The 142537-nt window shown below is 42.5% G+C and overlaps 5 protein-coding genes across 7 annotated transcripts in view; 3 read left to right on the top strand and 2 right to left on the bottom strand.

Moving 5' to 3' along the window:
• Positions 1 to 37691: 37691 nt before the first annotated feature.
• KRAS (KRAS proto-oncogene, GTPase) lies at positions 37692 to 62135 on the top strand. The gene is made up of 5 exons (XM_066551125.1): positions 37692 to 37845; positions 38691 to 38929; positions 44375 to 44553; positions 46259 to 46418; positions 58602 to 62135. Exons 2-5 carry the CDS (start codon positions 38819 to 38821, stop codon positions 58716 to 58718), a joined length of 567 nt encoding a protein of 188 aa, XP_066407222.1. The 5' UTR covers positions 37692 to 37845; positions 38691 to 38818; the 3' UTR covers positions 58719 to 62135.
• On the bottom strand, positions 57863 to 66362 carry ETFRF1 (electron transfer flavoprotein regulatory factor 1). 2 transcript variants are annotated; one of them, XR_010783759.1, is made up of 5 exons: positions 66277 to 66362; positions 65211 to 65316; positions 64858 to 65104; positions 58835 to 58922; positions 57863 to 58618 (listed from the first exon to the last, which is right to left on the bottom strand). XR_010783759.1 is itself a non-coding variant. In XM_066551126.1 (4 exons), the coding sequence occupies exons 2-3, from the start codon at positions 65253 to 65255 to the stop codon at positions 64889 to 64891; spliced, it is 261 nt and encodes an 86-aa protein (XP_066407223.1). In that variant the 5' UTR covers positions 65256 to 65316; positions 66277 to 66362; the 3' UTR covers positions 58708 to 58922; positions 64858 to 64888. The 2 variants fall into 2 exon arrangements, 1 of the variants encoding a protein (XP_066407223.1); XM_066551126.1 differs by lacking the exon at positions 57863 to 58618 and having other exon boundaries at positions 58708 to 58922.
• A 65-nt stretch (positions 66363 to 66427) lies between these two features.
• On the top strand, positions 66428 to 84263 carry LOC136556621 (dynein axonemal intermediate chain 7-like). 2 transcript variants are annotated; one of them, XM_066549944.1, is made up of 16 exons: positions 66428 to 66623; positions 67077 to 67091; positions 69054 to 69090; positions 70049 to 70140; positions 71062 to 71163; positions 73390 to 73527; positions 74274 to 74420; positions 75430 to 75533; positions 76617 to 76896; positions 78572 to 78677; positions 80984 to 81141; positions 81833 to 81977; positions 82224 to 82438; positions 82886 to 83053; positions 83231 to 83344; positions 83916 to 84263. In XM_066549944.1, the coding sequence occupies exons 1-16, from the start codon at positions 66621 to 66623 to the stop codon at positions 84189 to 84191; spliced, it is 2100 nt and encodes a 699-aa protein (XP_066406041.1). In that variant the 5' UTR covers positions 66428 to 66620; the 3' UTR covers positions 84192 to 84263. The 2 variants fall into 2 exon arrangements, with proteins under 2 accessions (XP_066406041.1, XP_066406040.1); XM_066549943.1 differs by lacking the exons at positions 66428 to 66623; positions 67077 to 67091 and having other exon boundaries at positions 67568 to 69090.
• Positions 84264 to 85405: 1142 nt separating this feature from the next.
• Positions 85406 to 111723, bottom strand: ARFGAP3 (ADP ribosylation factor GTPase activating protein 3). The gene is made up of 16 exons (XM_066549956.1): positions 111578 to 111723; positions 105850 to 105968; positions 105295 to 105367; positions 102711 to 102842; positions 101175 to 101261; positions 100237 to 100318; positions 99896 to 99952; positions 98754 to 98800; positions 97513 to 97655; positions 95342 to 95467; positions 94785 to 94907; positions 92170 to 92307; positions 91359 to 91482; positions 90360 to 90450; positions 86984 to 87105; positions 85406 to 86338 (listed from the first exon to the last, which is right to left on the bottom strand). Exons 1-16 carry the CDS (start codon positions 111644 to 111646, stop codon positions 86321 to 86323), a joined length of 1551 nt encoding a protein of 516 aa, XP_066406053.1. The 5' UTR covers positions 111647 to 111723; the 3' UTR covers positions 85406 to 86320.
• Positions 111724 to 135621: 23898 nt separating this feature from the next.
• Positions 135622 to 142537, top strand: part of LOC136557171 (killer cell lectin-like receptor subfamily F member 1) — an 8573-nt gene continuing 1657 nt past the window's right edge. The window contains exons 1-5 of the mRNA XM_066550775.1: positions 135622 to 135703; positions 139921 to 139998; positions 141232 to 141330; positions 141935 to 142075; positions 142421 to 142537. The exon at positions 142421 to 142537 is cut by the window's right edge and continues 35 nt beyond it. Of these exons, the coding sequence (XP_066406872.1) occupies positions 135622 to 135703; positions 139921 to 139998; positions 141232 to 141330; positions 141935 to 142075; positions 142421 to 142537 (517 nt within the window). The remainder of the gene's footprint in view (positions 135704 to 139920; positions 139999 to 141231; positions 141331 to 141934; positions 142076 to 142420) is intronic.

The raw sequence follows: 142537 nt of genomic DNA, 5'->3' as shown, positions 1-142537 counted from the left end.
TGCCTAAGGAAGCTGCTTGCCCCTGAGTCACTGTTTGTGTGGATCCCCTTGTTTAGGTGAGCCTGGGATGTGCTGTGGTGGGTGTAGCACAAGTCTGGAGGCACAGCAGCAATCTCAAGGCCCCTCAGATCAAAGGTTTGGGAAAGGTCAAGTATTTAGTGTGGGTGGGCTTTGGGGTCAGCTGGGCTTCAGGCAAGGCCCTGTGACTGCTGCAGGTAATGGGAAATCTCTCTCCTGTTTGCCCAAGAGATTCCTCCTCCTACAGGCAAAGCAGAGAAGGTCTGTGTCTTGCTGAAGAATCAGGGCAATTCTCTAAATTCCAGGAGCTGTCTAAATTCTGGATTTTCTTGCCAAGAAATATGAGCATTTTCTAATATTATTTCAGGATGAGTCAGCAAAAACTCAACAGCAGTCCTCATTCTTAATTTGGCCTCATTTGGAATAAGATATTCAGCTTGCGGCAATGATAACAGACTTAAAGGAGGTCTCGAACAGCCCCTTGGGATATGAGAAAGCAAAATCTTGCTCCCACAAAACATCTTACTTTTTTTTTTTTTTTTACCTGGCAAGTCTTTTTCAAAGGGAAGCTGTGTTCTCAGAAATTTTTGGGCAATTCCAGTGAATACACAACCCTTGATTCTAGAAAGTGCAGCTCTGCAAGAAGCAGGTGTTCAGGGCATCCTGCTTTCCTATTTTTTTTAATCACAGACTGGTTTGGGCTGGAAGGGACCATAAAGATCATCTCATTCCAACCCCTCTGCCATGGGCAGGGACACCTTCCACTATCCAGGTTGTCAGAGCCCCATCCAGCCTGGCCTGGGCTCCACTCTCCCACCCAGCTGGTCCAGCCCCAGGCTGGCTTGGTGTGATCTCCCTGGCTCTGTGTGCTCCCCTGCCTTGTGCCCAGCTGGGGTTTGCGTGGTCATCATCGACTGTGGTGTGACACACTGTTGACACCCCCAGTTCCAAGGGTCTTATTTGTCCTTCCCACCCCTCCTAATTCCAGAAACACATCACCAGGACGTGCTGCTTGCGGGCCAGATCTGAATCCTCTCCATGGCAGGGGGACAGCACCATGCTGAGCATCAACATCAGAGTGGGGAAGTAAGATCTTACAATCTATCCTCCCTTTTGGTCCAGACACACAAAGATTTAGTCTCCTTTCCCATATCTTTTTTTTCAGCACATAAAACCAGGGTCCATTTCCATGATGCTCTTTTATGACCTGCAACTGAAATGGAGACATTTTCTAGCCAACAGGGTAGAGGCTTTGCTTGTAGCAAAGTAGCAACTCCAATTCCTGTGCTGAGGCTCACATTTTTACAGTAAACCCTTCATAGCCTTTATTTTCTCCTTCCTAAATGGTTCAGTGCATTAATTATTATTATCATCCAATATATGGAATGTATTTCAACAGCGCTTTGGGGTGAAGAAGCAAAACACAATATACGAATTACACTATACCACAATATACCAATTTACAATGAGTAATTTTCATGCAATTTGCGTGCACCTAGATCCCATGAGGTGGGGGGCACTACTTGAAATTTAGAGCCTTCTCATTCAGTTTTCACTAATAATTTTTCCGAGGTGCTGAGGGTGGCCTCGGGAACAAGGACACAGACCAAGGGGTGGAGCATAGTGCAAGGTAGGGCAGGATAAAGCACGGCCAGGCCAGGGCTGGTCTGGGATGGGGGGACCAGGGGGTCGTGGGATGGGGAGATAGGGGGATAAAGGGATGGGGGGATCGAGGGATCAAGGGACATGGGGATAGGGGGATCGGGGGATGAAGGGATGGGGGGATAGGGGGATGAAGGGATGGGGGATGAAGGGATGGGAGGATAGGGGGATGAAGGGATGGATGGGTGATCGGAGGATCAAGGGATGGGGGATGAAGGGATGGGGGGATAGGGGGATCAGGGGATGGGGGATCGGGGGGTCGCGGTGCGCTCTCCCTCTGGCCGCTAGGGGGCGCTGCGGCCCTGCCGGGCAAACCGCGCCGCTCGCCCCGCCCCGCGCCCTCCGGCCACGCCCTCTTATGCAAATCTGGAGAGCGGCTCAGCCAATGGGAGCGCGCCGTCGGCGTTGTATTTATAGCCGCTATTTAAGGAGCCGCGCGAGCCGCTCCCGGCGGGAGCTGTGTCCCGGCCTCGATTCCCATCCCTCATTCCCGGCGCTGGGACCGCTCCGGCCTCCCGGTGCCGGCCTCCAGTTCACAGAGCGCTGGCGAAAGCTCCCCCAGCCGCTCTGCAGGCGCCGCGGGTTTCGCTTTCACCCCGCTTCACGGCCATCCCCTCCGGAGAACAGCTCAGCGCTGTGCCGAGGCTTTTTGCCCGCCCCGCCTGATAAAGGTTCGGCGGTGAGGGTTGGAAGGGAGACTCGGTGATGCTCCAGGGCTGGCGGAGGTGTCCCGGCATCTGTAGCTGTGTCAAATGGCATTATCCTGGCACTGCCAGGGCAGCAGGATTTTGTAGCTGTTCCGCCCCGAGAGTGGCTCTGGTGATCAAAGCCCGACTCGCCAGCTCACTCTCAGCCCTCCACAGAACAGGCACGCAGGGGTTTTCTGTCAAGAACAGCCGCTTTGTGTCTCCATAAGCTACACTTGTCATTTGTCATACAGCTTGCAGTGCTACTGAAATCAGCAGAGTTCCCCTTCATTTGGAAGCCCAGCCTGCTGTTTCTGGGTGTATTATGTGTTTTCATACATAGCCTTTCATCTGGTTGGTACCTGTGCTTGTCTCTCCTTCCCACAGCACAGCTGAGTGCTGATTCTGTGAATAAGAGTTGCAAATGTCTTTACTCTTGTTTTAAAGTAAGACATCACAGAATGTGCAGAGCTGTAAGGGACACACAGGAATCATCCAGTCTGGCCCCGCACAGGACACCCCACAAATCTCTCCCCCTGAGTGTTGTCCAAATGCTCCTGGAGCTCTGGCAGCCTTGGGGCCGTGACCATTCCCTGGGGAGCCTGTTCAGTGCCCCAGCACCCTCTGGGGGAAGAACCTTTTCCCAATAACCAAGCTAAACCTCCCTACGCTGTTGACAAGGCAGCCTGGATACTTTGCTAAGGTATCACAGAATACCTGGGTTGGAAAGGACTTTAAAGGCCATCTCTTTCCAACCCCACAGCCTGGATTGATCCCAGGAGTTGTCCTGACCCAAGTGCAGCACCAGCACTTGGTTCTGTTAAACCCTGTGAGATTCCCATGGCCCAGAGCTCAACCTTGCCTAGGTCTCTCTGGATGCCCGCCCATCCTTCAGGTGTGGCAGCCCACCACACTGCACATAATTAGAAGGATGTGAATGTGGATGGGGACAGGAACTGCTCCAACTCTTACTGCTTGGCACAGCAGAGGCAGACTGACAAGTTTTCCCCCAGCTTTTATTAGGATTTCCTTCAAACCAAGGAAAGAAAAAAACCCCACAGCAACCCCAAAGCCTACCCATGTGTTGAGAGCTGGCTGCCAGCAGGGCTTTGGGTTGCCTCGTGTCCCTGCTGCCAGTTTCTTGCCAGCACTCTGCCTTGATGGTGCTGCAAGGGCACCGATTGACTTGATCCCTGTTCTATTAGAGCAGAACAGTGGTTTCCAGGATGAAACCATAGTGGATCTGGGAAAGGGTGAGATCTTGGGAGTAAATCATTAAAAAAGGCAACAAATGACTCATTCTTGTTGAGCATTTGAAATTACAACCAATGCCCATTCAATCAGTGCAGACTTATTAGAATAGTAATTTAAAGATCGTGTGGGTCAGGCCCTTGAAGGAATTGTGGGCTAAAGTATTGTGATGGGTAAGTGCATTTTACAATGGGCTTTCTGGAATTCTTAAGCTGCCACAGTGGGAGAGAGGGAGAAATGTATTTCATAGCTGGAATGTGCTTCAAGTGACCTGGTTTTGTTTAGTTGGGGTTTTTCTCTGTTTTTATAACTGTGCTTTTGTAGACATCTGCTTGAGAATTGACTGCAATGTTCACGTGTAATGTTAAAGCTGAAGGTTTTGCTACTTTTAACCTGTGGTTAAATCAACAGAGAATCCCTGAATATAGGCAAGTTTACATAGTAATGTATGACCAGTGCATGGAATAGATGCCAGTAATTCTGTACTTTTTTCATGCTCTGGATTATATTCCATAATAAATGAAAGCACAAACCAACCAGATCCACAAAGAGTGGAGTCAGGCTGGGTGTGAAGCATCACCAGCAAACACCATCTGCATGCTCACATTGGTCAGGAATATAAAGGATTCCCAAATCCCCGCCCCTCTACTCAGTGTGTACAAAGAAAGGGACTGCTTTCAAATTGAAAACGACCTGATCTCAGCAGGGAGCAAAGCGAGGAAGGAGGCTCATGCCCATCCCAGCCGAAACGGGATGGAGCTGGGCAGCAAGGCGTGCACAGCTGTCCCCCGCAGCTGCTGAGCAGGAGGCTTTTGTTCTGCAGGGCAGGATCAGGTGGAGAGGCAGGGCCCGGGCTGGCACAGAGAAATCGAGCTCCATCTGTGACCGAGCATCCTGTGAGGGTGACTGCCTTTCTGCAAGGCTTGCACTGAAATTTAGCAGCCCCTGGTGTGTCCTGGCAGGGACTCGTGCTTGTTGGGGAGCTGCCTGAATCCAGCAGCGATGCTGAGGCCCCCCTGTCCCTCTCCCAGGCACTCACCTGCGTGTGTTTGCCTGCCTGTTGTCCTACTAAAGTCTCATTCTAGTTATAACCTCTGATACACTTGTGGTTTGTTTGTTTGTTTGTTTTTAAATCACTACCCCTGATGAAAACTGAATAGCTTTGTGAATGCCTCAGGCTGCTGATGGCTTTGGGAGCAGCACAACCTTGCTTCTCATAATTGTGGCCACACTGGGAGTTGTGCCAGTAAAGATCTTTTACTAAAGATATTGAATAGTAATCAATGCAGTTATACCAGTATAGAGGTGTATACAGAGAGGTGTATATAACATATATAAAGGGAATAATCCTTTGGGTTTTGCTTCTTTAAACATATTCCACAAAGGTTGAAGTTTTGTTGACTGTCTGAAGGCAGCAGAAGTTTTCTGGTTTGAGCAGTATTGGTAGGATTAAGCACTCTGGGGCTGGGGCAGGGATACTGTTACATTGATGTTTCCAATTAATGTCGATTCCCTTGGATCACAACAAAGTAAATGCAGTTCTCTGGAGTTTGTAGCTATCTGGTGGGGACTGTGCAGATTTAAGGGCTTGCTGGCAGCAGAAGGGAGGTGATCTGCTCCCAGTCATCCATCCCCATGAGGGCTCCAGGGTGGGTGCTACCAGTCTGTCCCACACAGTCACTCCAGTTTTGGGCTGTCAGTCTACAGGTAGAGCTGGCTGAAATCTCTCAGACAGCACAAGACTGCAAATGTTGAGGCAAATAATTGAAAAAAGTCACTCCTTCTGTGCTAGGTTAATGAGCTGAATTAATTTTCACGTGGTTTTGGTGAGCAATAGGGGCAGTGCAAGACCTTACAGGGCACCCTGGGGAGGAAAAAGGGGTCACACTGCCTGGTTTGGGGGATGCAAGCATCTGGCTAAGGTGCAGGATCACAGAATCACAGAATGGCCTGCATGGGAAGGAACCTTAAAGACTATTTAATTCCACCCCCCTGCCATGGGCACAGACACCTTCCACTATCCCAGGTTGTTCAAAGCCCCATCCAACTCAGCCTTAAACATTTCCAGGGATGGGGATGAGGCTGGGCAGCACAAGTAAGACATTGCCAGAATTTGGCCCAGAATTGCCACATTTGCTTTCCCAGACTGCTTATTTCAACAGGGCTGTAGGAAGATGCCACTTTTCACATGCAGCTTTCTGGCTGTCTGTAATTGTCTCCTGGCTGAAAGCTGCCACTCCCAGCAAGCTGCCGGTCTGTGGGAGCACATCCTAATTCTTTTCAGGCAAAAATCAGGCAGGCTGGTTTGAATAGCTGCAATAGTCAGTCTGAGCTCATCTGAAGGGAAAGGAGGAGTGCTCCTTTCTGGAACTGGAACTGCTCCACAGGCAGTTGGAAGAGGCCAATATCCAGCAGAGGGGCTTGGGGTGGTAACAGATTTTACCAGCAGAGCCAGATTCAGAGGATGACATAAGTTCACAGCCAAAAGAAAAGAAAATCACCTCTAGATCTAAAATGCCTCATACCCCTACAAAAAGCAGTATTCAAGCCTTTTTTTGGTTTTTGTGGGTTTGTTTTTTTTTTTTTTTTTGGAGTAGCACTCAGGCTACTTTATGTACATTTTGCTGATTTTTTTCCTCCTGTAAATTGCACTAATCTTTGGATCCTTTTAGCAGCTTGAGTTCCTGCATATCAGTACAAGAATATTAAAGCCTGCAAGCTGGAGTCAGAGTACAAAACCTGGACTTTGTGTGGTGGAGTTTGGCTTGCCATCTGCCTGACAGTGCCAAGGAAGCACAGCAGTGAGGCCACGGTGAGTAGGATCCCAGAGGAAACACAAACCATGGGGAGTTGCTGAGGAAGGTGGTTGCCTTTTTCACACAGGCTAGGAACCCAGACAGGGAGGTGTCACACTCAGTGGACAGCTCTCCACAGCAACATTGCAAGAGTGGCTTTGGGCCTCATCTGGAGATGTGGCTCTCAATGAGTTCATTCTTCTCTCTTCTTTTTTTTTTTCATGTCCTTCTGTCTGTCTTGTTAATTATTAATTCAGTGTGTTGAGAGCCACATTCTTCTGAGCGGCTCCTCCCATGTTTCCAACCTGGGCAACTTGTCTTGCCTTATTAGTCTGTGGACTAAAATTGCTCCTTCATAAAGGTCTGTACTCTGGAAAGGAACCCAGGTGTCAGAGTGTACAGAAGGTGTGTCATCCCAGCCCTGTGGTGTGTTATGAGAGCTGCCTGCCTTGGCCACTCTGCAGCTTTTTTACATGACCTCAGCAGCGTTCGCTAAAGCGGCCTCAGGTTGTCGGGGGCTCTGCGGTCTTTTCAGCACATGCAATTAATCAGGAGGGGAAAATAAATCTAGCATCAGAATGAGCATTTTACTGGAACAGAGTTGCAATTTCTGTGCATAATTTAACACTTTGGGGAGGGAGCGTTCTCCGCTTGCCTGAAATAATTTAGAGGCGGTTTTGAAATAGAACACGTTTGTGTAAATATGTCTTGGGATTAAAGAGCTCACATTTAGTTCCTGCAGCATTACATCTCTGTCTATAGAATATGCCATACAGTAATCTCTAAACCCTGTTCTGCAAACTGTTTCCTGTATGAAGAGACTCAAAATAGTTATTCTGGCATAGCTTCATTTTTTCCCTCCTAAATACGGGTCTGTAGCATTAAACCCAGTGCAAGGTAACTCTGCAACTCAGTGCCTGTTTTATACATGGGAAAACTGAGGGGAGGGTTGGCTGAAAGTGGCCTCAAGCTAGTGGTTCATATTTTTCAGTACTTACCAAGGAAAGGAGATGTTTTGACATGTGGGTTTCCCCAAATTGCAGCCCTCAGAGTTACAGCTTGCTTTTTAAAGCTGTCCCAAAGTTACCTGATTGATCTGCTTAGACCCCAGTGTATAGTTCAGAGGCCACATCTGTAGTTCATCCTGTGCCCTGTATAAGTAACACAGACCAATTTATGGACTCTCAGCAAGAAATCCCGCAGTGGATAATATTTTTTTTACCAAAAAGTGGATAATACTTTTTTGTATGGAATTTGGAAATATGTTGGGGCTCACTGGCATGTCCTATTTACAAACACCTTTGTGCCGCCCTTCTTTCTCATTTCCTCTGAGACTGGGGAGCTTGTTTGGGGTCAGATGGTGTTGGCCTTACTCTTTGAAAAGCACACCATTTGTGTGTTCAAGGCCTAAAGGATCTCTGGGCATGTGCCAGCACAGCACGACCAGAGTCTCAGGCAGCAGGCTTTAGTGATGGCATTTAGAGATCCCTTTTTGCTGTGACAATGCTGTGACGTTTGCTCAGCTAAGAATAGGCACTTGTAACAAGTTTCCCATATGGTGCTTTCAATACCAGTAAACAAAAACTCTCTCAAGTAAGTAAGGAGCAGTGTTTTGGGTTAAAGCGTTTTTAAAGCCAGGGTTCATTTATTTTACAATAAACAAAACCTGTTGGGTAGGTTGGGGTGTAGGTTGCCACACTTCAGACTCCAGTCATTTGCACTCCTTAGCCAGTGGCCTCAGCCTTTTACCTTCCTGCATGTTATCACTAGGAGGGCAGAAGATTTGAGTTTCTCCAGGATGAGGAACCTCCCTGCTTAGTACAAAAATGCATTTTCAGATATCTGGGTCAGGCTTATTTTGTGCAGTGTGCAGGGGACTTTTGTTGGGAACTTGGAGCAATGCAAAGGGCAGAAAGGAAGAGCCAGGGAGTTCATTCTCCTGGTGAGACTGAGGGTTCCAGATGGTTTAAGGCCACAACAGCATTTAGGTGAAACTGAAGGGTCACCTAGAAGTCCTTTGCGCAGCTGTCACTGAACTCCAGAGTTATCCATGCTCATGTCACACTGCCCCATTATGCTGTGCCTCTTCTGGAGTTTCATTTTCTGTGACTTCCATTTTTTTTCACTCCAAGTTTCCTAATGTTCCTCTTGCAGACAGGTAATCAGCCCAGCTGTTGGGCTTGGCATTCCTTATCCCATTCCAGGAACAAGCCCCTGGAGATCAGGCGTGTGAGGCTTCCACCTAACCAGGCTCAGTGCATTTTCATTTGATGCATTGAAGCTGGATCCCTGCTGTTCCATGGAAAGCTGCAGCTCTGAACCTGACCCTGACAGCTTCCTTAAGGGTTGTGCAGTCAGGTCCCTGCTGCATCAGATAAAGCTCACGTCATTTTCCTATCCATCAGCTAAGCAAGAACTTTCAGTCTGCTCAGTTCAGGGTTTGGGATATTTGGGATTGCAGCAAGGCATGTTCCTGTCTGAGGCAGGACAAGGAATTCAGTTCTCCCCTGCTTGTCTCCCACTGATGTCCAAACCACAAGGAGCTGCTTTGTTTTGTTCTTTTCCCCCATTTCGTGCCTCTGTTGGAGGAACATCCAGACCTGGCTTGATTTCTGCCCCACCCTTGGTACAGCCCTGAATAGATTAGTGGTTCCTGCAGAGCCCCAGAAGGGAACCACAGGATTGATTTTGGCTGCAAGTGATCAAAACAGGGATTTTTAAGCAGGTGTTGGAGCTGCTACCAGTAACAGGATTTGCAGGGGGGTGATTGCATCATTGTAGAGCAAGTCAGAATTTTGCCAGGAATGAATTTGGCCAAGGGTTCTTACTAAAACTCACAGCCAACAGCAAAACCCCACAAGTGCAAGCCCCAGTTTAGCCTGATGAGCTGTTGTCAGTAGTCAGGGGAAAGGCAGATCTGCAGAGCAGACAAAAGCTGCCTTTAACCACCTGCGTGCCCTGGCACACCAAGGATGGGGAGCCGGTTTTACATGGTTGGGAAGTGTTTTGTCCAAAACACTGCCTGATTTTTGTGACTGATTGAACCCCTTGAGTGCTCTTCCCTTGGCCTGGCTGGGTTGTGTGCTTGCATTTGGTGCATGGATTCTTGCACAAGCTAATCTGAAATTAATTTTCAGCAAAGGCTTGTGTGTATGATGGAGTGCACTGAATGTTTTTTGCCCAGGCACCTTCAATGCGTGCAGAAACCTACCACAGAAAAGCCGCGAAGAGTGACAAAAAGATTAACTGAACAAGCTGAGTGTGTTATAATAGATGTATTTTGCCCTCAGCTCTCACTATGACAACACCTTGTAGCTGGCATTTGCATGAAGAATACACAGGCCTGGGACACAGAAACAAAACTCAGCACTTCCCAACTGCTTCAATAAAGTATTCACACATCCAAAAAGTGAAGGCTAACAATATGACAGGGACAGCTGCTGTTCTGTAATGTGTTATCCCTCATCAAACTGTGAAATAATGAGAAAATGACAGTTCCTATCATTATCTCATAACCCGTGGGCTTTATTGCTGGGCTGGTGCAGCTTTACTGTGTTGTTTTGGGCAAGTGATTTGAGCCTGTGGTGCCTTGGTTTCCCCTGCTGCACAGCGTGGGGAACACCCACTGCACAAGGGAATGGCTTCACACTGACAGAGAGGAGATTTAGACCGGGTATGGGGAAGAAATTCTTTATTGTGAGGGTGCTGAGGCCCTGGCACAGGGTGCCCAAAGAAGCTGTGGCTGCCCCATCCCTGGCAGTCTTCCAGGCCAGGCTGGACAGGGCTTGCAGTACCCTGGGACAGTGGAAGGTGTCCCTGCCCACAGCAGCTGGCATGAAATTATCTTTAAGGTCCTTTCCAACCCAGGCCATTCCATGGTCTGCCCCTGGGAAGCAGCTTGCAACAGCACCTCACCAGTCTTTGGAAAAGCCCACCTGTGAGGATGCAAAATGTTATTCCACAGGTGTTTTCCCAAGAAATTGCAACAAAAACTCAGCCTCACTGAGTCTGGACACCATCCCAAGGTGCTGGGCAGTGCCATTCTCCCTGTGAAGGGTGCATGAGAGAAGGAGGTGCTGCTGGAAACAGGTCTGATGTCCCACTTTCTGTCCATTAACAGCTCGTTCATCAGCACAGAGGCTCCCACAGCTGCAGGATCAGACCCAGGTACTTCTGCTTGCTCGGCTTTGTATCACAGGAAAAGCCCAGCTGACTTTCCTTCCTTCCTCTCTTCCTTCCTTCCTCCCTCCCTTCCATCCTTCCAACGCATTGGTGGGGGCAGGGCCCCATTTCTGAGCTCACCAGAAAAAAATTCAACACGTGTAAAAATTTAAGTGTTTCAGGTCATTTAGAAATGCTGCTTTTTGTTTCATGATATACCAAAATAAAATAATTGCTAGATTTAGCTAGATTTAGGACTCTGGAAGCAAAACTCTGTTCTCCCTCTTTTTTATTTTCTTTTTTTTTGTTTTGTTTTGTTTTGTTTTGTTTTGTTTTTTCTTTTGTTCAATCAGACATTTCCTTGATCTCAAGTGAAAGTTTAGGGTTTGAGGGTTTTTTTTCAAATCCATACAGAAGACAAATGAAAAAATCAAAAAGGTGTGCTAATCATTATGAGGCCTTACAAAAAATGTACTTACATCAATTGTAAGGGAAAACAGAGCCTGAAAATAAGAGTAAATTCAAACCAGAACCTGAGATCCAAACACTGAATGGTTTTGAGGACTTCTGAAATCCAAACATTGGTACTGCAGACTTAAAAAAAATAAGGCAGAACTATGTGAAATATCAGAAGTTGAGACTGTTTTTTCACATTTGGCTCTCTGTTCTTCAGCCTTTTGTTCTTTTTAGTTTTACTCTTTTTCAGTAGCTACAGTGGCCACTTGGGCAGTCTTTTCCTTCCAAAGAGATACTACAGAAGCACAAAAAAAATTATATATATATAGAGGGGGACACTGTTCTGTCAGTAGGAAATTTCTCCAGGATATCTATCACATGGTGACAGTGCTACTCCAGTCAGCAGTCTTCATCATCTGCTGCATCACAAGGGGTTTGCATAGTTATTATTTCAGAGTATTCCATATAATACCAAAAACACCCCACTGTTTTAAATTATGGAAAACCTGCTGTATTTCTGAGGTTTCGGAGCATCGCAGGAATGATTTCTCATTTATTAAATGCTCTTTTGCTTATGATATTATCCTGTGATTTTAAAGATAGCCCAGTGTCATGCTTCAACCCCAGCTGGCAACTCCTTTTATTTATGTCAGACCTTATCTACAGCTTTTCACAGGCTTCAGTTTTAAATGGAGACAAAGCAAAAGGACGTTATGGCTTATCTTTCTAATGCTGCTGGTTTTTTAGAAGCATAATTTAGGCATGATAAGGGAGGGAACTTCACAGAAAAGTTCTCTCATGGGGACTTCAAAGCCTTTCTAGCACCCTGTGACATCCTCTTGTGTGGCTTATTTGGGGGTGAAGGTTGGGAAAATGCCTTTGGAGATTTTGTTATAGTTTGGATGGCTAACAAGAGAATGGATGTTTGACTGCAGGGTGGAAATGAGAAACAAAGAGAGGAGTTCACCCCCCCCAGCCCTGTGACCCCTTGGAGGCTGTGCAGCTGTTCAAAGGGGACATCACACAGCAGAACTGGCTTTCCTTGGGGTTTGTACTGGAAGGGAAGGTACAGCAGCCTCTGGAACTTCTGTCTTGCTCCCAACATGGACACATGCCAAGCCTGGGGAGGGCAGAGGTTTCCCTGAGAGAGTTTCCCCACTCCTTTGGACACAATCCTCCAGCTGCTTTAATTTCGGCTGAACACAGGGCTGGTGCTGCAGAGAGCCAAACATGAGAGGCCACTGTGGTGGTCTAGAACAAGGGAGGTGCCTCGATGTAGGGTCTGATACAAGCCTGGAACAAATCATATGAAATCCTTTCAGCTCTTTGAGCTTAATGTGAGGGTATCGAGGGTGAAACTGATGGCATTAAAACCCTTTGTGCTTCCTTAGTTGCAGAGCAGGCTGTTTACAGCAAAGATTATAGACCATGGAAAATTGATTCAGGGGGTGCTGAGCTCAAATCGCACTGCAGTGCTCTGCTGAAATCATCCCAGGGCCATTAGAATGAGTGCTAAGTGCTCGTGTTGCCAGCGCTGCACAGGACCTAGGGGGACCCTGCCTGTCCAGAGGGAATTGCCCAGACAGAGGCATTACAGAGCTGAATTTCCCTGAATTTGCAGAGCTGCTTTGTAGTCACACCCCTATTTCTGACAGGCAGCTTAGTGCTTCCAAGTTACATAATAAACACCAAAGGATTGGTTCTCCTTTGGTGATATAGCAGAAAGTGGTTTTCTCCCAGGGACAGCTGTGCTGGAAATAAGTGGTTTGTTCCCACATACCCACACAGAAACTCCTGCTCTCCTGTAACTCTACTGGCTTCATTTTTAATTGCAGTCCAGGACAAACACTTGGCACTTTCACAATTGGCAGCTGTGAACAGACATGGTGCAAGGACTTCTACTCATTTAAAGTTCTGGTTTATGGCTAATTTACATATACTGGCTGAGAAATTAAAAGAACTCATCCTTCCTAAAACCCATAAGGTAAATTTTCTTTGGAATGAGAGTCTGAACCTCTTCAGTGAGACTTCAGCAGGACATGCCTGAGCCCTCAGAGTTTAGCACCAAAGCTGCCAATGTTTCCCAGAGAGCTTGATGCAGTTGGAGGAGAAGGTTTTAGAGTTCAGGGATGCTCTGTGGTGACTCTCCTGTTCCATAGACGAGTTTCCAAAGCTGTGGAGGTTCTGGTGTCACACTAATGGTGAACTAGGCAAGCTCTGTGACCTTGACTTTGAGGCAAACTCGTGTCAGTTCTTTGGACATCCACAAGGTTGGATAAGTCTAATTGTACTATAGTTCTTGCTGCTGCTGTTACTGTTGCTTTGCAGTGGTGATCTCAGCTGCAGGTCTAGATTTCAACTTTCCCAGTTTGTTTTTCTTTTTTAGTTGATAGTCAGGTGTATTGTTCAGCCCATCACCATAATGGTGGAAGAGTAGAGAACAAACTGGGACAGTGTTTAAGCACTGGAGATGAAATACTTGATTGTGGGATGTTCCATGATAGGAGAAATGCTGCTGTTTGGCATGAAAGATGGTAGTAATGAAGGTGAGGGTGATAATCCAGATAATCTCCAAGTATTTAGCAGGACTCTGGAAACAGCAGTAGATGCAGGAGGGGACTGGATGAAAACCAGCAAAGAGGGGGTTCTGTGAGACAATTGGATGAATGCACAAAGCTTTGGAAAGCAAGGCAAAGGAAAACAGGGAGCAGTCATTCTTGAGGAAGACCTCATTAGGAGATAGTAGGAAGGTGGCTCCTGTTCTGCCAAGGGCACACACAGTTCAGGTGGGGCTGGAATACAGGTGCTTGCTGCTTGCTGTGAATCCTGCCCCTGGAGCTTTCTCATTTCCTTGGGAATCTGTCTCTGGCTGGGAGGTGCAGCCTTAGGCTCAGCTTAATAACGAGGAGTGCATGAACTGTCCTGAGTGCAAAGTTTCACTTCAGTCACCAGTGCCTTGTAGGTGTAGGAGGTTGCTAGCCTGCTTCTGATTGCAGGATCTGGGCCTTTGCTGGCAGAAATTCTTCTGAATTGTTGCTTCTGGAATCTGTTATTTCTCAATCTTTCAAACATGCCAGAACTTGGCTGGCAATAAGCTGTTCTCACCAGGCAGGAGCATATAAAACCTTGATAGAAACCTCTGATCAAACTGATCGCTTGATTAGATGGTCTCCCAGGGAACTGATCCAGAATAATCATCACAGTGAGAGGAAGTGGAACTGCATTGTTCTGCAGATCTGCTCCCTGGCAGGACTCTTGGATCCCTTTTGGGCAGTTACCTGGTGTATAACCAGGTGGGGAATAGATATTGCCCTCTCAAGTGCATTTCTGATGAGGTAATGAAGAGGGATTGTGAGTCTGTGGTTTTGCTCTTGTCTTCTGAGTAATCATGGTGCTCTTCTGCAACATTTAGAAAATCTAACCTCTGAAATTATTTATCTGTGAAATATCTGAAGTAACACACCCAGCAGAGAGAAACAAGAGGTTAGAGCAGTGACCTGGGTTCTGACTGCAGCTCTAACAGAGATGTTTATGTCCACTTAAGAAGTTTACATACAACTTCCTGTGCCTGATATTTCTATACAATGGGGATATTGTATTTCCTTTATTCAAAAATAGTGATTGATAATCTTTGGACAATATGCTATATAAGAGTACTTTGCATGCTCATTAGCCTATAAAGCTCCTTTGGGATTGGACATAAACTGTTCCTGCATTTTGGATGGGCCAAAAGCATAAAATTCTGGAAAGACTGTTGAAATAATAGAAAAATCTGTTGAAAGGGACCTCAAAGCCCATCCAGTTTCAACTCCTCTGACCATGGGCAGGGACACCTTCCACTATCCCAGCTTGCTCAGAGTCCCATCCAACCTGGCCCTGGACACTTCCAGGGATGGGGCAGCCACAGCTTCTCTGGGCAACCTGTGCCAGGGCCTCACTACCCTCACAGGGAACAATTTCTTCCTCATATCCAATCTAAATCCACTCTCTGTTAGTTTAAATCCATTCCCCCTTGTCCTGTCACTCCAGGCCCTTGTCAAGAGTTTCTCTCCATCTTTCCTGTGGGCTCCCTTCAGGCACTGGAAGGCCACAATGAGGTCACCCCAAAGCCTTCTCTTCTCCAGGCTGAACAATCCCAATTCCCTCAGCCTTTCCTCCCAGCAGAGCTGCTCCATCCCTCTGATCCCCTTGGTGTCCCTGCTCTGGCCTGGCTCCAGCAGCTCCCTGTGCTTCCTGTGCTGGGCCCAGGGCTGGATGCAGCCCTGCAGGTGGTCATTTAGTATCCTCCACCAAAGTAGAGTCAGAAATTCCCAGTCCTTCACCAAAGTACAGTCAGATACTCCCAGTCCAGGATCCCCTTGGTGTGAAGGGCAGGAAATCAGCCCAGCAGAGGTTAATGCAGCCATGACCTTTTTCCAGCTGGACTCCAGCTGCTGGTCCCAGCTGCCAGCTGCAGAGAAGGGAAGGGGCTGGAGAGAAGTGCTGCTAGTCCAAAGGTAGGGAAGGCCTCTTGTTGCAGAAATTAAAGGTCTGTCATTTTGCCATGTTCATTTGCCTCCTGAGAAGTCCATTCTACTTCATTTCCCTCCTCACTCATTAGTGAAGGAAGAATCTTTTCTAAATTTGGGAGACCATCCTCAGTAATGAAAGCAAACACCCTGTGCAGAAGTGCCTGAATATGAACTAACTTTCACATACTGGAGACTCACCTGTGCCTGACATAGCTTGGGATCAGCTCTGACTTCAATCTAAGCTAAAATGGGTGGTCTTTGTGCCTGTTCTCTTCCATTCACTTAAATGCAAATTTTTTTTTCCCTGACAACAACTGAGAGACTTCATCCATAAATGTGTATTTTTTTAGATGTGTTTCTGTAGTGGCTGCATAGAGAAGCTTAATTGATTTGTGTAAAGTCTAGGAGTCATAAACTCTAAAAAATGTTTCAGAAATTATATCGTTATCCATTTTCACTGTCAAATCCTGTTTCCTTAGAGACCAAGAGGGCTGACAGCCTCTCTTTAATGTGACAATCAGTTTTCACATCTCTCCCCAAAGCTCTGAAAGCAGACTCTACCTTCCCTGCAATTATGAGTCAGCTTTTATACCGAGGTGACTCAAACAGGCAGCCCTGGCACCTGTTCCCTGCCTGCCTGGGTCTGGGGAGAGCTGATGGTGGCACACAGAGCAAAGGTAAACAGGAGCTTCCCAGAAGCTGTTTGCCTTGGGTGATAAAGAACAAAAGCTGCTACTTAAAGGTGCTTGGGACACTGAGCTGGAGGAGTGGGGCATTGTAAGGAGGTCTTGTGTCACTTGCCTGGCAGAGGGAGCAGCCTCAGGGATGGATGCCAGGGCCTCTCACACTTCCTTTGGCACCTCATTTTGCCTGCCCTGTGCATGTTCAGGGGGAAGGAGAAGGGCAAATTAAGTTAGCTAATTGTATTAACACTGCTGAAGCACCTCATGGATGAAAAGCACTATTCAAGTGTTTATTATTATTATTATCATTATCATTATTATTATTATTATTATTATTATTATTATTATTATTATTATTATTATTACCATTACTATTATTGCTATTATTACTATTATTATTATCAAGGGGGAAATAAAATCCTCAAGAGAGGGAGCTGCTCTGCATCTTGCCCAGTCATGCCACTACAGACATGTGAAGGGGGGGAAAAACAGGGCTCCACTTTAACAAGGAGGTACCAGTGTTAAATTTAGGTGCGTGATGCTGGTTCTGATTTGTCCTTGCAAATTTACAACGTGCAGCTGCAAACAACATCCCCAAACCAAGAACTGCTTGCTCAGCTTTCCCATGTATGTCATTGTCTGAAGTAATTAATGACTGTCACGTGAAATCTCAGCCAGGATGCCTTTCAGCCAGGTATCTGCCTTCAGTGTGGTTGCCATGTGCATATTCCCATGGAAAATAAGTTCAGGGAAATGCTGCTCACTGAGTATTTGCACTTGGTCCTGTCAGGTAGAAAAGGTGTTTTACACCTCCTCAGACACAGCTCTGACACATCAGACCTGGCACAGGGATTGGTATTTCCAAAAAAAAGGTACAGTTTCGGGAGGTGAGGTTTGAAACCAGGAAGGAGGGCCGAACTGGGAGAAGCTGAGATGTGAATGTGAGCAATTCCCTCACAAATTCCACACAAAGGTGAACCTACAGAGCTGGTGTGGTTCTACCAGCTGTAAATGTTGCCTGAAGGCAGGAGTGTGCACAGGGATCCAGTCTGACCATGTGGGTTAAGAGTGGATCTACATCTTATCAGCTTAAGGGGGAAGGAGGAGAAGAGGGGGATTTAGGGATTTCATCACATGATAAATGGTTTTATTCTGTCCTCTTTGTCACCTCTGCCTTCATAAATCTTTACAAGATGTTATGGATTTTGGATTGCTTATATTTTGAGCTTATTTTGCTCTTATTTGCTTTTACCTCACCCTGGCTTATGCTTAAGGCAATTGCAAGCTAAGGATCTCCCATTGAGATACACACTCCCTGAAGGAGTAGAAGTGTCAAAATGAGGGTCTGGAATGCTGTCACTGTGCCCAGCAGCTCCCAACCTTTCTGCAGGATAGCAGGAAGCTATGCAGGATAACTCCAGTGATCCACACGGGGCTGTTTACATCTCATCATTCAGGAGCCCTGGTACAAGTGTTTTCTGGTGGCTGCTGTTAATCATGACAGTCAGAGCAGTGCCAGCAGCCCAGAGCCATGGCAGGGATTTTCTGATTGCGGCAGGACTGCGTAGGATCCGTGCGTGTTTGCCAGGGAGCATGAATCACAGTCTATTCCTGATAAGTCCAGTGACAACCTTAGTGCTTCAGTGACAGGAAGGGAAAATTATAGTAGTTTCATTTTTCCTGTGTATTTTGGGTGTACACCTTTGCTAGCAGAAAATAGTGTCAGAAAGAAGCGTTCTGCCAGGGCAAGGAAGGCAAGAGCCTCCCCAGATGCATTAGGAGAGCTTTACCAGCAGGTTCAAAGGGGTGATCTTTCCTCTCTGTTCAGCACTGCTGAGACACATCTGGAGTGCTGCATCCAGTCCTGGGGTCCCCTAGCATTAGGGAACCATGGAAATACAGAGGGAATCCAGCAAAGGGCCAGTAAGGTGATTAAGGGATTGGTGTATCTGTCCCACAAGGAGAGGCTGAGAGGCTGGTGGATTTTATCCATGTGTATAGAGAACTGGCAAGAGGATATAAAGATGGAGCCAGGCTTTTCCCAGGGACATGACAAGGACAAATATGGAAGAATCTACCATTTACTGTAAGGGTGAAAGACCTTGGGGATATTCAAAATCTAGCTGGGCATGGTCCTGAGCAGCCTGATCCTGCCTTGAGCAGAGGGTAGGATTAGTTGATCTCTGGAGGTGCCTGGAGAAATGATTACCTGTAAGACCAGGTAGCCAAACCATGGTGTACCATGCTGGAGTATGTGTGGGGTCAATAAACCATACTCTGAAAACTGTAGAAAGCTCTTCAGAGAGCCACAGATGGTGTGAGGAAAAGCCCAAATGAGCTCAGAGTGCTGCTGGTTGCACGTGACCATACAGAGGCTGCTGGGTCATCCCTGGTCGGTCAGCCACGACCTGGGACAGACAAAAGCACCCTCAGCTCACCCGGCTGGTTGTGTGGCCAAAAGAGACTGGTGGCAAAGCAGGCAACATGGGAGGCTTAAGCTGTTTTAGGTCAGGTGTGGGAAAAGCAGATGTCCACCAGGAAGCCTCAGGTTCAGGTTTTGGGGAGGTGAGTGGAGCTGCAGCAACAGGGACAAGGAGCCAGACAGGCCGAGTGGGACAGGTTGCAACAGAGGCAAATTAACATCCAACATCCCAGGAGCAGCTCAGCTGTTGCATCACCTGTCTGTAGGGCACTGTGTTCCAAGGAACGCTCCTGTGGGGTAATACCTCCCGCTTTTCCAAAGGTTGGGGGATGGCTCCACAGCACCCAAGTTAACTCACAGGGAGAAGGAGCAGGTTTGGCTTTTTCAAGCCTCTTAAGTTCAGAATGGGCATTACTTATAGACCTCCTTTTGCCAAAGTTTTGCATTATTTCAGAGACAGTTCACCAGAAAATCTGAAGCTTCAAGAAGTAAAACTATGCCAGTATCATGGGAGTATATGTTAAATTTCAAATCTTTGTTGAGAAATTAGTTAGTAACAAGAGAACAATAAGAAACAATGCATTTCATTTTTTTCCTAGACAAGGGACAGAAAGGAAAGAAATCTAAGGTTATCTACTCTCTTCAAGGACACATCCAGATAGAAAAAGCCCCTTGCTCTTTATCCTTTTCCAGCTGAGAAATTTCCTGATAAATACATCCAGACATTCAGTGCTAGAGTAGGCCCTATATCTTCAGACTGTGCTCTTTCAGAGTAAAAAAAATCTCAGTCTGGGAAGATATTCCAGCTTGCCTATTTCTCCTCACATTTATTTATGCCCACCATATTTACCTCCAGTTTATATTTAAGACAGGCAAGGGGATTGAATTCTTCCAAGGGGATTGAATTCTTCCATTTCCACCCTTTCCCTCCCCTCCTAGTATTGATCTGTGAGCAATTTCATCATTTCCCATTGGTTCTCCAGGCTCAGTCACCTTCTGGGCTTGATCCCTGCTGGGTTGGTAACCCATGAAGGTTTATGCTGTATTTCTCAGCAGCGTGCTGACCTCATTCTGAGGTGTGTCCTCCCTCAGAGTACAGATGTGTGAGCTGATGAGTACACATCGTGTGCACTCATATCTGGGATCCAGGCAGCGAGCTCCTGATAGGAGCTGCATCCCAGGGCAGTCAGCCCTGTCTGGGTGACAGAGGGCATGGGGTGAAGAATGTTCTGTTAGAGAGAGACTTCTCCAAACAAACAATTGGTGTTTGTGCCACGTGGGTGGGCAGCTCGGCCCTTTCAAAAGGCTTTCCAGAGCACAGAAGTGTTTCCAAAGCAGTGCTGTGGCTTTGCCTGGAAGCAGAAAGGAAGGGACAGAAAGTTCTTCATGTTGGGGAGACCCCATTAGCTAATTAACAGGAACGATGAGCTCCAGATCTTTGCCTTGACCACACCTTTGCCCTCTGGGCAAAACCTAGGGAACACAAGGGGACACAAGGCAGCTCATTGAGCTGCACTGTGTGGATGTGGAAAACTGCCTCTGAAGTCATCTTTCCTTATGCTAAAATATTTTCAACTTACTGAGAGAAATTTAATTCTTCCCATGTACACATCAACAAATAACTTGATCCCACCCACGAATATGCAAACAAATGCATAAGTTACGCCAAGTATTTCTCCCTCTCCCTGCCAAGTAAGAATGGGAGATTGTTACTGTGACTTCTGTTTCCAAATACTTGGGAGGTGCTCCAATTCTGCAGCGAGGGGGACTATATAATACCTAGGCTGGAGCTCAAAGAGCTCCAGCAGCAGCTCAAAGCCTGGCTGAAATAGCTGAATGGTGAGATTCTCCCCCTAAATGATGTTAGCAGAGCCCTACCTTTAAGTGAAAGCACACATCCACCTCCTCCAGCACAGCTACCTTGCTAATTGCAAACAGGCTGCAAACATCCCAGCTGCCCCACGGCTTTGTGGGGCGTGAAAGGGAGCCCAGCACAGCCCAAGCCTTGCCCAGCCACCCCCTCCTGGCTCTATTCTATTTTGGGCTGTGGCGAGGTGCTGGGGCCGAGGTAGGCGGTGGAAGAAAAGGCCGGTTGTTCGGCAGGGGAGGTGCGCCGGTGACACAGGGCTGCAGGAAGGATGTGTGCTTGGAAGATGTGCAGAAACCATCAGGAGGGTGTGTGCAGCCCAGAGGGGGGGACCCAGCCCCTGGAGGAAGGAGGCAGGGAAGAGAGAGCAAGGGAGGATGAGGGTGGAAGGAGCAGGACTGGAGGGACAGAGACTGAGGTAGTCATTGGGACTACAGGAGTCACTGCTGGATGGAAAACATCTGAAGATAAACTCAAAGACCTCCTTTGGGCTGAGAATTGCTTTTAAATGTTGATTTGGTCAACTTAGAAGAACTAGATCTTCAGGCCCAAATGGGCTGAACGGAATACAGAACCTCTGGTGAGAGTAAATTCTGTCAAAGTAATCTTTCTGATCCCTCTAAACTTTGCAGGTCTGGGATCAATTTTGCTCCAGAGTATTTAAAGCCATAACTTCTCTAAAATGGTCTCACAGGGGTTGTTCCATTGCAGGGGGTGCCTTAGGTTTGGCCCAGACAGTGTCCTCAAGAGTTTCGTGGTCTGAGCTGGGAGCAGGTGGATGAATCATCTTTATACCAAATCTGGATTTCTCTTAGTGTCAACAACACAGCAGCTGCTCTTTTAGGACAACCCTTTGCCATACAGGGCCAGCACAAAGAGGTGAACCCTGGCAGTCAGAGCTGCATTTGGCCCACAATGTTAAAGGGAGCCTAAATCACAAAAGGGAGACTGTGCAGCAAAAAACACACCAGAGGGTGTGAGTGAAAGGCCAGAAATGAACCTTCCTGTTTGCTCTGTGTGCTCCACACCTTCTCTGCCCCCCAGCTTAGCTGTGCCAGTGGCTCAGCCTGGAACCACTAACTCAAATCCTGGCAGGATTGACTCAGCCCCTCTGTAATTTTGAGGCTGAAGGAAACTGTGAAACTAAAGATTCTGTGGCGAGGTGTTTGCCCCAGAACACGTGGCCAAAATTGTCCTGATGCTTTTTCTACATGGCAAGCTGAGCTGACTGGTCTGCTCTCATTGGGCCTTCATTCCTTCCAGTGCATTAATTACCTTAATTACTGCCTCAGTATTGCTGAATTAGTCACGTGTTTTGAGGGAGGGAGTGCAGTGCATATTTACCATGCACATCTTCAGCGAGTGCTGGGTGATGTAGTGCTGTTGCCATTCCTGGAGTTACAATGATCAGCACAAGCTGAAGATCTGCTCATTAAACCCAGCCATTAAAATTCACAGTAGTCCCTTGATTTCAGCTTTTTTATGGGTTATTAGTTGAGATGAACTGTTTACTCTTGGTTATGAAAAAAGCCTGTGGGCAGCTTTTAAAAGGATCAATCTGAAATGTCTTTTATTATCTGTCAGGCTGGAAGCATGTTGGATGGGTTTTTTGTTTCTTTTCTTTACGGGAAAATAAAACAAACATGGGTGTCAAAATGTGACCCAACCCATGCTTTTTAAAACTCTCCCTTTAACTTTCTAGACTTAAAAACAACTTTTTATGGTTTTCTTTTTTAAAAATAAAATATTGCTAAAAATATTCTCCTGAGCTGAAAGTTTTGACTGCCAATATTAAAGGATTCAAATATGCTTTTATAGCCAAGTCACAAATCTATGAAAAATAGATTTATCATCTAAGTTGAAATTAACTTGAACTAAGCCAAGATCCACATTATTCCTTTATGTTTCAGGATGAAATGTCTGTTGTTCTTCCTTTTCCCTCCCAACTCTTGTAAAGGCCTGATATATGGACAAATGCTTTTTAAAATATGTCATAACTTAGGTTCTTAAAAGATAAAGCTCTCAACATAAAACCAACTTGAAGGACCTTATCACTCAGTTCTTTCTCTAAAGGTTTTCCATGCTCTAAATGAAATTATGAGAAGTAATTTAAGATGTTGCCAAATACAGTGATGAGTAAGTGGACTCCTGAGCAGTCACAGCAGCAGCAGCATTTAACTTGTTGCTCAGGAGTCCCTATAGTTTCTGAAAATACAATTCCAGTCCTTTGGACAGAGAATTGGACAGAGAATTCACTCTTTTGGTCTGTGGATGGGAACATCAGCATCTTTTGACATTCTTGTTGAAGTGGGTGTCCTGAGGGTCTCACAGCCTGAATCCCCTTGGATTGCAGTGGTTTCCCAGCACAAAAAGCTCTCCTCAGAGTGTCCCAGCCTAACTCACATTGAGTTCTGAATTCAAAAGTCGTTCACAAGCAGGTTTGTGGCTCACACAGCTCTGGGGGAGGCCCTGAACCCCTCAAGGCTCCCCAGGGGCTGCAGTAGCCAGGGTTGTCAGCTCTGCTGCCAAAACCCTCTGAGTGCAAAGAGGCTCCACCAGCTGCAAGCACAGAGCTTTGAGCTCCTGCCTTCCTCACAGCAAGTGTGAGGATGAGGAAGGTGAAGGTAATTGATAGGGTCCCCCCTGTTGGACCCCAAGTGTAACTGGGAATGCCTGGGAAGGAGTGCATCCATGGTAAATCCAACTCTCTGAGAGCCCCAGACATCCCAGCTCCCACCCACCTCATCTGAGAGCCCTCCTGCCCCTCCCAGCCTCCAGTACTTCTGTTTTGGTTTCCTGACACAAGGTTTGTCCCTGCTCTGCCCCTCCAGCTCCCCACTTCCCTTCTGCTCCCTTCTGCAGAGATTGTCTCTCCTCCAAAGCCCTTTTCCCTGCAGCACACTCCACTCCTTCCTGAGCCCAAAGCCCTTCCTCTGACTGTGCCCCAGCAGCTCCAGGCTCTCAGGGACCGTGCACTGCCCCTGTCTTGGCTCCTCCAGCTCTGCCTGATGAAATGCTGTTGCCTCACACGTTGGGTCTCCTTGCCTGCTACCTGCTCCTGCCACCCCACTGCTTCCAGGCTTAGCCTGAAGTGCCAAAAATCCTGTAAGTTTTTGTCTTTTCATTTTCTCCACACAATGGCTGAAGTTTAAAGCTGTTCATATTTTAAGTATTTCTATAGCAACATCTCATCAACATGATCTTTTCTTAAAAAGAGCTGTGTTTTATCTGTGGTATTCCAGTAAAATCTATAAAATATCACTCACTGAAGGCATTTCAGAATGCTTGTGAAAAAGGGAAATCAGGGAAGTTCTCATTTTACATAACTGGGTAGAGTTGCTTGCAGTTGGTAGCATAAAAGAGGTAATAGAAACAATTTTTTATGTAAAACTACTCAAGGTTTCAGTAGGCAATTCCAGAGGGTAATTAGGGTGGGAATAACCATCCCTACATTGGTAGAATACAAGCTCTTACAAGCTATTGCAAGCTACTTTTCCATGTAGATATGTCCATGTGGCTTTAGCATAGGCTCATTTGGAACTGGAACAATTCAAACCACAAAAAAAAAAAAAAAAAAAAGGCAGAATAAAAGTGTCCCGATGGGCAGCTCAAGCACAATAACTCCACTGACACCCTAGCAAGTGTCACAACAGCTTCCCCAAAGAGCAATGCGGAATTCCTGCGAGCTGCAGCCAGGCAGGGGCACTTGGAGGGCTCCCCTGATGGAGAGATGGCTGCTGTCAGTTGGAGCTGAAAGAGCTCCAGGCAACGGAAGAGGAAATGACTCAGGCTAAGAGAGGAAAATCATCCCATGGCCCTGTTTGTTAAAGGAGGTGGAGGAAAACTCTCTGCAACATCATCAGCCCCGTGCAAAATATTTTCAAGGTATCAAATTGCTGGTATGAATGACATATCAGTAGATCAGAGGATTCTGTGCTTAGAATATAGATAGACAACAGCTGATTTTTTTTTTCCCCAGCCTCCCCTCCCTTTTCCTCTTTCCCCACCCACTCTTTTCCTTTTCTGTAAACTTTGGCGGTTCAGATAAACTGAAACATGGATCTTCCCTCGCTTCCCATTAGATGCAAAAGCAAATATCTGCAAGCAAGATGTTATAAAGCCAAGGCTTAGCCATGTGCATCCTTCCTTTACAGTATTCCTGTACAGTTCAACCTTCAGGTTATACATTCTCAGTGCCAGTAGGATGTGAAATTTGAAAATGAAAGTATAAACAGTTTAATTGTTATTTATTTATAGCCCGATTTGTAAATGCACGATGGTGGCATAACTGCTTACATTAGCTTGAGACAATAAGCCACCAGAAGAAATGCCTTTAAATGAACAAAAATAGGTTTATACATAATTTATAGAAATTCCTTCACACAAAGACATTTCAGAGCCATCAGTGTGTGCCACAAACTGAGCAATTTTCCCCCCTTGCTTTTGTGGCTGTGTCAGAAGTAGGGCACATTTTGGCAAAGGCTTGGTACGTTTACATTGTAAAAACTTTATAAAACACAGCGATATAGAATCTGCAGCATGATTTTTTTCCTACTGAAACTAAGTAGGAGAGCTAGGTAGGCAGAGTGCATTTATTTGATGAAGTTTGGGTAGGGTTTTGAGGCTGAGATTACTCCTCCTAGGCTAGGGAAAGCTAGGAACAGGCTGGGAAGCAGGATTTGGGTAAAAGGCACGGCGATCTTTCTGTAGGAGCCAGCCTCCTCCATAAGGGACCAAAGGGCAATTAGGGAGTAAGCATTCACAAATAAAAGCTAAATCCAAGCTAAAAACCCTGTGTCTGGAAGTTCTCATGGACAGGAGCACTTCACACTGGGCTCAGTCAATCTTTTTGAGGGAATGCACCCACCTTCCTCAGACATCATTTAAAACTTGTCCCCTGTTCATGAGACTTTGTGACTCTGGCTTCTTTCCTCGAGTTCCTGAGCTACTTGTTTGCCACACAAATGGAATGTTTCATGTATTGAAAATTCTCTGTGCCTTTCACACTGGTTTTTATCATGAGTTTAGCAGTGAAGGAGTAGGCTTTGAAAAAGAGTGTTTGAAAAAGACAATAGCATCTCTTAAGGGCTGAGGAGGGAGTCTTGATGTGGCTTCACTAAATGCCGCACAAAATATTTCAAAAATTTGTGAGAACTTGAAATACTGCAAGAGAAAAGATGCATTCTTACCCTGCCCCCACACTGCTAAGACTGTGCTTTGCTAGGTTTAACCTTTGTAGCTCATGCCTTCAGTGTAGGATTTGAGTACCTCAGCTTACACTAAACCCCAGAAAATTCAAATAGTGAAAGTCCTTCTCCTCCTCATAGAACAGCTTGTTTGGATGAAAATACACATTGTTCTTCTCCATAAAAATACCTTTTTTCTGAAATGTAATCCTCTTTTTCTGCTCAAGATAGATCCTCCCTTACTCCCTGTTTTGGTCACAGTACAACTGTTAGGACACCAACCCATTCCAGGAGAGTGGCAGCAATTAAACACAGCAGGCATTGATTTCATTGCCAGGAGAAATGTGGGTTCATTTTTCAGTACAGTCAGGGATGAAGTGCACCCTCACAAATTGCAGATGACACCAAACTGAGTGGTTTGTTACCACACCTGAAGGATGGGATGGCATCCAGAGGGACCTGGACAAGCTCGAGCAGTGGCCCATGGACATTTCATGAGGTTCAACAAGACCAAGTGAGGCCTGGGATCAATCCAGGCTGGGGATGAACATATCCAGAGCAGCCCTGGCAGAAGGACTTGGGGCTGCTGTGAGTGAGAGCTGACCCTGCCCCAACCCAGAGCCCCCCTGTGCTGGGCTGCACCCAGAGCCCCAGGGCAGCAGGGCAGGGGGGATTCTGCCCCTCTGCCCCTCTCTGCTGAGCCCCCCCTGCAGGGCTGCATCCAGCCCTGGGCCCAGCCCAGGAAGCACAGGGAGCTGCTGGAGCCAGGCCAGAGCAGGGACACCAAGGGGATCAGAGGGATGGAGCAGCTCTGCTGGGAGGAAAGGCTGAGGGAACTGGGATTGTTCAGCCTGGAGAAGAGAAGGCTTTGGGGTGACCTCATTGTGCCCTTCCAGTGCCTGAAGGGAGCCCACAGGAAAGATGGAGAGAGACTCTTGACAAAGGCCTGGAGTGACAGAACAAGGGGAAATGGATTTACACTGACAGAGAGAAGGTTTAGATTTGGTATATGGAATAAATTGTTCCCTGTGAGGGTGGTGAGGCCCTGGCACAGGTTGCCCAGAGAAGTTGTGACTGTCCCTGGATCACTGGAGGTGTCCAAGTCCAGGATGGACAAATTTGGGGCACCCTGGGTTAGTGGAAATTGTCCCTGCCCATGGCAGGATGTTGGGACAGGATGATCTCTAAGGTCCCTCCCCAAAAAGCATTCTCTGAGGCCATGACCTCGTGCACTGCTGCACCTATGAAGTGCCAATGCAAGACCTGCATCCCAGTTAAATGTGTGCATCTAGAAACACAGGCAGGACAGACATGTACACACATGTGCATATGGCATCTGCAATCAAGGGAAGTCCATGGAAAGACCAGCACTGATTTTACTATGCTTCATGTTAATAATCTATTTAATTGATTAATTCTCCCTTTTGCCTCTATGGAGCAGCCAGGCAGGAACTCTGTCTTTGCAGTGTCTTGCACAATAGGCCTTTTGAACAAGATTTACTATCTGATTGCTGTATATTAATGTCTGTGATATAGGTTTATTACTCACCTAGCCAGCCTTTATCTAGTTTTGCCTTGAAACAAAGGAACTGCAGAGCAGGCTTAAAGAGAGTCAGTTGAGTTGATATCTGTAATGCTCTCTAATTGTGCTGTTTGGCCACACACAACCCCCACTTCTGCCTGTGATTTCAGACAAGTCTATTTCTCTGCCTTCACTAAGTATTTTATTAATGAATGCTTAAAGGAATGGTTGAGCACAAGCTGCAAAGTTCAGGTGCTAATATGAGTTTATGTTTTCAAAAAGAAGTGTGAATTTTAGCCCCAACCAAGTTTTCTTTTAAATTAAAAAAAAAAAATCCAGAACACTGTCTTGAACATCATGGGAAAAAAAAAAAAAGAAATTTCAGGGTGATTCCTCTCACAAAGCTCAAGGGAACTTTGATTTGAAGTTTTTCTACAGATCATCTCTTTGTTAAAAGGAAAGCTTTGATAAAAATGGAAGAGTGAGGTAAGATGAAACTGGCCCATAAGTTGCGCAGGCTGTAGAAATATCTGTGAGACACGTGCAGACTAAAGAAGAAAATCAAAAGGCAAGCAAGTCTGAAATTGCTCTTTCATTTAGGACTGTATGTGCCAAGGAGGAATTTTCATCTCAAAGTGAACTATTGAGGAAAATAGCAAGGTAAGCTCATTCCCTGCTGCCTTTTGTCAGTCTGACAACGGGCTCTCAAAACCAGTTTGCAATGGTAAGATCTTCCAGCTTTATGATAGAGCAAGAATCAAATGGAAGGACGGTAGGCAGAAGGGAATGTAGGGAAAAAGTCTTGCACAGCATGTGCTGTCAAAAAAGACTGAGTTAAGTGAGCTAACTGGATAGGGTGAGGTTTGATTTGATTTTGTGATAGAAAATCTGAGAGAAAAAACCATAGAAAGCAGAGAAATTACTTTAGTGCCTTGATTATTGCCCATCCCCACCCCCCAGCCCCCAAATGGCTTTGTTCTATTTTTCACAACCACAAGCCCTAAATAAACACCAGCATCCTCACTAATTACGTATGACAAGGTGCTCTAAGAACTGCTCAGAGGTCAAATATATTCCATGATGTCCTAAAAGCTGTGTTCCATGGTCACTCCCTCCCCATAATTGTAGGGTGAGGACAGGGGTAAGTCTTCAGGGTCTTATTTTTGGTGAACTATACCATTTGTACAATGACATCTTGCAGTCCTCTGTCATCTTCCCAAACAGATTTCTGAGCTTTACCAGCAGTGCTGTTTGATGGGAATTTCAGAGACATTCCTCAAAAGTGTGTAGGTGACATTCCTTGTCACAGAATCACAGAATAGTTGGGGTTGGAAGGGACCTCTGGAGATCACCCAGTCCAACCTCCTGCCCAGGCACCTGCAGCAGGTGACACAGGAGCATGTCCAGGTGGGTTTGGAATGTCTCCAGAGAGGGAGACTCCAGGCCCTCCCTGGGCAGTTGTTCCAGGGCTCTGCCACCCTCCGTGTGCAGAAGTCCATCCTCATTTTGAGGTGGAACTTCTTGTGTTTAGTTTATGTCCATTGCTCCTCATCCTGTCCCTGGGCACCACTGAAATGAGCCTGGCACCATCCCCTTGGCATCCTTTGAGATATTTATATGCACTGATGAGATCCCCTCTCAGTCTTCTCTCTTTGAAGCACATCAGTTTAGCAAACTGTGGTACAGAACTTTCCTCTGCAGGCACTGAGGAAGATGGAAGACCATCTTCTCTGTTCTTCTGATCAGCTGCAACTGTATCCTCACTTTGCTTAACACACTCTCTGGTGGCTTGTCTTGTCTGGTTTTAAATTATTCATATAGTCAGACTTCAGCATCAGATAAAAGAGCAGCAATTTCCTGGGACAAAATTTTGGAAATATTTCCATATTAAACAGCAATTAGTGAGAATAAATGAGGAATCTATAAACTGATCAATTACTCGATCATATCCTTGCTTTACTTAGGAAGCAGTTCCTTGAGGCTTGGTTCTTTTCTCACTGCCAATTGTGTAATTATTGAGCAATTCCAACTGCAGTCACCCCAGAGTAAAACTGACTTCCGTGAGAGCTGAAGGAAGCAAACTCTCCAAGAAAAGCAAGCAGCAGTCAGGCCTTAGCTCGAATATTTCTGCCCCTTAGCCAAGAGACAGCAAATTTTGGTGCCTTGTAGGTCAGGTTTCCTCTCTCACAGCAGGATACAGAGGTGCTGACTTGGGTATTTCCTTAGGGTAATGTGTCTATTTTAAGAACATACAGACACTTGCTGATCACCACAAGGGTGGTTAGAAACAGCACACAGCCAATTCCCCTTTGCAGAACACCACGGCCTTGTCCCAGGGAACAGATGCTTTGGTGTCCTTTTTCTTTGGACCACTCACAAAACCAAGAGGCAGCTGTTTGGACACATCCAGCACCCCTTTCCCTCCCCCACCCCTGACTGTGAATGGGGGGGAACCTTTGCCCAAGGCTCTGACCCCATGGTGTGGAAAAGCATCTGGATCATTAAGCTTGGCTTTTACAAATCTGGGCTCAGTTTCACAACGGCTGCTCAGAAAGCTCATACAGAGGCAAGAGCTTCAAGCCACAGAGTATCCTTAATGATTTTGTGTGTGTGGTTACTGCTTGGGATTTTAACTTTTCGATGAAGAATTTTATCATGGGTGTGATGCATCATGTGCAAACCATTAACTCCTCTCACCATAGCTGTGCATTTCCAAATACAAAGGAGCTCTTTATTAAAGCACTTAAAAATAGCGTTCTGGTGCCAAAGGTTATCCAGTTTTCTGCTGCAGAGCATGTCAGCAACTCTTTGACAGTTTGCAGTGCATGGCAGTGATTTATTTGTGGAATTCCTAGAGAGCAGGGGCAAGCTGTGTAGAAGCCCTGATGCATCAAATTCAATGATGTGTGATAAAAGATGTAATAGCTGATAACGCAAACGTATTGAGGAGGTCACAAAGAACATGCTCTCAGTCTGCAGAGCTGGTGAGAGCTGGGACCTAAAGACAAGAGAATAAGAATCATTGCTGCAAAGCTCATGTGGTGTTTTAATGTGGTCAGGGAGGGCCTTGACAGATTGGTGGGAGGAGGAAGACGCTGGCACGTAACACGGGACAGGTTTATTTGCACGTAACAAGGGACAGGGACCCCTGCCTGACTGCACAGCTCCACTCTGGATCAGAGCTGGAGCTGATCCTAGCACAGAATCCTGGGCAGACCCTGATGCAGGATTCTGGTAGTGCCACTTCTTCAGGGCCTCAAGTCACCACTGCCCTATTGCTTTCTATTGGTATGGGCTGTGAGCTGCTTCCAATAATTTTAACCTAGCCTCAGCTTTACACCAGCTGAAAACCTGGCTCCAAGCAGGCTGTGAGGGAATTTCCTTGACTTTTCTCCCCCTTCCCTTTAGAAACAAATTACTGCTGCATGTTTCCATTTTCCTATAGGTTTTCTATCCAATGATCCAAACACTCCAAAATAAACACGTACATTTCCTTCCCTGGTACTCTATGTCAGGATCTATTTAGCTGTCTCTGCAGGAGCAAGCAATCCTGGTATTAAACAGAAGTTACTTTTATTTTTAGAACCATCTAAAGGTGTTACACCTCAACAATACTTCCCACTGTGTTCACATGCCCCATCCCTGGCAGTGTTCCAGGCCAGGTTGGATGGGGCCCTGAGCAACCTGGTCTGGTGGAAGGTGTCCCTGCCCATGGCAGGGGGTGGAACTGGATGAGCCTTTAAGTCCCTTCCAACCCAAATCATTCTGTGATTTTAAGATTCTAGGATGATTCTTGCAGTGCTTCCAGATTTCTTGCCTTGGGCTGCACGCTGTTGTGGACTTATTAACCCCCATTAGACACATTTTGCTGTCATTTATTCTAATTCAAGTCTGGAATAAAGGCAGCCACACCCAGAAAATTCTGCATGTGTCAGCTGCTGAATGGACAGTGGAGTCTCCTGAAATGAAGCTGAGTGAAAACTGAATTACTGCACAGCAAAGCAGGACCTGCAACCTCGAGTATACCATGAGCTTTTCTTGACAAGAAATTCTAGCCCTGGAGAGTGTGTGTGTGTGTGTGTGTGTGTGTGTGTGTGTGTGTGTGTGTGTGTGTGTGTATGAGGAAGCAGGTAACCAAACTGCTGCTGCTGCAGACATTGTTTCTTCCTGTGTTTGTTTAGTTATTATGGTAGTAACTACCAAAGGCATAAACTAAGGACAAAAAAAATGTTTAGTTTGATATAAAATACATAATAACACATATAATTTATTTAGGCTCGCCCCAAGTGTAGAGTGAGGATAGCAGACCAGGATGGGGAGAGGCAGGAGTAGCGTGGGCCTTTTTTTTTTTTTTGCCCACAGCTCTGGCAGCGTGCAGAAGCTGCTGTGCCAAGAAGAGCTTGGTTATTTGGGATACAGATGATTAATCTGGTTGGCACTAGACATACCCAGAAGCAATCGCTGTCCAATGCCTCCTTGTGCCTGGACAGAAACAGGAATGAACAGTTCAGCTCACCAGAGGTTCTGTCCTCATTACACATCTCTGCTCCCACTGCAGGGATGCAAGGGTCCTCTCTGCCTCTGGCCACACATTTGAGTTCCAAAACTGAGTTCCAAATTGAGAAGCCCAAAGCTGGCTGCAAGAGGGTTCTTTCGTATCATTCTACTCACACTTCACTCCTTTATGCTGGTGGAGGGTCTGGCTATGGGGGTTGTCCCTGACCATTTACCACTTACCAGAAAGTGTTATGTGACCAAGAGGAATGAGTACAAAATTTGTATATTCAAGCTTGGTTTCAGTTCACAGAATGATCTGCTCAGAAACCACGTGTGCTTTAAGCTCCTCGTGACTGGCAAAGGGGGTGTGTGCTTGCCCCTCTCCCTGTGTAAAGCTCCACCACTTCCATTTAGTGGCCTTGCATAAGTGCCCTGCCCACACAGATTCTGCCACTGGTGTGCATGAACACAATGCACAGGGAATCTAGTCTTGCATTATTGTGACAGGCCAAAAATGCCACTCCATATTTTAGCTTTCGGGACAGCAGTGAATGGGAATCATTGACAGGTCATGAAGGTACCACAGCAAGAGATGTGTACATTTCCGTGGAAGAGGCAGCACCCCATTTTCCATGGGAAAGGCCATGTAGGATGAGCCCAGCGTGCTCCTTGCCCTCTGCATTCAGGGCTCCCAGCAGGAATTAACACATCCCTGTGCTAACCAGCTTTCTGATGGCAAATAAGAGCATCCAGATGATGGCCCTGATGGAGAAAAATGCATTTGCCACCTGGAATTTTCTGTGTGGATCTGGTGATTTCAATTTAAACTACTTGCTTGCTCCAAAGCCACGAAGCAGTTCCCTGAACTGCAAGCCTGCATGCCTTGGTGTTTCAGGCTCCAAGCTTTGAGAGGTCTGTGTATTACTGAGGTCAGAAGCTTCCAGCCTTCCCTAAGTCTTCAAATTGCCCAGCATCTCCAGCGAACGATTTTCCCAGTCTGGCTCATACTCCCCAAACAGCTGACACCCAAGCACAGCAGTCAGTGAGAAGGGCTACCCTGGGATTCTGCTTCAAGTTTCCCAGGGGAGCTGGGGAAATACATCCTGTCCAAGAAAAACGTGAGCTGCTACTGCTGCTGGAACATTTTTTATTTCTTTGAAAAATATTAGCTCTCCATGCCTTGTCCTGAGCTGTAGCAACATACTCAGCTTAACAGGTCTAGGCAAAATAGGCAAAGGGCTGTTGAGGTGGAAAAAGGAACGTCGTTTCTAAAGTGCTGACAAGCATCTTCTTTCTTTCCCCCTGAAGTAAAAATTCAGCAGTAAAAGTCTTGGAAAGAAAATATTTCTTTTTTTTCCCTCTTTATGAACCATTTTAATATTTTTCCATGTGTTTCTGATCATCTCAGGGCGATGTATAGTTTTTCCAAACTCCAGAGAGGTGAAGCTCTTGGTGAGGTAGAAATCAGCTCGATCCCAAAGATTTTAACATCACCAAGGGATGCCTGCAGAAGCCAGTGATGCTGAAGGGCAGACAGTGCCAATGGAAGGCCAGGCACAAACAACTGGCAGCAATGAGCAGGCCTGAGCTCTAGGCCATGCCAAAAGGCAAAACCAAACCAGTGTTTTACTTTGGGCTTGCCCTCAGCCTGGACCAGCCCCACACATGGATTCCTCTCGCCCACGGACAGGGTGCTCTGAGGCAGGACAGACTTAGCTGGGACCCAAGGGTTTCTTCAAGGCTCTGAGCCCTCCCTGCCTGAGAGCACACACTCTGCCAAGGCACCAGTTCTCCTGCACAGCCCTCCCCACTGGAAGAAAGAGCCACAAAACTCATGAGGGGAGCATCAGGGGACAGCTGGTCCTGGTGTAACACATAAACCTGGGATGGAGGCAGGTTATGCTGCAGCCCCCCTGCTCTTCCACGCTGTCTCAGGCAGCACAGATCTACTTAGGTCCTTCTTCCTTGTGTTCCTTTTAGGGAGCAGAGGGATGGGGGACTTCCACTGTGCCTAATGCCCTCTTTTCCTCCCCACAGGATGGCCCTCACTCCCCTGAGGGACCCACCTGAGCCCTGCACGCTCAGTTTTGGGTGCTGAGCTGCTGGTGCCAACAACAGAAAAGAGGCATCAAATCACTTGGTTTAGAGAGGCAATTTGGACACCCCACTGATATTTTCCAAACATTTCTGGGCCCCATTGGGATGAAACCCATTAATTTCAGTGGGCTTTGGATGATTTCCTACATACACAAAAGTTGAAAAATCGTGCTTTAAAAGAAATGCTGAAGTCAAATTGGGAAATTTTAATGATTCTCTTTGTAATTTAATTTGGTGGCTGTATGCTGACAATATAATTAGAGAGATGCTATGTTAATTAATGCCAGATGACATTAGTGGGATGGCAAAAGCATCCAGTTTTGTAAAGAATAGTTCACTGTTAACTGTTCATTTCTCCCCACCCCATTTTTAGTAGAGAACTATATTCAAAAAGTCAGAGATAGCTGAATTAAACCAAAAGTCAAACCATTCACAAATACCATGTATCTTAGCATGTAATTTTCAAGTAAAATCTAATGTTATTGGAGAAAAATACCTTATCCATGTTTCCTGTAGTGCCTACATGTTTTAAAAAAGAAGGAAGGTTTGCAGGACCTCGTGCTATTCTTGTGCTTGAAGTGGGTACTGGCCAACCAAGTTGCTACTGAAGCCAATGGATCAGGACCTAGACTTGTGCTTTACATAGCTGAGGGTTTGAAATGTAATTTTTGGTTTAGTGTTTGTGAATTTCTTGGGGCCCATCCAATAATTTGAGAGAGATTTGCAATGATGAAGCAATACACACATGTTCAGCGTGAGCCCATACCTGCTGTACTCATATTCTGGGTGAGTTCAGCTTCTTTAGACTTCAATCTATACATGTAAAATTACTGGAGCTCCCCAGACCACTCCAGGAAATTTGACAGGGCATTAAAGTCACCATCTTGTGAGAACTATAGCCTTTATTTTAATATAAATTCATATATTCCAAATTGCACATGTAGAGACATTTATCTATAGATGCAAATATTTATATATTTAATTTCACTGTATAAATGTCTTGTAGATCCTGTCTTGAGTAGAGTTAGTGAGTAAAAGTCTTGGGGAATATAATTGTATCCTGCTGTGTCAGCAGACAAAAAACTGCAAGCACATTTGTACTGTTCTAAATAGAACTTAAAATGAAAAATCTTCTGTAGGTGATCTCAACAAGACAACAGCAGAAGGAAGTTGGCAGGACCTCCTTAAAAGTCTTAATTTTCCTGGGGGTAGAAGAGGAAAAGGTAAAACCTGAAGGCTAGCAGATCCCAAATGGAGGTATCACTACCACCCTTGGCCCATCTAAAAATAAATTCCCTTTACTAATATTCCTAATTCACAGCAGGCAAACCTGAATTTGCACAAAACCCATTACCTTTCTCTGCTAACACTACACTAGCTTTGCATCTGCTTTGCATAGAGTTCAATGCCAGGAAAAGCCACAGGAAAATTAACTCTTGTCCCAGCTTGTCTGATGCTCTCTGCTAACAGGGAAAGTTGCCTATTCATCCCCAGGCTGGAGCTGAATTTTACATGTCCTGCCTCCCCAGCCCACAGCTGCTGACAGGTGAGGAAAGCTCCTGTATTCTCAAAGTGAAAATGTCACTGAATTCATTGTATCATGTTTAGGAACAAGGAAATGTGGGTACTGTAAATGTGGGATTGTACTTGGCCTAGTGCTGGATATCATAAGGGAGGCATCTTGCTGGAGTAAGGAGCTGTGACTGGTGTTGCCCTCAATGTTCCATATCCATGGAGGATCCAGAAGACAGGGACTGGAATATTTCATTGCCATTGTGAAGAAACCTTTGAATTGAAAATACACTTTAACTTAGCAGAAGTATGTAGCTGCAGCACACTGAAGGGTTCTGGGATCTGAGGGTGTGCATCGTCTTTGCACATGTTCAGAATTCTCGGTGCAAATTACACCAAAGAAACAATCACTAAAATGAAGATGGTAAGTCAGAGAAAAAGACTGGCACAGAATCTAAGAGGTTTTCCATCACTTGTGCTGACTATCACCAGCTTTCATATTAATGCAGAGAATGGGCTGGCACTTAATGTTCTTGATCAGCTCATTTATTTGATCTTGTTTTCAAACCACTCCACACATGAGCACGAGAAGATATTTCTAACTTAAATGCAAATACAGCAAAAAGCAATTTCAAAATAGACATTTATAAACAAAATTTGTGCACAAGAAAAGCAGCTTTGCATTCTGCTTTTTCCAGAATTCTAACAATTCACTTTCCTGCCACATGACATGCAAAAGACTTGTTTGCACATTTTACTGAGATTCTATGGAGATAGGACAGCACAAGCTGTCATCAGGACCTGAAGTTTTCATGGAGAAGGTTCTGCCAACAGCAGCTGCTCTCCGGATACTGTTCTGATCCCAGCTGTGGCTGTGTGGGTTCAGGGTTTCCCACATCCCAAGCTTGTGGTTTTACCACCAGGCTACTTGTTCTTTGAAAGCAAGTCTGACTTTTGGGTTTTACATCTACTCATGTGAGGCAGCCTAATTAATAACCCTGATTTGCGAGATGATCTCATGTTATTCTGTCACATGGATTTTTGTGAGGGTTTTTTTTAATTGTGGCTGTTGGGAAACTACCTAATAATCTTTAACACAAAAATTACCAGGTTACTGGCACCTAAATTTGTGGGAGAGGTGAAATGGGGATCATAAAAAGTTTCCTAACCCTTGAAGTGTTCAAGGCCAGGTTGGATGGGGCTTGGAGCAACCTGGGATAGTGAAAGGTGTCTCTGCCCATGGCAGGGGGTGGGACTGCATGATCTTTAATGTCCCTTCCAGCTCAGGCCATTTAGGATTCTGTATTTCAGTTACAGGGAGTTATGGTTTTAGCCTTTTAATAAGAAATTATGGTTTACTATGCATCTCTTAACTTGTTTAAAAACCCCAAACACTGTGTTTATTAACTTTTGTTCAGAGCTAAAAATCAAACTTTGCATTTTATTTTGAAAGGTGACCAACTTTATTTGGTTGGTAAGTGTTGCAGCAGTTCCACAAAGCCTCTGCTGACATTTCCATGATGGATAAAAACACTCTTTATGAGTAACCAGACACTGCCTGTCCGGGCAGTCCACATGTCCCCTCAGGATGAGCCTGTCCTGAGCCTTATGGTGGCTCTTGTGCCTCTTCCCCTCCAGCTCCCCATGGGCAGTGCGGGAAGGGGGAAACAGTGAGGAAATGCTGGAATTGTGCACATTTCCCTTCACCGCCCTCCAGCGCGCCCTTCCCGGACAGACTCTTCCCAAATGTCTCCTCCAAGCCTCTCCCTGGCCCCAAACCCTCATCCTCTGGCCCCATGGAATCCCTCAGTGCGGCACCAGGTGCCACCTCCCTGCTCCAGCAGGGCCATCCCACAGCACAGGGCACAGGGCACAGGATTACGCCTAAATGGCTCTGGAATACTCCCAGGGAAGGAAATTCCCAGCCTCTCTGGGCAATCTGTGGAAGTCGTTTTTCCTCCTGCCCAGGTGGAACCTCCTGGGCTCAGTCCCTACCCGTTCCTCTGGTGCCATTGCTGGGCCCCTGGAGCACAGCCTGGGCCCTGCTCGGAGCCCTCCCTGCAGGCAGGGACACCCAGGGCTGAGGGCCCCTCTCAGCTGGGGCTCCTCTCCAGGCTGGACAGCCCCAGCTCCCTCAGCCTTTACAGTCCCTAAATCACCTCGGCAGCCTCCACTCCAGGAGCTCCCTGTCTCCCTCATGCTGAGGATCCCACGACTGGACACGGGAGTGGCCGGATGCGGTCTCGAACCTGCGGCTCCCACTCGGCAGCGGGAGGGCGGTGCCGGCGCTGCCGCAAGGGGCGCTGGAGCACCGAGCGCATCGATCGCGGCCGCCCATCCGTGCATCGGTGCTCGGCTCCCTGGGCAGCGCCCGCCCAGCCCTGCCCGTCCCCCGCCATTTCGCACCGGGACGGGAAGGGAAGGGAAGGGACCTGGAGCGGGAAGGGAAAGGAAAGCAGAGGAAAGGACGCGACGCGGGCACGGCGGGTGCCGGGAGCTCCCGCGGCACGGCCAGCCAGGTACCGCCTATCCCCACCCCGCCGAGCCGGGGCGACCCTCTTCTTTCCTTCCTTCCCCGCTTTCCTTCCGAGGTGGGAAGCGCAGCCGGCGCCCCCTTCCTCCGCCGTCGCCCCTCCCGTCCCCTTTTCCCTCTCCTATCCCGCTCCCCCGCCGCTCCCGCCGGCATCCCCCGGAGCCGCATTCCCGGTCCTTCCCGGCGGGAGGGGACAGGTGGCCAACGCCCTGCGGGACCCGGCGCTCGCCCGAGACATCCCCCACCCCTCCCTGAGCCCTCATGGATTATTTTTTTTGCCCCTCACCCCTTCTCGTAAATCCTTAAACCCGGAAAGTTGGGGCGGCGCGGGCGCGGCGCTGACGGGGGCAGAGGGAGCCGGGGCGGGGCGGGCGATGCCCCGGAGCGGCGGGGGTCCCGCAGGCACGGCTCGCCCGGCAATTAAAAATTAATTAAACCCACCCTAAACTGTGTCGGGGAAGCCGCCGGGACAAGCCGTGCTCTCCGTGTCCCCTGTCCGGGCACGGGAGGCTGTGAGCTTCATCCCGAGGGGAGCTGGGACGCTCCGGGAAACCCGGGCGGGCTCCGCCAGGCACCGGGAGGAAGCAGCGGGGAACTAAATCCCTGCACGGATTAATTCCCTGCACGAAATACTCATTTCGCTTTTCCCGGAATTCAGTGCCTTTTAAATTAATTTAGTGTTTTTTTGGTTTTTTTTTTTTAATACTTATTTCGTGTTCTCTTAATCTCGGTGTGACCGCTGCCTGTCGGCCGAGTGCCCGCTCTACATTCCCTGTGTGTGTAATATTTGAGGAACAGCATTCCCTCATCCCTTTTTGTCTTGTCTTGCAGGGAGGGAGCTGCTTCCCGGTAATAGTAGAGGATCCTGACGCTGAATGAGAAGGCACCGGCAGCATCCTCGTTAGTGGGAGCCCAGCTCTGCTTAATGTTGGTTTCTTTGTCATCAGGTCTGCTAAAAAATGACAGAGTATAAACTTGTGGTGGTTGGAGCTGGTGGTGTAGGCAAGAGCGCCTTGACAATACAGCTAATCCAGAATCACTTTGTGGATGAATATGACCCCACAATAGAGGTAAACACTTCCATCTCATACTTTTTGTGAGGGGAGATTATCAGTGAATAATGGTGCTTGTTTCCTTTTGATACTTACCACAAGGACAGGGCTTTATAGTAAAAAGAGCTCAGAGATAATGTTCTGCATTGGAGACAGAATTGCTGTGCTTCTTGATCTGGCTGTGGAACAACAGCTACAATAACAAATTACCAGTTTTGATCAATTAAAAGCATGGTGTTAATTGCCATGTATCCTTGGGCAGTGTGGCTGCGTGTGTTTAGGATCTCCATGACCAAGTATTAGCGAACTCACTTGAAAAAGCTTGGTGAAACCCTTCATAGCTTTGTGCAACCTCTTAAATGGGACGTTTTTCCTTAGATAAGGAGGAAAATTAGTGGTTGTGAAATGTGTGTGCTAGTCTTTCACAGCTCCTATCGCTGGGATCTGTTTCACACAGGGAGAAATGTGTCCTAGGATGTTGCAGTGAATGAAGCAAAAATTGGAGTCTGTTCTGTTTTGTTTTTTTCTCTCTTTAAACACACCAGTACGTGTTTCCCTATCTAGAGAAGATGTTACAAGATACCTTCTGGAATGTGTTCTTTGAAATACATGGCTCAGTACCTCAAAGTTTGAAATGGTATATAAGCTTTAAAAGTTGTGCTGTTTTAAAGGTTTATAATGAGCAGGCAAGCTCTGCCTTTTAAATACAAGAAAAATACTGGTGTTGTCTGAAATCTCCTGTGGATCGTTGCATTTAACAACCTCAGACTCTATAAAAGGAGAAATGACACCGTAACTTAGCCCAGGTTTTTATGTTCCCAGCACTGAAGCTCTGCTGCTCGTGACTTCATTTATATGTTTATCCAGGAAGGCACTTCCAGGCTCACTTGAAGGAATTGCAAGGGTTTAAATCTGGGCCTAAAATGGAGACTTGGGAAGTGTGTAGGTAGTGATTTTCAGGGAGACACAAGCAGGAGGAGCCAGTGCCCCGAGGTGGCACAAATTTACTGGTGGCACAAACAGAGATGTGTTGACTTGAGGTTCTTTCCATGTGTCTCCTTGTCTGTCTCTTGCATGGCCAAATGACATCTTGCTTGCAGAATCTTTTGTGACTAGACCTGTGCAGAAAACTCTGTCTGACTTACACCAGTAGAGCAGCTCTTTCAATTACTAAGATAGGAAGTCTTAAAACAGCAACCCCAAACACTCTAAAGTCACACCAAACTTGCTGAGAGGAGCAAGCCAAATGGGATTTTACTTTTTCCTGCAGAAGTACCTTTGGAGGCTGTTGGTCTTTGATGCTTTTTCATAATTACCTGGATGTCTCTTAGATTAGAGGTGTGTTTAAGCACTGCAGAAAGTGCTGTGCAGGTTCCATCTTACAAGTTGTCACTGTGTAAACAATTTAGGAACACAGAAACTTAAGTGCCATTATTCCTGGAGCACTTGAGGGATTTTGCTATTCCACCAGCTGAGTGATTTGAAGGACATTAAATACATTTTTAATGTAAAGTAATAAAATGGAAATACAGTTCCTTATAGAATGAACCTGAAAATCCCAGAACTGTGTCTTTTATTCATGGAGTCTTAGGCTGGTTTGGGTTGGAGGGGACCTTAAAGATCATCTTGTCCCCATGGGCAGGGACACTTTCCACAAGACCAGGGTGCTCCAAGCCCTGTCCAACCTGGCCTTGGCCATTTCCAGGGATGGGGGAGCCACAAATTCAGTGCTGTGTCCAGAATCATGTGCTCTTTAAGAATGACACCAAATTAACTGGTAATTAAGCAGCCTAATAGGTTTTGCCAGCATTCACAGATTGAATGCTGCTGCATGTGACATTTCTGTTCCTTTTACAAGTTCTTGTCTACTAGATCCTGTTCTTGTCCTGTAAATTCTGAGGCCTCAGGGATGGAAACTGTATTTTCCTCCCCCTGGTAACTGGCTTTGTGTGTGCTCACATGTGGGTAAGCAATATTTCAGTGCCAACAAGGGCAGGTTGTGATTTGGAGTGGCAGACAGAATTGAAAATTGGGTTTAAATGCTGGAGTTCATGCTTGAGCAGAATCCACATGGTTGAGAAGGATTGGTGATGGTGCTTCCTGTATAGGTGCAGTTGTGATGCTGATCAAAGGACAATGGCTGTGGAGTGGGTTTCAGGCAGTATGAGGAGATAAGGCTAAAATTGCCTTGACTGGGGAATAATTAGGATAGTTCAGTGGTGTCACTACTGTTGTTTGCCACTTAATACTGTTTTTTTCATTGCCGTTCAGCAGAGTACTTCTTTTCCCTGCAGATAATCATGCTGAATAATTTGGGGTAAGATAGGAAAGAGAGTTTAGTGTTTGTTGTCCATGGTATATTTCATAACTACACAGTTACTGAATAATTCTAAGTATTTCCTGTGATTAACAGAATGAAACTCTACACTTGTAAAATTCTCCTGTTGTGAAGACATAATATGGTGCAGCAGAGGAAAAAACACACTAATTACTTAATCACAGGTGCCTTTACAGTGTCAATTTTGCTGCTGCTTTTTGGTGGAATAAACCTAATGATTCAACAAATAACCTGATTGGAAAACGTCAAATTTCAGGGCCTGCTTGAGCGCTTTATTACTTAAATCTGAGCAGAGCAGATGGCAGGGCAGGGGGAGGACTGGAAATGAGTGTTTGGGTGGCTGCAGTTGTTCGGACATCAATGCTTTATGTGTGTTTCACAGTCCAATGCTTTATTTGAAGGAGATGTCCGAGCAAGGATTTATAGCCAAGTAATTTTAAGTGTTTTATTTTAAATTAAATGGGCAGCAACCGTTGTAAATCTGGCCTGAGCAGCTGGGGCAGTGCCCTCTACCGGCCGAGGCTGAGTAAATCTTACTTGCGCTCCCTTCAGTCTCTTTCATTTTTAGCTTTTTTACATTTTCAGGACGTTTCAGCCCTAAATACGTGTCATCTTTACATGGTCCCAGAGTAAGAGCAGCTTTCCTAGCTGCTTGTCAGAGGTTTGGAAATTGGATTAGCCAAGTCCCTCGGCTGATTTAGGAATACTGATATTTAAATCCGGGTTCTTAAATGACCTGTGCCCTTGTGAAACAAGTACCAATATTTAGTAATAGCTTAGTCTCAGGAGCTGTGATATTTTAGCATTAAATCTCTGGTATAATGGAGTTTTGTGGAGTAATAATTACTTGCCTAGATGGGATTTATTAAGCACTGGCGATTTTTTAGCTAAATTCCGTATATAGTGTAAAGCTGATATTTCATATCATATATTCTTATCAGTGCTTGTGAGCAAATGGAATTATTACCCTTTTAACATAATTCTTGCTGTTTTTTATGGCTTGTGAAAAACCAATAAAAGCAGGTTATGTGATCAATGAAATTTTTTAAAGTTACACACTGTATACTGGGGAAAAACTGGAATTTCACATTTGAAGCGGGGTAGGAATCAGGAATTAATCTTCTAGTTAGCATTTTGTTTTTACTTAATAGTGTCAAATGTGAATTTCATGTTTGATGTTTTGCAAGGAGGAGGGGAAAAAGTAAATAAAAATTATTTCACCTGTCTGTAAATCATAAGCTTCAGTTTTTTCTCCCACATCTTTCTTTTCTTTCTGCTTCAAATCCCCTCACTAGGTAGTCACTAAGATTTTCTCTTCAGAAGTGACAAAGCAACACAACACCTCAAAATAGTAATTTTTCTATCTGTGCTCTGCTTTGTGCTGGTGCATCTTTGCTGCTACTGTTAACATGGTAGGCAGTTCTTAAAAGCAATTTTCTCTTAAAAATTATTTTCTTTGATAAAAATTACTTAAAGCTTTTGTTTAGCACTCAGTTGAGGGGAATTTCTTTCCCTTTGAAGTCCTTAAGATGGAAAGGAATAGTACAGGCTTTTCTAGAACTGCTTTTCATATTTTTGAACTAGCAGTCAAATTGCAAGAAGAGAAAATGCAAGCTTTGTAAATGTGTCTGGTATAATGATAGAAGTTCTACTAGAACTGTGGTAAGGGTATCCTAGGACATGGGGGATCTGCTCTTGAATGGAAGTGTTGGAATGAAGATGCATCCTTAGATTTGGGGTTTTTTTGGTAATTTTTTTCCCTTTAAGCAGCAAGATAGAATATTAATTATATTTTAAAAGACATTGGAGCTTGTGTGTTTCTCAGCTGAATCAATATTTTAGCATGGCTTAAAAGTTTCTGAAGTAACTTCCCCACTTATTACCTGAACACTGAATTTCACTTCTGTGAAATAAATAGTCTCAAAATCATGTTGGAGGCAAACTTCTATTTTCAAGGTAAACAGTAAGAATTGTTTTATCTAATATTGTGAGCCTGGATGACATTTAACAGTAAATGTGAGGTTACAGAGTTGGTTTGGTTTAAAATACTGATTTTTACAGTCATCTCCTGCTTGTTTCTTAGCATGAGCAGCAGGAAAGAAAAGAGTCTTTTGTAAAATTACAAATGGCTAGAAATTGCCTAAGAGTGGCGGTGCTGTGCCCTAAAAGTACTGTGCCCTAAAATGGGTACAAAGGAAGGAAGGTTGTTCTGAATTCACCTTGCAGCTGGCTAGAACTGCAATTTTAATTCTTTAATTCCCTCCCCTTAGCTTAGGTACACTCCTGTATGGTGTCAGAACAGCAGCAATGTTGTGTTAATCTCGAGCTAAGGCAGCTGAAAGGTGACAGCAGGAGCTTGTGTTCATACCTGTTATTTGTTACAAGTGCTGCTTACTGGGAATAATTCATGCTGCTGCTTGATGACACCTTTCCAAGCTCATTGCTTTATTTCAGACACAGGGATGTTTATAGAAATTACTGGGCATGTAATGCTCACCTTCTTACTGCTAAAGCTGTGTACTCATAGAGGCCTAGCACCTAAACAGGGATGTAATAAAATCTAGCTGATGGGACTTCGTACAGATTTTAGCCACTTGAGTCAGTGACCTGAAAGCTTTGATTTGATAGCATTGAAATAATTTGTTCTGACATCTCTGTGAACCAACCCATCAGGGTTTTAATATGGCTCTGTTGGTCTGTCCTGCCTGAAAAGCTTCAATTTCAAATATATCAGCTCAGCTTTGATAACAGCAGATATCATTATGCACACGTGCTCAGGCATACAAAACAGATTTCCTGTCCCAAACACTGAAGGCTTTTTATTCTTCACTTCCTTTTCAGTGGCAAAGATTTTTGGAGTTTTCTTACTTGTGTATTCTTCCTGGTTTATTATTTTGTGCATTCTTTTAGCATAGAATGAGGGAGAAATTGTGGTTGAAATAACAAAATCAGTAGATTTTATTGTATTTACATTAAAATAAAATTTTATTTAAATTAGCGAGTTTAAGCAGAGTCAGACCTATTCAGTCACTCTTATTGCTGGTAAATAATTTGATTATCTCCAGATTTATTGATGTTCAAAATCTTAGCTGTTTGTGATTAACCAAGGTGTATTTTTTCCCTAGGATTCCTACAGGAAGCAAGTAGTAATTGATGGAGAAACCTGTCTCTTGGATATTCTTGACACAGCAGGTCAAGAAGAATACAGTGCAATGAGGGACCAATATATGAGAACAGGGGAAGGCTTCCTCTGTGTGTTTGCCATAAACAATACAAAGTCTTTTGAAGATATTCACCATTATAGGTGTGTATATGAAGAGATAATCCACCAGCTCTTGTTATTAGGTGGGAAGGGGGCTTGTTCTTCTTCTGGATAATACAGTGATCTCTCACGAAATAGGGAAAATCTGAAAATTAACAATATTGCAGCTTATTCGTGCATCTGTTATCTGGAATTTTGGGTAGTCTGAAAATCTGCCTCGCGTATAAATGAGGTGTACATTATTGTGACTTGGTATTCTGAGTCAAGACTTACCCAAAGATAAATTCTGTCCATTCAATTGATAAAATTGTTTACTAAGATTGAAAAACTGAAGCTGTTGTAATTGTACAGACAGTAATGTCAATTGCTGGTTTTGTTTGGGGCTGGAGGGGGAAATACCTGGGAGATGTTGTGAGAAGAATAACCTGTGTGAGCCCTGATGCCTGAGAAGGACAGACACACAAAACCAGAGCTCCAAAATGACAGTAAAAACCAACTTTTATTAATTCCTTAATATTATCTTCTTTGAAATAATTAGTTAAGAATTCCAACTCATGCTTTCTCTGTCAACTACACTAATTTAGAAACAGAAGCAGTCTGTGGTGATTACCATAGCAGATCATTTATAACTTAGTGCCTTACTGTTATCCTGAATTCTCCCTGGGTGTTCTATGAGAAGCCAATGCAATTCCCACCAAAGATCACTGAGTTCATCAGCATTAGCCTAATGTTAGTCCCAAACACATGTTAATCTATCCACAGTTAGGTAGTAATAAAAATAATAATAGTAATATCACAGATAGGTTTCCTGTGGGTTTAGAGGAGGAAGGGAAAAAGGCAAGAAAGATGTTGGTGTAAGGGGAAGAAGGAGCATACAGGTTTTCATGAGGAATTTTGTTTTTAAAGAGAGTTGCAGATTTGCACAAGAAGACCTTCACAGTTTATTTCAAAGAGTGCTGGGAGTTGAGTCTGGAATTTCTTCTGTGCATTGACAGACCTGTGGGTGACCTTCTAGGCTTGAAGCTGAACAATCATAAAGAGCTGGAAACAGTGTCTATTTCAATTAAGGAACACACTGCTAGGTTATTTGGGAAGGCAGAAATAATGAAATTAATGATTTTTATTCAAGATTCCTCACAAGTACATCTAATATCTTTCAAGATCCTTTCTAACTAGTGCTTGAAAAAACTCTTACCAAATACCTCTCTGTAGAAAGCCAGACCAGTGGTCTTCAGAGTTTTAAAACCCCCAAGTGCAGAATTTTTAATGCTGTCTTTACTTAAAAAAAAAATAAAAAAAAAAATCACAGCCTCCCCCCCAAATCCCAACCAAAATCAAGACAGCAGACATAGAGCTTGTGGCAGTGTTTTGGCAAATGAATTGAGTATTGAGTGCTGAATATGAGAGGTAAGTACTAAGATTAATACCAGAGTTTGTTAAGCTTATTCTGATATTAGCTGCTGAAAAATGAAAAAAATATTTTTAAAAAACAGTGTAATGGCATTAATCTCTATAGTAGTTTGTAAAATGTCAGGCTGTTGGTTGGTTGGTTGGTTCGTTTTTGTTTGGTAAGATGCTAAACTTGATGGTGACAGGATTGGTCAATTTATTGTTTAGTGGCTTCCAACAGTGCAGTAGATTAACATAAAGAATGATGTTCAACTCTGTTAATTTAATGTTTTAACTGTTTTAAAATCTACTATATAGTACTTGTTAAATGCAGTCTTCTCTTTTTCTTTGTTTTTAGGGAACAAATAAAGAGAGTTAAAGACTCAGAAGATGTCCCAATGGTGCTAGTAGGAAACAAATGTGATTTGCCTTCCAGAACAGTAGACACAAAACAAGCTCAGGATTTAGCAAGAAGTTATGGAATTCCTTTCATTGAAACATCAGCAAAGACAAGACAGGTAAAGCTCAAAACTTCCAGATGCAGAGCTCTCACCTGAATTACCATAATGCTAATTATTCCAGGTATTGACATTTGCTTAGTCATATCAATGGATGCATTTCTGCAGATTGGAAATCCTTGGGGTGTTTCTTCTTTCTGTCAACTTGCTTATAATTGGTAATTGTTTATTGATGAGTGATTGATTGGCTTCAAGTGGGCAGACTCAGAGTGAGACCTGGCCTGCTGTTGCTCTCTTCTGTCAGGCGGTTGCAGCATTCTTGACCTTGTGAGAGGTTTTAATAGAATAAAAGCACTTCTGCTTAGAGGTGAAATGCCTTTTTTCCCTTAGCAAGAGGATTAAACAGACAAGCAGCTAATTATTTTATTCTGATTTAAGTGTTTTCATTAATAACAAAGGAATTTTTCCTAGAGGCGTTGATTCTCTAATTAGGGGGACATGCTTGATACACCTAAGCAATCGACCTTAAGGCTGTTTCTGAAGTTCCTGAATTAGTTGTTTGTGTAAAATGATACTTTTCCTAAACTTTAGAGCTCACTCTTGATCTGTTGTAGCTCACTGGTCCTTTCAGTGCTTCTCTTGGGCTGTGTGAGGACACAGGTGACAGAGTGGCACATCTGAGCTCTCAGGAGAAGAGAAACTTTATGGATAGAGGTGGAATTGGTTCAGTCCTTCTGGAAGAAAGCAATCTTGAAAAATGCTGGTTGGTGGTTTCTCTTTAAAGGGCAAAGATTTTACTGTCAGTACAAATTAGAACAGGCCTGAGTGGCTCCTACTCTGCATAATCAGGAGTGTTATGTGCAGGTTGTGAATCAGAAATTCAGGAGGTAAATAAGGGCAGAATGCTGCTCAGAATTTCTGTAGAGATCCAGCTATATCACTTGGCAGAATTTCCTCATTGCTTGTAAGGCATTTTTTGAGCTGAGAAATGAATATTTTACTAGTGCAAATATTTTACTAGTGCAAAATGAATATTTTACTTGTGCAAATATTTTACTAGTCCACCCACCCAGGTTTTTGACAAGTTGAAACCTGGGCTAATTAGTAAAACCTCACTAAGCAATGCTAACTTCTGGCAACAAAGAAAGTGTGTTAAGTAGAATGAAAAAAAACCAAAGCAGAATTACCAAACTTGAATGACTGAGAATAAATTAGGCCGCACAACTGTCCTGAAGAAGGGGGGCATACAAGTGGACTGAATAATGACACTGGCTTTGTTTGGAAGGTGGCTGTCATGGAGATAGGAGGGTGAAAAAATAACTCTGAAATTACCTTTTAGGTTTGAAACAATAGAAGTGCTGCACCAACATCTAGGTTTGACTTTGTTCAGTCTGTCTTATACAGCATCAGGCTTTGTTGGGGAAATACTCCTTTTGTATAGCCCCTTCTATTAAAAAGGATATTTGAAAACAGATGCCCAGTAGACTGTTTAGAACCTGTTGGATTCAAAAAGTTGGCACCACTAGGGATGGCTGCTGATTCTTTCCCAGTGCTGTTCAGAGCTTGTTGTGCTATGAAATTCCTTCATAGGATGCCATGTAAATAAAATATGTTTGAGAAGAGAAAGAACTGGAATTTAGTTATAGCAAGAGGCTCTAAATATTAGTGTATGTGATTGTATATACATGTGTGTGTGTATGTGCATAGAATGATTTTTCAGTCACACTGTCACATATATATAAATATGTGTATGTGTATATATATCTGTACACACACCTTCTTCAAAAGTAATTTTAAATTAGGGGAGCCAAACCATTTTTGGCAGCTGCATATGGCCCATGGGCTATAGTTTTATTCACTCTTTGTCTAAAGTCAATATATAAATAAAACTCTGGTCCTCTCTGTCCTCATGGAGACCTTCCAGGTGTGAACAGATGCAGCTGGTGGTCTTCTGGGGTCTGTGGAAACTCTGCCCTCAATCTTTCAAAGTAGGCACCTTCTTTTCCATTCCTGTCCTCACCTTCCACCACATGGAAACATCATACTAATGCCCTGCTGAAAGGCACCATTTTCCTGCCTCTACCCTTTCCTGTGCCCAGTTCTGCTGGAGCTCAGAGGGAATCAGAAATGTTTCTGCAGAAGGAAACTTGGAAGGTGGAAATAGGAGGGAGTTGTCAGAATAGACTTTTTTGATTGCCAAGGCACTTTTTTAAAAGGATGGCATTGCATGCTCATGCAGAATGATGTGTCATTCCAGCTAAGTTTTTAAGATTTTCACAAATTCACAGGCAAGGACAGAAAAGAATATTGAAATACAGAAATAAGCTGTTCTTGAAATTAGTGTGTTCTGAGACTGAGAATAAAGATGTGAACTTCAACTCACAGCAAGAAGATTGTGTTTTAAGCCAAATCCCTCTGTGAATTTTCAAACAAATAATTGAATTCATCAATGAAACCTTGCCTCAGTGGGCCCTACAACTTGGGTATAAGTCTGCAGATTATTAATATTTTCTATTGGACCACTGACTGAAATCAATATAATGTAATTTATGAATTTATGAAAACTAGAGGTAGTCCTGTTTCTGAATGTAAGCAAGTGGCAGTACTGGTGGTTTTGTAAGGCCATGAGCATTTACTCATCTTTTCACAATCTTTATGGAGAAGGCGATGAATGGCTTAGGTTTTTTTTTTGATTGCTGATTTTGCTTCTCTGTTTGACATAACCTTTATATTCAGGTTCTTCCCTGTCTACATGAGCATGTAGCTCCCAATATTATCAATAATATCAGTGAGAGATGAGGGACAAACTTGATTTAGTGCTACCAAAGCTGCACCTGCCGTTCTTTATTGGGCTTCTCCTTGCCTGGGAGTTACACAGGGCAAAGCTGTAAGGCCAAACCACCTCAGTGTGGTTTGACTGTAGGGCTTTGTTTCCCTTGGAACATTTCAGCTTTCCTGCTGATTCACAGGGAAGGCAGATGAATGAGCATTACTGCAAGCATAGTAAAGGGTTTCCCAAAGTTTGAGGTCTCATTATTTAGAATACATGCTTAAACTCACTTCTGAAGTGTGTAATGAAGAAGTTGACCTAAATCACCAGAATGCTGTTAAAAAAGCATTTTGGTTATTTTAGCTGTCTGATGTACAGTGGGTTAAACCCCAGCCTTGTGATCAAACTAAGTTGAGAACCTGTGCCTGGACTGGTGAAGTAGCTGGGGCAGTATTTACAGAAATTCATTCCTACACATCAGTGAAAATTCATGGCTAGCTGGTAATTTAGTTTGCTTGAACCCTTTTTTAGGGGTTTGCCATATCTGTTTAATGATACTGTATCACTCCAAGCCATTTTTAATCCAGTTCTTGTGTACAGGTTTCATCTTCAAACTTTGTTTTCAATGAGCTTTAACTTGGTCAGACTTTCTACACTGGGGGTTGAGTTTTTTCTTGTCATTTGCCTGTTGTAAGGTAGAACTTTTCTGGAAGAGCTTAGTCCTCCCCCAGGGACAAAGCTTCAAGGGTAGAAAGTTTTGGTTGCTTTCAGATCAGCTGTGATCAAGTGTTTAAGGATGGGCACAGAACAGTTTTGAGTTGTCAGGGCTAACTTTCCTTTAAGCACTACAGAAGTGGAACTTGGGAAAATTCCTGTTTGGGATACACTTTGGTCTGGATTTGAAACACCCTTTCTTTGCACATGGTCATATTTTAAATTGAGTGTTTGACTGTTATTCAGGAGGCAAAAGCACCTCAAAAACATTGCCTCAAGGTCCTGTGTTCCTTGGGCTGTTTAGATTTTGAAGTTTTTAATAACTGCCCAAGGGAATTTTTGCTTCCTGCTCTGACAGCTAAAAGAACTGGTTAGTCCCATTTTATTTATATGGTCATTGCTTATTGAAGGAAAAAAAATACTAGAGAGTCTTAAATTGGTATTAAGTTAGTAAGATTGGCATCTGGCTCTTTAAAATGTCACCTTGTGCTAGTGCTATAAGCAAATATGTGTCTGTACAGATTTTCTTTCAGAATAATCTTTTTCAGCAGAGTTCATAAGTCTATTCTTGGTGGTGGCAGTAATAGCAATTTCTTTCCTCATTCTGTGTCTCTCCATCTCTCTGCATTGCTAAAGCAAATTACAGCTCCTACTGGTGATGGGAAAGTTGGCAATAAATGTTGACTCAACAATTGTTACCTAATTTTTCATGTGAAAGCTCCATAATCAAATTACATCTTTCTACTTCAAAACAGATTTGCAAAAATGTTGATTTTTGTACAGCCTGTGCTTTGGCACATAGCAGCTGATCAATGTTTGCTGTTTCCACTTGAGAAAGAAACTTTCCTTCCTTCCAGCAAAACATGGAAGTATGAGCTTTACTTGGATTTTGCCTGTTTTAGTGGTTTTCTTTACATTTTGCAACCTGACAGACCTGGAATGTAAGACTTGTCCATACTTGACTACATCCTGACAGGGCACATTATGCATATACAGGGAAATACAATCCAAGAAATAATTCATTTAATCTTCAAATTGAAGAGGTTGTAGTTCAGAGCACTCCAAGAACCCTTAAAGTGTAAGGATTAAGCAGCAGTGTGTTAAAAATAAGTGTTCAGTGTGATAACCTGTGGCACAGGTCATACAGAATGACCCAGTAATTGTGGCAGTAAATACTGGCTGGCTTTTGTTGTTCAGTGCAGAATATGAAGATGAAATGGAGAGAGGATTTATGGAAAATCTGCCAAATAAAAGCCCAGACTGCCCATTGGTAGGAATAAAGCTTTGGGGCTTAAGTGGTTGTGCTGCTTACCATGATCATCAGTGTGTTGTGGTTTTATTTTCAAATGATGAGTTTGTATTAATTTAATAACCCTGTTAATTTGATTGAGGAGACAAGTGCTGAGATTGATAGTAAGGCAGAGGACAGATTTGCTCTCCCCTTAAAAAGCTGCAGTGGATCATTTTTCATCTTGTTCAAATAAGAACATCCTCACAGATTGATCTAAATTCTTAAATTTATGCACAGATACAGCACCAGCTCTAAGTTAAAATATTTCAAAATTAGTGTATCTCTTGATATTGTATTTGGTTAAAGATGTCTTTAACAGACTCTGTACATTTATTTTTTTTAATGCTTGTAATGTCATGTCCTAGTGGCCTTAATGCAGAGCTGCAGAAAAGTAAGGTGTGACACCAGAGAACTAAAACATGTAGCTCTGTGTCATCTCTGGAACACCTGAGGAGTATTTCTGCAGCAGATTAGAATCTGAGCAGCAGAACTTCACAGATTGTTTGCATTTACTTCTTGTTGAGGCACCCTCGTGGTTGCTGAGTCTGGCCCAGAGGAACAGGTCAGGTGTGTCTTGCTGATGTAACAAAGCTTCTAAAGATTACAATAATGAACATTTGCTGCCATGGCTCAGATACCACTTTTTCTAAATTTAATAGCAGAGTGCTTGCTTTATGAAGTTAGTAGCTTGAAAAACAGCACTGTCCCAAATTTAGTATTCTTAGAAAATTTTACTTCTTTATAACCATTTAGGAAATCACCTGGAGGGGCTTTTTTATTACTTTGTTAGCTTGATCCATGGATTTTTGCAAAGTTCTCCCTCTGACCTAAAGAACATGAAGGAGCTTGCTTTTCTTTGCCCAAACAGTAACATGTTCTCACTTTGGCTCAAAACTGCAAGTGGGTGGTTTAACTATGTGTGTTCATAAGTACTCCCTAGTTCACAATCTAATAAGGTTTTGTGCCTCCTGTATACATCCATGCCCGCAGAAATGTGGGAATATTCAGTAACAGAAGCAGTATCATTTTCAGCAATGGAAGAAAAAAAAGTCTTGCTCTTTTTTTAAATACATAAATGGAGCCCCATATACCTCTCTCAAGTAAAGCTCATAATTTCAGTGGTTTTGTTGTGGTTTTTTCCCCTTCCATGGGTGTCCCAGTTTGTCTCAATCATTAACAAAGCCATTTTTAAGGAGTTGTGTTTTACAATGCAGAGAGTGGAGGATGCTTTTTATACATTGGTGCGAGAGATCCGACAGTACAGAGTGAAAAAAATCAGCAAAGAAGAAAAGACTCCAGGGTGTGTGAAAATTAAAAAATGCCTTGTAATGTAACAGGGTAAGTTTGTAATGTACCAGGGTAAGTGTTGCAAATCACTTGCCAAATAAAACTGATTGAGGGTGTCTTGCCAATCAGACTTTTTGTGGCTAATCAATGACATAATTTCAGATATAAAACCAATCACGTTTCAGTGTCCTCAATATGGATTTGCTTTGTTTCGTGGGGTTTTGATAAATGGATTAACAAGAAGTCTTTACTGCATATTGAATTTTCCAGCTGTGAAACGGAGGCACAGTTCTGAGTGGGAAGAAGTTAGGAGGAAGGAGTTTTGTTAGGAATATATTGCAGATGCTGTTGAGGTGAATATTGGTTGAAGCTTCAGGCTGATGAACTGAGGGGAGAAGATTATAACACAAGTCCTCCTCAGATACAGAAATTGGAGGTTCCTAATCCAGCAAAACAGTATTTAACTGGTGTACAGGATTTTTTAATTCTCAGGCCCTTCTTTATGCTGTGCTATTTTTATCTTGTTCTTCCCCAGCTTAAAAAAATTACCTTTACCATTTCTAGGGGTTTTTTTTTGTCAGTTATAATGCCATGAGTGATCCAGATTTGGACAAAATAAGGTTTCACTTTTTTGAGAGCCTTTACAAGAGGAGGGGGAGAAGGAACACTGGAGGAAGAGAGGGGACTAAATGAAAACCAACAAGAAAGCACCAAAAAAGCCCAATACCCAAATTCTCACAAAATCTTTTTTTTTTAATCTATGTATTCTGCTGTAAGAAAAAAGGGAGGAGGTGAGGACAGAAGAAACTGGTATAGAAGAAGTCCTTGTGTAAATCAGTTCCAGTGCTTTTTGAGCAAACCATCAGAGCAGCTCCTTGCAGATATTCCTATCCCATTAATTCTTTACCTCCTTCTGCACCAGTGCAGAGAGTCAGTTGTTACTCCTTCTATACTTGTCCAGGTGGAGGATGACCTGGAATTTCCTATTCTGTAAAAGAAAAGCTGTTCAGTTTTCAAGGTGTGTGTTTGTACTTCAGAATATGTGGCAGAGAAGCAGTAGCATTTGGTTTGTATCCTCCGGAGACTGTTACAGTGTGGGAATATTCTCCTCAGTGAGGGAGTTTTGTTTCTCTTTCTGGGGAAGAAATTTTGATTCATATCAGTTTTTACTAGATCTGCTCAGACTTGTTAGTCTCAGCTTTTAAGTGATGAATGACTGCTCAGAGGTAATTATTTAGATTTTTTTTTTTTTGAAAGAAAATGGAGTCCATTTTCATGGAGATGTTCAGGAAATGACTGGATGTGGCACTTAATGCCATGGCATAGTTGATAAAGTGCTGATCAGTCAGAGGTTGGACTTGATGAGCTTGTAGGTCTTTTCCAACCTTAATGATACAATTCAATCACTTTTTGACACTCTTTGCATCACAGATTTCCATTGCAGGAAACTGGAAACTTCAGTCATGAAGCTCCCTAGTATTGCATCCAAACATTACTAAAATTGATGCCATCAATACACCTTGTTTTATCCTTCCCTGCTATCAAAAAAACAACAAAGAGAAGCTGAGCAAGATGACTTTTTGATGAGAACAATAGAAATTAAGTTGCTTAAGCTCTGTAGCCTTCTGGAAACCAATTTTGCGGTTACTTGGTGTGTTACTGATGGAACCATACCACAAAGTAGAATTTATTTTTTTATACTGGGACTTGAAAGATGCTGAGTCCTGTCTGCTTTCCCTTCCTGTTGGGAGAATGGGAATAAGATGGTGGGAATTGTGGTTTTCAGTGGAAGGATTTTTGCAGATTGTAGGGTTTTTATTTATGTCTCAGAACATAAATGGCTTTCCTTCTGGCAGCTTCCTACTTTCTAGTGATGTCCAAGAGAAGTATTTTTGGGGGGGTTTCAAACAGTTTTGTTTTTTTTTTCCCCATGTGGGAAATCTTCTGTCAACAGTGGATATTGTTGAGTTTTGGATGTTTGTTTTTGTGTGTTCTTTTTTCCCTGCACCCTGTTTAGAAAAGAGTCTTGGATCTAAGGCTCTAGAACTTCAGGAGTCTGCTTAGGGAAGGAACACACTTGCCTTTATTCCCAAGTGTATTCTGCATGGTATTGATGGGCATTTGCAGCAACTTTGTATTTAGGGAGTTGAGCTGGAGGAAGCATATTCCAAAATGATTATGGCACAGCTGTAGTTCAGTAGTGATTTGAATGGAATTAGAAGTCTGATATTTAAATACAAGCCAACCTGGCTTGTATTACTTTTCAGTCAGTAAAAAAATGTATTATTTCAGTCTGATGTGTAGTAGGTGGCTAAGGAGAGCAGCACCTAGTGGTGTGAGCCTTACAGCTGGAATTTCAGACTTCAGAAATACTCATTGTAACACAGATTGCAATGACATTATTCTGTGAATAATCAAGCTGGATGGTTCAGAGTGTTTTTCTCCCTCTTGGAATATTGTTTATATTCTTGCTGCCTTTGGGATGCCTTCTTAAGTTCTCTTGCACAAGGAAACTGAAAACTTTGACTGCCCAGACTGCCATGAACTGCTGATGCTTTCCAAGAGTTTCATTCCTTTGGCTGTTACACAGTAAAGCAGAAAGGACAAAACATCTTTTACTCTATTTGTAATTTCCAGCTAGCAGGGAGAAATTTCCAAAACTCCATGTGAAATCCTCAAAAGAACTAATTCTGTGAAAGTGTCAGATTTTTTAAATAAAAAGCACACTACAAGCAGACATCTAAATAATGTAATTCAAGTTGAGCTGGGTTAACAGTGAAAAGTTTGAATTACAAAAGTTCTAGATTTGAATTTAAAAATGCCTAAATTCTTGATTCAAACTGTAGTTGAATGGTTTCTCTCCATAGCACTAAAGAGGTGTACAAATAACTTCTATTCCTCGTGACTGATACATGTGTGTATGTATATATACATTATATATTAAAAAATAGAGGAAAGAACTCCTACAATTTAGAACTTGTTTAAGGGTCATTTTTGGCACTGGGATTTTAAGGAATTCCAATTTCCTTGTGATTTTGGTGTTTGTTATTGCCAGCCAGGTTCGTTGCCCAGTCTCATACATGCTCTTGGTGGTGTTGCCGCATCTCCAGCGTTCTCTGCAGCCTTGGGACCATGTGGGGCTCCAAAAGCAAACTTGTAGCCAGGAGCAGGCTGTTCCTGTGGGATCAGTCCTGCTGTTTCTGTTCCCTCTGCCCTTTGGAAGAACAAGGGCCAGGAGCAAGGCCTGTCTGTCAGTGCACCTTTCGTGAGGCTCTGGGGTTTAGTTCTGAGCCTGCACAGGGAATTGTGAGTTTCTAATCTGAGCCTGGATTTAGTGCTCTCATTCAGTACATCTTAGCTTCCCCAAAGGCTTGCACACAATAAGTGCATTGTCAGAAGGAGGAAGGTCAGCTGTCTGCAGTCCCTCCCTACTGAAAGAGCTGACTGGAAAGCTTGGCAGCCTTTGATCTCCCAGCATTGATGCCTTAGGGACCTTCTGGAGACAGAGTATCCACTACTTACATTTAAAATTTAATGGGCAGGCTGAAAAGTAAAAACCTCCCTTTACCTTGTGTTCTTCACTTCTAACTCAGAAGTGATCTAAGCATAGTTTTGTTTTTCATGTTCTATTAATGACCTGAATTGAAGATGAATTGTGGAGGACCAAACATAATCAATAATTAGTGAGGCTTGGTCTACAGAGGCGTAAATGCAAGGATGAAAGCCAAGTCAGTTCTGCAGCCTGCTCTAGTGAAAAGTGTCCCTGCCCACAGCAGGGCATTGGAATGAGATGGTCTTTAGGACCCCTTCTAACACAAACCATTCTATGATTCTGTGTTGCAATATGTGCTGTATTTAACAGATCATCATCTTACTAGGTTGAAAAAAATGTCAGCCTTGATTGGGAAATTGTATGTTTATAGGTTCGTGATAGCATCTGGGTATTACTTTGTACAAATTATTTTCTCTGCATTTATTTTAAAACAAGTTTAATGAGAGAAGATTGCTTGTTTGAATACTTAAATTGCAATTTAATGTGTCTCATTTGAAGGCACCAACTGAAAGCCAATTGTGAAAGGTGGTTCTATAAGGCCATGTGAACAGTCTTGAGCAGAGGTTGTTCTTATGTGGTTCTTGTGTTTTAAGAATGAAATTCTTGTTTTATCTGTTGTGAATCATTCTTAGTGCTGTGCTCCTCCTCAATGCTGAGATCTGCAATGGAATCATGAACTGTTGCTACTTCTATAGCATTTTCCTGCTTGAACATTGCTAAATATTCTCCTTGTGCATTAATATTGAAGCTGTAAGCAAAATACACTACTTCTCTCTAAAGTAATACCAAGTATCTTAAATTTTCCAAAAACTAATGAGTGACATGACCTTTTGCAGAAATGAGGCTGTTCTCCCACTAGGTATGCTGCGTCAATTTTATATTGGTCAATAATGCCTCAAAATGTAGAACAAGTTGTTTGCAAGGTCTTGTAATGTGCAAAAGTCTGCTATTAATATTGGGAGATACACTGCCAAGGACTTTGAACATCAGTTGTGCATAAATGTTTTATGAACATGAAGATTTTAGATTGTGCTGAGTGCTGCTTTTTAAGTGAAGCTATTTCACACCTCCCTGTTGTTTGGACTTTTAGTGGTGGGTTTCATCACCACTTGGAGTTTGGCTGAAACAGTAATGCATTGAGTGATTTTTGGCTTTTTGTTTTTTCAGAGTTCACTTTCAGTTCTTTACTGAAATAGGCATAGAAGAGTGCAGAGTATTGGGTTTTTTTTGGCAGCTTGAAGGCAAACTTGTGAGGCTGAATTTCTAGACCTACTCCTGTAGTGATGCATTTGGCTGCTGTGATACAGTAACGTTTCTCAAAAGATACACAGAGTAAGGCAGCAAAGAATCAAGAAAATGTTTCTTTTAAGGATTTTATAACCACCTGTACTCAAATTATTAAATGTAAAGGCAAGACTGACAACATGAGTACTTTAGTGGGACTTGAAGCAACCTCAGAGCAAGGCCATAAATTGTTTCCCATAATTAAGTTGTAACAAAGTACATTGTACAACATTGTAATTGATAGTGGTCCATACCAGCCTCTTGGATATGCTGGTCTCTTTAGATCAGAGTTAATTTTGGTCAGCTGTAATTACCTCTGAAAATAATGAGAAACTACTCAGTGTGAACAAACTTCAGCTTTTGTGTCTGTAGCTCAAATCTTGGAACCATGGAGAGTTTAAGTGACTATCCAGCACCAGAGAGAATGTGTTTCAAGGGTCCTTAACTTTCAAAGTGAATAGAATGATTTATCAAATAACTGATCATCAGGACATGGGATTGATTTGATGATTTGCATGTGTAAATATTTATAAAATTGTGGTGTGATTATTACACCAATGTGCCTGAAAAATTATCAGAATGTGTAGATTAACCATAACTATGTCTTCTGTATTGATTTATTGGTACAAATATTAGAATTCATATTCCAGAGCTGTATATAGATTATTGAAACATAAATATAGTTAATGCCTCACAACTTCCCTGTGGGGGTGCTGAGGCCCTGGCACAGGTTGCCCAGAGAAGCTGTGGCTGCTCCATCCCTGGAAGTGTCCTAGGCCAGGTTGGATGGGGTTTGGAGTAACCTGGGACAGTGGGAGGTGGAACTGGAGGATCTTTGAGGTCCCTTCCAACCCAGGCCATTCTATGAATCTGTGATAATATTTACTTATAACCAAATTGTGAGGTGTTATTATATAAATACACACTCTGTATATGATGCTTTTCTAGCCTGAGGTGGGGCAAGGTGTGCTGATGGAGATGAGGGCAGCACACACTTCATTACCTTCCTTCCCACACCAACAATGGAATTTCACCTGTGGGCAACATGTGAGTGACCTGCAGGATGCCCTAAGCCCAGTTTAGGAGCAGCTGAGGAATAGGGCAGCAGGTGTCAGCTCCTGCTGGCACCAGAGCAGGTCCCTCAGGTGGTTGTGTCAGCGCTGCTCAGAATCCCTGGGAGGAACAGGATCAGTCCTGCAGCCAGGATTCATGGTTCAGAGGATGGCAGGTGGGCAGCAAAATGTGCTGATGGAACCCCCCTCACATGGCCAGGGAGGAACACAGGCTGCACCTCAGCAGTGAGTCTGAACCTCATCCTGATTTTTATCTTCTGTGTCTTTTCAGGGTGTTGATGATGCCTTCTACACATTAGTTCGAGAAATCAGAAAACACAAAGAGAAGATGAGCAAAGATGGTAAAAAGAAGAAAAAGAAGACAAAGACAAAGTGTATAATTATGTAAATACAATTTATCCTTATTCTTAAGAAGTACTGAAGTAATTTTGTACATTACACTAAATTATTAGCATTTGTTTTAGCATTACTTTACTTTCTGCTTCATGATCCTGTTAGCTTTACCTGAATGCTTGTTTTAAATGACAGTGGAAACTTCATTCCTCTTAAAGTGCCAGTATTCTCTGACTGTTGGTTCTTGAACTAGCAATGCCTGTGAAAATAAAAAAAAAAAAAAAAACCAACAAAAACCCAAAACAAACAAAAAAATACCCACAAAAAACCTGAGAACTGTCTTAGGACTCTTTGGTGCATGCACAGTTGCTAACTTCCTATTTTTCTTACTGATTGTGAACTTCTGTTCTGTGTGCAAAGCAAACAAATGATGCTCTACACATTTTAACATCCCCTCTGAATTTTTGGGTTTATAAATTTGGTTGGGAAAAAGGACTAGTTAGCAAAAGAAACTTTCATTTCAGCCTTTCCTTTATTTTAGACTGATTGCAATAGAGAGAGACCAGAAGCCTTTATAGTCTTCCTGTAGATTTTGCTTCTAGGCATCTAGTCTTGTAGCATTTCAGATCAACTTTAATGAATGTAAAGAGAAAACTTTCAAAAAAATTTCACTGCAATTTGTCATGGTCACTCCTTAAATACTCTATTTTTTCTATAAAAAATTTAAAAAAAAGAAAAAAATCTAAAAATACAACAATGCACACCTGGCAATGGAAAAAGTAAAAGTTCTAATTAGGTTGATTTGCTATTGTTAATGCATTGCTTTAAGAGCTTCACTGACTTTTTGTGTCTGAAGAGCAAGGTGAAATCCCCCTGTGTCAAAGCTTTGAGTAGCTTTGTTCAGTAGGGTCAGGATTTCACCCTGAGTGTCCCTAGGAAATACTAGAATGCCTTAACAGAGAAGTTGATTCAAATTCTTAGGTTAATTCATACATGGACCCAGAATTTCTATAAGAACTAAATCAAAATCAGTCCTAAATTACGTAGTGGAGTAAAACCATTCTTCCCCCCACCCCCCCAAGAGTGGCATTAAGTATTTCCAGATGCCTATTTTGTGCAAAATAGGGGAGAAATTCTAAATTCCAGCAACATCAGATGAGTGAATGAAAGAGTTGAATTTAGCTGCTTCATGCAAATAATTTGGAAATCCACTATGCCATGGAAATGGTGTGGAATTTGCACAATCTGTCAGCATAGAACATGATTTCCAGAGTCAGTGTTGTTTGTGTGATGTCTGTGAAGTACTGATTCAGTGGTTGGTGAGTGGCATTCCAGTGTCTAGACTGTCATGAAGCTACACCAAGAGTTCAATGTTGTCTTTCTCTGTGATTAAGTTCTCTTGTGATTTTTGTTCTTCTCTCCCCCCACTTTGTTTTTTTTTTCTGATTGGAATTAATGCAGGATTTTTGCAGGAGCTTTCACTTTTTGGTAGTGCAGTAGCCTAGTTATCCACTGAAGTACAAGCTAGTAGTTGCAGTGTTTGCAGTTCCTGGTGTCTCCCTGTAAACGTGGAGTTGTTTCAGGAGAGCTTAGGTCCCTGAAGGTACACTTCTCCACAGGAGCTAACTCGGCTGCAGAGTGACACTGGAAGGTGTGACTCTGGTGTACCCAAAAAATAAACCACAAGACAATTGAGGTAGGATAGTTCAGGACACTGGAAAATTTGGAACAGGGAATAGCAGCATTGCCATAACCTGAGGTATTCCATGGAAATTTTACACATGTATGTAAAAATTGGACTGTGTAACTTGGACCATTTCTGTGAAAAGTATAATTTTGCTTCTACAAAAAAATCCCAGAGTGACTGTTGTAGGTGGGGACCTGCAAAGCTGGCAGGGAACACAATAGTGTCTCGATTGCTCCATATTCTTTAATTCCATTGTGTCTGGGAGAAATCAGGCCTTTTCCTGCCTGTGCCCCCTGTTCCCATCCTTCACCAAAATCCAGACCCCTCTGCTCCTCTCAGCTTCAGTGTGAAATCTAAGTTATGAAATATTCTGAAAAACAGTAACAGGAGAACTTAACTTTATACTGTAAGGACCAATAAGGAGTAAGAACAGGATTCTTACTGTCACAAAATATTTCAGAGCTTCCAAGGTTAAAATGTGTTGGAGACAGTTACTTGCACATTTTATACACTCTTGATAATAGATGAAGAACATAGCAAAAGTGGGTTGTAAGCCTTGAGCAAATGGAAGTAATCTTCAGGTTACTTTAATTTTGGTAACTGAGTCACACTGCATGTCAAATTAGGGCTGGTCTAAAATTCTGATGTTAATTTAACTTAAAGCCGTTAGGAGAATTTGTAGCTGAAATGTCTTATTCATCAAAAGTGGGTTTCTATAGCTCTACTATAAAGCTATATATGAACAAATGCTGGGGGTTTTCAGCAAAAGTGAGCTGTAGGTGCCAGTCTAATTAAATTAGTACAAAATCCATTTAGATTAGCCCTTATTTACTTGAAAAAAAAACCCAACCCCATCCTTGCCACTGTTGTGCAGTTTTGTCTTCCTGTTTGTTGAGATTTGGTGAAGTACGCTGGATTGCAGCTTGCACAGGCTGCTCCACCATCACTGCCCTGTCCTGCCCTGTTTGAGATGCTTCCACAGAACATCCCTGGGTGCTGTGTCCTGAGAGCTGCTCCTGAGCAAGCCTGGGAGTCACTGCCCATGTCACCATGTCAAACTGCCTTGTGTCAGGGAGTAACACCTTCTTACAGTAGCTTTATGTAACTCTGCTAAATACCTGGGTCCTTGGTTTGCTCCAAAAGGAATTATTCTGACCAGTTTCAGTGCCCTGAAATTTTTTGCTACTGTTTTGCTGTGTGGGCTTTGTTGCAGTAACAGGATAATGGGTAAATACTGACACACACAATCTTCTGCTCTTGTCTAGACTATAAAGCAATACAATTATTACCTTCAAAGACCATCAAACTGTAAAACAAATCATTGTGTCTCAAGTTTACATAAAGCTACATAGATGGTAAATCTTTCCTAACATTTCTTTATTCCACTGTCTTGTGTTTTCATGTTGAAAATACTTCTGCTTTTTCCTCTTGAGTGCCAACTTCTTACTAGAATGACTTCTTAATGTAATATGTTTACCTGGAATGTATTTTAACTATTTTTGTATAGTGTAAACTGAAACATGCACATTTTGTACATTGTGCTTTATTTGATGTGGAACATATGCAGTGTGATCCAGTTTTTCCATAATTAGGTTGTGTGACCTAGGAATGTTGGTCATGCCAGACATTAAGTTAAAAAAAGGAAAAAAAAAAGACCACTGTTTGTTTTAAAATTTTTAATGTTTTTAGGAGTATGTGCTGTGAGGTGATCTGGAATTTGTCATTTTTTTGTCAAACTTGTACTGCTCCTATTTATTGTAATGTAATAAAAAATAGTTATTGTGAGTGTCTGTCCCAGTTTCCTTTTCCTCTGCAAGAATTTTGGGTAACAGAGCATCCCTTGAGTTCCATGTGTTTGGCAGTTGTTCTCTAGTCTTCCTTGCACTTCTCCTGGTGCTGCCTGTCCCAGAGCTGCTGTCCTTTCCCCCCTTGGTGTCCCTGTCTCTGAGAGGGGTGGCTGCTCAGAGCAGGTGGACGTGCAGAGGAGCTCAGTTGATGTGGAAAGAGTTGTTCCTATCAGTGTGGTGGCAGAAACTGGAGCATGTGCATTTCATCACAAGGTACTGTACTCTGCCATCACTTTGTAAATTCTGTCCTAGAATTCTGTGAGGATGGTGCTGCATCCCCCCTCCCTCCTCCTCCTCCCTCAGGCCAGCTGTAATGTCAGAAATGCTCACTCAGCACCTGGGCTGAGCTCCTCTGGAGCTCTTCAGGAACAGTTCCCAGGAATTGGTGCTGTCTGAAGAGTTCCTGCTTTGTAACCAACAGCCCTGGAAACTTATTTTGCCTGCCTGAAGAACACCCCCAGTGGAACAGCATTTTTTGCTTTTGAAATTTCAAAGGAAGTTACTGACCTGGACTGTGCTGTGACTAAACCCACCTCACTTGTGACCCTTTAAAGAGTGGGCCTGAGTGAGGCCCTTGGAGCTCTGCTGGACTGCAGTGGGCAGGGACCAGAAGTCTCCCTCTGTGTGCAGCCCCTCAGAGCCAGTGAACTCCTGTTTGCTGTATTTGGAGGACCAGCAGTGATAACACAGCATGGAATGATGCCCCCCTTCCTTGAGGCTCAACCCTTCAGCCACTGACAAGAGGCAAAGGTATCCAAGGTAAGTGCTTCAGTGAATTCCAGGGGAATTTTATACCTTGTACATACTCCCTCAGGACTGTTTGTGAGTGTGGATATGCTATAGAAAATGTACCATGGCTAGTGCTCTCAGAGATTCTAAGTAACTCAGGCCTATGAGTGAATTGCTGTTGTGCTTATAGGAAATTCTGTATGAATCTTTAGTTAAATTGTTCTAAATTAAACTATGGACTAAGTGCTGTTAAACCTTCAGGCATAAACGCCTAGTCAGATATGGGGCTCAGTTCAGCAAGGGGGGGGTCCACTCTGAACTTAGTGACTCAGTGGGAGCATCTTCCCTAATTCATTTTATCCATACCCTTTTTGTATCCCCAGCATCCTCAGAAATAAGTTTTGGTTGATTTTGGTTTTAACTGATTGATTGTAGATTTTGGTTTGCTTTTTCTCTGTGTGCTTTAACCACCTAGTAAATACTGGAGTGAACTTTGTTGAATGGACTTTGTCACACTTTCATTTTTATATTAAACCCGGTTTTGCTGATGCCTTTGCTGGCAATTCTTTGGGTGACCTTAAAACACTCCTTAGTGCCAGTGTGAAAACTTGCCAACAGCTCTACTGCAGTGATTCCTTACCTATATTTCAAAGATTATGTCTCCCTCCAGTGTCATTTAGTTGGTGGAAACACCAACCAATCCAACAGTGTCAGCTCTGACAAAAGTCTGAGCTGAGCCAAGGCCTACAGAGACAGCCTGGAGCAAACAGCCATGGCCAAACTCCTCTTCCAGGGGCAAAGACCAAGTTTTCTACTCCTGCTGCAGCAGTTGCACAACAGCAGAAATCAGCAGTAGCAGGAGTTGTCTTCAGGGCCCAAGTGCTTAAAGCACTGTTGTTCAAACTCACCCCTTTGCTGACCCCACAGTTGTCTCCCTGACACAGCAAGGCGGTGCCTCTGCAAGTTGAGCAGATGAGGTTAAAAACTGTAAGAATTTACTTTCACAGAATCACAGGATAGTCAGGGTTGGAAGGGACCTCTGCAGACCATATAATGTGGCCCCCCAGCTCAAGCAGGGTCACCTGGGGCAGGTGACACAAGAACAAGTCCAGGTGAGTTCGGGATGTCCACAGAGGAGACTCCCCACACTCCCTGGACAACTCTTCAGGGCTCTGCCACCCTCAGAAATTCTGTGTACAGAAATTCTTCCTCATGAGGTGGAACTTCTTGATTTATGTTTATGGCCATTGCTGCTTGTTCTGTTGCTGGGCACCACTGAAAAGAGCCTGGCACCGTCCTCTTGGCACACACCCTTGAGATATTTATTTATATGCATTGAAGAGATCCCCTCTCAGTCTTCTCTTCTCTGGACTAAACAGGCTCAGCTCCTGCAGTCCCTCTCATAAGAGATGCTCCAGAGCCCTCATGTTTATGGACCCTTCATGTTTATGGCCTCTTCTTGATCCTCTCCAGTAGCTCCTTGTTTTTCCTGCACTGTGGAGAACTGAACACAGCAGTCCCTCTCCAGGGCTGGGAGCCTCACTTCTGAGAGGGTGCTCATTTCCAGCAGAAACAGATCATTCAATGTGGAGAATTTTAAATCAGGTTCATCTTTCAGGTAACAAGCACAGCACCTTGAACTGACACCCAAACACACAGCTATGGGGTAAGAAGAGTTTCTGTTCAACACAAGCATCGAAGTGAAACAAAACAGGGCAGTGCAACCACTCCTTCCTGCAAAATCCTTTCATACCTGAAGTTTTAGTTTGAGAAGGTCAAAAGCAGCACAGGAAAACCTATTACCCATAACCTGCACACCCCAAACCCTTCAAGTGACCTCTGGCGGGGAAGCAGCTCCCTCATTTGTGCTGTAGAGGGGTTGGAAGGATTTACATGTCACTTCTTTGCAGGTAGAGCACTTTTATTGTTACCTTTCCTGGGGGTGTGTGGTTACAGGCACAGTCAGGGCTTGTCGTCGCTGTAGTAGCGCTGCTTCATGGCTCGGTATTTCCTCAGGAAGTACAAAGCCTCCAGCTCCTTTATAACAAACTCTCCCCGGGCAATCAGCTGCTTAATTTTTTCAGGGTCTGTCTCATCTTTGTTTTTTAGAAAAGCTGCTTTCAAACGGCTTCTGAAGTAGTCTGCTCCTTTGGGATACTCCCTTCCAAGGTACAGCAGCTTGGAGAGAAAAGAATAATAATGTGGTTTTAATTAACTGAGTGCACAGTGAAAGGGGGTTTGTTTTCTGGTTAAGGAAAGTGCTGGTGGCATTTGAGACACTTACATTTTTGTACAGTTTTATCACTTCACTTCTTAAAGAATTGGCCATTCTCACATTTCGGTGAACTGTGTCCTTGTGTGATTTTTTTGGTTTGTTTGGGTTTTGTTACCTGAAGGATAATCAGTTTGAAATTAGCCTTCTCTGGGAGTCAGTAAACCACCTCAGCCTTCCTAAAACTTTTGTATCCCACCAAGCCCCGTTTGCTCTAATTCTGGTTCTACTCAGTCTCGTCTTTCTTTTTCTTTCCTACTTTTTATTCTATGTAGCTTCTCATTGTCATCTCCCCTCCCCCCTCAAACAGAAAACAAGAAACTTCTAATAACTTTCAACAACTGGGACACTTTGTGCTGTTCACTGGCTGCTTTCTCACACCCTTACAATTCTGCACCTGCTGGCCTGGCTGCTTCTGTGGTCTGCTAAAATACTGTATCTACATATATATGTATACACACATATAAAGTGGTAAAGATATCTAAATAGAACACATATTTAATATATTTTATATATTTATATAGTAATGGTAATAATGTATTTTATGTGTTTATTTTTATCTCCACATATATTTATGTATTACCTATTCCTGTATTGTATATACAGATATATCCATTTTATACATATACATTTATATTCCTGCAACTGTCACATTCATAAATTTTGCTTTTTTAAAGACTCTTGAAGTGCATTACAAATTGAGTCCAGTGTGCACCGGCAAAACGTAAGGATAAGTGACAAAGTAACAGATTCTTATTTCTGTATTCTGTGATTTTCAAAATCACAGAATAGCCTGAGTTGGAAAAGACCTTAAAGATCATCTCGTCCCAACCCGCGGCCGTGGGCAGGGACACCTTCCACTGTCCCAGCTTGCTCAGAGCCCCGCCCAGCCCGGCCTCGGACGCTGCCAGGGTCGGGGCAGCCAAAACCAAATCACAAGCGACTGGAATCCAGTCCAGCTCCCGCTACGGGGCCTCCTCGGGCCGCCGCCTCCCCCTGTCTCTGCCCGCCGCCCCGCTCCCCCCGGAGCCATGCCCGGTTCCCTGCGGATCCCGGCGAGGCCGGACCGGGATCTCACCCGCTGCTCCCGGAACCGCCACCGTGCCGCTTTACGGCAGCGCCGGCAGCGCCCGGCCCGAGCTGCGCCTGCGCCGCCGCCGCCGGGGCTGCGGGCGGGGCCTGGGGGGGGGCGGGAGCCTGAGGGGGGCGGGCAGCGGGAGCCTGAGGGACACGGGCAGCGCCACGGGCACCGGGAACCTGAGGGAGGCGGGCACCGCCACGGGCACCGGGAGCCTGAGGGACAAGGGCACCGCCACCCGCGGCGGAACCGCATCCTGAGGGACACGGGCGTCGCCACGGGCACCGCCACCCGCGGCGGGATCGCATCCTCAGGGACACGGGCACCGCCACCCGTGGCAGGACATGGTGGGGCGGGGAAGGGGCCTGGGTACGGGTTACATGGTGGGATGGGGAAGGACGAGGTGGTGCAGTAAACCGGGGCGTTCTTGTGAGCTGCCCAAGTCCCGGGAGGTGGGAGAAAGGCTTTGAGGCTGAAAGAAGCACCCGAAGGCCGCGTTATCTGTGGTGTGAGCCCCGGCGAGGCCGTGGGTTGCTGCTGTGGCTGCTGCGTGTGGAACCAGCCGGGAGGCGGCTCACACTTTGTTGCCAGAATGGCTCCGTGGTGAAAAACTTAATTCCAGGAGTCATGTATTAGTGGCTAATTTTCTGCAGTATTGAAATTCTTATCATTATAGTTTTTCAATAGATAATCACATTTAATTTTAACAGAATAATACTATTTTTCTAATTACTCCTTTCTAGCTGATACATTGTTTTCTGATGTTCCCTTTCCTTTTTTCCCCTCTTCTGATCTTTTAGGCTCCGAAAAAAAAGGTAGGTAGGCAGAAACACGCTGTAGTTCACAGCTGAGTTTATTTTTTTATCCGATTTTTTGTTTTCTTTCCTGAGGCAGCTGGCCAGGGTTAATGAATCTGAAGGGGGAAGAGGCGTCTCCAGGACACCGAGCTTTTGGGCCTTGAGCAGGGAAGCCAAATGTTCCTGCAGCGCTGCTCAGAGGGAGCATGGCCAGCGCAGCCACTGCTTGTTTGGCTTGGCAACGGGTGTCCAGGCAGAGAGGAGAGGCGGTGTCCTGGCTCTGTCCCAGCCATGAGGTGGCAGCAGAACCAGGGCAGTGACTGTCCCCTGTGCTGGGCTCTGGTGGGGCCGCGTTTCGAGTGCTGTGTCCAGTTCTGGGCCCCTCACTGCACGATGGACATGGAGGGGCTGGAGCGTGTCTAGAGAAGGGAAGGGGGCTGGGCAAGGGGATGGAGCACCAGGTACAGCTGGGGGGTGGGGGGTTAGCCTGGAGAAAAAGAGGCTCTGGAGGGACCTTCTGGCTCTGCACAACTCCCTGACAGGATTGGGCAGCCCGGGGAAATCAGGCTCTTCTCCCAGGGAACAAGGGACAGGAGGCGAGGAACGGCCTCAAGCTGTGCCAGGGGAGGGGTCAGGTTGGACATCAGCAGGAATTTCATCACGGAAGGTCTGTCAAGCATTGGAAGGGGCTGCCCAGGGAAGTTTGGAGTCACCATGCCTGGAGGTGTCCAAGGAAGGCCTGGACATGGCACTCAGTACTCTGGGCTGGGGGACAAGGTGGGGATTGGGCACAGCTTGGACTCGATGATCTTGGAGGTCTTTTCCAGCCTGAATGCTTCTGGGATTCTGTTGTTTGAGCCATAAGCTAGACACAGAACAAGGAGGGTGAAGGGACAACAGGCAGAAGTCCATAGGAAACTGAGTTGCATAAATTGGTCCTGTGGGTTATTCTTACTTCAGTGATAATGAATTTATCTACCCCTCCCCAGCTGTGCATCTCACTCTTCTCAGTGCTCTGTTAAGTCATAGGAATGTGAAAAGAAATTGACTGAAACTTGATTTCAAGTAATTGAAACAAGCAGGTTTTCCATTTTCAGTTTATTTATTTATTTATTTATCAAAATGAAAAGAACAAATTCTTCCCTGAAATCCTAACGGGTAGAAGTGTGAATTTTACTGACATTATTTTGGGATAATTTTGCAAATGAATGCTTTGGTACCAAATGTGATAAGATGGACTCAGACTCTGGTGGCACTTAATTGTCACCACTGTATTTGTCCCAGCTTCATGGCAATCTCTGTACTCAAAGTTGCATTTATATATATATTTTTGCCAATGTGTTTATTGCCATGCCAAGTAGTGTGAACAAGTAGCTATTTGTATCTGAATGTGTGATAGTTGAAATCAAAGTGTGAAATAAGTGTGTGTGAAGAAGGAACAGTGGTCAGATACTTTCTGAGAACCTCAAATTTAAAATATCATTACTCTAGGATATGCTGGAGGTGAACAGTGAACTGTCTGGAGTGAGATTTTATAACAGAAAAGAGAACTCTTTGCTATTTTGTCTTGTGAATTAGATGATTCTAAATGCCAGGCTTGTCCCAAAATACATTTTCCAATATTTCCTAAAATGTTTGAAGTTGTAGCATCTACTTTCTTAGCAGATCTGCCTGCTATTCGATTTCTACATTAAACCAAAGGATTTTAATACTCATGTTGTGGCTGTGTTTGGGGATGTCTAGCATAGAAAAATACATTAATTTTACAACCTTATCATAAAAAAGAGAAGAATTTAGTTCAGAATGTCCGTTACAATTCTGGGGCCTTCATTGGTTGTCTAGGGAGTCTAAAATCTTAACTGAGGGATCACATTGGAAGGGCAAAGTTAGAGAGTTATAGAACTGCCAAAGAATATTAAAATAATACTGATATTTGTTTTCTTCTCCCTTATTGCAAACATGAAATTCAATGGTAAAAAGGGAAAATCAAAGAAAGGAAAGGAAGCGAAGCTGAGAGGTAATGTGCACTTCATTTTGAGGGAATGTGATGGACAAATTGTTAATTTTAAATAAAGGGGCAAAAGGTGATGTCCTGAACTAGATGTGAATTGCTGTCTCTGTTTCACAAATGGAAATGTTCTTCCCTCTTTCCTGGTGTGGGCCAAACTCTCTGTTCCTTGATGCTGCACCTCACTTCCCTATCAGAGCAATACTCTCTTCTCTAATTATTCCTACTGCAATTAGGAAGTTGGGAAGAATTAACTTGCCATTGATCCATCCTGGTGGGGGCTTGGGCATGCTGTGACTGCCAGGAAGGGAGTGCTAATCACTGGTGAGCTTTTATGGTGAGAGTGGGAGCTCAGGTGGGCACAGGCAGATTTGGGAACTGCTGCTGCTCTTGCCTCAGTGCAGCACACGCTTGACACGATTTACTTGGAGGTGATGACATCAAGTCACTGTTTGGGAACATCTGGATGGCACACAGGCTGTGCCATTTTAGGCTGAAAGCTTAGAGGTTGAACCAGTTCTAGTTTTCACATCCTCTCTAATTTTCTAGTCCCTATGGCAGCAAAGAGAAGCAAGAACTGTGGAGTAACAGATCCTGAAGTGGATTTCAATGAACAAAGAGCTGTAAAATTGAAATTGTAGGAAACTAGTGGTTGTAGGAAAGAAGACAACAAATTTAGGATTAAAGCACTGAGTTTCACTCAAGACTTTGGATTGAGAACCTGTGTCCATTGAAGCTGTAGATGGAGAGAGCACTCACAGACTGATGGGGCAGTGCCAGTGTGCTTTAGTAGTATTCAAATTAATTTGGATCAATTTTCATATGGGAGATTTCTGTGCAGTGAAAGATAAACATTTATGTTGCTCATTTTATAGTGGTTATATCATTACAACTGGTAACCAAATAATCTCTTAGATTTTATTTAGGAAAGCATAGTTATGCCCTTGATCTCTTTCCCAATCCTCAGCTGAAGCCCTATTACGAGCTCAACAAGAAGAAGAAGAAAGACTTGAAAGGGAGAGACTGTATCGAGAGCACTTGGAAAAGCTTGAGGCAAAGGTTAGTCTTTTACTCAATGAAAAAATCTAATCCTATTTCTAAACTTGAGACAAGGCCTGTAAAACATCAGTGATTTATAGGAATTCATTTTCTTATGCACTTATTGTTGGAAATAATATTTTCCAGTTTTGATAAATTTAAATACATTACCTTTTGTCATATGTGTTTCTAAAGTTCAGTTAAATGCCTTTTTTTTTTATTTCCCATTTCCACTGTGCTTTCAATTGAATATATTTTTCATATTCCCCATGAGGATATTTGGTACAAATTCCTAATTGGTTCCCTGTTCAGGCAGATACAGTGCTTTGTATTTGTGTATATGTATATATATGTGTGTGTGTGTGTATTAGACTATGTATATTTATTTTTCTGAACAATCCAGCATTCAGAACAAAAACTGATCAATGATAGATAACTATTTTTGTGTTTTAAAAGAAAAAAAAAGATTTACAACAAACTAATTTTTTTTTAAAGAATCACTCTTGTCTACTCCTCTTGTACTTCACAGAATATTTTTTTCCTCCTAGGGAGAAGATGACCTTAAAATAATAGAAACTAAAAGGGAAAAAATAAAACAGTTTTACATGTTTTTTCCAAATTATCCTTACATATTTTAGCAGCTCCCATTAGGGCTGGCTCCAGGATGCTGATATGGAAACTGTTGAAGTGAGAGGTTGCAATCATATGTCACATTATGTTTATCATATGACTCAGCAGCTACTGTGATGACAATAACATATTTCAAACTACTGCAGTCTTCTCAATTGGATGTTTCATAAAAAAAGCAAGTTTTCAGTGTTTGTATTTGTTTAAATAATAACTCATTCAAATATCCCCAATTTGTTTCTTCTATGTAAAATAATTGTAAGAAATAAGCCAAATATTTAGCTGCTCTGTTTGATATATGTATTTTTTTATCAGTATCAAGGAGAGAGGGAGTCTGAACTAGCCCAACATAATTCACTGGAACAGAAGTTTCTTTCTGCACAGCAGTGGAAAAGGAATTACAGAGAACAAGCCAAGGTAAGCTTTCTTGCCAAAATCTGCCCAGAGGTTTGGCAAGGAAGAGACTTCAGGAGCTTCCAGTTCTTGAATGTATATGTGTGCCATGACAGCATTTTGAATTCCATCTCAAAGCAGTGACAGGCCATGCTCACTCTCTTATCTTCTGTATTTTGGGGCACACAGAAAAGAAATGTGGGCAAAGAGGAGCCTATTTGGTGATCAAAGTATCAATGCCCCACACCTTACCACAACAGTAACAAGGAATTGTAATTTCAGATGTTCTGGTAGCTGTTCTTCCTCTTTTATTTCTGTAATGCATTCTGCTTTTAAGCATTTCACCAAAAAAGTTCTGTCAGGGCTTAAAAAGAAATTCTGTAGAATATTTGTTTCAGTGGCTCCTGGCTATCACAGGTCATCATTCAGAGAGAGAGGTTTGCTAGATTTTTGAAGGATGTGGCACATACCCAGGTCAGGGCTGGAAATGTGTGGAAAATGCAGCTAAAAGTTGATGTCTGCAGTTTAGGGTGACATCCATGGTGGTTGTATCATCACCCAATGGCATTATGTCCTGTCAAGTTCAATTTGAAGTGGTGAGGTGTGGAAATACAGTAGATTTCACTCTTGAGAATCTTGCAGACACATCACTCAGTAACAGTCTGATCATGACATTTGAGCAGGTAAGGAACCAAAGGTTTAATATCCTACAGGCCTGTGGACACAAGGATTTTGTTAAAGTCTCTGCAGAGCAACTTCACAAACATAGGATAACCCGTGTTAGAGAGGACTTCTGAAATTCCTGCAGTTCAACCTCCTGCACCAAGCAGGGCAAGGTCTGAAGTTAAATCAAGGTGCTCAGTTGGGTTTTGAAATATTTAAAAGTTGGAGGTACCACAGGATCTTTGACAGCTTTACCACTCTCACTATAACCATTTTTCTCTGAATGCAGCTGGCATTTCCCTGTTACAGCTTGTGATCATTGCCAGCTGTTGTTTGTGGATGTTTTTGACAAACTAGAACTATTGATTTTAAAATAAGTCTGATAAAACACTGATAGATTATGGGAAATACCAGAGTTTCTTTTAGTCTTGTTGTTAAGATTATTTAGGATAAAATAAATATGTAATACCAAATACTGAGGTTCCACATCTATTTCTGAAGAATTTCAGTATAGATGAAGACATGCATTTACACCTTACCATGAAATTTACCCATTTTCTCAAAAAAAGCGCTGTTACTTCTAAGAATGTGATGATAAAAGTGAAGCTCTCTTTTAAGTGCAAAGATGTAAAAAAAAAAGAAATCAGATGTCTTACTACTGAAAATTGACCAGTCTTCTATACAGGAGTTTCCAGTGCACTCAGCACTCCCCTATTGTTGCTTTGTTTGAAGTCAGTGGGAATGCTGGTGGAAGTGGTTGAGAATGCAATCCTATAAGTGCTTTTGCTTTAAAAGATACATTTTCCTTTGCAATGCAATTTTCAGTAACATGGGGTTGTTAATCTTCACAGCAAACGGGGGGCAATCTTTTCTTAATATCCTATTCTATGGATGAAAAAAGTTCCATTATGGGTGATAAATTGATGCCATGAGCCAATGTTAGGCTTATGTTTGGCATTAAGTGGGTTTAGTCTGCCACTGATTTTTTCTTTCCACCTCTATAGGAATGACCAAGAATTGATTTGAAAATAAAATTTTTTTTAAAAAGCCCTAATCTAGGATTTCACATTCCTACCAGAGGTTTCTGCAACAGGATAATTGATGCTGGTAAGGGAGAGGAAATCTCCTTCAGAGGCAGAGAAAGGAGGAGTAAATGTGTTGCAGTAGAGGCTCCTAATCAACTTTATTGCCAGTGTAGGAATTTTCAGTTTTCTTGGCAGAATCTGATCTGAGACCCACTTGCCTCTTCCACCTGCACCTTCCTCGTTTCTGTTCTCAGTCATTTTATTCTTCCAACCCCTCCCTTATGGCAGGTACTGAATTCATTGCTTTTGTGGAGCAGAGCAGAATCCACTGATAAATAGGTATAAACAAGTGTGAGGTGGGCAGAAGCATCTTAACACATTAATATCAAAGTAAACCTTTTTTTCCTGGCATAGGGATAATAAACCAGGTGGTGTTAGAATCCTGTTTAGATGCAGGTGTGAATTTGTCACTATAATGTATTTGTCTTTCAGAATCCTCCTTTTTCTTGTAATAGCAGTGTGCAGCACACCTGTATCTACTTTTCTCTGAACTCTCCTGCAGTGGGAGCACTACCTGAGCTGTGATGGGACTCCTGACCCCACTGTACCTCAGGAAATCAACACTTTCATGAGCCTGTGGCGTGATGATCAAGATCAGGATGTCCAGCTTGTGATGGAGAAGGAGGAAGTGGTGCTGCATGTAAGTGTTTAAATGGTGTATTTCAGTTTAAGCTTAACATATCCTTAACAGCCCTCTCTAACTCTATTTTCCCATTTTTCATGGCCAAATGAGTGAAAGACCTTCAACACCTAGAAGTTTTTCTTCAATTTTTCTATTTTTCCTAAATTAGAGATCTATTGTTAACCCTGAAGAAGATGTGTATTGAATTTCAATATGCATTTAAGGGACTTTTGCTGTGTTTCTTACACTGAGGTCTAGCATTCCAACATCCATTCTCCCTTCCATTTTAAACCAGAGCATACAAGCTCATGTCAGATATAAATGCTTTGGTGGGCAAAAACCTCATTTTGTAACATTGAGCCAGTAAAATGTCATGTAAGAGCAAAAGTTCCCAGAATTGATTTTTACCAACAGAAGTCATCAGCCATTGATAGCTTGTGAAGCAATTTTTAGCAGTCTGTGCCTGCTCTGTAAATTCAGGATCTTATTTTCATTTATTCTGACTTTACGTTGTTTTTCAGAAAGTTAAATCGAGCCTTCTGGAAACTGGGGGGGGAAGTTGCATGTGTAATACAGATTTCATTGGGTTGGTTTGATTCTGAGTTGGATTTCTTATCTGTCTATATAAAAAAAAAGGTTATTTTTCGGACCAAAATCTGTTTTAATGCAAAGGAAGTAGGTGTGCCTCATTTTTTATGACAGAACACACAATATGTTAAGGATGGTGTCACAACAGATACTTCTCCCATGTAAATGTTTTCTAGTTGGTTGAGAAGTTGGAGTTTCTTCTGTTGGAGGCAGCACCAGGAGAGATCACAGACAAACAACAAGACCAGTACCAGGAAGTTATTCTGCAATTGCAGGATCTGCTTCACCAGAAATACAATGATGCTACCCAGAACCTGCTCAAAGTGAGTGAGCTTTACTGCTTCAAAGCTGTGATTTGCACACATAAGTTAACACCAAGTGTCCTTCAATGATGCTTGGCTCTGTTTGGTCCTAAACTGCCACAGAGATGAGTCTGTGAGTTTCAAATCATGTTTATAGCACTCACCAGACTTTAATTACTCAAAACTCCTGAAAATCTGAACTTTACAGTGGGAAATCTCAAGAATAAACTACTGGGAAATTTTGTGAGACTTGGGGATGATGATAACAAGAGGTGCTGTATGAAATTTGTTGACTGTACCAAAAAACTGTAGATGTGAAAAGCAACTCATAAGGTTGCCTTGTACACATTTTTTTAATACAAGTTCATGTAATTAAAATATTTTTGAAACTAAGATCTTGGGAAAGGTGAAGAGTACTCAAACTAGAAAATGAAATTGTGCTGGAGAGTCAGTTTTCTGAGCTGCATGTGTAGGTAGTGACCTTGCTATTTCAAGAATATTGATCATATATATAAAGTATGTTTAGCAAAGGAATATTAGTAAAATAGTGAACCAGCGCACAGTCAAAACCACCTGCAAATTAAGAAATGTTGAATTCTTATTTCCTGAATTTAGGATTAAGCTCCCAACAGAATTAGTATTTCACAAGTTTGATGCTGCCTAAATGATAAAATAATCTGTACAGTGTATCTGGGGTAGGAGTCCATTATTGCTCAGTAAATCCTTTTTTTGTTTATTTTTTATAATTTATCCTGAGAATTAGGGAAATAATGGAAGAACCCATATTTGGCAGTACTTGGCTCACAGAATTTATGAAGTCAGAGAAAAAAAAAGCAATGTAGTTAAAATTTTAAGCAACAGATTTGAGTTTGTAACTGTTGTGCTTTAATATATAAATACAACACAGCTGGGCTTGGTCTGGTGCCTTTTCATTCTTACATGTATTTTTTACATTTATTTATTCAAGAAAATGTAGGTAAATCAATGTGAAATAAATAACATATGATTTAATTGGCTTTTTTCTTTGTAGATAGCTAGTATGTATGAAGATTCTGAAACTGGGAATATGCACACAGTCCTAAAGGATAAAAATGTTACTTTCTGTATTTGGGCCAATCTGAAGAAGAAAGCAAGGTACAGTACACTGAAATTATTAATTTGAAATGAGGCCTGGCTTTGTTGAGTAAACACTAAGAATCAATTTCTCATAATCTTTTTTTTGTTGTTGAATAGCATCCATTCTGCAGACTCTCAGTGCTGGCTGCTGCTAAGGAGTGGTTTAGAGATATATAAATTTCTTTCTTAAAATGCAGCAGCAGAACCCTGCCAGAACAAATTTGGAAGAAAAACAGTAAAGCTCATGCAGAGAATTGAAATTCCTCTGGAAGCAGTGTTTCTTGCTGATGCATTTAATATTTTCTAAGTTGTTCCAGTTGCTTGCAAAGCAGTGAATGATACTTTGTGCTCAGTTAGAGAAAATATTTTAGAGCCTGGGATGCACTATCATTTCTGAATCTAAATCTTGTGTTTTTATTGGATTACCATATAAATGGCACATTGCCAAAATGAGATTCTTGAGCAGACTTCCTACTCCCACTCCATAAATGTAAGGAATAAGTTATTAAAAGGACTTTAGTTAGACTAAGGACCTGTTGCTGTGAGTTTTGTTAAGATAAGTAGAAGGGTGGGTGCTGAGCAGTGTCAGACTGACCTGCAGGAAGAACCCATATGGGTTAAGGGTTAAAGCCTTGTGGGCAGCAGAGAGATGCACTTAAAATATTCAACCAACAATTAAAAGCTAAGTGTTTTTTTTACTGGAAGATTTTTAGAACTTGTGACTAGCTTATCTTATTCAAAAGTAAGTATTCTTTGAATTATTTTGAAAGCTGCTAAGAGTGATGTAACCCAGCTGTGCAGGGATTTTTCCCAATAAATTAGTCAGTTGTACCAGAAATGTAGTTTCTAGAAGAGCTGTCATCTGATCCTGCCTCATTGCCATCCTGTCAAGACTTATTTTTGAGAGTTCTGATCCCCTTGATGCAGTTGTGGCTTTACTGGAGGGTCTCACAGACAGCTGCCAGCACCAGCACTGTGCCATCCCACAGCATTTCTCAGACACTCAACAAATGCCAGAAGAGATGTGCCGTTTGTGGGGAAGCACCAAATGAAGTGCTGCCATCTCACCAGGCCCTGTTGCTGTGTCCCTGCCCTTGCCAGGTTCAAGGACCACGTGTTCCAGGGGGCAGGGCACGCCTTTGAGCTGCCCATGTCCCTGGCCCTGAGCAGCGTGGCCGTTCGCCTGCTGCACACCCACTACGACCACGTGTCTCCCCTGTGGCTGCAGTGCCAGGGGCTGCCGAGGCGGGGGCCCTCAGCCACCCTGGAGTCAGCTGAGCTGCCAGAGGACACTGGGCAAGGACCAGGAGAAGAGGAGGAGAAAGGCAGGGAAGAACCCAGCGTGCCTGCTGCAGAAGAAACGGGTTCTAAGGGCAGAAAGGTGGGTAAAAACCTCTTGTAAACTTCAGGCTCAGTCACAGTGTCCTGTGCAGGACAGCCATATCCTTAAATGTTTTATAGAAAAGGCAGCTTGTGTCAACAGTGTCATAGATCTTCTCAAGGGAATGCAAAGATGGGAAGTTTGGATAGGCTATGCAATTGGCGTTTGGTTTAAGAGAAGGATCGAGCATGAAGTGCCATTGCAAGATATTTCTATAAATCTCTGGCATAAATACAGATTAATGGATTCTGCTTCTGCAAAACTGACAGTCCCACAAAATCTCAGCAGGAATCCAATTTTAGGGAAATTTGCAGCATGCAGACTAAGATTAAGAGTTCAGCAGGTGTTGGCTGTGAAGTGCCTGGCTGTTCCATGTTTGTGTGCTGACCCTTTGCTGATAGAGCCTTTTCAAGTATGATTTCTGGCTGCCTGTCCTCTTCCTCAGCTCTCTTCCATGGAATATCTTGGCTTTAGGTGTGATGGAGGTTGCTTGGTTTTGTGTTGTCCATACTTCATTTGGGGTTTTTACTCTGTCTATTTATCTGTGACTTTCAGATAAATGCTCTGTGTTCTCACCTGAAATTATGCAGAAATAACTGACAAAACATCAAGTTTTAGGCCTTCTTACTATGTTTGGAGCAATTTCATGTGATAATACGAGTGGAAAGGGACCCACAAGGATCCTTGAGTCCAACTCTTAAGTGAATGAATTCTGGGATCCATACAGGGATCAAACAGGGATTGAACCTCTGTCCACGATCATGGCTTTTCTCCTTTTCAGTCCCCAACACCTTGTAATGAATCAGTGCTTGAAATCCTGCTTCTCTTGGTTCCTTTTTTCTTTTTTTATATGACAAATCTTATCTTTTGGCACTTTTCACCTACATTACTCAGATTTTCTTTAAGCTGCTTCATTTTATTCCCTCTCTTTTTCTTTCCCAGATCTTGGTGCTCTTTCTCTCAATCCATTTTGTGGATTTTCCTCTTCCCTCTGAAGGCTCCACTTCTCTCAGCTTCTGTCCTCTCACCTCCTGTCCTGTTTGAGGAGATGTGTGTTCTCTGCAATGCTGGCAGGCACAGAAGGTGCTGTGCCTCCAGAGGAGTGTGCTGTGGCATGGATGAATCCCTGTCTGCACTAGATATTTGTCTGGAAATCCAGGGGATGTACCTTGAGCTCCCCCACATTGCTGGGTGTAAATACAATGAAATACAGTGTGAAAGGGAATAAATCTCCTGGGCCAGGCACAGGCCAAAGCTACAGATGGGGTTCTGGCACAGTTTCACTGTTGGTTTGGACTCAGCCTCGACATGCATTTTACTTTGTGCCACTCTGCTGACTGTAAAATCATCAAAAAGCACAAGTTTTGAGTGCACACTCTGCTGAAAAAGTGTTGGGTGCTTGTTTGGTACTCAGGGAGCTCAAGATGGAATTTGCAGTGGAAATGAAGTAATTACTTTATCTCTAAATCCAGTTCCAAACCAGAGAGTATCTTTAATCAAAATAGTTTTGATAGCTAGATAGAAATTATTTCTCTTAAAACCTTGACCCTGTAGCAAGATTGGTACAAATGTTTGTGTATCCCTTCTCCTTGGGCCTCCTTGAAGGAGGTGATACCTTCTTCTTCATTGTGTTTGTCTCTGACTAATGGAAAAATGTCTCTTGCTTTTTGTCTAGGAGAGTTCTGCCTCACTGAAAGGGACCAGCAATAACACAGATGATATAAAAGAGGCACAGGAGGAAATTGAGAAGAATTCAGAAATTTTGGATGCATCATCACAAGGTATTTGGTTATTTTTTATGTGCAGCACTACAAAAGTACTTAGGCTAAGTATTTTATGTGTTAAAAATTCCCTGTGAGGGTGGTGAGGCCCTGGCACAGGGTGCCCAGAGCAGCTGTGGCTGCCTCATCCCTGGAAGTGTCCAAGGCCAGGCTGGATGGGGCTTGGAGCAACCTGGGATAGTGGAAGGTACCCAGGGGGGTGGAACTGACTTTAAGGTCCTTCCCAACCCAGGCCATTCCATGATCCATGGAAACACTGCAATATCTCCATGTGAATGGAGCAAAGCTTATAAATATAGGGATGTTTTGATATCACTTGAGTTTTGTTGACATTTCTATTAATGATTGTTAAATCATGAGGGGAGATAACAGGACAGATAGGAAAATGGAGTTTGTCCCCACACTTATTTTAATGTATTTATTATTTATGCTTATATACATGTTTATCATGTTTCTATAGATATGTATATTATTATACATACATTTATGGGTGAGACACACAATCTTTATGAGTCTCCAGGCTCTGGGGAGATTTACTTCCTCAGAAAATGATGATTCCAATGCATATCATGGTAGGCATTGGTGTAGTGTGGGATGGTACTGAGTATTACCTAAATGGGTGCTTCAAGTGAGAGGGCCTAATTCTAGGAAATAAAACTGTTTGTATGTCCCACATAAGTTACAGATTTCTTCAGTGTTGTGGCATTGTCCTTTGGTTTAACAAGAATGAGTTTTCTTGTGGTACTGACTTAAATAAAACAACTGCAAACAACTATTAGCATAATTTAGCTCCACTTTACAGCCTTTTTCTTCTGGTAAAAAAACAAACCCCACCCACAACACTTTGGACGGAGCACAGTCCAGAGAACCAGTTGTCAGACGAGACCCTAAAAGCAAGGTTTTCAAAAGAACATAAAGGTCTTGGGCCTCATGTGGAGGAATTTGTATTTTATTTCTGTCAGGCTTTGAAAGCCCCTACCACAGTATTAGATGAAGTGGATGTGCACAGATGTGCACAATTATACCTGAGTGTTTTCCAGCTTTTTCATCTGTTTTAATAAGGAAAGAAGGAAAAAACTCTTTTTTCTGGCACGCTCATGGTTTGTAAACTCTTTCAATCACGTTTGAGAAGAGCAGTGAGAGGATGCTCAGTTACCTTAAGTTCAAAACAACGAGCCAGGTAAATGAGGGTTAAAAACCAAAAATGCAACAACAGAGAACAGTGACAGTTTCTCTGGATTTACCTTTATTGTGCCTCTGTTAAGGAGATAAGTTACCTTGGGACAATAAATAGTTTCTTTAGAAGATACTTAGATAGTTTTGTATTATTATTTTAAAAAACAAGTTAAAGTGTAAGCTACACTGTAAAATGCACTGAAATGTTTTTTGCTACTTGGTAAGTTTGTTGTTCAGAATAACTGTAAAAGATGGTGTGTGATACAGTAGAGTATAACCTCTGCAGAATGTAACTAAATCTGACATTAAATTAACACCATTTTCACTTTTTTTTTTTTTTTTAAGCTTGAAGACAATTTATAGAAAGCATTCTCATTTTTTGATATGGTCTTATTCTCTCAGAGCAAGTTTCATAACAATTAGAATAGCTGCTTTTACTGTATTGAACACCTTTTTCTTGATTCCTGTCAACAACAACTCCTCTCCTCCATGTGATGTTTTATGTGGGCTGGTTTGCTTTTTTAAAGAAAATATTTATGGCCATTTTTTCCATGGCGTTTCTGCCTTTTACTAACATTTTCCAACTAATTAAACGTTAAGTTCATACATTTGTAATTATATGATACATATGTAATTATGCATAGGAAAAAAAAAGGAATTACCTTTGTTACCTGAAAATTGTGTTTCATGTTAAATCCTCTTGCTCTTCCCAATTACTATGTCTTTCACCTTCAGCACGTGACTGCTTAGTGCCTTATTTTTATATATATCTTTATTTGCTTAATTTCTTTTCATATCAATAGAATCTTACTAAACTTGTCCAGAATGTATGGTATTATTGTGCTTGTGAAATTCTTCTGTGGGTAACGATGGACTCATTCTGTCAGTAAAACCTTATTCCCACGGAAAGCATTTGGAACTCCAAATCCAAAAGCTCAGCCCCAGTCCCGAGCGCTTTTCATTGCCCAGCTCGCTGCTGTCCCCGGTTCCAGTGATGCCGAGGAGCGCCAGCAGATGGGGCCGGAACGCTGCAGAGGGAGGCACTCCCAGCGCTGGGAGAGCCTCGGCGCAGGGCGATGTCGGTGAGGTTGAGCGCCCGCTGAACTCCTGCTGTCCGCTGCACTTTCCAGAGGAGGAGGCCCCGCTGCAGGAGGAGCCGGGAGGCAGAGAAGAGGCGCCTCAGGTTGTGGATTTGGAGCAGCTGGTGCCCGTGGGGGGCGTGTTCCACATCTCTGCCCTGCAGCTGCCACCCCAGGCCCAGGACGTCGGGGACTGGACCATGGTGGAGGTGAGGGAGGACAGGGAGCAGCCCTGGTGGCCCTGAGGAGCTGCTCCTGAGGTTTGTCACTGCTGTCACATGCACTGCACGCGAGTTCCTGACAGCAAACTGACCAGGCAAGGTTTACAAATCATCAGTTTTTCACGTGTGAAAGGTGGAAGCACAGTGGTACCAAAAACCACTGCTGGTTCAGCTCCAGGCTCTGCAGGCTGGTTGAGGACTGTGGGCACTGGGTTCTGGTTTCCTCTAGCACTGCCCTACCCCACAGAGGGCACTGAAGCTGGAAACCTTTAATAAGCAAAATTCCCAAAAAGCCAAACCCAGAGAGCAGGACTGTGGGCAGGGGAAGAGGCCCAGGATGTTGATTCCCAGCCCCTGTGACCTCCCCTTCCCTCTGGCACTGTGGGGACAGTGGGATTACAGCTGCCTTTGCCTCCCCTGGTGTCTGAGGCTGGGCTCTGTGAGGAATGGCTGTGCCCCCTGGGCCCTGCCCTGAGGGTGCCTGCAGCAGCACAGGAAGGGCCCAAGGCCTCCTGGTAGCTGCTCTTCTCCTGCCTCCAAAGCTGAGCTTGGAAAGGTGCAGTATTAGCAAACCATTTTCAATGGGTGTTAAAAAGCTTTGCAGTGTTAGATGAACTCAAAGAAAAAACCTGCATTTTCTGATAAACCCCTTATCTGTCCTTTTCCTCTCTTGCCAAAGCTGCTGGATGTTGGATTGGAGGTGTATCCATATTCCCCAGGAAAGGCTGAAGATGGCACCCAGGAAGCAGTACAGATAACCCTGAGGCTCCCTGATAATGTGATTTATTTTAAAGTGCCTGTGGTAGCCCGATGGGATCCTGCAGGTCTGAACTTAAGACAAAAATTTGTTTCAAATTTGAGTAGTGGAATTTATACCTGAGTTGGACTCTTGTTACAATCCAGCTGTAAAAATAAGGGCCAGTTTGGAGCCCAGAAATAGTTTGGGGATTTGAATGTTAATTGATTTGGGGATTTTACATTTTCTTTTTATTTCTACTTCTTTGGTTTGTTTTACTTCAGCATTACTGCCAGAAGCCTTCCATGTACATCTTTCCATCCTCTTTGTCCAGGCCAATGGTGGAGAACTGATGGCATCAGCAAGATAACCTATGAAGCAGAAGAAAAGAGCATCACCTTTAGCATGGGTGACTTTTATACAGTAGCCCTTCTCCAGGATGCTCACCTGAACCTGCCCTATCAGGCCTGGGAATTGCACCCTACTGGTGTGGATGAAGGACTCTTCACAGTTACTGCAGTCTTTGCAACCATTCAGATACAAATTAAGGTACTGTCAGTAATTTTTTAATCAAACATTTGCAGATAAAAAGCCCCATAATTATTGTCCCTGATTTCAGTTTCAGTCAATGCTTTGCTGCTGGTTTTGCCTTGCTGCATTCAAGCCTGTTCCACCTGTTAGAGAGCTGAAAAGTGTTCCCCTCTCCTCTCAGCTCTACCAAGAGAAATACAGGGAGTTCTAGCAGCCTACTACTCATGCTTCTTGTTTCTTCCCAAAGTTCAAGCTACTCATGATTACCCATCTGTTCATAGGTGTATAAATCAGTACACCAGTGTAATTTCTGATTCCTACACAAGGCTGGCTGAAAGGGCACAGCCCAGAGTAGTAGATGATGTGGGTAATAATACCCAGCATAGCAAAAATATCAATATTTGAAGCCTAAACCAGAAAGGAGCTTCCATGACCATAAGTTGCTTTCACTGGTTTGTACAACAGGATAATCAGTGTATGTTGTCTTCAGTAGTGGTGGAAGAGGAGGAGGTGCTTTCCCACATCACAGGGAAATGGATGAGTCCTCTTGCCCTCAGAGCAGCTTTGAAAAGAGCTGGAGTGAACATTTTCCCAGCAGAGTACTCTCCCAAGTATGTCCCTGTGCCCAGGAAGGTGAGTGACAGAGGAGTTCCTGGTGGCTTTTCCCTGTTTTTCCTCAGGTCACCCTTTGCTGCCCTGGGAGCTGCTGTGCTGCCAGCTGAGGCAGGGCTGAGTAAAGCAGGCTCTGGCACTGCTGCAGCACAGGGAGATGGAGAGATGTGTTTGTCTGATTTGTATCGTGCCCTGCAGGCTGCCCTGGCAGAAGTGAAGGCCTATGGACAGATGGCTCTGCTCACAGCTGCTTTTGCTTTTGCTCACAGCAAGTGGAATGGAGAAGCAGGGCCAGAGCAAGTTGTGTTCAAGGTTTGTGGAGTCCCAGACTTCCAGGGCAGGCTGGCACTGACCCCATCCCCAGTTAGAAACAATTAACTCACCGTGGTGGCTTCAGCCCCTGCCTCAGTTCAGTGTCACAGCCTGCACCTGAGAGCTCTCAGGGGACACAAGGCTCAGCAACAAAGACACTTGCTAAGGAAAATGAAAAGTCACCAAGGGAGGCTTTAGCCAGAGCTGGGGTGACAGAGCTTCATGCTCTCCAGAGGCCCCTTGAAAATCAGCTATCTGCTCTGCCAGCTTTTTAAAGAACAGCTGGGACTTTCTTCCTTCCTGTAGGGTTTCTCTTGCTCCCTGCTGCAAAACAGGCAATGAGCAACCTCTCTGTTGGTTTGTCTCCACCTGTGAACTAAAACACATGGTTAAAACGTCTCCCAGCCAGACAAACACTCCCACGCGTGGCTGGACAAAGGCAGCACAGCCCACTGTGAGAGCTGCAGTGGCTGTCTCACTCTCAGGTTAAATGCATGGGACACACAAACATTGGAATTTGTGCTCTGACAATGGCCCAGGCTTCCCCTCAGTGCATTTCTTCCTGCAATAGGTGAGCGAACATCTCACGGCAGGTTCTGCCAAAGGCAACCACTGGTCTCTTCTGATGTTCAATGGTGAGAAAGTGCAACACCTCAAGCTCACTGAAGCCAGTGAGGCTTTTTCAGAAGAGCTGGAAGAAGAGTCTGAATTTCACTCCACACTCTATCATATGGTCAAGGATTCTGCCAGCAATGAAGCCATGGATAAAGTGGAAAGAGCTGGCTGCCTGTTCATTGATTCTGTGTATCAGCTGCTCCTCGCTACCAGAGTCTTAGCATACTCTTAGATACTACTGCATGCTTTCCTTCAAAACTTTATTATCAAAAGCTTTCAATAAAGTTACATTTCAAGTCTTAAATCCTTTTCTATTCAAAACAATGAAACAGGTTCTGAAATGCAAACATTTTATCTTTGTTCAAGCAAAATAAATTCTTTATTCAATTGTGGCCAGACCACAATAAGAACTGCAACAAAACACAACTGGTAACCAACGCCAAGTCTTCCTTACAAGTTTGGCACAAAAGCATTTGCATTTTTATATATATATATATATATATATATATATATATATATATATATATATATATATATATATATATATATATATATATATATATATATATATATATATATATATATATATAAATAAGTATTTTTCCATTTAGGACTGGTTTGCAACAATGCATAAAACCAGGACACATTTAATGCAGTGTAGCTGATGTCACAAATTGTTACAAATGAGGAACCATAAGAGGGGACAGAACTACACTTCTTAACCCTTCCCTGCCCTAATTGAAGTATCTGCATCCATCCTCAGATGTCTGAATATGCAGCCCAGACACTGGAGGAGCATCTCTTCTGCAAGTTTGGATGTTGTTTGTGTATCACAACCCCAAAAAGTTGATCTTAATCAGTGATTATTTGTAATAAATTTATGTGTACAGTCAAATGAAGAATGCTTTGAAAGCCAAAAACTGCTACCTGTAATTAGGGAAAACCAAAGCATGCCCTAAGCACTACACTTTTTTTGTTACATTACCAAAATCATCTCTATAGGGTGGGGAAAGGATGTAGGAAAGCAAATCTTTTATTGCAAAGCTGTACCATTAGGCAGAACAAATGCTCATCTTTGAACTCTTAAAAAATAAAGGCAATTTTTTGATGAATGAATTTAATCAATAAATCTAAACCCAACAACCACAAGAACAGATTATCAGAAGTGGGAATTAGATAAGCAGCAGGTAGAAATGAAATCCTAAATACAGCTACACTGTTAACTGTATTTAACACATTATCTCAGTTCAGAAGTTTATTTTTTACCCCAACTGAAGTGTTTTGATTTCTAAATCACTACAGCAATTTAATAAGAAAGCAAGTTTAACTACCTCAAACTAAAGGCTGATTTTACCAGACCACTGTATAAATATAAATACAAAATACAGATGACAATGTTTAGAAAGCTGGATACTGATGGTCACACATAGAAACTGAATTCAAAACTGAGTTTATATCAATTGTTTTTATTAGATATCAGTAGTTTACAAATTTGAATTAAGAAAATTACAGAACAGAATTAACTTGAATTTATTCTTTGTTGAAAAGTTTCTTCTTTAGGGTCATAATCATTTTTATGCAGGATGTCATCAGCAATAAATTCTAGACTGTCTAAAACACAGCCCCCTATTTCCTTATTCAGCAATTGATAATTTATCAAAAATCTAAGATTGTGCTAAACATTTTTAACAAGTATTTAATTAACTACTCTATTAGGCCCTTAGTATATTTCAAGTTTTTTTTTTTCAATTTTTACACAATACAGAATTTTTAAAAGCACTTAAGGATTCTATATTGCAATTTTATTTGTCACTTTCAAAACTAGGAATAAATAGACTGTTCCCACAACAAGGTGAAATCCACTATTCAGCATTACCACACTTTGACTTCTCCACATTTCACATCTAAGCACAGAACCTTCTAGCTGGAATACTGTATTAAACCACTAATTCCCCACCATTTTAATGCACATCAATTTATGACTTTAAGAGCTTTTACTTCCTGGCAACACAGGTTTAAATTAAATGTATATTTTGCTACAGTCTACTGAACACCACCACCTCCTTTCTCCTTCCTGCCTCACAGACAGAGCCAGTAATAAAATAAAGCTCCCAGCTTATCTAACAATAAGGCTGTTAAGAAATAAAGACTGGAAAGGAAGAAAAAAGAAAAAGTATATGCAATGTAACAAGTTGCTGCAAGATTTCTGCTCTGTAATGATGAAACAGCACTAAGAAGAGGCTGAGTCAGAAATCTGCACTAAGAAATAGGTAAAAACATCATCAGTCTTAAGGCAACCTTCATTTGAATCAGCAGAGTGATTACTTGTGTGCCTGAAGAGGAATCCTTCTTTAGCTTCAGTTAGGAACCATATCGGTCCTAGAAAAGCAAAAACAAATAAAAACCAGGTATGAGTGGGTTTTCCATGCAAAGAAATCAGTTTTATTTCAATTTGTGCAATAAATAGCTGCTGAATTCTTCAAGACTTTCAGAAAATTGACCAGTGCTTCCAAGAACTGGAGTTTAGGGTGGAATTCCAGAATAATCAGCCTGATTTTCAAACATCTGAGAGCTCCCAATGACCCCATAGAGGAATTGCCAAGTGAGTGGAGCACAAAACATGCTGGACACTGAGGTCAGGATGGCTTATTTCATGCAAAAACATGGATCAAAGGTCAACTAAAGAGCCAACACAAGAGTTGGGCTGGATGATCACTGCAGATCCCTTCCACCCAAACTACTCCATCCTCTGTGATGAGTTGAAAATAGAGTGACAACAAATAACTTTGATGACAGGATTTTTTAATTGTAAGAAAAAAGATATCCTAATGAAGGTGAGCTAGCAGATACAGATTTGTTTTCTAAATGATAAAGATTTATTGTCTACTTTGAGAGGTCTACAGAGCTCAAAACCAAAAGCATTCTGTTCTCCCTAAAGATAATTCAGTGGCAGGATCCATGGTACTAAATCCCTATAAAAAAGGCTTCAACTGATGGTTAATAGATTGTGATATTTTTACTCACCTGTATAGATGTCATGACTCCATTAGCAAGGACAGAAAGTTTTCCAGCCACGGATTTCACTCCTTGTTTAAACTGAGTTATATCAGGAGCTGAAGACAAGACATTGGTAATATTGTAGCTTCCTAAAGGGAGAACACACACACATGGAGGAAACAGAATTTTAAAATATTAAAATTAACCTTTTTTCCTCCCTGAAGTACAATGTATGACCAGGAGCACTAGACAGAGATCTCAGTGTCTTAAATGCATTTCCTTTGGATTATTTTCAGGTTTTCATTATTCCACTCAAGAGTGTCATCGTCTACACTCTGCATTCCCAGCAAAGCAATTGATGTTTGGATAGTAGATGACTTATTGTGTACTTCCAGTCTGTGGCAATGTTGTTCTGTATCCTCAACAGCTCTTATCCCCTTGCAATTTACAGATGAGTGCACTTCAGAGGTGGCTGAAGTGATGAACCCTATTTGTGTGCATGCAGAGGGGTGATGTCCATGCTGTATAAACACAAACATTTTGCCTTACTACATTTGAGGCTTGGAAAAATTCACAGAAATTACAGTAAATGTAAATAAATTTTATAACTCCAGAACAATGCTGGCAATCCAGCCTTCCTTAAAATTTGGACAGAATTAACTCAGCTGTTATTATGGAAAATGCAGGTCTAAAGGTAAATGAAATCAAAGATAATTAGCTACTCTCTAAGTGCAGTCTAAACTAACTGCATGCTAAGTATTAACATGCTAACAGCTACTGTCACCCACTCATTGGTGAAAATAATTACTGGCATGCCTTAATGTCAAGTATGGGATACTGTCAAAGGCACAAATCCAAGTAAACCAGAATCACAGAACTGTGATCACAGAGTCAGCCCCAGAAAGGCCTGGGATGGAAAGAACCTCAAAGATCATCTCATTCCAACCCCCTGCCATGGGCAGGGACACCTTCCACTATCCCAGCTGGCTCAGAGCCCCATCCAGCCTGGCCTTGGACACTGCCAGGGATCCAGGGGCAGCCACAGCTTCTCTGGAAAACCTGTGCCAGGGCCTCAGCACCCTCACAGGGAACGATTCTTTCCCAATATCCAACCTAAACCTGCTCTCTGTCAGTGTGAAACCATTGCCCCTTGTCCTGTCACTCCAGGCCCTTGTCAAGAGTCTCTCTCAATCTTTCCTGTGGGCTCCCTTCAGGCACTGCAAGGCCACAATGAGGTGACCCCTCAAGGATCTTGGGAATAAATGGGGCTCCAGGGAGTAACTATCCCAAACCAGACCATTTTCCAAATGGAGACTCCTTTGAATCTTCCAGACAGGGGTGGAGGAGGAAGAGGGAGAAGGAAGAGCTCCTCTGTCCTGGGAAGTTAAAGGCACCTGCCTCCTCAGCAGGCTGAGACAGACAATCCTGGAGATAATTTGTTTTACCTAAGATAAGAGGATGGTTTGTAGCACAGATATCTTGTCACATTAAGAGAACTTTGCACTCCAATCCTTCAACCCAGCATGGGTTTATAGATATTATAGATGCTCTTTACAGATTCCCTTGAAGAGTTCCCTCAGACAGCCCTATTTCTGAGCTGTAACCTGCACTTACGATCTGTTCACTCATCAAATGCTTAAGGCATTGTTGTTACTAAAATCAGTCACAGAAATAAAATCTGCCAATATAAATAACCTGAGAAGCTCTAACCACTTCTCAGCCACAAGAATTCCTTCATCATTTGCTGGCTCAGTTAAGTTCATGTAAACAAGGCAGGAAAGCATCTCCTTTTCTTGTGGTTTCCTTCCAAATCAGCACCTCCAAGTCAGCCCCTTGATTTTCTTAAGCACCAGCTCTGAAATAATGCAAAAAGGCTTTTTCTTGCAGCCCCCTCCTTGGTTAAAAACTTCCTTACAGCATTCTGTACAAAAGCAAGGAGCCCTCACTGACACCTCATCAGTGCTCATAAAAACAACCTTAGAGCAAAGGATGTTTTATCCTGGCAAGGTCTCCAGAACTACAATGGTGTTTTTATTGACAGTGTCCTGATTATGTTTATTTTATGAAACTAATGATAGCCTGGGCATTCCACACCAGACAAACTGTCAGTGCAGTAGCATTTCTCCAAGAAGGACCACCCCTCAGTTTTTGGGGTGAGGGGTGTAGCAGAGACATGCAGGAAAGGAAGTTTCAGTATTTGAAATGGTGTGAATTTGTGACACCATGTGGCAAATGCTCTTTCAAGTGGCTAAAGCAACTTAATGTGAGTTCTGCTTGGTATCTTCTTCCCTCCTTAATTATTTTTTTTTTCACATTTCAAATTCCTAAATCCCAGTTTTACTTAAGCAACCAGTATCAGGAGTTATAAATAACCATATAGTTATATAATACCTAAAATAAATATATTATATTATATAGCATATTTACATAATATATTATAGAATTATATTAACTATATAGGTAATATAAAAGTCTGTTTCCTCCATGTGTGTGTGCTCTCTGCTAGTCTGTTTATTCAAATTTGCTTTCAGGGGCTCAAAACTAAACAGTCACATGTTTTTGGGTCTTTCCCTCTTACTTTTCCAAAGTAAAATCAGATGCTGCACACTATTTGTTTTTCCAGGCTGTTTGAAAAATTATTCACAGATTTCAAGTTCTTCAGTAACTCTTCTTTTTCCAATTTCTTCAAAAGTTAAGGAATGAAACTCAACTGATTAAGCCTATAAAATGTTCCAGCATTTTGTGCCACCTTTTCCATTGCACATTATTGCACAATCCAAGAAGTGTTGGAAAGAAAACATGAGACATTTTCAATATCTTAAGGGGCTTCTTTTCATTCAGTCTAATCTTTCTCCCCTTCTGATTTGATGAACTACACTCTCCCATGTGAGGTGCTCCAACAAATCTTTGAAACAAACAAATTAAGATCTTCCTTAATAATTTTGCAAGGCCAGAGGTAGAAGGAAATATCCCCCTGAATGGATATGCCATGCAACAGATTACATGGGAATTTCAAGTCCACTAACATTTATTTAATGATTTTCCTAGATCCAGTTTTATGACAGCTAATGAGTTACTTATGGTAACTGATCAAAAAAAACTACCTGAGATTCCATTTAGGTGCTAGCTCAGTGGAAAATATTACAGTTTTCCTTTGATAGATGTTATCTACAAAACAGTCAGTTATTTGCAACACAGTCCCCAGTATAAAATACTGAACTTACAGAATCAAAAATAGAGAACTTGAAATTTAAGGGGTTAATTTTCAAACAAGGACAACACCTGCCATGCCTGTGGGAGCTATTAGCATTCTGCTTGCAGAACACAGAGATGACTGTGATTAGGAGCAGAGTCAGGGCCTGCATTCCCCACATGCTCCAGTTTCTCACTGTTTGATTTGTACCTGCTGATTGTTTCCTCTGGTCTTCAAACAAGTCAGCTGAACTTATGGATGTGCTTCCAGAAAGCCTTTCCAGCCGAGCCCTTGCTTCATACTGGAAAAGAATTGAGAATAAAAAGGATTTTATCACCTTGATGTCACCTTCTGAGGTCACGTCAGACAATCTGAGAGACTACAGACATTTAGAACTGAAGTTGTGCCCATTTCAGTTTTCACATCACTTACACTGAGTTTGCCACCATCTCATTTCTGAGTTACCCAAGAGTGACATTTATCATTGCACCCCAAAGGTCCCACCAGCTGTTAGTTACCCTACAGCTGCTGGAAAACTATGAAGCCATTAAAAACAACAACTAAAATATGTGAAACCAAGGGGAAAGCACTGCAGTTAACATCCTGCTGACCCTTCCAACCACATTACACTTTTAACTCAAATTTTTCCAAGTTCCCTGCAAACAGTAATTGTATTTTTAATTAGTACTTACACTGTTAGTTTTTCATTCAAAATCTCTATCTTGCCTCCAAAATGCAGCACAATACTAATCTCTTTTTCCAGGCTGATTCAACTCCATGCAGTTCACTGTACAATTTTTTTACCTGGTTAGCTTTACAATATAAGTGATGTTTTCATGTAACAAATCCACAGCAGGAAGGTGTTTCAGCAGTGGTTTGTTGGCATCAGTTTGGGTATCCAGAACAAATTAAGCCTGATTCTATCAAAAATCAGGAGTGCTAAATCATAGTCTACCACTTCTATCATGAAAGAAGAATGATGGAGGTACAGTCCTACATGCAACTCCAATTCCTTAAAATTAAACTATAAATGATCTGAAGTTTGTACATTTCTATCAAACAAATAATCAAGGGGACATAATTCTATAAGCTCACAAATTCTACCAATTTTAACTATTTATTGCCTTCTCTCTAACTCACAAGAATACAATTTTTACAGTCAAAGAATATTTTTACATTTAAAAATACTTATCACTGTTTCCTACTTACATCAGCCTGATCTTGCCTTCCAAAGTACATGTCTGATGAAATGGCTTTGACATTGCCAAATTTTTTCTGTGCCTCATCTGTGTTTGCAGAAGGTTCATGTTCAGGCTTACGCCGGGATGCGGGCCTGCAAGGAAACAAACTGCATCAGGGACAGAAACCTCACCCACATGAGAATGAAAGGAATCAAACAAGAAGCACTCAAGTGCTCAAATTGTACAAGTAAATGAAAAATATGATATAAAGTAAAAAGAAGAGAGGCAGAAAACACCAAACAAGCACATATCCTCCCCCCCCCCACGAAATTCTTACATCTTCTACTTGGTTACAAAGATAGAAATACAGTTGTCATAGAGAAAATTTATTTTTTTATCATCACAATCAGACCTGTTGTTTATGTCGCTAGTACCTTCAGCCTCAGAACTGAGCACTCCAAATTTTCATTCATTTGGTTAACAAGGTTTCCTTTGATTCATCACACAATAAACAAAGCAGGTATGTGCTCAGAACAGTGCAAATATTTGAGTTTCTCCTCACATCCTTTGTCTACTTCCTCTTTTCCTGAAAGTGTTTGGGAATTACCTCCACTACATGCACTGAACAACTCTGAGCACAACAGACAGTGCTTAAAATGTAAGGAAGAAATTCAGCTTACAAAAGAAACTCAGTCAGGAGATCCCTTGACTGCTGATGGAAGTTCTGGCCAAATTCTCCTTCTACACACTGAAGAAAATCCCAGTACTAACACCAGGACTCAAATCACATGAAAACGTGGGCTTTCTGGACAAAAATCAGTTTGGTTTTCTTGGTGTACCTGTCTGAAAATCCTGTGCTTTTTGAAGTTAACAATATATCAATGTCTTTACTATTATTTTCTTTCTTCCAAAAAGCATCTGAATTGTCGTCCCATTTAGAGAAAGTGCTGCTCCTCAGATCTGAAGAATCAGAGTACCTAGAATGAAAGAAAGAAAAACCTATTGAAAAGTCAGAACTTTATTATTTTTTGAAAAGTGGGAATATATATATTTGTTGTTAGATAATGACTGCTGTAAGTGTTCACTAGCAAGTATGTTTTCACCAAAATTACAGGTGTCAGTGACTAATTTGGATTTCACAATACTGCTTTAGAAGCTTTGTACAGTTGAATCCAATGGCTCAGAACAAACAGGAAAGCCTTTATTTCTGGTTCTGTTTTTTTTTTAGTCCAAATATTAAGAACTTGTGAGTTTTGCCACACATTTGATTAAAATTAAATGCCAAAAACATATTTCTTGAAAGGGAGTCTGAATTTAATAAGGCAATCTTCTCTTGCACATCAAAACTGTGGGGAAAACACAAAATAAAGGAAAGGAAAAAAATGAAGCATGTATGTAAATTCTGGTACATGATTTGATCTTTTCCCCTTTTGATTACCAACACATACCTCAGCATATGTGGAAAGTATTTTGGAAAAAAAAAAAAGAAACCACCAAAACCTATAAAAATGCCAAAGATTAAGATTTTGTGCTTTAAAAAATAAATTTACCTGAATTTTCGCTATGACCAGGATAGGGAGAAAGATGATCAAAACCACAGGGGGACAGGAGAATGGAACCATTCAGTAGAACAAGATAGGATATTAAAGTTTGCACCTGCATCTTGTGAAAAATACTCTTAAAAAAAAAATTCTCCATGGTTGCACTATGAATGGTCAGGCCACTTGTTTTTGCAGTTTATGAGAAATGTGACACCTGCAGCAGCAAAGTCTCAGCACTGAGCATGGGAAATATGAGGGGCAGATTTGGAATGAACTTCTACAAAAAGCAGGAGCCTCTCTCCTGACGGACAAAAAGAAACCACAGCAATTTTATAAATTCCATAATAACAAACAATCAAAGTGTTCTTATGGATTTGAAGCTTTCCAGTCTCACAATGGCCACCAATGGCATTGGGCAGGGGCTGCATGAGCTTTGGGCAAAAGTGTTTATTTTCTCTAACCTTTCCTCTTAGGTTTTTTGCAGCTTTTCTTCAATATTTTGGGTGGGGGAGAGAAAGAAAAACTGCATTTAACACAAAATTTTAAAAAATTACATTGTGATGTTAGTAAAGATTTTATTAACTGTAGCAAAAGAAAACATCAAAATTCAGGATTTTCAGAGGCTTCAGTTTTATGTCTAAATCTTGAACTTGAGACCTTTAGCTTGCTTAATTCACTTATCAACACTCTAATATCCAGTATGATTATTTTGCTTTTGGGCATATACTAAGATGATGCTAAAGCTACTTGGCCTCTATTTCAAAGTCACAGCTTGAAATAAAGGATAATAATATGTTTAAGAAGTCCAAATCTGACTGTTCTTTTTTTAAAGAGAATGAACTTGTGTACCAACTCCAATTAGATCCTCCCAGCTCGAACCAGAACAACAAGAGCAGGGAACAGCCAGGTTACAATCTATCCTCTAATCACTGAACCACAACACATTAAAAGCTCCTCCATAATTCATCCTTTGCCTGCTGGTAGCTGATGAATAATTTCAGAGCAGTAACAGTTCTTTTCAGGCAAGCACTGAAATGCTATGCTTTATTTTACAAGACTGCTGCCACTTTCCTTGGACCCACATTTGTACTTTTGTTGCAGTGATTGCACTACAAAATAGTGACACAAAAGCCTTTGTGCTTTTGTTGCCTGTCTACAAGCAATTAGGTACAATTTCTCATGTTGCTGTGGCATGGATCCAATAAAGGCAGTTTATGAAAGCAACACCTGTTTACCTCTCTCAGTCCATGAACAGCTGGTTCATTGCAATTAGTGCCTGTAAGATTTAATTATTTTTCTTCTCCCAAGAGCAATATTTTATAGTGTGCATTGAATTCATCCTCTGATAAAAAATGTTGCAATTATTTTTTGCTCACATTTTATGTTCAGATACATAAAAGTCTCTGAAATAGGACTGCAGACATTCACACAACACACCCAGCACAATACCTCAAGAAGACTGAAGTTTGTGCATTTGGCATGCAGAGAATGATGCAACTGTAGTACATCTAATATCAGACTTCAATGCTTATTTAATTTGAAGACAACAGCACAAGAAAGAAAAAAGGAATGAACACAAGTCATTTTGACAAAAAATTCACTGGATTTGGAATACAAAGTTTATATGGCAACTGTCTGTGCAAGCAGAGACTAGACTCTGAACAAGATATAATCTACAAACAAATAGTTCAGACCACTTTTCCAACAAAGCTTCCTCCCCTCCTTCACAAATCTGTCACTGAGGTAAAGCCAACTTTCCCACCATTCTTCTGATTCAATGTCCCCTGAAAACATGCTGCGTGTGTCCACAGCTTCAAACTGCCTCCATCTCAGCTTTCAAAAACACTGTGCACATTTTTATGGAACTTGCATAATCTTCTGGGCCCATCCAGAATCAAAAGCTTACAGAATACCTTGAGCTAGAAGAGAAGTAAGAGTCTTCCACATCATCCATGTACTTCTTCTTTGGCTTTGCAATTGTAGGTGTTTCCTGCTCGATTGTTTGCATCTCTGAGGCGACTGAGTGAGAAATGCCACTGGGGACAGGAAGAAAACAAGCATGTCAAAGATGACAAATCTCATACCCTAAAAGAAAAAAAAGAAATCAAAGCCCAAATCTAGTTTCTGAAGCTTGCTGAGAAAGCCCAGGCTATACAGACATTTAAAGAAAGAGGAATTAAAATAAAGGAAACCCTTGGAAAACTGTCATTCTCTCAAGCAGGAAGAGGACTTCTGAACACAAAGCCCATTCTGACAGCTGGAAAACACAATCTAGGTTGACCTCTGTCTGGCAGGTTAGAACTTAAATCTATCAGAAGCTTCCCCTTGACAAAGAGAAGATTTTTTTTGCTGATATTGCTCAAGTTTCCATAACATGCTATAGTCCATTTCTTAATTTCCTGAGTAAAATGAGGGATAAGTGCATGAAACCACAGAGTATTTCAAATACAGTTTCCAGAACTTCACGTACCTCCTATTGCTGCCCAATCCCATGCCAAGCCTCTCCAGTTCTGTTTTCTTCTTACCAGAGAGGTTTAAGGTTTCTTCTTTGGCTTTAATATCAAGATCTCTGTAGGCTAACCTTAAAGATGATACACTGGAAAAAACCACAGTTATCAGAGAAATGTTCAATGCTACACTGAATCAGCCCAGGAATATTAGTAGAACATTAACAATATTTATTTCAGCACTCTGTTTTCTAATGTCTTCCCTTAAGGCACGTCTGGGCCCAGCTAAGTCTCCATCCCTTACCTCTAAACCACCTTAATATCTTCCAGTCACACCACTGCAGCAGAGACTGAGGTTTTTCATCTTGATTACAGAATTGCAGAAATACTGCTTAAATTTCATTTGTCAGGTCAAAAGGGATACAATTTTTATTGATTTTAATGAGCAATATTTTAATTCATAAGTCTCAACTGGGATGAAGTACAAATGAACTTTCAGAAGAAAGAAAAATGAGATTTTGGATGCTGCTGGTAGATGTGCTGCAAAGCAGAAAGGAATAACTGATAACATCTACCCAGCACTTTATGCAGGAAGATTAGCAGCCCTTCTCAGGAAATCTATTTTATGAACATCAAAATCTTATTTGCTGTTGATTAAAACAAATGGGAATACTGATCCAAGTTTTTAGATGTAATTTCAGCTATCTATTCTTGTCAGTGCACAGCAGAAGATAAGGAAATTGTGTTAGAATTTAAAATCACATTTAAGTCTCAGAACTCTTCCTCCTTCCAATTACTAAACTACAAAAGAATCACTTCCATTCCTTGCCACCTAACAAAGTCATAGTGAATTAATTTAGTAAAGCTTATTACTCAAGCTTTTAAAATTAAAAACACCACACAAAATAGTTGGAAGCAAATGCAATTTTAGCAGAGTTCACCCTTCCTTTCATTTTGGTATCTGCTGCCACCTAATTGATAATCTCAGGGAAATACAGATCTCTTGCCTCCACTGGGACTGGATCCATAAACTCAGTGTATGTGCATCCCTCATGTTTACAAGCATTTTTAGAGGGTTTCAGCTGCAGCAGAAAGGTTGCAGAACTTTAAATAAAAGTTGGCTTGGATCTTTAGATTTATGCATTTCTGACACAAAACTCAAGACACTGCTTGGGACTTTCTTCCAAACTAAATTATACAGTCAAAGACAATATTGATAAAGAACAATAATACATGAACAATCCTGTTTTTATTATTTAGTTGTTACTTCAGAGTCTCTCCACTGGTAGTTTTTGGCAAACACCAAGAACCATGATGTTGTGGTTAAAACACTTCAAATGATCCCCTTGTGATTGGCATTTTTAATGCAACCAAAACATTCATTTCTGCACGGGCAACAGAAAAGTGAGCAAAAGGAATGGGGAGGAGAGTATAGACCAAAGACCTTGGTATCATGAGCAAAAAGTGATCCTGTAATTATGTAACAATTCAGAATACTTCTTAAAAGGTTATAGGATGGGTTCTCTAGCACCTGACAGGATGTTAAACTCTGTAACAGTAAAAGTGTCCACTGACCAACCATTTAGTAGTGTCATTTTGATGACAACCAATGGAATATTAAAAACCAAAAGCACATAGAAGAATCAGGAACAGTACGCTGTGAGCTTTAGGGCTGAGTATTTAATAACTAAGGTGCACCAAGAGATTCAAGACCTCAGACAGAATTATTCAAAGGGTTTTGGTGAAAAGTGAAGGCAGTTCCAGTAGAAATCAGCTGACAACTTCATCAGGCAATTTGAGACATACCTAAACTTCCTCTGCTCTTAGCCAGTAAGTACAAGCTGAATATTCCCTATGCTCTTAGAAAGACTGCTTTCAATAGCACTGAGCTCACTACACCAAACCAAAATAAACCAGGTAACTAGCAGGAGACAAAAAAAATTCAAGAGCCAAGAGTTTTCTTAATAATTAATTTTCTACGGTAATCAAGTGTATAAACATATATTTAATAGCCAAAAAAAGGCACTGGGGGAATTACTGCTTGGCTCATCTTAACCATGTCTGTTTGGGAATTTTTTTGAAGAACTGAAGTTTTATTTGCATATGCTAATTTAGAATAGTATTTAAAATGCTGTCAATTAGCTCATTAAATTAGGCTTCATGGTTTGCCATTGTGTAATTAATTCATACTTACAGTGGCTCTTCCTTCTCAGTCTTCTTACTACTGTGAAGATCTTGTTCCTTCATTTTATCTACAGCTTGTGCTTGTTTTTCAATCTCATTAAAGCTTTGGCTGCTCACTTTTTGGGCTCCCAAACCACCTTTTTTGGCACCAAGCTGGAATTGTTGAAAAAGAAAAAACCAAAAGCCCCAAAATTATAACTGAGACAACCACCTAAGCTGACTCAATAGCCAGATGTGAAAGCAACAGCAAACACTACATCCTGTCTGGGAGCAGTCCTTGAAGACAGCAAGGACAATTTGGAGCACATAAAATACTTCTTTCCATATTTTGGACTTTAAAATTCTGCTTCTGCTAATTGTTCTTACAAATTTAGTTGGCTTTGCAGCAAAGTCTCACAGAAAAATTGAAGTATTCAGGTTTTAATTGTTCAGATATTGGCAGGCTCAAACAAATATAACACATAGATCAATTTTGGTTTCTTTTGTTGTAGAGGAATAATATAATAAATTTTGTTGCAATGGAACCATTATTGCATTTTTAACACACTTAATACTGCAGACATGGATACAATGGTGCTGACTCAAATGGTGGCACAGCCCTCAAACTGCTTCTCTTAGTCTCCTCTGTGTTTAAGTCCTCACCTGCAACACTGCAGCAACAAAACTCACAAAAAACCTCAGCTTTTATTGCTTTAAAGCCTTCATGTAAAAGCTCCAGGCCATGCACACACAGATCACAAACTGTACCTACACTGTTCAATCCAGTTCTGTTGTTTTCACTGGAAGGGAACAGATCTGCACAAACCACTCAGAATAAAAAATTCCTCTTGGCTATTAGGGTCTTCTAGTGGGAGTACAAAATCATGGGATTTAATCTAAATTATCTGCTCCAATAAACCTTTAAAATCTTCTGTCCTACAGTGGCCCAGACTTAAAAGGAGTGAGTCCCTGTAAGAAGCTGTCACCCTGACAGCCCATGTTCAGGGTGGCATTAGGGTGATTGACTATTAGGGCTGTTTCTTCAGTTGCAACAGCCACACTTTCAAAACTTGAGCTGCCTTCCTCAGTTTTCCTGTGCCTTGGACCATCATTCAGAGACACTAAACTCTCTTCATGCCTTTTTACAGAGACCAGATGCTAAGAAAGTGCTGAAGACCCCATGCAGAAGCAAGTCTGTAAATATCTTTAAACTATCTTGAAATAAATGACCTATAACACAGTTAAAAATACTCATTGTTTACATACACTTACCCCCTTCTTAGCTTGATTTGGCTTCTTTTTTATGAAGGTGGTGTTCTCTGCAAGGATTAAATGTACATTAGTTAACATACAACTTTTATTAGTTCCAGAACTGCAGAAGAAAATTTCTGTAACATCAACCTCAAAATAGTTTTTGCCATTTATTTTCATGTCTTTCTACACTGAGGGGCTGAGATACTAAACCAAGCTATGTAACAGAGCTGTGGATATCTCCAAGAAAATGTGGGGAGCTACCTTTGATTGGCATCTCTTGGAAATATGCAATAGGAATAAAATTACAGCTCAGTTGTCTGTTGCAGGTTCCTGCCAGTTAACAGAACAGGAAAGCAGGACTTGCTCTTCTGAATTAGATTTGAGGTCCACCTGACCTCATACCACTTCCAAGATGAGTTTTTTCCTGTCTAGAAAGGCATTGGCTGTGTTCAAACCCACCAGTGACACACATAGAACATACCTGCACCACTAAAACATCACAAGCATTATAAACAGCTCCTACAGCATCCTACTGGATGCCTGTGCACACAGAAAAAGTACCCTGAGCTGAAATTTGCATGGAAAGGGGCATACAGAGAACAGAGATTGTTCCCTTTAGACAGAACTTGTGATGTCAAACCAACCAAGAAAAGCACCTGCCTTAGGAGAACACGTTAAAGATACAAATGAGAAAAGCAGGAAGTGCATCCAGTTAAGTTTTTTGTAGTCTCCAGCTCTAAAATAACCAAACCCAAATAAAAACAGTGATGAAGACCATACCTGCCTAAAGAACTGAAATAGGCCCAGGCAGCCCTTACTCTGTGCTGCTGAGAATGAACACTTTGTTCTCACAAGCCTGGCCCTGCAGGACAAGCCTCACAGTGACAAATCACTGAGGTATTTTACTCTATTCTGTCTCCATCAGCTTTTCTTCCTAACTCACAGTATGACAAACTGCTCAGAGTTAAGTATAAAAGCCTGGTCACTAAAGGTATTGCATTATCAACACAGGATTTTTCCAGTCCAAGTTCTTATGTTCAGATTTCTGAAAAGGGAGCAAAATCTATTTCCACAACTCTTCCTAGGCAGACATTCTCTTTCCAAAGGGATATTTGGGTTCCCTACACTTGCTGCTCTCTTCTGCTGCTTGCACTCATTACCTAATGCAGGCTGTGGGGATGTGCTAAGGCCATCAACACTTGGTCCATGTTCTGATCCTAAAAGATAAAGAATAACAAGGGTAAAAATATCAGAAAGCTCTTTAAAATGCATGAAGTACCAAAACACATCTCACTGTACTCAGGGTAGTGCCTGGTAGAGACACCATAATGTGGTATTTCCATCACAGCTTTGCCAGTCACTAAAAGGGCAGCAGGCACCCCAAATTCTTGTGTTATTGAGCATGGTTAGGTTATTTAACTATTAAAGCAAGCTAAAAAGAGACTAAACTAAGAGAATATCAGAAAAATGCAAGTTATTGTTAACAAAGAATCAGTCATACCTTCACAGGATTCTGGGATGTTTTCTGAAGTTTTCGGCTGGAGAGAAACTGGTTCTGGTAACATCCACTCTGTATCCTTTGCCTTGGAAAAAAACAGACAGAATCAAAAGTGCACAGAAAATAGAATACACCAAATAAATATGAGCACTTAGCTAAAGACTGCCTAAGCATCACTGGTTTATAATTATTGAATTCTTATTGAATTACAGCTTTTAGGATTAAAACCTGTACTCATAAGGGCAGATATTAAAGTTACAAGAAATGCCTACCTTTACTAAAAACAAGATGGTTTCAACCTACTCCTGAGCACTTTTATTTCTCCTCTCAGGAATTCTGCTTACTGTATGTTCACCACCAAAACCAGTAATATGCATTTTAACTGTGCTTTAGATTATTTATTGTATGCTGGATGATTTATTTACATATAATCAACACACCTTCTCCCCACTAGAAGCTCTTGCACTTCCTGTTTTTTACACATTTTTGATTGCGAGCAGTCCTCCCAACATTCCTGGTGCATCCTCCCACTCCCTTCACACACATCCCCCTCAAAAGGCAGGTTTGTGACCAGCTCCCAACAAATACTGTAAGAACTGTTACACTTTGCTGATTGCAAACTCAAGGTACCACACAGTACATTTATATCAGAGCACTTCCAAGCAAGAAATCTTGGCTCCAAGTGGAATTGTTGTGTCTACAATAAAATGGACTTTCATTCCATATTTAGCTACTATTTGGGTCATTTAAAATGATCATCTTAGGAAGTGGTTCACATCCAGGAAGAATTCTGACTCACAGAAGGAAAAGCAGGTAAATATTAACTCCCTGACCTACCTTTTCTCTATGAAGTTTTCTTTCAGGGTTTAATCTTCACCATAGAGCTCACAGTCAACCAAAGTGTTTAGAAAGCAAACAAGAATTAGACAGGTAATTTGTACCTTGGCAGAAACATGGGATGCAAAAAAATCTTCCTCCTCTTTGTTCTGAGGTGATGCTGGTGGCACTCCACACCCATCTGTCCACAGCTGAAAAATAAGGGCCAGAATTTTACAGGTTAATTGTATGAATGTATTTTTTTTTCAATGCATTAATCTTAAAACAACTCTTGTTTTGTTTTCAGGTTAAAAATGTATTGATTTTTTTTCTTGTCCATATTTTTTCCTTACAAATTTATCCAGTTTTCCAATAGATGACATTCCTTCTTTTATTGAATTCATACATATTTAATGTGCTCCTCGTGGATGAGCCAAGAGCTTTGAGCAAAGCCAGGTCTCAGGGATGGGGTCCCCAGAGTGCCACAGGACTGCGGGACAGGACTCCAACCTGTGACCTGCACTTCAAAACTACTCACAGGCAAATCTTTTCTCACAGCTCTTCCTACTCCATGCAGGATTAAGGACCTCTGTCAGAAAGGACAGTGAAGGTACAACAAGCTCACCTCACCATTCAGCAATCAGCTCTATCACTAAGTCAGAAAAGGAATTTTTTAACATGTGACAGGGGAGGCAATGGCTGGTGCTAAATGCAATTATCTGAATAATTTACTTCAGTAATTTTAATAGCATATAATCACTTTAGTTTGCAGTGCATAGCTAAAAATATTTACTAAATATTTAGTGAATTTTTCCAATATTTAATATCAAACTATTGGATGGAACCTGTAATTGAAGCAAAATAATCACAGCTCCTCAAAGAGTCATTTGGGGAACTTGCCATAAACTTAGATGCACACAGTATATTGCACTTACTTGAACAAATTTTACATCTTAAGCTGTTTACTAAGTCAAAAGAAATATTCTCTGAACTTTGTGATGTGAATTCTATTGTCCATAGTATGAATAATTAAGATTATAATTATCTATTAAATTTCATGCTGTTTGATGCACAGATAAGAGAAAAAAATCAAGCCTTCTTGCTTTTAATTTCCACTCATCTGATCAACTTCAAATGAACCAGTCACAAACTTCAACAACCTGAATTAAACAATCAAAACATGTTTTCTGAGTATGAAAAAGAGAACTGTTGTCAAACTTATCTAACACTTCAGAAATCAATTCTGGATACTTTGCTTAACTCCTGTCAGCAACCTAACAATGTCTTGACAGCTTGCATGAACTGCCTCAGTATTTCTCATGGAGAACAGCAAATTCTGCACAACTTGCTAATTTCCCAAATGTTATTTTTGTAGGGAAAAAACAAAAAAATACATTATTTACCTGATCAAAACAAACTCCACTTAAATCACACACAAAGTCTGTAGTTAATTCCATTACAGTTTTTCATGCTGTATTCCTCTAAACATGCAATTTCGGATGAGCAAAAATAAAACCACTACATGGTTCATGGAGAAACGGCCACGTTATCTGAAGACTGATAATCTTTTGTGTTACTGATTAGAAATTTAAAGTGACTTTAGAGGGAAAGAGGGTGAAGTTTTTCAGGAATCTCCAGAGCTCAGGACACACACTACTCACATCAGTGCCATGCTTTCTCGTGGCCTGTGTTGCAAGAGATTTGATCTTCTCCTTGTAGAGCTGAGCAGCACGACTGTTGTACTTGGCATTGGTGTCATTGGTTGTGCACCCATGTTGGTGGAAAAAAGCAGACTGGGAAGCAGAGCACAGAAAATGCTGTGAGGGACAGGCTTAAAAGCTAATGACATTTGACACAAAAACATATTACAATGCAGCAAACTACTCTGCTCCTCTGCCTAAATCTGGTCTTTTAAATTATAGAGTCTAAATAATCTGCAAAGTACAGAGGAAACTCCACTCTGGTGACTTCTTTACATATAAATAAAACAGAAAAAACCATCATTGTGATGCTTTAAGAGCATATACAAATGCAAGCTCCCATTACATATTAAAAAAATCCTTGTTCTGGAATTAAGTGATTAAGAGGAAGGAAGAGGTACAATTAATTGCCAGTAGCTGTGCTCCAGAGGACATTCCTAATGCTCTAAAAGGCACTGCTTGGATTCATCTCTGTCAGGCTGGGGAGATCAGTGTATGCTCAATAATATCAAAATGTGTAAAAAAACGGTCTTCATTGAAATGAAAGAGTGTCTATGCACATATCTACGTGCCCAGATATGTTTATAGGCTTGTGTATTTATAAAAAATTAATAAATGAAGACTGTGCATTTCTGCATGTAAATATATACCCCTATTAACTTGGTACTCAGAGGGGCTTCCTAGAAACCCTAATTCCAATCACCATAGAGATTTGATCTGAAAGCACAAGGAACTAAGGACACTTTGGATTTTCTAGCTATCTGAAACAGCAGGAAGCTCAGGACTGCTGTTATCCAGGATTCAGCATCATCAGGCAACTACAGAACACAAATGATTGATATTAATCTAGCACAGCTTCTAGCCAATAGTTTGTAAAACTAGAATTTGGTATTTAACTGGAACCAAAAGGAATGTTTTTCTAGTGCCATTAAAAGAAAAGTGTTAATTTTACTTCAAATGTCCAGACAATTTACCAATCTGTTTTTTCATGTTTCAAGTATTAATTTGCTGAAGTAATGCAAACCAGACCATTGAGAATTTAAGGTATTTGGGGAGTTGCTGAGGGTATACTGCACCTCTTGGTACAATGTATGATAGGAAACAGTGACACCCAAGAAGGAAGACAAAACCCACAAAATTAAACAATTATGGTTTATTATTATTCTTCTGCTAATAGGGTTTCTAAGACTAACAGAAGACTTTTTCAGATGTTGCCATCTCTTCTTTCCAACTCCTTCAAACCCTTTACATAGCAGAATTGATATCATTTAATCAAGGCTTTTAAGCATTTGGCTAAAAAAGAAACTATTCTTAACATGATTAAGAATATGATGATTATTCTTAATACGAAATCCCCCTCTTCTCATTAGTCAAAACTGTGATTTTTTTGTACTAAATGACATAACAGAAACTGGATGAGGACATTTATATAACAGCAGTACTAACGTGGAAAAGAATAACTTAGCAAGTACAGGCAGAAGAAAAAGAGGGAGAAGACACCATGTAACTGCTCAGATCTGTAAGCCTGAGATACTGACTTGCTGCATGCCAAATTCAAAGAGAAATATCTGACTGGAAAATACAGAAATGGAAGAAAAGTAACAATGACCCTGAACTCAGCATTTTTTGTATGCAAATAGGAAAAAAAATTAGAAAAACCCTAAAGACTTAAGATGGTTAAAACTGTCAAGGAAAACACAACGGAAAGCAAACTTGGGTGAAGCTTCTTAAAGAAACAACATTAAGGACCAAGCACAAATGAAAAAAATATAAGGGATAAGCATTCAGGGAATTAGAAGAAAAGCAGAAATTGCTTTTGGAAGTTGCATGTTCCCACACCGGGTGGGCCAGCTTAAGGAAGAACTCTCAGTTATTTGTGGAAAAACCTGGGAAAAGATTGCCAAAAAGCTTACAAAAAACAAAAAGGGAGACTGAGAACAAGACCAGCTGTCAACTGGTCTTGTTGAACTTCAATTTACAAACATGCTGTGTAACTACATAAAAAATGAAAGTTACAGCCAATGTGAATTGGCCCAAACCATGACACTGCTAGTCCCCCTCCAACAATGCAGCATGTCTCATCTGCAGTGCTAACTCAGGTGAAGTCAGATCTTTACTCCAGGGTGACTTTTGGCAGTTCTGTGGGTTTTGGCATGGTTTTTCATGAGCCATGGAAGGAATGATGGTCACAGGAAGGGGCCATAAGCTTGCTTTACAAGCCATCTCTGAGCAGCTGTCTAAATTAGATGGGTACTGACAAGGAACCTGATCTGGCCTTTCCAGTGATGTTCATCACTGACTTATAAGAAAAAAAACAAAACATTTTCAGACTATACCAAAATGGAGAATGTGCAAGAACAGACAATGAAATCAGCATCAAGAGCATTTCTTTAAAGATGGGGAGGTGGGGCAGGGGGGACGCTGTAATAAAGAAAAAGGACTGGAAAAATAAAAATAATCCCAGGAAGAGAGGCAGTAAGGACAGACAACATTTTCCAAGCCTACCAAGCTTCAATGTGCAAAGCAAACACTTGGGAGTACGTACAGCATTTGCATTTCCTCCGACCTGCATGCATCTCAGCTGGAACCAGGACCAATTGGAATCCAGTTCTGTTGACCTAAACACAAAGAAATGGTTTTAGTGTCACCACCAAAGCCACTTAAAATCACTGTTTCTGGTTTTTTGCCAAGTGTTTCTCTTTCCACCTTTTTTTTAGTAATCTGTATTTATTTATCAGACCCCAAAAGACCCTGAGTCAGCGGCTGGGACGCTCACCTGGAATAGAACCAGCTCAGGGTGCAGATTTACTGCACCAGCTGCCTGCCTGAGCACTACCCAATTACCAGAATAGTTGTGTATGTATGTACAAAACCACAGAGTAGTTTGGCTTGGAAGGGTAGAACTCAGGTGCCACCACAATGAGCTGCTTCAGGAAGCAAAGCTGGCAAATTGAACACAATTACCAAAAAGCTATCAGATACAGCAAAGCCAACACAATCAGAAGCAGAAGGAAGAATGGGTTTTCCTCTCTGAGCAGGTGTGTGAACAAACAAGACCCTTAAAAGATGAATTTTGCTGTCCAAACTCAGCAATACTTACCGAATGAAACTCAAGTGGACGCCAAGGGACCGGTGGGTCCCTGAGCAATCAATACAGAGAAACACTCCATAGGTGATGCTTGCCCAGCTGGGGTTCTTTGCTCCACAGTCAAAACACACCTGAAAGCAAGCAAACAAACACCAGTAACAGGACTTGAGCATAACCAGGCCTTAGAGTTGTATTACAGGTCAGTGTAACACCCCTACAGTGATCCAACTTTGTTAACTCATTCTTACAGCGTTTGTTGACATGACAACTCTATGTATCCTAATTTTAGACATCTAAAGAGGAGTTACACAATCTGCTCACACAACTACAGCCTCCCCATTTCCAAAAATAACCACTGTACACAGGTTGAGAAACCAGGTCAGAGAACCCACATCAGCCTAGTTCAAACACACGTTTAACACAGCACTTGCAGCACTGCTGGAAGTGGTTAAGAAATATTTCCCCAAAGGCAGCCTCTCCTCATGTGGCACCTTTGAGTCCCCAGAAAGTTATCAGCAGGACTAATGCCCTCATTATCTACTTTCCTATACTGAAACCCTGACCTTCAGGGCAAGCCATGGCAATCCAGCTGTGTGAAGAAGGCCTCTGAGCACGGCTTATCCAGACAGCCTCTGCAGATACTCGCATGATTCATCACACACCAATTGCCACATCAGCCTTTCCTCCGTCTGTGCCACGCTGGTTAAAAAGCAACCAGGTCCACAATTACTGCATGGACAAACCCAGGAATTTCCACCAGGATGGACCTCTAACACTCAGCCAAAACAGCAAGAGCTGTGTCTGTGTGTGTCTCATATACTTTGCAGGTCAGCAGACCACAACTTACAAGTCCTTTTTCAGCTATTCTGAGTTTTGTGCTTCTTTGACCAAGGAAAGCAAGAACCAGAAAAAATTATCTGATACAAATAAATTATCAAATGCAAGGAATACAATAACTTTAAACAGAAACAGCTATTGTGAGTTAATTCCATGTGTACACATCTAGTCCTGTATGACAGGGCTTTATCTGATCAATGCTTTTTCAGAGGTATCTGCAAAGATTGCAGAGAAGTATTTTTACAATAAAAGCATCCACCCAGGGGCACCTAATAAGAAATAACTCCACAGAGACAAGCTTTTACACACAAATTGACAGCATCCCAATTTGCAACTTTATCCTTTAATGTCCTCCTATAAACTGAATGCATCCTCAGATAGCAATGGAAGTTCTAGCTATATGCAGATATAAAAAATAAAGTTTATTCCAAGACACGTGGGAACATATGGAACATCATAAACAGGCCACAGAGCTTCCAGCACCTCCTTGCCAAGCTGAACAACAAAATAAAAATAAAATTAAGAAGCCTTCTTGCCAGAAACTCCCTCTGTAAACCTGGACAGAGATTTGTCTTTATTTTCTTGTACATACATAGTCAAACAAGCCCTGAGTCTGGGCTCAAGTCATGTCACCCATCATCCATCCAAATTAATTTCAACTACATGCCCAAAGCAGTTTGAGGCTAAACTCCTCAGTTTAATGTGGGTCTATTTAGCTTGGGCAGTCTAAATTTATCAGGCACAAGCACAATTCACCAGCAGATCCAGCATTAACTCTTCCAACAACTGCACACTTTCAGGGTGAGCTGCAGTTAGGTAATGACTGGTAACACACACAGACATCATGGAGATCACAGCTCCTGCAGGGGCAAGTCCTGCCTCTCCCTCTCAACAGGGACCTAACACTTACTGATGTTACTTACATATCCCACTCCTGCATGTGGAAATGGGGCATTCCCTGGCATACAGCAGAAATGAGAGCAACACAGAATGGGGGACAACAGGAGGGGTTAGAGGGAGCTCCTGAAACAAGCTCAGGTGGAAGAATGGCACAGAAGGGGTGGGGGAAAAAGAAGAATGAGCAAGACTTCATGTATGCCATATTCTCAGAAAACACACAGCCTAAGTAGCCAGAACTTGTTATTTTTTTTTCTCAAATTCTGTGAAGCAGCTCCTTAAAAACATGAGATTTATTTTCATTTTAAATCGACTACTTTCAGGCTTTTTCTTGCAAGGCCAAAGGAGGATGGGTCAATAAAAAAGGAGAAGATTCTGCTTGAAACCAAAGCCAAGAGAGCAACCCTGGTCTCACTTCTGATACAGGAGAGCAAAGCTGACTTACAGCTGGAAGTCCTGTGAAAATTCCCTGGAGTACAAATGGGAAACGAGAATCTGGAGTGGGTGGTTAAAAAAAAACCCCATGTTTTTAAAAGTTCAGTTATAAACATACCTGAAGATTCTTCTCCTTTCCCTTTCCTTCCTTCCAATTATGAGCACTTTATAATTTCAACATCTTAAAGTCAATTGCATCATCTCGGAGTTGGCTGCCACAGCTCAGTATTTTCACTCTCACAGGAGTCCCTACCAGACACCTGTGGAGATTATTCCCAGGCGTAAAAATGCACCTTTCAGGACTGAGATGCAAGCAGGAACATCCAATTTCTTCTGAAAGCAAAGGAGGAACTGCTATTTCCATCAATGTGATGCAACAGAAATAGATGCATGTACCACTAACATTTAGACTAATTTTGTTTAGTTTTCTCAATTTTTAAAGTTCTTGTCACCAGATAAATTTTAAAAAGAATCAGGGGGAAGAAATTAAAATCAATTTCAGAGCCACCCTAAGAAATTGTTTCCATTTTAAAAAACAAATTGTATTTTCTGTACAGATTTAGGTGCAATTCAAATATTAAAATATTGATTAAAAAGAAATTTGAAGGATATGCTTAAATAATCCAGTGCTTTCAAAATACACTTGCACGCTTTTTATTTACTTTGTGTTGAAACACTTCACAGTGTAGATTCAGTAAGAGCCACTTTGGAGAAAAACCAGCCAAAGACCTGACTGAGATGTTTGTACAAGAGCAAACACAGAGGTTTGGGTATAACCCATGGCAAGCAGTCAATAAATCACAAATCATCCACCTTGCGCAAAGCACCTACATTAACAAAGAAATAAATAAAATATTGGCCTTGGCTGTGGAAATGCAGTAATAAATAGCTGATAGAAATGCTATTTTGGGCACAAGCAGAAGAGGTGAGTAGGCTCAGGAAGAGCACTTATGCCTGAGGTCAGGGTTACACGGAGACTTTCAGCCTCTACATTTGGAACCTCCCCCAGAACTCCAGCCCCAGGGCAGATCCACAGCTTGCCATTCCCGGGCTGTGGATCCAGCGGCCTGAGCACTAACCCAGCTGGAACTCAGGAGGCAGTGCCACTCTCAGCCAAGGGGATCTACACCCAAGCAGCTCCTCTTAGTCACCAGCCACTGTCTCCAGATATGCTTTCCTCCTTCTCTTGCATCAGCACTAATCCAGCTGCTGATCCCGCTGGGAAGCGGCTCTGCACGGGCACCTGGACTCAGAGCAAAGGTAGGGCCAGCTCACAGCACAGCCACCTGGCCAGGAATGCCACCATAAGGGAGGGAACTGCAGGGCTGGCCACGGGAAGGCAAGAGGACTGCCTCTTTTGGAAGCGTCATCACCTCAAAATGACTTAAGGGACACAAGATAGTAGAGTCCATGCTGGGGCAAAACCCAACACGAACACAAACCACACCCAAATAACACTGTAACAACAAAACTCAGCTACCGATAAACCACCAGCACAACACACACACTGGGACTCCAAGCAGAGACAGGATGAAAGAAAGAAATGAAAAAACATTTTCAGAGGAACAGATCTAAAAGGTCTGACAGAATCAAAGAGACTTTCAGCACAGCCTGAGTGTGCAAGTCTTCAAAGGGGTTGAGCTGTACAACTCAAACACTCAACAATATCAAGTAGCTTAAGGACTATGAACATATTTATGGGTACAAAATACATCCTAGTTAGTAACTGTAACATGTTTGTTAAGTCATCAGGCAGCTGATCAACAGTCTGCTGTCATCAGCCAGCTCTACATTATGTAACACCCAAAGACACCAAGAACTCAAAACCTCATCATAAAGGGAACTAACATCAAATTACAGATGTTAATTACAACACAATTATTAAAACATCACTTTCAACACACTCTAATCCACATAGTAAACTGCACATTTATTTAAATGAGAATTATTTTCCTAAGCTCACATGCACTAAGAACTACTGCAGAGCACCCAGAACAGTGTAAATGCAAATGCCTGCCTAGATTAGGCAGTTCTTCCTAAACTCTATCCATAAACTGCACAGCTAAAGCAAATTACTAAGCTTTTAATCCAGAACACTTTTCAATATTTGCACTTTCCCATGTCTTTCTTCCCCCCAAAAAAACGAGTTGCAAATAAAAAGGGCAGATAGACTGCTTAAGAAGAGGGCAACCGAAAGGAAACAGAAAGGAAACAAACATGAGAGGAGAAACTGATGGAAGAAACAACTTTTACTTCAGGAGAACAGTGAGACAGGCAGGAGTGGGAGAGTTGTGAGATCTAAGCTGCTGTTTTCCACTCCCTCTCTGCCTTAGGTCACCCAGACTGGGCACCGCGGCATTGTTATCGAGTTCTCTGTGCCTAGGCCACTTCTTTGCCACTGGCCCATGGCGAGCGGTAGCACACATTGTGCTACTACTGCTATGTCAACACTGAATTTCTGCGTGACACCTGACACGGGGAGAAAGATACACCTGAGCAACCACAGGTACCACATCCACCTGATTACACAGTAGCAAGGAGTCCAGCACAGGGGAACTGCTCCAGGCACTCCACGCTTGCCAGGCAGGGACAGTACTCTCTAGTTCTCCAGTAATCCCAATACAAAAAAAAAAAGCACCACAATAACCCTAAACTACTCAATTTTCAGGCAGAGTGCCAGTGAATTTCAGGAGCTTCTAAGAGATCTCTCACCGTCCTTGCTGGGACTAGGACCTTTCCTTGATAAACTTTTTACTCCATTGCAAAGGCAAGTTTTAAGAATACTTTTGTTAGAAACTGAGTGCTCACCTCTGAGCTCTGCTTTGAGAAACCAGACCTGCACAGTCTTAATGAATTGTGTTCAAAGAGTGGAAGTCAGTTTCAGACCAGAGACAGACATCCGGATTCCTATTCCCAGAAAACAAACCTAACGTGTTCCTTCATCATGCTAATCCGAAGTTTCCTGGTGGGTGTATATTTCACATATGTTCTCAGCGTACATCGCAAAGCCAACACAAACAAGCAGCACAGAGCAGCTGAAGGCACTTGTGCCGCGTCACCTGGCCAGCCACCTTTCCCGGCCCAAGGGGCACTGCAGAAACACCTTTATCCCACGGAAAACCCACCTGAGCACAGGACAAGCACAACGGGATCCAAAAACAACAAACTTTTATCACTGCACAGGTGGCTGTGCCACTTCACTGGGTAATAAAAACAGGGAAAAAAATAAAATAAACACACACTCAACACTACGTTGCAGCTGGTTGGGAGCTTGCTTTTATGCTCAGCGGAGCTGACTCTTGCAGCAGACCAGAGGCACCCGGTGGACGCCGCACCTCCCTTCCCAAGGGCTCATCCCTTCGGGATGCGGGATGCTGGCCGGAGGGACGAGGGGCAGGCAGGGAAGAGCTCCCCCGCTCCTGGGACGGCCATCCCGAGGACCCACCGGGCCTTTCCCTGCTGTCCCGGGCCGGACGTGCCCGGCTGCGGGCCCCGCGCCTCCCCCGCCCCGCCGGCTGTGCGACGTGTCACCGCGGCGGAGCGCTGCCCGCCGGCCCGGCCCGGCCCTTACCTTGTTGGTGGGCACGGAGCGGAGCCGCTTGAAGATGGCGGCGATGTCCTGCTTGCTGGGCTCGCACATGGCGCCGGGAGAGCCGGCAGGGCCGCCGGGCGAGCCGTGAGGGAGACGGGCCGGGGCTACCCGCGCCGCCGCTCCCGGGACGCTCCGCCCGCCGCGGCCCGGCCGGCCCCACGCCTGGCGCCGAGGGCGGTGCGGCCCCGCCCGGTTGCCGCGGAGACGGGAGCGGAGCGAGGCGGGCCCGGGGGGCGCGGTGCGAGGGCGTGCTGGCCGCGGTGGGAAACCCGCAGCCGGCTGTGCCCTGCACAGGGTCACGGCAGCTGTCGGCCGGGAAGAGGCCGCGGAGATGAGCGAGGCCAGCCTTTGAACGCTCGCCGCCGCGTCAGCCGCACCGCGGCACTGAGCGCCACGTGCAGCTTTCCTACAGCTCCGGGGACGGCGACTCTGCCGCCTCCCTGGGCAGCCCGTTCCGATATCTAATCACACTTTCCATGAAATAAATCCACCTTATGTCCAAACTAAACCTTCCCTGGCACAGCCTAAGACTGTGTCCCCTCACCCTGTCCCTTGTTCCCAGGGAGCAGAGCCTGACCCCCAGCTGGCTGCACCCTCCTGTCAGGGAGGTGTGGAGAGCAGTAGAGCTCCCCTGAGCCTCCTTTTCCTCCAGGTTAAACACCCCCAGCTCCCTCAGCCGCTCCTCATCAGACTTGTGCTCCAGCCCCTTGCCCAGCTCCGTTCCCCCCTCTGGACACGCTCCAGCCCCTCAGTGTCCATCTTGCAGTGCCAGGCCCAGAACTGGACACAGCCCTTGGGGTGAGGCCTCCCCAGTGCCCACAGCAGGGGGACAGTCACTGCCCTGCTCCTGCTGGCCACACCATTGCTGGCCCAGCCCAGCAGCCATTGGCCTTCTCGCCCACCTGGGCATGCACTGTGGGCCAGCAGGCCCAGGCCCTTCCTTCCCTGCTGGGCTCTTCCCAGCCTCTCTTCCCAGCCTGGAGCTGCTGGGGCTTCCTGTGACCCAGGGGCAGGACCCAGCACTTGGCCTTGTTGAACCTCATCCTTTGGTCTCAGCCCATTTACCCAGCCTGTCTCAGCCCATTCCCTGCCTGGGAATCAGCCCCTCTCAGACCTCCAAGAAATTCTTTTGACTAAACTAGGAGGCCTGACATGAAAGTTTCAATATTTTTAGGATGATGAAAAGGCCAGAAACAATAAAATCTTTTTTCCTGTCTCTTTTTATACGTCACAAAGAAATAGACTACAAAGCCAATACCCAGGAAATTATCATAAAATCAATGAAATGATCCTCCTTCTCTCTACAGGTCATCACACACTGAAATCTAAGGGGTATGTGACCCAGGGTACTTGTGAGGCTGGCAACATTTGCAAGCAGAAAAGTAAAAGAAATGGACCTCCCTGGAAATACCAGTCATGTAGCCTTCCTCTGAGACAGAGTTGTATTCAACTATTTAAAAAATATAATATTATTAAAATTAATATTGGTATATTTGGTTTTGACACCTCACTCATTGTCTTGTGTTACCCTCACCTTGCACTGTCTTCTACCACCCATCTAGTATTTCTAATATTCTAATATTACCAAATGTCCAGTCTCCTGATTTTGCCTGTGTCTTGGGTCTAATTTCTGGTTTTTGAGTTTTATGTGCTACATTTTTATCTTGAAGAGGGGAGGGCAAGGGTAAGTCTGAAAAAAAAAAGAGGATAAGTAGCAAGATCTATAAAACAGGTGTGCTATAAACAGGCTACCCCACAAAAACTGACACTCACACAAATACAAAATGTTATTTTTCCTCCAGTCTGACTAACAGAAGACTGGAGGAAACCAAACCAACCAACCAAACAAACACCAGCAAAAATGCTTTACTGAATCCCTTTATTGACTTCTGTGCATTTTTGTATTATAAAGATAGGGTACATTACCAACAGCAGCAACAGCTAAAGTACAGGTAAGTTTAAATACAAGAAATATTCTAGAAATATTTGCTATATAGGCTCCTCCTACTCAGAGTCTGCAAATTCTCTGCAGCCTGCCACAAAGAAGTTAAAATAGATAAGATCCAGAAATAATATCAAAAGAGACAATAAGGTCATAATTACAATCTAATATCTAATCCCCCTTTATTTGAACTTCAGTGCCTCAGTTCCAGTGGAGAACTCAGTTTTAACTGAAGCTACGGCATGTGGGAAAAAACCAAACCCAAACAAATACAAAAATCAATTACTGCCCCAAGACAGAAACAATATATTGTGAGATGCTCTTCTGGACAAGTGGAACAGAACAATTTAATTCAAGGCAATGAGGAGATGAAACTGAGACTTCTCTACTAACAACATTCAGTTTCTTGAACGTTCAATATCCCTTTCATATAAATCCAACTAAAGGCTGTCAGAAGAAGAAAAATCAAGTCCAAGCCCTGGCTTTATAAAAAAAACTCGTTGCAACCTTTCACATTCCCTGTCCGTGAGTTTTTGCACTTGCATATAATCCAAAAGTTTTTCTGTGTTGCACATCAGTGCAGAATCAAGTCAGATATGAATTAAAAGTATGTCTCCACCTGGTCATTTTTGTTGTCCAAACAAGGCCCAAATCCACCTTTTGATGAAGGAGCTTGAGCCCATGTCTTGATACATGCACTGATATAGCTGGATGGTTGCTGGTATTACAGGATTAAGAAAATTCCAAATAAAATTAATACATGTCTTGTCCATATACAGAGAGGTTAGAGGTTTTACAGAGATCTGGGATGACATAACTGGAGAGTGATCAGAGCGATGGCATATCTTCATTTTGTCTCTTCAGCCAAAATAATGTCAAATAAAACAGCCACTACATCCCATTCCATTGAAGAATCAGAACCTTCCTGTGCTGACTTATCTGGAAATAAAAGAGACAAAAGCTGCTAGAATTAGAGAACATCACTGAAGCTCAGCCTGCTGTGAGTGTTACCGTTGCTGCCTAAAAACACCAGCCTGTGGTGTGGGAGCTTCCTCGCACCTCCTGCGCTCAATGCTGGGGAAATCCAGCAGGGCTGGGAAGGGCTTACCCGCTGTGGCAGCAGGGTCAGCGGCTATAACGTTTCACCGGCTGTAGCATTTCACTGCAAGCAGGATAACCGTGGTGAGCAGAACCACCGAGCAGAAGAGCAGGGCGAAGACCAGGTAGCACCAGAGGGAGTTCTCCGAGCAGGTCACTGTCAAAGGGACAAGGGACAGGGGTTTCACTGCGGGCAGAACAGAAGGAAACTTCTGTTCTGAGTTATGGAGCATAAAAAATCATTGTCCCTCCTGCTATAGATCCAGCACTTGTATATATGTATAGTATATATAGTATATATATAGTATATATCTATATATACTATATATCTATATATAGTATATATAGATATATATACTATCTATTATACACAATATATATAGTGTATATATATATGTGTATATATATATACATATATAGGTTTATATGTATACAAATATATCTATACATACTATATATAGTATACATAGTATATATACTATATATATATACACTATATATATATGTGTGTATGTATATATATAGGTTTATATGTATACAAACCTATGTGTAACTATTAAAATCACACTCTCAGGGTCAGAAGAAACCTTTTCTTGATCAGTTCTAAATTTTATCATCACAGCTGCTGCGAAGAAACCTAAAAATACAACCTCTTGCCTTTAGTGGCAGAGCACAGCTTTGCCAGCACTGCTCTGCCAGAGTTTTGCCACATGCACACACGGCACTGCCAGTGCTTCCCACTCTGGAACATGCCCTGCCTTTTCCTTGGGAAATGGCTTGCAGTGGTTGTGCTATCCTGTGGTAATTGTCTGAGGTTGCACAACTGAAGACCCACAAGGAAAGCTTGAAGGTCCCATTCAGCCTTTAAAAGAAAAAATTATAGGTAATTTGAAATCCTAGAGACTCTTCCCAGATTACCATAATTTTTAAACACAACAAAGACACACTTATTTAATTGGTCTCTAAATCCCTGCCTCCATTCATTTTCTCCTCCAACTTTAATCCTGGCTAGGATCACAGTGTTCATTCGATTCTCATTCCTTAATACTTTCCATTTAAACTGCTCCCCAATCCAAACAAGAATCAGAACATTCAGCTTCTGTGGTTTTAAAGAGGTTCCAGGTAAGAATATGAAGGGACAGAGCTCTCCTAGTAGCATTTATCCATATGTAGAACATATATGGATTTTGATACTCCTTGAAGAAAATTCTAAAAACCTGGACAGTGTAGCCAGAATCAGAGAAAAGAAGGGAGGGATTGAGGACTGGGATAGAAAAAGGGGCCAAAAAGGCGGACAGGTCAATGGCCCTATATCAAAATTGCATTTCTGACACTTTCCATGCTGCATTCCAAGCCTGGATCCACTGGGATAGAATCATAGGGCATTTCAGTGAAGCCAGTTAATTAGTTTTGTCTTTGTAACAGGGTCTCCACCTAGCCCACTCCCTCTTTGGGAGTGGCCTGACTGCCACTTTTATTCAGAAAACACATCTGAAGCTTTCAGTTTCCTTTTCCTTGTTGTAAGACCAAATGAAACCCCAGAGGAAATGTTAGTTTGCACTAGCATTTCCCACAGCTAACATTTTTTCCATGCATATATTAATTCCTCTTATGCATCACATGAATGCAATATTCTCTTCTTCATTCTCACCTCATACACAAGAGTCAAAACTCATATCCAATATATTATTTCACTTTGCAGAACAAAATTTTCTTTCAGGGCTGCTTACATGGTATGAAATAGTTTAACTACCTTAAAATTGTAACTTAAGACAGACAGATTTTTTTCTGGAATTGTCAAAAAGCTGTTCAGAATTTTTGCTTTTTGGCTATTACTTTTCAAAAGTAGTTCAGTTTTTATTTAAGTACTATTATTGGCCTGTTCATTCACCCAGAATTCATTCAGAAGTGAAAAGCATTACATGGAAATTGCTGCTAAAATGAACAGAAGAGTTTTCAAGTGCCTCTACTACAAAATGAATTTTAAGCGTGTTCTGAGCATTGTTCAGGAGTGGGGAGCAGGGAAAAATGGATTGAAATCACCTGCAGCAAAGAGAAAAAGTGACTCCATCCCATACTCTGGAAAAATATGATGCTTGGCTGCTGAAATATAATGAGAAAATATGAAGTGTCCTGTGGTTGCCATACCTGAATGTGTAATTTTGGGTGTGCTGTCAGGGCTGTCAGATCTCCATTTCATATTCACCTCAGCATATGTGACTGAATCACCTGGAGGGACAAAAAGGGCTGAAGGTACAAGAAGAGTTCCTGCAACAATGGTTCTTCAGTGCAATATTCCAAGTAAATAAATAAATATATAAATAAATAAGATTAATTTATTAAATTTTAGACAATTTTACAAGTCTTTCTAGGTGACTCTCAGTTACCATACACTGAACTACTCTATTATGAATTCTAGTTTTTCCTTGTCATTCCATATCTTACACACACAATTATATATTCTCTCAGTCTTTAAGCAGAAGTTAATCACTGGCCACTTTCCTTGGCTAAATTATTTTTTTTCTATTTACTTCTTAATAAACCACAAGCTGGGCTATGACACTCATGGTCACAAGCATTATAAAAAGTACTTCATCCTGTGTTACAAGACTTTTGCAACCAACAGAGAGCATAAGAAGTGTTGTGAGGGTGGGCTTCCCCAAAGGTGTGAGAGGTGTCACTGACCCCAGCAGTTTTTGGTAGGTGTGGCAGCAGAAGGAAGGGAGGAAGGAAGGAGCTGTATTTTTATATCAACTGCAACACACCACAACCTCCAGGGCTGCCTGCTTTGCATGTTTTGCCTCATTCCCCAAGAGCTACTTTCAAAAAATTTGCTCACTGATAGTGTATGAAATAAGATTTTTTTCTTGCCTGAAGAAAAGCAACCTCCTAAAGGTGCCAGAGATGCTGAGATCAACCTTAGATTTACAAAAAATATTGAATCCAACTCATTTTCAGAACTAAGCATCTTTCACAGGTAACAGCAGAGTGGTCAGAACAATTTACAGCATCTGGCAGAAGATGAGGGCTCGGTTTCCTGCACTTGTGCTCTCAAGTTCGAAAACAATGGAACATACAGAGAAATTGAAGACTGTAAGAATGTATAGATATGATTTTATATCTATAAGAACATGAAAAAATATTATACATATTATACAGACGGGTGATTTTGTTTTTCTGCTATGTCTCACTAGGACTCACTGGTGCTGTTAATAGGTGCAAAGTTCAAAATTGATTTCAAGTATTTCTTCGTGCAAGATATTACAATCCAGCCTGTGGAAATCCTTGCTTTAGGATGCTATTTAAGTAAAGCATTTATTGGGACTCCAACAGGGATGCAAGCTGCACAGAAGTGACAAGAATATAGAGATTGCAATTAAAAATATTATAAAAAAATATTATGACAGGCTAACCACCATGCTGGCATACTCTAAAATATAAGAAAAGCATTTTGTGTGAAATTTTGGTTACTTAATTGGCCTCATAATTGACCATTAGAATTTCTTAGATTCTGAATTTCCAAGCCCCTTATATTGGCAAATTTCAGGAGTATGATCTTGGCTTAGGGGGCTCGCAGAATTTATACAGCAATTTTTAAGCATGATTCACTAAAGTGAAGCTGTGTGAAAGCACTTAAAGCTATAACATATAACTGGAAATTTAAGGGACAGGTGAGGAAAAAAATAAACATAGATGGAACAGACTTTTACACTCTCTGAGTTTGAGACACTTTCACAGTGAGTTGTGCTGGGCATGAGGGTGCATCTCCAATAAATCCTTAGGGGACAGTTTTATACTGGAGTCCCAAGGATTGTCCTGGCAGTGGAGCTCTTCTGCAGAGAGCTGGTCATGTAATTTAAGGGGCAAGCTGAGTTAGCAATGAAAGACAAGGATTTCATACCTGTACAGGTGCTTTTTGTACTCTGTTCCAATGAGTGAATATACATATTTAGTTTTTAAGAACAAATATTGCTTTACTGGTATACTCAGGACATATTTTCCTTTCCTATTGGAATCTCTGAACATTATAATTTAAAATAAATTTTCCATGCTCAATTTTCTTACCACGAGAAAAGAGCTATTTTTTGATCAGAATTGAAAAAGTAAAACTTGATACTTTTATTTTAAAACTATGAATTATTTCCTACCTAAATCCATTAGTGGCAATATTTTGCACATCATTTTTTGAAAATATTTTTTTAAGAAATGCAGTTTTATAGTTGAAAGCATCAGTATGTTATGCACAAATTGCAGTACTAACAGTTTTCAAAATGGTAGAAAATTCTGTTAAATCTTGACTTGTATTTTTCTCAACAAAGAACTTTTAGAAGAGAAAAAAAGAGGGAGAAAGAGATAAAGAAAGAGAGAAAGAAAGAAAAAAGAAAGAGAAGGAAACAAGAAAATAGAAACAGACCTATCAGTTTAGAACTTAAAAACATTTCTGGTGACTAAGAAACAGAATCAAATTAAAATACAAAATGTAAGTGGACTGCAGGAAAGATAACTCCATCCAGTGAACTTCAATTGTCATATGAGTTTTCAATAATCTGATTAAAGCTCTTCAATGTCTGAACATTAATGTGTTTGAGGTCCCATTTCAGCCATCTTACTGAAAGTCAGAATGGGATTTTAAAGGTCAATCTTCACTTTTGCTAGAATTCAGCATTCATTTATCAATTATATATATATATATATATATATATATATATAAAATAAACAGAGTTGGGTATTAATAGTTTTTAAAGGCTTTCCACTTGACTTCAGCTGCTTGTGAACAATTTAAGAAAGAGTGAAAGTTTTAAGAATGCGTCAGTGAGCAAAGGAAAATAAGTAATATTAAGATGAGCATTTTTTTTTACCTGTATCTGAAGCTTCTGGAACAAAAGTCACTCTTTCCTTGGGTGACACCACGGCGTAGAGCACCTCACTTGCCATTTTGAAAAGTTGCTTTCAGCTCTCAGATCTGCCGTCAAAATGGACTCACTGAAGAAAACACAGCCCCATTTCTGTTCTCCTCCCATCACACCACATTAGGTCAAAATAACTGTTTAGAGGTCTGCAAAGCGGAAGGAAATCACAATCTGGTTTTTCCAAATATAAATTCTCACCTTGTAGCTTTCGATAAACAATTCTTAATTCTTACTCCCTTCTCTTGTATGTTCTATTAAAAACTGAGATTTTGATGAATTTTCTCATAAACTGTGACTTTCAGCCCACACATAATTTTCATTTAGAACCTGAGCTGGCAACATGCTGAGTGTGTCATATTCTCCTCAAACCAACTGGACATTAAAATTTGTTTCAACAGAAAACTCAGTTCATGGTTATTAGATTACTCATTTTGTGATTTTTAGATTGCTTTGGTTTGTGATTATCAGATCACTTCCTCCTAAACTTCCATAGTTCAGGGTTGAAACCAGAAAGCAATGATATGGGGAGGAACAGAAAGAATATCTGACACTGCTGAAAAACAAAACCTAAATATTTTTGAAATAATGTTTTTCTGTTTTTTTAAGAAGATATTTCATACAGAATAAAATTATTTCTAAAAGTTGGCTTTAAAAATATTTCCATAAGGCCCACTTCCTTTTTTTAGTTGGATTTTCCTCCCCATAGAAATTTCTAAATTTTGGGGTTTTTTCTAAATTTTTGGGGTTTTTGGTAACTTTGACTGATACCAAAACATTGAATTCTTCTCAGAGATACTTCTGAGAAGAAGAAGAGCAGAGATACTTCTGCTCTTCAACCAGCTCTATACCACATGCTAATCCTCATATCCCTGGGGCACTACTTAGCTCAGAATCAAACCAGGGCTGAGTCTGACCTCTGCTTCCTTTGTATGTTGATTTTCCAATTTTCTCAATAAAGGCAGAAAATTGGGTTCTTTGGAGTTATCATGGTGGTAAGTCAAGGAGTCAATATTTTGCCCTCTTGGGACCAGCCATAGAAGAAGGATGAACACTTTGGCATTTTCAGTTTATATCACTGAGATATTTTGAAAATGGGCCATCACAATCCTGGGAAGTAAAAGGTTTTGCATTAATCATGGAATGGTTTGGATTGGAATGGACTTTAAAAATGCTGTTGTCTCAACCCCTCTGCCATGGGCAGGGACACCTTCCACCAGACCAAGCTGCTCCAAATCCCATCCAGCCTGGCCATGAGGGATGGAGCAGCCACAGCTTCTCTGGGCACCCTGTGCCAGGGCCTCAGCACCCTTGGAGGAAGAATTTCTTCCTCTTATCCAATTTGAACCTACTTTTGTCACTTTGGAGCCATTCCCCCTTGTTCTGTCACTCCAGGCCCTTGTCAAGAGTCTCCCTCCATCTTTCCTGTGGGCTCCCTTCAGGCACTGCAAGGCCACAATGAGGTCACCCCAAAGCCTTCTCCAGGCTGCACAATCCCAATTCCCTCAGCCTTTCCTCCCAGCAGAGCTGCTCCATCCCTCTGATCCCCTTGGTGTCCCTGCTCTGGCCTGGCTCCAGCAGCTCCTTGTGCCTCCTGGGCTGGGCCCAGGGCTGGATGCAGCCCTGCAGGGGGGGCTCAGCAGAGTGGAGAAGAACCACAATGTCCTCTTTTGTCATGGAAAGGAGGACAGCAGAGAGAGAAAGTGATACTCTCCCATACTCTGGGAAAATGTGCTCTTTGGCTGCTGAAATAAAATGAGAAAATGTGAAGTGTCCCAGAGTGCTGCAGCACCTGACTGACCTTTCAGGAGGAAGTGGGAAGACTGTGGAGGTACCAGCTGGAAAGCAGAAGTTTGTAAACAGCTGAGATTTAGGCCTCTAGCTGGGTGAGCAGAAGATTACAGGGTTGAGGCTTTTCTGTCCAAGGCAGCATGGAATCAATGCCAGGATGATTTGGGTTGGAAGAGCCCTTAAAGACCATCTAATTCCAGTCCACTCCCAGTTCTAACATCATTCCCCTTCTGATTCCAGCATCTTCCCCTTCTGATTCCAGCATCTTCCCCCTCCCTTGCCAGGCAGGTGATGGTTCAGTAGAAAAGGACATTTTTTGCTTGAGATTGAAGCCTAGTTGTTTTGAGGACGATTCTTTAACAAAGTAACATGAGTTAGTAACTGTGTCAGTACTTGGGCACTAAACTGTCCTCAGTGCCAGTAATGCAAAGCCAGACTAAATTTATTTCATATATAAATATGTACCTATTGTTAGAAGGATACTCAAGAATTTGGAAGCTTTTTTCCCTCCTACATTAATCCTTTGCATTTGAACCACACAAAATAGTCACTAGATGTCTCTACTTCACCATAAAACGTGACAGAATTTCTATTCCATTTAAACTGATGGAAATTTGAAGTGCTTATGTAGGCTTTTTTCAGAAGTATGAGTTACACAACACTGACCTGTTTGATTCCTGGAGTTCTGCAGATAAACCTGCTCTGTCCCAGCACCTAAAGCTCTGCTAGCTCCCAGTCAAAGGAAATCCTCTGGCTTAGGATGAAAAACCCAGCATTTTCCCTCCCTGATAATAGCAGGTTGTTATTCCTGCACTGGGCAGAGGAGGAAAGGGAAAACCTTTCTTTGCTCCATGGTTTTGAACTCTTCGCTATGGAGAATAAATTCATATCGTTCAAATCCAAAACAAGCTCATTTATGGATAGAAATCTCCATGGATATAGGCCACTGTTTAAGTTTACAGCTTTTGAGTATAAACTGAGGACCTGACTGAAGCTGAACAAGCAGAATAAAAGCCACTGAGAATAGTATTAAAAAGTATTTTCTTCCCTCCCTCCTTTTTTTTTTTTTTTCCCTTTTAAGCAATCTTTATGAGATGCAGATGCAAACTTAGTATCCCTGGATAATAAATCCTGTATTTTCAGGAGGGGGAGGCTTTCCCATCTGATAATTAACCACCTTTTCTCTGTTTTCCTAGAAGGGGTATAGAAAAAAATACTTCAAATTTAAGAGTACTGGATGCTGTACCTTCAAAATTTCCTCTGATAACCTTATTTCAAATATTTGAAGATCTTCCTGAGTGTGAGCAGATCAATCTACAATGTATATCATAAAGAACACTGACAACAAGGATGTGATGCTGGGCTGAAATTAATAATTATCTGCCTTCTGCCAAAAAGTAATGCAGTATTTTATGCAAAATGTTCAAAAACCCCTGATCTTAAAGATTTTATGATGCATTAAAATAAACTCTGAATGGTTGTGAAATCCCACTGGAAGCATTTATACTTCAGGCATACTTCCTGTAAAAATAGGTGAAATAATGAAATTTTGGATAAATTACCTGGAAGTTCTAATACTGCAGGAAACATTATATTCTTGCAGAAAACATCATGGCAATTTGTTTTTATTATTATTCTATCTGTCCTAGTTTGAATATGGGCTTAAAAAGCTAAACTACTGAATTCTAGTCCATTCTTTGCACAGCTGAGCTAAACTGTCATTTATAAGTTTATTTTTGATTGCATAATTGCATGATTTTGAGCTAGTATTATTTGCATAGTAAGGAATAAAAAGATATATAAATTGTAATTCTACAGCCAATGAAGTCACATATTTTTTCCAGAGTTTTTCTGCTTCAATCAATTAAAGCCTGAGTGGCTCCTATAACTCACAGGAAAGCACTCAGATGAGGGTGGTGGGTGTTCCACTAGTGACAAGAAACACTGCAGGTGGACCTGCTGACCAAGTCCAAAGTCCCACTGATGCCAACTTCACACCCAGGAATTTCCACAGTCAACTGCCCTAAGGTTGTCCCTGCTTTCCTCTGGTGCAGCTGAAATCAGAGCTCATGCTCTGCATTTCTAGAGCTGTGCAAGTGGTTTATCACTTATGTAAATAATTAATTTTGATGCAAACAGAACTCCGAGAGGAATGCAGTGAGTCTCAAACTTACAGTGTGGAAAGCTCCCTCCCTGAGTTCCTGGGAAGAGGCTTTTTGAGAGAGGAGAAGTTGTAAGGCAGTTTGGGGGCTTTTAGCTGTTGCACCTTGGATGTTCCTTCTAGGATTCTGAGAGAAAAAGACAGTCAAAAACTGTCTTGAATAAACTGCACTTAAGTACAACTACAGATTTTGGTTTGTGTTTGTCTGGGTCAAACTATTTTGCTATTTTCTGTTGTCAAAGACACTCCCCATGCTGGCTTTTTTCAGGGATCATTGTTATTGTTACCAGAAAGGTTTCACTTGAGCTCAGCAGCTTTCAGGCAGCACAAGTAGCTGTTTGGCCATCAGTGATTTTTGCACACTCTCCTTCTACTTGAAATTGCTCTTCAGGTGCTGAGGACACAGAATACTGTGCACAGAAAGCTACAAGGGAGGGAATTATGCAAGAGGGACTGATAATACAGCAGAAGTGTTAAATATCAATATTAATATTCCCATGTTAAATATCAAACATTTCAGTAACTGATTGAGACATTTCTAAAGGGAGATGGGAAGGTCTAAGTGCCTGGCCATGCATGACTCCTTCAAGTCCAGTAGAATTGTCATTTTTCTTATAAGTTGCATAAGAACTCATCAAACAGATCCCTTTCTTGCAAACACCCCATTGCAGCTATTTTCCAGCCATGCAAGGTAAACCTAAAAAATAGAACACGTTCCTTAAAGATATCAATCTCAAAGCCCACAGCCATTCAAATTCAGTCTTTAGTTGCCAATTATTTCTATTCAGAGGTTAGTGGATATAATCCTGTTCCTGCTGGCACTAAAACTCTCTAAAAGCTTGGTTATAGTGATCTACTGTGTCCAGAGCTTTTAGGGTGCAGAAACTGCAGTGGCTGTAGTGTCCATCAGTGCTGTCCACAGCCTCTGAGGTTTTGATGTTCTCAAACCCAAAAGGGTGACCCTCACAGCCCTCCTGACCAGGCAGGTCTCCAGGACTCTCAGCCCCTCTCATTCTCAGAGGGGAAGGAAGGGGAGCTGGTGAAGCAGAAGCTGTCTCATGGGTATCACCACAGCAGCCAGGCTGCTGGGCTGCCCCATGGCAGGACTCACCGATGTGGCTGCTGGGGCAGGGCTCTGATAAAAGCAGCAGCAGCTTTTTCCCCTGTGTCAGGGCTATTTGCACCCACAGACACCTTCCTTCCTTCCCTTGTTAACCCCAACACCCCTGAGGATTCCTGGAGGGTCCCCTGATAATCCTCTGCAGTGTGGGGGGGTCATGTAACATTTAGTGCAGGAACAAATACCTGTGAGAACTGTGCCTGAGGTCTCACATTCCAACTTCCCATCCCATTTATAAGGATTCCTCCTGCAAAAAACAGAGCACCAACTGGACATAAATGGCAAGTTAAAGAACTTGTGCTGACTGGCACAGAAGGTGCTGCAAATGGAAAGCCTGAGTACAGAGAAGAGGTGTGCATTTGTCAAGACTAGAGACACTTTCATCTCCACTCTCAAGGCTTCACCTCTGACTTCATACCAGTGGATCCATCCAGCCTTAATACAGCTGGAAGGTCATGGGTGAGACAGGCAGGGCTCACATCAAACCTGGCAAAGAGAGAAGAGAAGCTGCCCATGTGTAGAAATTACCTCCACTTCCTGCAGCAACCATTTTCATATTACTCAGAGACTTAAAGGTTGCTGAAACTACAGTACTATGTTCTGGTGGCTCAAATCAGGTTGTCTAAGGGCTTCCTCACACTCTATTTGCATTTTTTTTTTCTAAAAAAATAACAGGTGGCTGCAGAATGGGAACCTATTTCCCAGTAAGAAAGCTTTAGAAGGAGATGGTTAGGAAATGAGCCTGTGTGCAGCTCTGGGGATCTGCACAGGACAGGGACCTGTTGGGATGGGTTTGGAGGAGGTCACAGAGATGCTCTGAAGACTGGAGCATCTCTCCTACAAGGACAGGCTAAGACAACTGGGGTTGCAAAGCCTGGAAAAGAGAAGGTGTGGAGACCTCAGAGCTGGACACCTTCCAGTGCCTGAAGAAGGTCTGTAAGAAAGCTGGAGAGAGAAAGCTAGTGACAAGGACAAGGGAGAATGGCTTTAAACTGAAAGGGAATTGGTTTAGATTGGATATTAGGAAGAAATTGTTCCATGTGAGAGTGGGCAGGCCCTGGCACAGGTTGCCCAGAGAAGCTGTGGCTGCCCCATCCCTGGAAGTGTCCAAGACCTGGTTGGATGGGGCTCTGAGCAACCTGGGCTAGTGGAAGGTGCCCCTGCCCATGGCAGAGGGGTGGAACAAGGTGATCTTGAAGGTCCCTTCCAACACAAACCATTCCATGATTCTACAACACAACACATTGCTCCAGGCTGCTCTGCAGAAGGCAAAATTGAGATGGAACCTGCAGAAGAAATCCAAAGGCAGAATACAGGATGGAAAAAGAGGGTGCCAGCTTCATGACCACGGTGCTGCCAGACAAGAATGGTTTTGAACCTGTGAACATCAGTAGCCTGATAAGAGCTCCCATGGGCACTAGTAAAGTGAAAGCCTTGCAAAATTTACTTCCTCTTATTTTTGTTCTGACTGTATGAGAGCATCTACATTCTATTAAAGCATCTTTAGTGCCCTTTGATCTGTATCATAAAACCTCTAGGCAGCTTCCAAAGCCACTTACAGGAATTTTGATCTTCATTTACATGAACCATGTTTTGACGTGGAATTTTGAGAAGTGGGGTTTTATTACATGTTGCACTGTAAGGACATTCATGAAAGTAAATGTTACTACCTCAGACTGAAACAGGTTGCTTTTATCAACATATCTGAGTGATAATGAAGCACCAAGACCTGCTAAGACCATGGTTGCTTTCAGGCATGTAAAGAGATTTCTTAGACATAAAGCCCAAACACTGCAAAAAGTCTTCACCAGTTGTGTGACCAGAAACTCTGAGTTCTTGTGGTTCAGGATTTTCATAGCATTTTTATATTTTATGGGCAACATCACTGACCCAACAGAATATTGTAGCATTTAGGAACTGGATGCTTCCTAGCTAGAAGAACAAAATAGGATGTCAAAAGGAACAATGCATTTACACATTGTGCTAACTGTTGCCAGTTTAGGATCATCTGCAAACTTACTTAGTACCCCTTCCAGTCCTGTGTCCAGGTCATTTACAAAGATGTGGAAGAGACCAGAGCCAAGGATGGAGCCCTGTGGAACTCCCACTAATGACAGGTTGCCAGCCTGATAGGAATTAGAGTTCTCTCATTTTGCTTCCTTTCAGCATCTGCCTTTTTGTAGGCTGGCTTCTTGCTGTCCTTGCCTGGCTGCTTATCTCTGCCATTATTCCTGGATCTATCATCTCAGTAAAAGGAATATGAATATCCTTCTGAAATAAAGGAAAAATCCCAATGTTTTTGCCTTGCATTCACAACACCACGTTGCCAAGAAAGGATTTGCATTTCTCAGAATTGCTCTTTGTTTATTCAGTTAAAGCATGTGCTGGACTTCACAAAAGAAAAGGAAGTGATAAAGCATTTTATATGTGTGTGTGAGTGGCTTTGAAGTTTTCTTTCTGGTGAAATAAAATCTGAAGCGTGAAGCCTGTGTGAGTAACAAGAAGAGGATGCAAAAATGAAGCCAGTTCTCTGAATGTGCAGAAGAGGAACAAGGTTTGTGGTCTCTAAAAACGCTGCACATCATCTGCAGGTACACACCTACTCAGAAAATTCCAGAGGAACATTATGTTTAAATGCAAACATGCCTGTGTTTTCCTGGATTGCTCCCCTTGGGGACCTTCATCCTTCTGTTGAGACAGTGCTCTGGATTTTCAGGGCTTGGCACTGTCTCTGACCTTCATCTTTGCAATGCTGGTATCAATTTCTGCTGCCCACCTGTGAACAGCCTTGAGTTTAACTTGGATGGAGATGAGAGGGGTGTTACTCTTGTCAGACTAAGAGACTGGTTATCCTTTACCTGGGTGGGCTTTCTGCTATCTTTGTGTATCATTACATGAAAATATTTTCAATTCTACTCCAAACTTTCAAAAACTAATTTCAGAATGTAAAGGGGATTTAGTGCAAGTGAAACAAAAGACTAAAATATTTGAACAGCTCATTTAGCAGGTGCCTGACTTTTAAAACTGGTTTGTTACTGTTCAGGAGGATAATTCACTTAGGAGTCGATTTCTGTCAATATTCCCATAGGTGGTCTCTTGCTAATATTTTTAACAGCTTCTTGAGATAACCACAGGATCCACTGCCTTTGTTTTACTAGAACTTTGCATAGCTTAGCAAATATATAAGAAAGTTATAAGAAAAAAAAGGAAATTGTAAAGTAATATAGCTGATAAGATGGTTGTGATGGATTGACCTTAGCTGGCAGCCAGACACCCATCCAACCTCTCTCTCATTCCTGCTCCTCAACAAGACAGGGGTGAAAATAATGGAAAAAGGTCATGGGTCATGATAAAAGCAGATAAATCACTTATCAAATACCATCATGCACAAAACAGACTTGACTTAGGGAAAGTGAATTACTTTTATAAATTAAAATAGATTTGGAAAGTGAGAAATGCAAACAAAAAGATTTAAGCAACACCTTGTTCCTGATCCTTCTTCCCTCAATTTCACTGCTTTATTCCTGGCTTCACTCCCCTTCTCACCCAGCACCCAGAGGCACAGGGGCATGGGGCAATGGGGTCAGTCCACAACAGCTCCTCTCTGCTTCTCCTTCACCACACACTGTTCCCCCACTCCAGGGCTGATCCTCCCTGGACTGTACTCCCTTGATTTATCACCATTAGACCCTCTGTTGACACATTAAAGGTAAAGCCAGGATGTAATCCTGACCCCTCAAAAAATCTGGTTGAACCTTGCTGAATCTGACAGCAGACAGAAATCACTATAACCATTTCAGAAGGAAAAACCCCCAAACTTTCCACTGAACTCTCAATTTCCAGAAAGAAATATTCCAGACAAAGCCCTTAAAAGATCACCAGGGGCTTGCTAGAATGCCCACTTTGGTTTTGTGGAAAAGACCTTGCCTGTGAATTTCAAAGTTAACAAATCTTTGCTGTTACAAAAAGCCCAGGCTTGTCCTTTTGAAGTGCTACAGAAATACTGCAAACTGTAAGGTTTCAACCAAGCTGCTTCTGTAGCTCCAGGCCTCACAAGTCTCCATTTAATAATGGCATTAAGCTGCTCAAATGTACCTAAAGTTCCTCAAGTGGGCAGGAACAAAGCAGAACTAAGGATCAATATATGTATTTAAATGTCCTTTCCAGCTATTTAATGAGACCTATGCACACCATCTTCTTTTGGTAAAGTAAGAAGCAATATCCAGCATTAGAAAAAAACCCCAGAAGTTAAGACAGCTGATTTTAATGTAAGCTAAATGAAATTAAATCCACCAATCCAGTACAAGGGGCCTGAGGGAATCAAATCTGTTCTCCCTGCAGGAAAGAGTGTGTGTGCAATGGCAGAGTGGTTTTGAGGACTGTGAGATTGAAGTGCAGTGTTAAAACTACCTGCTAGAAGGGTCTGGAGTTTGTCAGAGAAGGGCAGAGGAAGAGAAAAGGGACAGAGAAGGAGTTCACTTGTCTGTGTAATTTATACTGCACAGTTTCTTTCCTAGTCCTGCTACTGCCTGGCTTCAGTTCAAAGCACAGTGGCCACCTGCAGCTCCCTTCTCCTTCAGCACACTTAGAATCACACCTAGGGACCATCTTGGGTTTGGTGGTGGTTTTTATAGGTTTTGGGGGATTTTCTCCGTGTGTGTCCGTGTGTTGTTGCTTGGTTTTGCTTTTTGTTTGGTTGGTTTGTTTCACTTTGGTTATTTGCAGGAACAACATCTAAGGAATATTTAGGCTTTGGTGGTTTTTATAGGTTTTGGGGGTTTTATAGGTTTTGATGGTTTTTATAGGTTTTGGGGAATTTTCTCTGTGTGCGTCTGTGTGTTGTTTGGTTTTGCTTTTTGTTTGGTTGGTTTGTTTCACCTTGGTTCATTTGCAGGAACAACATCTAAGGACTATTTAGATTTTGGTGGCTTTTATAGGTTTTGGGGAATTTTCTGTGTGCATCTGTGTGTTGTCGTTTGGTTTTGCTTTTTGTTTCTATCACCTTGCTTCATTTGCAGGAACAACATCTAAGGAATATTTAGGAATAACTGAAATTAACACTGTAAGACAGTAACTTACTGTCCCCTAAGCTCTTTTCAACAACTTTTGGGGATTTTATCAAAAGCACCAGAAACAGCAAGGAAAAAAGTACAAAGTTTTGTGGTGGAAGGCTTTCAAGCTTCTCTTGCTAAACTGTATTTCTTTGAAGTGTCCCAGGGAAGATCCTCTCAGATCATAAAATCCCAACCCTCAGAGAACTCAGACATCTCGTTTCCAAACAGTTAATTAGCTCTGATGTTCAGTTCATGAGCAATACTAGCTGGATGTTTATATAAGAACAATTTTTAACAGAAGAGAAATCAAGAGCCAGCATCAATTTCTCAGCATAGCAGGATAAATTGTGTACAGTGTTAGTGATGTCAATTGTTCCAGTTTGTCCATTATTACAACAGCACTGAGAGCTCCTGGATTGGGGCCAGCAGAGGCTGCAGAGATGATTTAGGGCCTGGAGCATCTCTGGCAGGGAAAGGCTGAGGGAGCTGGGGCTGTCCAGCCTGGAGAGGAGCCCCAGCTGAGAGGGGCCCTCAGCCCTGGGAGTCCCTGCCTGCAGGGAGGGCTCCGAGCAGGGCCCAGGCTCTGCTCCAGGGGCCCAGCAATGGCACCAGAGGAACGGGCAGGGACTGAGCCCAGGAGGTTCCACCTGGGCAGGAGGCAGAACTTCTGTCCTGGGCAGCGCCTTAGCCCTGAAACAGAGACCAGAGAGGCTGTGGAGTCTCCCTCACAGGGGATATTCCAGTCTGGACATAATCCTGTGCCCTAGGATAGCCCTGCTGGAGCAGGGAGGTGGGAGCAGCTGACCCACTGTCATCCCTTTCAGCCTGACCCATCCTGGGATTCTTTACTGAAACCTCTCAGTGATGAGAAACTTAGAACTGAAAAGGATTTCTTGTTCTTCTTTCTACTTCCTTGTTTTTCCACATTCAAGATCCACACAACACTGGGCACTCCTGTTACCACCCTGCTTCACACTTAGCCTCCTACTCCAGTTCCACTGCTGCAGTTCACTGGTAGCAAATACTATAGGCTTGGCTAATTCCAATGTGTTAATTCCACCCAAGCAATACATAATCTTACTGCTCACTCTTTGTTGCTCAAGCTGGATTCTTATGCAACAAATTTCTCTTAAGTTGAACCCCCCCTCCAATGCAAACATCATAATTTAGGGACTGTAACATCTGCATGGTTATACTAATCTGTCCTGAGGCCAGTGTGATAAGAGTTTTTGAATCTTGAAACTATCAAGAAAAATTCATTCATTGTTGTATTTCTGCCTCCTGGGGAAAAAATTAAAGGTGTCACATACTTGTAAAGAAATAAGGCTAGAGAGCACTGGAAGTTTTGTGGAAGGGAGTGCTCTTTGTTCTTCATTCCTGCCATTAATTCCAATACCTTCTGGAAGAATTGTAAGCTGTGTGTGCTTACAAGCACCATTTGTCCATTCAATCTACAGAATTTATAGATGGTCGTGCTTTGCCTCCAATTTCACAAGTAGACAGAAATTTTTTACCCCAAAGCACTTTGACATGAAATAAATGCATTAATGGCTAAGGGATTTCTAACTCTCCATGGGTATGTATTTCCAGAAAGAGCTCTGGAATACATGGAAAGAAGGGAACTGGCGAATCTGGATTCAGGTTCTACAGTTTTTGAAGCAACAACCCACAAATGCATGAGGTATCAGCAATCAGCCTGGCCTGCTGCCATGGTTAACCCATCAGCAGCTCAGAAACACTCTATTCCTCACACCTGGGGGATGGGGAGGAGAACAAGAAGAGTAAAAGTGAGAAAGCTTTTGGGCTGAGATAACACTCTAATAGATAAAGCAAAAGCTGCACACACAAGGCAAAGCCAAAAGAAGGATTTAACTCACAGCTCCCCATGGGCAGCAGGTGCTCAACCATCTCCAGGAGAGCAGGGCTCCATCACACATAACTGTGACTTGGGAAACACCCAAAGCATCCACCCTGTGCCCTCTTCCCCCAGCTTTAAACGCTGATCATGATGCCGTGTGGGAAATCCCTTTGGTCAGCTGGGGTCAGCTGTCCCAGCTGTGTCCCCTCGCAGCTCCTGTGCAGCCTCTTGGCTGCTGGGGGGTGAGAAGCAGAGAAGATGCTGTGCAATCAGTGCTCAGCAACAGCTAAACCACCCCTGTGTTACTGAGAGCTGTCACCCACACTGCTCCCAGCACAAATCCATGGTGAACGAAATGGGCTCTGTCCCAGCCCAACCCAGCACACCTCCAGAAAAGGGTGCTATGCTGAGGGACAGAAGTGCTGAGCACCTTTTGGCCCCTGCCCTGCTGATGGGCTCAGGCAAGTCCTTCTACTTTTGCTCTTCCAGCTGCCTCCTGGAATTGATGCCCTTCTTTGCTAAGGGCTCTCAAACCCACGGGTTAAAGGGATACCTGAACCCCAGACTTTCTCAGCCAGGGTAAGAGACAGGAGCTCTACTAGACCTGAAGCAAGGCAGGCTGTGTCTGTATGGCAGGATACAGCACAGCAGGGAAGGACTAACAAAATAGATAAATAAATTTCAGCCTGTGAGTTTAAAAGTTTAAAGGACATCTTTTTTCCTGCTGCAGTGTGGGATAACCAAGCACAGACATTCCTTTATAGCAACAGGTGTCTGTGTTTCAGCCCTAACTCTGATCATGCCTTCTGGGTGCTGCTTTTGCACCTTGCCATACAAACAGGCTGTGATGTGGTATTTTCAGGGTCCCCAGGAAGAAGGAGGAATTGAGAATCTGACTCCATGTTCTTAGAGGGCTAATTTATTATTTCCTGGTATTATATTATATTATATTATATTATATTATATTATATTATATTATATTATATTATATTATATTATATTATATTATATTATATTATATTATATTATATTATATTATATTATATTATATTATATTATATTATATTATATTATGCTATACTAAAGAATAGAGAAAGGATACAGACAGAAGGTTACAAAAGAATGATAATGAAAACTCGTGACTGCTTCCAGAGTCCTAACACAGCCTGACCGTGATTGGTCATTAAAATCAAGTCAAAACAATTCATATGAAACCAATCAAACAACCACCTATTAGATAAACAATCTCCAGACCACATTCCAAAGCAGCAAAACAGAGAGAAGCAATCAGATAATTATTGTTTTCATTCTTCTCTGAGGCCTCTCAGCTTCCCAGGAGAAGGAATCCTGGCAAAGGGATTTTTCAGAAAATATGACAGTGACAATGTGACACAGCAGAGGCTTAGAACTGAAACCTAAACTGGACATTTACTCATGGGACTCCCTCAGTTTAGCCTGGAGCCTCTGTGCTGCAGCTCAGCCTTTGGGAATTTTATTGTTAGACTGGCAGTTCAAATTCTTTCAAATGTGCATTATGAGGCAGCTGGAGTCCTGGGCTGAGCTGCCTGTTCTGTGGCAGGAGGGGCTGGATTCTGCTTTGCTGGATTCTGCTTTGCAGCCCACGTTGCTGTTTTCAGTCTGCCTTTGCCTCCCATGCAGTGACAGTGATGCTGTCACACCCACAAGAAGAGGTGGCATCTGCAGTTGTCACCACGTTTGTTCTGTGCATAGCTGGAGCTGGTAACTGTGCTGCCACCAGAACATCCCTCAGTGACATCACTCAGGCTTGGCAGTTGGCAGGGGGGAGTCTGTGTGCACCCAGGAGCACGTCAGGATGGGGAATGACATGAGCTCACATCCCTTTGCCTCCCCCCACAGAGCCCCTGAAGCTCCAGGCTGTCAAGCTCTGCATGATGTGCAGAGAAATCCCACACAAAAATCCCACTATCCTTCCTTGCAGGTGTTGCAAGAGAGTCTGGACCCTCAGATATCTCCACATTCTGCCAAAAAGCCTGAAAATTCAAGGCTAAAACACCACTCCTCCCTCCCCAGACATATGGATGTTTGATACACAGCCCCTGGTATTTTAGGGGCCTCACAGGGTTCTGTAAGGTCTGCATAATAATCTAGACTCCTTTCCTGGGAGGAAAGAAGAGGCTGAGGCAAGGCTCTACCTGGAGAACCCAAAAGACACAAGGTGAAGGTGGATCATGCAATAAATTAAACTCAATCCAGATTACAGCTTGTGAAGATGCTGATGAGGCAGATGAGGGAGCTGGGGGGGCTCAGCCTGGAGGAAAAGAGGCTCAGGAGGGACCTTCTGGGTGTGCACAACTCCCTGACAGGAGGGGACAGCCAGGGGATGTCAGGTCGTGCTCCCAGGGAACAATGGACAGGACAAGAGGGAACAGCCTCAAGACTGTACACGGTTACCTCTGGATGGCTGTGACTGGTTTAGGAGGAAATTATGTGAGAAGAGACTGCTGAAGTGTGTGTGCAGTGATGGAAAGAGAGTGAAAATTCAAACAATCCACCTTCTCACTGTCCTTTATGGACTAAAGTTTCAGAAAAACCCCAAATAAGGAAATGGTGTTTAGTTCAGGGTTGGGTTTTGGTTACCATTTTTTTCCATTTCAGAGCCTGACTATCCTGCTGTAAAGGATGCTGACAAGTTCAGGGGAAAACTGATTCAGAGGACAAAGTTCTGTTGCATGTGAGGCTGCTGGTATGGCTGCTCTGTAGGTGTCTGTGAAACAAACCTTATCAGGCTGCAGCTCACGGTATCGATCTATTGTTCATTATCAGATAATGAACCCCTCATGATTTAGATACATTGCTTATAAATCATACTCAGGCAGCACTTCTGACTAATCTGTTCCATGACTATCAAAGGTTCTTTTTTTTCTCCCCCAACACCTTTTTGTTTGTGCACTTAACACCGTTACCAGCATTGAACATCATAAGGGAAAAATCAGTAATAGGAGTTCACAGCCCCAAACTTTGGGTTTTTTTCAAGTCCCTTTGAATGTAACAAAACCCTGCAAACAGCCTGTATAAACGTTATTTTCAACAGACCCATATAGGTTTGCAGACCTTTTCTGTGTTGAACTTGGAGGGAATTTTCTAAGTGGGAATAAGGTACAAAACCCAGAGCAGGAAATGTCATGCACAAGTCTCCATGTCTGAGTGCTTTACATGTAATTTTAGGTATTAGAAGGTATTCATGTTTCAATTAAAATCTGTGAGGCTTCCCCCTGACCTGAAATAGAGGACAAAACCAATGTTTTGCAGCAAACACGTGGATAATGAAAAAGGAGTTTAAGGTAATAAAGGCAACTCAGGTTTTCCATCTGTGGAGTTGTTGGCTCAAGCAGGAAATAGTTCAAGCAATAGGAACAGCAGCTCCTTGTAACTACTGTAATTGTTACAGTAAAGTATGGAAACATTCTTGTAAAAAGCTTTGATCATACTTTTTAAAATTTTATTTTGAGTTGATGTTAACGCATCATCAATATCACCTAAATTCAGCTGTTAAACCATTGAAGTACTTTGTGGGTGGAGAGGTTAGAATTTGAGTTACATGTTTGAAGCTGTATGGTTGCAGTACATTAACCTCAAGACATCTTACACTGTTACATGTCCTTCTTGTTTGTCTTTCTTTCAGGTGGATAGGCTGTGTCAGATCATGCACAGGAGCACAAAACAGCCACAGCACAGAAATTGTACTCTCTACTCTCCTGAGAACCAGCAAACCTTTCATACCTGTGTAAGTCCCTTTTTGGGCATTCCTTAGAGAATTTCCTCTGCTTTGACCAACAAGATTTTTTCTTATATATTAGTGAAAATGATGGGCTTTAATCTTCATTTGCTCCTGTATTCTGAAGGGCAAGAAGAGACAGAATGGTGGCTGAAAACAGGCTTTGAAGCTGTGCTGAAAGAAGTAACTCAGTGACTTCCTTTTTTTGTGTTTCTCAGCCTTCCTCAGAGCCATAACACAGCATGTGAGTGTTTTGGAGGCAGGCAGAGCTGAGACAGGATGCAAATGACTGAGTTAAAGCTGCTCTTTCCATAGCTCTGAGGACAGGCTCACGGATGGCAGGGGACGTCACCTACGCGGCCGTGGCGATGCTGCCGAGGGAAAGGCCCCGCGCTCCTTCAGGGACACCAAACCCAGGTAAAACCTCTTGGGGACACACTCTCTGCTCTCTTGAGCTCTCTCCTCTTTCCCTCTCACATTTTAAGTTGGGTAAAACTAGTAGAACGCCATAAGATGCTGCATGGGAAGGGCAAGAAGGTGGAATAGTGGATGAGATCCTCACAGTACAAATCAGCCAAGCTGCTCCAAAGCAGAACAACCAAGGAGCAGCAGGTCAGGTCTGGGTCCCAGGCTTTAAGTAACAGAATGAGAAAGAAAAAGTGTTCATTGGTTGAGTAATGAGCATAATGTTTCTTTTTAAATGAGTAACATGATCAAGACAATGCTCCACTGAATTACTACCTAGCCCACTAATCAGATCAATGTTTATGTTCATGGAAAAGGAGCAGTAAATTAACCAGGAAATCAGGAAACAAGTAGCAGTCTAAAGTTCAGCCACTGTCACTGAAGGAAGTACTGAATGTCCCCTAAAAACTTCCTGCTCTTTCTCGCTAATTTTCCAGTGGTGATTTTCCAGAACCAAATTACCAATCTGTGATCATTTCATATTTTTGTAAAAAAGCCCCAAAGGATTAAGCCAGTATTCAGGGTAAGGAGATGATTTGAACTAAATTTTCTGAAGAAGTGGCATTTCTACTACTTGGAAAAAAAAAATGTAATTCATTTATGAAAGCATTTGGACAAAATTCTGGATCACATCTAACATGAATGGCAGCTTATTATGAGCAAATAGGAAATTCTTGTTACATCAGACTAAGGATATTTTCATGCTTTCATTAGTAATTATTGTATTTATTCCCTTAAGGAAACAGCATTGCGTAATGAGCATTTTTAGATGTTCTACTTACAATGGAGATTAATAATGATGATGGTGCTCTGAATACATGCACTTAAATGACAGAAAATAATAGCTTTTATAGATTTTTACAAGAGTGGTATCCAAAAGACAAAAATTAGTTCACTTTATTATATATATTTATATATAATATATATTATATATATTTATATATATATAACATATATATTTTTATATATGTAATATATATACACTTTATTATATACATGGCATTAAATACTACCTTAAATTCTGTGTTCATGCACCTATGGATGTTGTTTGCACTGCTATAACCTGCACAACACAAAGCGGTCTTGCCTGGAATTTTACCCAATACCCAAAGTGATAAAACTTATTTGTGAAGGGAGACAGACATCAAATCTCGATTAGAAGACATCCAAAACCAGTCCTTGATCATGCTGCCTAAAGGAAAAGCTCAATTTTGGACAGGCCAGTTCCAATGAAATTTATCATTAATATGTGGATGGCTCTTAGTAAACTTTTGTTGAACTGATTTTAACTTATGATATTTTCTCACATGAAGTTACTGGCCATGGTAATTAAGTGATTTCTCAATGCCCTGTTCCCTTTACATATTTAACCTCTCAAAAATGCTAATCATTTTTGTGGATGTTCTGTTCATACTCCAGTGCTTCCATCCCCTTTAAGAAACAGGCACCAGAGATCCACCCAGTAGTTCTACAAGCCTTAGTTATTCTATCTCAAATATACAGAGACAAAATCTCTTAACTAATCTTTTCTTCAGTGTTTACAGCCCCCAGTCTCACTTTCCCCAGTCTTCTCTCTGATTATACTCAAATACCCTTTGTTTGATTGGGCTTGGATTACAGTTGGACTTCAGCTGTCACTCAGGTGCTCTGGATAACAGGGACGTGGGGGCCACATTTCTCTTCACAGAGAAAAGCAAGGCATAACTCCCCAAGGATATTTTCTGGGAATCACAGCCAGGAACCTCAGAGAAGGAAAAACCAATTCTTATCTCATTTGCTGCTCCTGTGTTGTGCCAAAATAGAATGCAATATGGAGATTGTTTACCCAAAGTGATGGTGTTTTGTTTCCTTGGCCCATCAGGGCCAAGCGCATGTGCAGACTGTTGGTCAGCAAACAGTCACAAGATTCTGTGCAGTGGAGTTGAGTGCTTGTGCAGTTTCAGTGTAGATATAGTGTAATATAGTATAAAATAATATAGTGTAATAAAGTAATTAATTAGCCTTCTGATATCCATGGAGTCAGATGCATCATTTCTCCCAGATGTTGGGGTCCCCTGCTTTACAACAGGAACGAGGGGATTCTTGGATGCTCTGCCAGAGTGTGTCGAGGAGGATTTAGCAATGGCACTATCTGTGCCCAGGCTTTGCTAGGTGCAGGTGCTGTTACCGTGCATGTGCTTCAAAAGTAGAAAAGTGTTCCTAAATCCCAGAAGGATAAGCACAAATGAGAATCCATTTTTCAGTGAAAGACTCTGGCAGTTTTTGTGTCCCGATTCTCTCACAGATAATTTGAGAGGTGCCTGATTATGAATCCTGAGTGGCTACACAGAGCTTTCCCTGGGAGAAGGACAAACCAAGGAGAGTTCAAGTCTACCACCAAACTAACCCACAAGCAGTTGTAGCCTGCTATTGGTTGTGCCCTTAACTTCTTGTTCCTCTCCTTAACCTCCTGGGCTGCTCTGGGTGTTGACCAGGGCCACCTGGAGCCTCTGGAGCTTCCCCCAGACCCCTGGATGTGCTGGCCCACATCTGGACACACCATTCCTTAAGGGACCTGCCCAGGAGCACTCCCTGGCTGCACATTCACCAGGCAGAAGCTTCCAATACACAGGGATGTTTTCTGCACCTGACAACAGGGACAGGGAAGTGTAGTCAAATTTCAGTTTCAGTAGCTGACAGAGATCTCCACCTTGTTGTTGAATTAGGTGAGGGTGTGGAAGCATCCGGCAGAATTACGGTTATGTGGTGTTTTAAAACCCCCCTGCTGACTTCCGAGGACTCTGCATTCAAATAATAATTCCAGCATTCAAAAAATCATACCAGTCCATATACACTGTAATAGAAGGAATGATTTTGGTTAAATATTCAGCTTGCATGGATAAGTTTTTTTTCTTACAGGCCTAGAGATTATTTTTGAAGGAATAAATGTGCATTTGAGAGACAAATTATTTACTAACAGTAGCAGAATGTCTAAAATACTTATTTTAGAAGTACCTCCATTTACAGGGCTAATACATTCAAAAGTTTAAAAGTCCTGAGTGTTTTTGGAAAATTATTTACATTCTAAGAAGAAAAACTTTTAGGGCATTTGATTTGAGAGCAATTACATTTAATTCACAAATTTTCTGTAGTTCATTGAATTAATAATTTGAAAGAAAGCAAACAACCAAGTGTATTAGGTCATATTCTCTAAAGCACAGACTGTCTCCCCTATATGAATAACCTTTACTTGCCAATCAGGTTCTCAGTTGGTTTTTTAACTGTAAAACCTCTCCATACTTCAGTAATTCTCATATGAAATGCTGCCTCATTTTAACCTAATGAAACTCTCTTCCTCTGACAAGTTTTTCCCTCAACAGTGAAATTTAATACAACACTTTTTAAAAGCCACAGTGGTCACAAACTAGGGTGGTAGCACAGAAGCTTATTCTTGATACAGATGGATAAAAATCTCTCAACCTATGGAACCAAAAGCAGTGTCCCAAAGGTCCAAATACCTTCCATAACACTAATCAGTAGCTCTGCAAAATGCCCAGGTAAATTATATTGAAAACATATTCCGAAAGAATCCATGTGTCTTGAACCCACACCGTGAGATTTTAATGCCAGTTTTGGTTTTGTTTTGGCAATGTGCTTTTGGAAAAGGATGTCTTCAACCATCAGCTGCAGGCAGCACCTGAAATACCCTGGGATAAGCACAAGTCAGGAATGGGATTCCTCACAAGTCAGGAATGCCCCCAGGAATTGCCTTGCTGCAGCAGCATTTCTCTGAGTGCTGGTTTGCATTTGGCACCTCTCTGCCCAACAGAGCAGTGGCGGGTCTGGTGCCCCTCCAGCCCCTGTGGGACCTTCTGAGATGCCTTAGCAACAGATGGGATGCTTGCCATGGACAAGATCCAGCTCCTTCCCATCCTTCAGGCTGTTTGTCTGACTCCTGCTCCAGCCACCCAGCACCCAGCAGTTCAAAGCTTATGGAGGAGGCTTTTCCTGCCTGACAGCAGGAGGAAGTGGTAAATCATCATCTTGCCTGCCAGTTGCCTAGGAAAAGGAAAATGCTGAACAAGCAGCCCTGGAAACACACCCCCCTTTTCACACAGGCTCCGCCTTTATTGTTCCTCCACCTGGTGATTGGCACAGCCACAAATGTCAGCGCTGCCCTCTCCTTACAGGAAACACCATCACCTATGCTGAGCTGCATGTGAAGCCCCAGCCCCAAGGGAGCAGCAGAGCAGAGACTTCCGCTCCTGGTACTGTGCAATTTTGTTTGGTTTCTATTTATAGATGGAGTTTTTCCGATTGCCCACCAGTGAAACCTGCTATCAAGAGTCTTTATGTACACTCTCTCAATGAAGGGCTGATCTGTCATTTCATCTGCTGCTTTTCTTCCTGGCTTCTCAGATTTTCACTTTCCTTTTAAAAATAATACTGAGAGATGTTTTTAAAATAATTTCTAAAAAGCCTTCATGCCCTACATGGGAAATGAAGTAAAGCAAAGAGAAATTGGTTTAAAAAACCAAATAAATGGTTTTTTTAGAACCCTCGTGGGGGAAGAATCCCAGGGATGCATTTGGCTTTGGAAGCAGGGTAATGTCCTGGTCTCTATGTGCCATTAGTGCCTGGAGATTGTCACCCTCCCTGTACTGGGAACATCATACCAGATAGGTCAGGCAGCCAGAGGATGGAGCAGTTGCTCATCTCACACAGGCAAGGTCAGGGAAACAGAGGTTATGACAGTGCACATCTGTCTTGTGGCACTGGCACCTTAACCCCAAATCTCCTCGGGTTCTGCAGCTTCCTGAGGGTTTCCCTCTGACACGCACAAATGACAAACAGCTGGAGAGATGCTTGGTTTGATGCACTTTCCTGTGCTGTGCCAGGGGGTGTCAGTATGGGGCTTTTTTTTCTGTGCAATTAGGGAAGTTATCTTTGCACTGCAGGACAGGAACAGTAACGCTTGGGAACAGAGAGGAGGAACACCCCACTGCTTGGGAACAGAGAGGAAGAACACCCCACAGCTCATCTCTGACACCCTAGCCCATCCCTGACACCTCAGCTCATCCCTGACACCTCAGCCCACCCCTTACAGACACCACAGCCCATCCCTGACACCACAGCCTGCCCCTGACAGACACCACAGCCTGTCCCTGACACCACAGCCCATCCTTGATACTTTCCCTGAACTGCTCTGCAAGGTCCTGCAGGGTGTGTGTGGGTAGGTGAGAGGAGGCAATGCTTGAGAAAAATAAGTCAAAGGAGAAAAGGCAAATTCTTAATGGTTGACAATCACTTGCTCTAAGTGACCAAACATTTGATTTCACTTCCACATGTGCAAAATTGATGCAGATTTTTAATAAGTTAAATGCCACTGCATCCTCCTGACAGCAGACTGATTTTAGGCAGATGATTTCTCTGTTGTTTCCCCAGTGTTAAGTTTAAGAGTGCCAGGACCTTAAGCTGCTCTTCCTCCTGCCTCCCTGCAGGCTGCTGGCACAGGAGCTCAGCCTGGTTCTACGTGGCACTGGTCCTGGCAGTCCTCGTGCTCATCCTGCTGGGAGTCGTGGCCATACAAGCCAAGCAGTGTGAGTAGATCCTGCCTCCTGCTTCACCCCTTCACTGCAGACATGGTTAAACCTCTGAAAGAGCTGAGAGAAAAATTCCCTTAGTAGCGCACTAAGAAGGTGTCAATTCGTACACAAATACAGGAAATAAGAGAGTCCTGACAGGGGCCTGGAGTGACAGGACAAGGGGCAATGGCTTCACACTGACAGAGAGGAGGTTTAGATTGGATATGAGGAAGAAATTGTTCCCTGTGAGGCCCTGGCACAGGATCCTCAGAGAAGCTGTGGCTGCCCCTGGATCCCTGGAAGTGTCCAAGGCCAGGCTGGATGGGGCTCTGAGCACCCTGGGACAGTGGGAGGTGTCCCTGCCCATGGCAGGAGGGTTTTGGAATGAAATGATCTTTAAAGTCTTTTCAAGCCAGGCCATTCCATTAACATCTTCTCAGGAGGGCTTTGCTCACTGTGTTTCCTCCTAACTGTGTCTGTACCAGGCAATGTACACAGAGACATCCTCACATTCACAGTCCAGCTCTGGGTACCAAGACTGTATTTCCTTATCCTTCTTGTTAACCATGACCTCTTTCTCTTATTTTTTTTATTTTTTTTTGACTTTGGACTGTTCCAGTTTTGAAGGGCATAGCAGGAAAATCAGGAAGTTCGCCCCACTATGGTCTGAACAGCACCAGCAGTGACATTTCTTCAGAGAGGACTGTCTCAGCAGCACTCCTGAAACAGCTTATGGAGGAGCTGTGTGCAGATGGACAGGGTGAGGCATGTTACTCCTTTCCAGCAGAGAGGATGTGCGGTGTGCACAGTTCTGTTGTCTCTGTTCCCATTTCTCTGACACCCTGCAGTTTATGGGAACTCACGGTGCTCCTGCAGAGCAGTAGTAACAAAATCTAAAGTAACATTTTAATCACGATAGTCTTGCTCCTCTGTTGATATAAAGTTTCCAGTATTTTCATTACATTTCTATCTGCCAGGAGCTGCTGTCAGAAGTGCCATATGTCCTCCTCTTGTCCTGGAGAACACTTTCCGGACAATGGTTCATAAACAGAGGGAGGAATTCCATCCATTGCAGGAGCTAAATATTCCCCCTGTCCACCCACAGGGACAACGTGTGAGCTGTGTCCCCCTGGCTGGCAGCTGCATAGGGGCAGATGTTACTTCTTCTCTGAGGAGGCCAGGAGCTGGGAGGACAGCCAGAAAAACTGCCTGGCCAGGAAAT

Source organism: Molothrus aeneus, chromosome 5 (genome assembly GCF_037042795.1).
Source record: "Molothrus aeneus isolate 106 chromosome 5, BPBGC_Maene_1.0, whole genome shotgun sequence".
Taxonomy (NCBI): Eukaryota; Metazoa; Chordata; class Aves; order Passeriformes; family Icteridae; genus Molothrus; species Molothrus aeneus.
This window is presented reverse-complemented; position numbering and strand designations above follow the sequence as displayed.

Excerpts from the sequence above, each read along its gene's own strand:
- KRAS (XM_066551125.1), top strand. The coding sequence starts at position 38,819 with ATGACAGAGTATAAACTTGTGGTGGTTGGAGCTGGTGGTGTAGGCAAG. Across the intron at positions 38,930-44,374 it reads AATATGACCCCACAATAGAG|GATTCCTACAGGAAGCAAGT; the intron begins GTAAACACTTCC and ends TTTTTTCCCTAG. Across the intron at positions 46,419-58,601 it reads CATCAGCAAAGACAAGACAG|GGTGTTGATGATGCCTTCTA; the intron begins GTAAAGCTCAAA and ends GTGTCTTTTCAG.
- ETFRF1 (XM_066551126.1), bottom strand. The coding sequence starts at position 65,255 with ATGGCCAATTCTTTAAGAAGTGAAGTGATAAAACTGTACAAAAAT. Across the intron at positions 65,105-65,210 it reads TGATAAAACTGTACAAAAAT|CTGCTGTACCTTGGAAGGGA; the intron begins GTAAGTGTCTCA and ends TTTCTCTCCAAG.
- LOC136556621 (XM_066549943.1), top strand. The coding sequence starts at position 69,033 with ATGAAATTCAATGGTAAAAAGGGAAAATCAAAGAAAGGAAAGGAAGCG. Across the intron at positions 74,421-75,429 it reads CTACCCAGAACCTGCTCAAA|ATAGCTAGTATGTATGAAGA; the intron begins GTGAGTGAGCTT and ends TTTTCTTTGTAG. Across the intron at positions 75,534-76,616 it reads AATCTGAAGAAGAAAGCAAG|GTTCAAGGACCACGTGTTCC; the intron begins GTACAGTACACT and ends TGCCCTTGCCAG.
- ARFGAP3 (XM_066549956.1), bottom strand. The coding sequence starts at position 111,646 with ATGTGCGAGCCCAGCAAGCAGGACATCGCCGCCATCTTCAAGCGGCTC. Across the intron at positions 105,969-111,577 it reads GCTCCGTGCCCACCAACAAG|GTGTGTTTTGACTGTGGAGC; the intron begins GTAAGGGCCGGG and ends GCTTGCTTTCAG. Across the intron at positions 98,801-99,895 it reads ATCCCCACAGCCTGCATTAG|AGAACACCACCTTCATAAAA; the intron begins GTAATGAGTGCA and ends TAATCCTTGCAG.